At 43.6% G+C, this 119,228-nt stretch overlaps 1 protein-coding gene across 1 annotated transcript; it reads left to right on the forward strand.

The window, feature by feature from the left end:
- Positions 1-56,432: 56,432 nt before the first annotated feature.
- LOC109900290 (transmembrane protein 121-like) lies at positions 56,433-114,400 on the forward strand. The gene is made up of 2 exons (XM_020495983.2): positions 56,433-56,888; positions 111,480-114,400. The coding sequence occupies exon 2, from the start codon at positions 112,257-112,259 to the stop codon at positions 113,220-113,222; it is 966 nt and encodes a 321-aa protein (XP_020351572.1). The 5' UTR covers positions 56,433-56,888; positions 111,480-112,256; the 3' UTR covers positions 113,223-114,400.
- Positions 114,401-119,228: the final 4,828 nt, after the last annotated feature.

Genomic DNA, 119,228 nt, shown 5'->3' on the forward strand with positions numbered 1-119,228 from the left:
TCGGATGCATATTATCCAGCATTTTTAAATGTTGCGAAGCCACGCCCATTTTCTGAATAATTTTATTATGGGCCCTAAATGCATGGAAAATAGTCTCCACTGATTGTATACTTCGTATTTTGGCGAATGTAGTATGATATCCGGGAACATTTGGCATACTTGTCACGGTCTGACCATCGTTCGTATGTGTTTTCCTTGTTTTAGTGTTGGTCAGGACGTGAGCTGGGTGGGCATTCTATGTTGTGTGTCTGGTTTGTCTATTTCTATGTTTGGCCTGATATGGTTCTCAATCAGAGGCAGGTGTTAGTCATTGTCTCTGATTGGGAACCATATTTAGGTAGCCTGTTTTGTGTTGGGTTTTGTGGGTGATTGTCCTTAGTGTCCTGATGTCCTTGTTCAGTGTTTATTTGCACCAGTATTAGGCTGTTTCGGTTTTCTTTACGTTTATTGTTTTGTAGTGTTTGTATTTAGCTTCGTGTTGCTTCAGTTTAATAAACATGGATCACAATCTACACGCCGCATTTTGGTTCGACTCTTCTTCACACCTAGAAAACCGTAACAATACTAGTATGACCAAAAGCATATTAAATAGTAGATTTACATCACTAATAGTACGGTTAGTGAGGTTATAATGAGTACATCCACTAATTTTGGTTTTATCGGTTTTGATTTTCTGTTGATAGAATGCTAACATCAAAACTCTGGTGTATTGAGCTTTTGATTTTACTCTTATGTCATTGTGCCAATTCACAATAGCATCTCCGAATTCTTTACTAGATTGGAATTGTTCAGTCCGCAGTGAAATGCTGCCCAAAACTATGAAATAACACATATGGAATCATGTAGTAACCAAAACTGTTAAACAAATCAACATATATTTTATATTATATTTGATATTCTTCAAAGTAGCCACCCTTTGCCTCGATGACAGCTTTTGCACACTCTTGGCATTCTCAACCAGCTTCACCTGGAATGCTTTTCCAACAGTATTCCCACATATGCTGAGCACTTGTTGGCTGCATGATTTAATGAAAAGCGGCAAATGGACAACATTGTTTCACATTCTCTAACAAAAGGCAACAGCTCGCTTCACAGGTACCACTCCAAATAGTCTTACAAGGAAACTTGATGTATCTCAACAATATTGAGTACAAGGGGGTCTGAATGAAGCGTAGTACCTTCCACAAATAGTTGGTAGTATAGAAAAAAAATCTAAAAATCAAAATAAAATAAGGGTGATCAGAAATTATGCAAACAAGTAAATTGATAGAACCTGCAATATATCTGCAATATTAATGTTGATCTACCACAACCACAAAATCCTTACCATAGCCACAAAGTCATAAACCCCACTTTTTCAACAGTGTATCTTTGGAAAATGTGATTTTGAACCTAACCGTAAATGAAGACCAAATAGCTAATTTTACAATTTAGCCAATGTTGACATTGTGGCATCTAGTGGAAAGCCAAGAAGTTTTACTTGACAAAAAGACACAGAAGAAGCACATGAAAGAACAATGGAGACAAGCAGCACAAAAAGCTCCCCTATTGACCTTGTTTAGGGAGAATAACATTATCCTACCTGGACTATTCTATAAAACCACAATACAATGAATAATTGCATTACTGTTTTTAAGTGAGTGACAGCTTTACTCTAGGCTGTATACTGCAGTGAAAATAGCATTTGAATAATGGCGCAAAAGCCCTGTTATTTGAATGTTTCATTCCATTTGGATCAGTTGTGGGTCGAAAGATTATAGAAAGGCACAGTAGCAGGCCAGACTGGCTGTATTTTTTACTTCTGATACTGATGTCGTCCTACGCTCCCATGTAGGCCCAGTTGTTAAGGAAAGCTTAACACGTGTTCTGTCTCCTTTCCGCTATTCCTCGACCTAGAACCTAACGATTCAATATTGGCAGAAAATGTTGTCATTTAACTTTTAAAATGTATTACCTTTTGTGTGTGGCATAAACACAACTAGTCACAAAGTTTTAATCTGATTAGGCTACTTCAAAAGTCTCCTGTAGGTTACCTGTGCACATTCATTCACTCCACTCATATCATTCCAGCATCCAAACTGCGCATCAGGCATTCGATTAATGGAAAGAAACATCTGTTACAAAACAACAGAAAGTTGAATGAAATGGGTAGATTGTCAAACCAAGCCTTCGTTACTTAGTAGGGAGCAATACATTTTCTGTTTGTCGAGATTGACATACTCTACTTGATTGTGGTGTTGGAAATGCAAACCTTGATGAAGTCGATAATCGGTATGCAGTTATGCATTGATTATTGATTGTGTGTGGTGCATTGGCACAGAAACCTGTTGGTGGAAAATGTGTTGCATATTTGATAAAGTTATAAATATAGCATCAAAATGTAGAAAATCAGATTTCCCCCAATCTGATCATTGTCTGAAGCCAGCTCTGATTATAGTGTAATGAGAAAGGCAGGGAGAATGACCTCGTTCGTTGTGGTCCGCGAACCCTCAACCTTCTGGCCTGTTAGCCCTGCATGCCATCTACTGTACCACAAAACCATGCTGAAGTAGTAAGGTCCATATCCACGTTTATAAACACAAGGTTACTACAGTTATTTTTTATTATGGTGGTCATAATTATTTATTAGTTCCTTTTTATTAGGGGGGCGGGTGTGCAAATTTGTTAACAGTACAAGGGGAGGGTCACGGGCAGCAGATAGCCTAGTGGTTAGAGTGTTGGACTTGTAACCGAAAGGTTGCAAAATCGAATCCCTGAGCTGACAAGGTAAAAATCTGTCATTCTGCCCCTGAACAAGCCAGTTAACCCGCTGTTGTTGGATTCGCACTGCAAATTATGGAAGATGTAAAAACTTTAGAGATAACAATAGATGGCAAAGTCAAAGATACACCAGTGGTTTCCATCTGTGGCAAACTTTTCCCTAAATCAATGCTTATGACCAATCTGCTCCAGAACCAGACATAGAGCCAACTGGCTAATCTTTGCAGTGTAGCTAGATAAAGTTAGCATGCTAGCTAGCTACACTGACGACTGTCAGTGCCCCATTTGTTGATGTTTATCAACTCCACGTGGAAAAACACATAATCTACAATACCTGGAAGGTTTTTTGTTAGAAATTCAATTTAAATTAATTTTGAACAATAAGAACTGTTTTGAGCTTAGAAAAGGATCCAGAGTGCCAAGAAGGGACTAGGCGGGGGTAGATAGACTCCATCAGCAACGTTGTCTGTAGGTATCAGGGAATACTTACGTAGTTCTGCGAACTACATGGAAGTTCTGGGGACTCCATTTTAAGTAATTTAAGAATATTAAGTAATTGAGTGGATAGATTTTTTTTTGAGTGGATTGATTTTTGTATGACTGACTAGTTCACTGAAAAGGGGAAAATAGTTCCCAGAATGATTGTGGTGTGAGTGTGATAATTGTTAGAGCAAAGTAGATTCCCAAGGTATAATTAAAAGGTAATAATGGGAAAGGGAACAGTGAAAGTAGATATGAAGACTCAAGTGATGGCAATAAAGTTTTGTAAGGGGGACTGTCCCAGACAGAAGATTGGACAGCATGGACTGATGGTGGTTTCCCTGAGGATGGCACCCTGAGTTCTGACAAATTGGAGGAAATAAGAAAGCAGCTGAGAGCAAAGTAATATGAAGACTAAAGTGAAGTGGGATGATTTTAGGAAGTGGAAGAGAGAAGCGAATTCTCTGCAGGAGAAAACAGTCAAAGGACTGATGGTAAAGCAAGTGCAAGACGAGGGAAGTAGAAGAAGGCTGAGAGAAGACTTGAACTGACTGTATCCAATCTTGGTGGGATTGACCAACAGCCAGGCCAAAACCAACCCCTGGCTGCCGGACCCGGTCCGAGAGCTGACAGTGTATGTCAGCGCAAAAACCAAGCCACAAGGTCAAAGGAATTGTCCGTAGAGATCCAAGACAGGATTGTATCGAGACACAGATCTGGGGAAGGGTACAAAAAAATTAAACAGCATTGAAGGTCCCCAGGAACACAGGGGCCACCATCATTCTTAAATGGAAGAAGTTTGGAACCACCAAGACTCTTCCTTGAGCTGGTTGCCTGGCCAAATTGAGCAATCGGGGGAGAAGGGCCTTGGTCAGGGAGGTGACCAAGAACCCAATGGTCACTCTGACAGAGCTCCAGAGTTCCTCCGTTGAGATGGGAGAACCTTCCAGAATGTTAACCATCTCTGCAGCACTTCACCAAATAGGCCTTTATGGTAGAGTGGCCAGACAGAAGCCACTCCTCAGTAAAAGGCATGATAGACCACTTGGAGTTTGCCAAAAGGCACCTAAAGACTCTCAGACCATGAAAAACAAGATTACTTGGTCTGATCAAACCAAGATTGAACTCTTTGGCCTGAACTTGAGGTTGTAATTGCTGTCAAAGGTGTTTCAACAAAGTACTGAATAAAGAGTATGAATACTTATTTAAATGTAATATTTATGGAAATTAGCATAAATGTCTATAAAACTGTTTTTGCTTTGTCATTATGGGGTATTGTGTGTAGATTGATGAGTGAAAAAATATTGAATACATTTTCGAATAAGGCTGTAATATCACAAAATTTGGAAGAAGTCAAAGGGTCTGAATCCTTTCCGAAGGCACTGTATGAGATATCACTTACCTCCCCACACCACTGTGCATGGGCTGTCCCGGAACATCTTCACTGCACAACAGCTGTCCCCTCGTGTGTAGAAGACCCTGAATATCAACAAAAATGGACAAAGCAGAAAAGCAGAGTGGAATTGACAATTGATGGAATATGCTACGGTGAAGAATTTACAGTGGCTGGAGTTTTGCTGTCTGATACACAGAGATCGGTGTATGAAGTACCCCCAATCGAGAATGAAAAGATGCTGGATCTTGGATGAAGTGTATTGACAGTCACTGATTGGGTTGCCTGGGAGAGGGATGGGAAGTGGTCTCCATCAACAGCGACCGTTTTCTCCCCTTTCTGGGTTACTACTCGAACGATTCAGAAGGAACAACCTATTCCTAACGAAAGTATGATGGTTGTGTCCCAAGATAACTCCCACATACCATGGCTGGATGAAGTGCCAGAACAGCTCTGGGCTGTCTCCAAGACCGATTTCAGGAAGATGAGAGTTGCCATCCCGGTGAAAGTTGTCCCGAAGAATAATCCCAGACCATATAAAGCTCAGTGCCCTCTTTGCAAAGAAGCAGAAAAGGGTATTATTTCCATCCATCAGGCCCTGGTTGAAAATGGGGCTTTGATCCCATGCCCAAATTCTGCCAGTAACACCCTTATTATACCTGTTAGGAAGCCATCTGGTGAATATCGTTTGTGCAAGATCGTAGGTTAATGATGCTGTTAAAAGTTAATGATGCTGTTCACGCAAGAGCACCCCTGGTGACGAACACACTTATTGTTCTTTCCCAAGTTCCCCCAGGGAACTGTTGTTTTTCAGTTGTAGATTTGGCAAATGCATTTTTCAGCCTCCCTGTTGAACCTGGGTCATAGGATTGGTTCTCTTTTTACGTTTCTTGGGAAAAAATGAACTGGGACGGTGATGCCACAATGCTACGTTGAATCACCTGCCATTTTTGCCAAGGAAATAGCGAGGAATCTGGAAGGTTTTATTCCCCCTGGAGGTAGTAATGCGGTTCAATATGTTGATGACCTGTTTTCCTAATCCTCATCTGAGGAAATCTGTCATGAAGATACTAAGGCATTGTTGATTTTCTTAGCTGAAAATGGTCCGAAGGCTTCCCCCTCTAAGATGCAGTTGTGTAGAAATTCTGTTAAATATTTGGTTCATGACATTACTTCTGAGGGTAGCGCCCTCTCTAAAGATAGGCTTGAGGCGATAAAGTCCCCATCTAAACTTGTTACAAAGCAGCACGTCACTGTTGGGAGTGGCTGGCTACTGTGGCCCATGGTTGAAAGACTAAGCGGAGACAGTACAGTCTCTGCAGCATTGTATTTATGGCAGAAAGATGGAAATGTCTGAAGTGGTGGAATGGACAGCTGAGGCGGAATTAGCCTTGATTAAGTTAAAGCAGGCTCTAATGTTTTGCTTTGCCTGATGACACCAGACCATTCCATATTTTTGTCTCTGAGAATCATGGGTTTATGTCTGCTGTGTTGACACAGTACCACAGAGTTGGCTATAGGCCTATGGGGTACAACTCCAAGCATTTAGACACTTATCCAAGGCATGGTTTTTTGCCTCCGCTCTGTTGCTGTGGCAACTGAGGCGGTTTTTGCATGTTCTGATATTGCAACAATGAATGAGCTGACGGTGCATGTTCCCCATGTGGTTCATGCCATTATTACACAGGCTAAAACTGTCCATCTTACACCTGCCAGATTGTTAGATTATGAGAACATTATTTTGAAGATGTCTTATGTTACACCTAGGAGATGTACTGTACTTAACTTCTTAAGGTAATGGGGGCAGCATTTTCACTTTTGGATAAATAGCGTGCCCAATTTCAACTTCCTGCTACTCATGCCAGGGATATAAGATATGCATATTATTAGTAGATTTGGATAGAAAACACTCTGAAGTTTCTAAAACTGTGAATCATGTCTGTGAGTATAACAGAACTTATGTAGCAGGCAAAACCCCGAGGACTAACCGTTTTTGGTCTCTGTCTGTTCACTGAGTTCTCATTGGCAAATTATATTTCTTAGGAACCTGTTTTCAGTTCCTACCACTTCCACTGGATGTCACCAGTCTTTGGAATTTGGTTGAGGTTATTCATTTGTGCAATGAAGAAGTAGGCCATCTAGGAACTGGGTAACACTGTTGAGAGTTGTGCAAGACGTGAAAAGTAGCATGGTTTGTTATCTTCCTGTATTGAACACAGATAGACCCGTCTTCAATTTGATCGATTATTAACGTTTAAAATACCTAAAGTTGTATTACAAAAGTAGTTTGAATTATTTTGGCAAAATTTATAGGCAACTTTTGAAGTATTTGTAGTGACGTTGCGTTTTCTGAAAGCTGTTTTTTCTGGATCAAATGCGTCAAATAAATTGACATTTGGATATATATGGACGGAATTAATCGAACAAAAGGAACAAATCGAACAAAATATCTTGTTTAAAACGGGAACGTTTTTCATCCAAAAATTAAAATAGCGCCCCCTAAATCCAAGAGGTTAACCAGAGCATGTATTTTGACTAAGGATTGCTCTGTTAATATCTACACTGATTGTAGATTTGCATTTGGTGTTGTGCACGATTTTGGCACATTGTGGAAGAAGATAATTTTTTACTTTGTCTGGAAAAACTATTGCTCACAGCGATCTTGTCTCCACTTTGCTGACGGCCGTTCAGCTCCCCTCATCTATTGCAGTGGTTAAGTGCCAAGCACACTCTTGTGCAAAGGACAGTGTTTCTCAAGGGAATGCTAAAGCTGATTGTTCGGCCAAGCTGGCTGCTTCCTTTTCTGTTTCCCCCCTTCTACAGATGGCAGCATTTCCTGTTCCCATTAACCCCTTCTCTCCTAATGATGTTGTTATTTTGCAGGCAGCAGCTGATGCGACTGAGAAATGGCAGTGGGCTGAACACTGTCAAAGGACACATGATTCTGATAGACCTGCCATGCCCCGTTGTACTTTCCAATACCTTGCTAAATTCTCACAGGGTCAAGACCATGTGTCAAAAAGAGGGATGGTGGAACTTGTAAATACATATTGGAGTATTTACTGTGTTTGCCTACTTATGGACCCTCTATTTCTGAAACTATCCGCCGCCATTGTCGCAACCCCTATTACCAGCCTGTTCAACCTCTTTTTCATGTTGTCTGAGATCCCCAAGGATTGGAAAGCTGCCGCAGTCATCCCCCTCTTCAAAGGGGGAGACACCCTGGACCCAAACTGTTACAGACCTATATCCATCCTGCCCTGCCTATCTAAGGTCTTCGAAAGCCAAGTCAACAAACAGGTCACTGACCATCTCGAATCCCACCGTACCTTCTCCGCTGTGCAATCTGGTTTCCAAGCCGGTCACGGGTGCACCTAAGCCACGCTCAAGGTACTAAACAATATCATAACCGCCATCGATAAAAGACAGTACTGTGCAGCCGGGTTCATCGACCTTGCCAAGGCTTTCGACTCCGTCAATCACCATATTCTTATCGGCAGACTCAGTAACCTCGGTTTTTCGGATGACTGCCTTGCCTGGTTCACCAATTACTTTGCAGACAGAGTTCAGTGTGTCAAATCGGAGGGCATGCTGTCCGGTCCTCTGGCAGTCTCTATGGGGGTGCCACAGGGTTCAATCCTCGGGCCGACTCTTTTCTCTGTTATATCAATGATGTTGCTCTTGCTGCGGGCGATTCCCTGATCCACCTCTACGCAGACGACACCATTCTATATACAGTGCCTTGCGAAAGTATTCGGCCCCCTTGAACTTTGCGACCTTTTGCCACATTTCAGGCTTCAAACATAAAGATATAAAACTGTATTTTTTTGTGAAGAATCAACAACAAGTGGGACACAATCATGAAGTGGAATGACATTTATTGGATATTTCAAACTTTTTTAACAAAGCAAAAACTGAAAGATTTGCCGTGCTAAAATATTCAGCCCCCTTAAGTTAATACTTTGTAGCGCCACCTTTTGCTGCGATTACAGCTGTAAGTCGCTTGGGGTATGTCTCTATCAGTTTTGCACATCGAGAGACTGACATTTTTTCCCATTCCTCCTTGCAAAACAGCTCGAGCTCAGTGAGGTTGGATGGAGAGCATTTGTGAACAGCAGTTTTCAGTTCTTTCCACAGATTCTCGATTGGATTCAGGTCTGGACTTTGACTTGGCCATTCTAACACCTAGATATGCTTATTTTTGAACCATTCCATTGTAGAGTTTGCTTTATGTTTTGGATCATTGTCTTGTTGGAAGACAAATCTCCGTCCCAGTCTCAGGTCTTTTGCATACTCCATCAGGTTTTCTTCCAGAATGATCCTGTATTTGGCTCCATCCATCTTCCCATCAATTTTAACCATCTTCCCTGTCCCTGCTGAAGAAAAACAGGCCCAAACCATGATGCTGCCACCACCATGTTTGACAGTGGGGATAGTGTGTTCAGGGTGATGAGCTGTGTTGCTTTTACGCCAAACATAACGTTTTGCATTGTTGCCAAAAAGTTCAATTTTGGTTTCATCTGACCAGAGCACCTTCTTCCACATGTTTGGTGTGTCTCCCAGGTGACTTGTGGCAAACTTTAAACAACACTTTTTATGGATATCTTTAAGAAATGGCTTTCTTCTTGCCACTCTTCCATGAAGGCCAGATTTGTGCAATATACGACTGATTGTTGTCCTATGGACAGAGTCTCCCACCTCAGCTGTAGATCTCTGCAGTTCATCCAGAGTGATCATGGGCCTCTTGGCTGCATCTCTGATCAGTCTTCTCCTTGTATGAGCTGAAAGTTTAGAGGGACGGCCAGGTCTTGGTAGATTTGCAGTGGTCTGATACTCCTTCCATTTCAATATTATCGCTTGCACAGTGCTCCTTGGGATGTTTAGAGCTTGGGAAATATTTTTGTATCCAAATCCGGCTTTAAACTTCTTCACAACAGTATCTCGGACCTGCCTGGTGTGTTCCTTGTTCTTCATGATGCTCTCTGCGCTTTTAACGGACCTCTGAGACTATCACAGTGCAGGTGCATTTATACGGAGACTTGATTACACACAGATGGATTGTATTTATCATCATTAGTCATTTAGGTCAACATTGGATCATTCAGAGATCCTCACTGAACTTGTGGAGAGAGTTTGCTGCACTGAAAGTAAAGGGGCTGAATAATTTTGCACGCCCAATTTTTCTGTTTTTGTTTTGTTAAAAAAGTTTGAAATATCCAATAAATGTCGTTCCACTTCATGATTGTGTCCCACTTGTTGTTGATTCTTCACAAAAAAATACAGTTTTATATCTTTATGTTTGAAGCCTGAAATGTGGCAAAAGGTCGCAAAGTTCAAGGGGGCCGAATACTTTCGCAAGGCACTGTACTTCCGGCCCGTCCTTGGACACTTGTGCTATCTAACCTCCAAACGAGCTTCAATGCCATACAACACTCCTTCCGTGGCCTCCAACTGCTCTTAAACGCTAGTAAAACCAAATGCATGCTTTTCAACCGGTTGCTGCCTGCACCCGCATGCCCGACTAGCATCACCACCCTGGATGGTTCCGACCTAGAATATGTGGACATCTATAAGTACCTAGGTGTCTGGCTAGACTGTAAACTCTCCTTCCAGACTCATATCAAACATCTCCAATCGAAAATCAAATCAAGAATCGGCTTTCTATTCCGCAACAAAGCCTCCTTCACTCACGCCGCCAAACTTACCCTAGTAAAACTGACTATCCTACCGATCCTCGACTTCGGCGATGTCATCTACAAAATTGCTTCCAACACTCTACTCAGCAAACTGGATGCAGTTTATCACAGTGCCATCCGCTTTGTCACTAAAGCACCTTATACCACCCACCACTGCGACTTGTATGCTCTAGTCGGCTGGCCCTCGCTACATATTCGTCGCCAGACCCACTGGCTCCAGGTCATCTACAACTTCCATGCTAGGTAAAGCTCCGCCTTATCTCAGTTCACTGGTCACGATGGCAACACCCATCCGTAGCACGCGCTCCAGCAGGTGTATCTCACTGATCATCCCTAAAGCCAACACCTCATTTGGCCGCCTTTCGTTCCAGTTCTCTGCTGCCTGTGACTGGAACGAATTGCAAAAATCTTTTATCTGCCTCACCAACTTCAAACATCTGCTATCTGAGCAGTTAACCGATCGCTGCAGCTGTACATAGTCTATCGGTAAATAGCCCACCCATTTTTACCTACCTCATCCCCATACTGTTTTTATTTATTTACTTTTCTGCTCTTTTGCACACCAATATCTCTACCTGTACATGACCATCTGATCATTTATCACTCCAGTGTTATTAATCTGCAAAATTGTAATTATTCGCCTACCTCCTCATGCCTTTTGCACACAATGTATATAGACTCCCCTTTTTTTCTCCACTGTGTTATTGACTTGTTAATTGTTTACTCCATGTGTAACTCTGTGTTGTCTGTTCACACTGCTATGCTTTATCTTGGCCAGGTCGCAGTTGCAAATGATAACTTGTTCTCAACTAGCCTACCTGGTTAAATAAAGGTGAAATAAAAAAAATTATAAAATAAAAATTGTAAAAAAAATGTGTGATCAGTTTAACTAATAATGTTGGACGTAGTTTATGTTGAGGGACTGGAGGAAGACATGGTAGCATACTGTGTCTCACTTAGCAATGTTCTGAAGACTCTCTTCCCACAGATGAAGGCTTCTCTGCCCAACCTATCAGTAGGAACTAAGGATTGTCTGTGCCCTGGAGTCTTCATGGGGGTAAAAGACTACAGAAGGACGAGCTGGACGGATCCTCGTTGGAGAGGACCATATCAGGTTTTGCTATTTGGTCTGTCTGGATCTGCACCATTGTATTGATTGGAACAGTTGGTTTCCCTCCAGTGGGTGGCCGTTTCGGTGAAGATGAAAGTCCCGAGCTAAAGGAAACGCTGCAGACCCGAAGTAGTGGTCCAGAAGGAGATGTCAGCCAAAGGAAAAGAGAAGTAAAAAGTCAAGATGAGGAAGGGAATCTGTTCCACTCTCCAGCTGAAATGGTTGCAAATGGCACCTCATATAAGACTTATTATTGATATGTGTGTTGGGTCCTGTGGGAGTAGGTTAGGGTCTCCCATATGTAGGGGTTCCCTTGGGGGTGAACTTAACTATTTCACTGTCCCCAATACTGTCATTGGCTACTACCCCCCCAAGGAATTCCAACCCTATTTAGCAACCTACAATGCTTATTTTAGCCTTGCATGTCCTAAGCCAGACAATTGCAGTGTCCCACCCATCCCTATAGTAGGATCCCTGGTAGCCCCCTGGTGTATTAGAGGAAATGGGAGTAACCATTTGGGTGAACATTTTTGTAACTGTACAATGTTGGTTAATGGTAGCAATAACTGCTCTCTTGTAATATATGATTCTGTTACAGGAGCATCAGGATATATGAGTTATACAATTTCTGTCTTTAATAAGTCTCTATCACTGAAAGGAGACTCAAATGGTACCTATTGGTTGTGTGGTCGATTTGCTTATTAAAAGTTAACCACCTAATTGGGGAGTGTACTCTTGGGTTTGGGGTGCCGGCCACGAGAGTTCTTGGAAACACTGAAACAGAATTGAGGGTTCTGTTCAGGGACTATCATCAGCCGACTCCTAATTTAATAAGCGATCCCTTGCAGATGTCGCTCAGGTGCAGACCTTCTTCTCCCGATTCGCTGGTGTTTTGCTGTCCCAATATGGAGTTGCATGTGCCTTTAATGAAATTTGAGATTTGGCTATTAATGTTGAGGAAATGGGATATACTACTAGAGACACCTTGGTTGCTCTGAATGAGAAAGTAAAAGCATACTGCAAGGTGGCCCTGCAAAACAGGGAGGCACTTGACTACTTATTGGCTAGTCAAGGGGGTACCTTTGCACTCATTGATGACGAATGCTACACGTTTGTCCCAGATGTGTTATCAAATGTGACTGATCTTGCTAACTATATTGCCTATGATGTTAAGTCTCATTCTGGGGAATCAGAGTGGGTGTTTACTGGTTGGCAGAAAGGCCTCTTTGGAGCTTGGGGCTCCCAGATAGCTTATTGGGTGATAGTAGGAATCTTTTGTTTAATGTGTTTGATCATTTTGCTTTCTTGTTTGTACTTCCCTGGCAACTCAAGTCTCAGCAACTATCATGTTCAAGGCTACTAAAGAAGGTGATACTGATAACTTGCTGTCTCTCCAGGAACTCCCCTTTCCCCCTATAATATGCCAGAATGAGTTAGTATCCATGTTTGATTAAGTACCTGAAGGTTTGAAGTTATGTCATTAAACGACAGCAACCGTATAATTTAAAGGGTAATGGAAAAAAAAGGTATAGATGGACTTTTGCCTATTGTTATGCCTCTTGTATGTAACAATCAGTATTTACTAAATGCACTCCTGTTGGTAGACTGAATTTATGTTAAGAAGTCAAATACATCTCTGTTATCACATTTGGTGATAAAAGGAGGGAGTGTAGTGGACATTTTTTTGTCTCCTCTGTGTCTCTGCAAATTAGTGACTACATGTACTGTATTGTTTCTTGTTACTGTGTTAGGATGTCCTGGGGCTTTGCTCTCAGGGAGGGGACTGATAGAAGAAGAACAGAAAGAAGGGAACACATTGTTACTTTGGCCCAACGCCTATAAACTATGTGTGCAAGGTCATGATCATCCTATTGCACCCTGAGAGCAGAGGTGCCTAGTTTGTGCATGAGTACAAAGAGTGCTGAAAGGAGAGCATCCCTTCACAGCTTCTGACAGACTTGTACTTTGAGTATGGAGTTTGTTGTAACCTCTCCGGCCGTGATAATAAAGATCTGTTCATTTAACTTGGAGTCCATAGTGGTAATTTCCACGACAATTTGGCATCAGGAAACAGGACGATAGATTATACCTGTGGGGCTCAGCAGTGAGTGTCTGTGAAGGAACACCGGTGTCGCATTCCATGTGAAGGCATGCAAGGGAAATTCCTGTCTGACCAAAGACGACGAGGACCCGCCCAGACCAGACACTCACTGTGGGCTGCCCGGGAGTCCTTCCACGACAGTCCTTTAACAGGCAAGAACACCCAGAATACTCTAGAACAGTCAACCTTGTAACTAACTGTTGGTCAGTGGCACAGAGCGAGGAAAGGAAATATGAGGGAGGAAAGACAATTGTATTAAAAGGAGATAGTTTAGACTATGATACATGAGCACTGTTTTTCTGGACTTTTGCTATATACATTTAAACTAAACAGCTAACAACTAACACACACAGAAATATGCTAACACACAGAAACACACACACATACACACAGAGAAATGGTTTAATTAGGTCTAGATGAAGCCTTTTCAGCTATTTAATCAAAAATCTGTACCGAATAAACAACCATAAAAGGTGGACAGGAGAACACTTGTCCAGAGTAAATCCCCTAGCTATGATTGAGTGTGAAAGGTCGTGTTCAGAACAAAAGGCAGGCTGGCAGAAACCGGTCCTGATTCTGGGAATGAATCTCTAAAGCTAATGCCAAACAGAGTAAGAGACCAGAGAGAAAGAGTGCCAAAGGAACGAGCAAAAGAGTGTGCCCCTCCTCTCTCTACGTTTCTCTCTCTTTTCCCAACACCTGTGCCAGCTCAACAGAATCACAGCAGCAGAAAAGCAACATCTGGGCTCTAAAAGGAGCCATCCGTCTACCCCAGTGGCCCAGTATAGAGTGGCTCTACAGAAAACTGTCATTCCCTTCTGATAAAGACAGCTGAGCGACCGTTTGACTTCCTCATTCTACGTTACCCAGCTGGTGGTGCAAAATGGATGGGCCATATCTGGAACTGTTGAGGAAAAATTGGATCAGATAACATGCAACACCAAGAGGCAGAACTGGTTGTCGTTTATGCATATCTGTCTCTCTCTCTCTCTCTCTCTCTCTCTCTCTTGCTTTCTTTCTCTCTCTCTCTGTGTGTCTCTCTTTCTCCTGTTTTTCTCTTGTTCTGTCCCTCTGTCTCTCGTTCTCTCTCCCTCTGTCTCTCGTTCTCTCTCCCTCTTGTTTGCATTCTCTCTCGTCTCTCGTTCTCTTTCTTGTTCACTCTCTCTCTGTGTCTGTAAAAACAGGTGACAACGCACCCATAAATATGTACACACAAACACACAGACACATGCAGACACACAACAACGGGTAAAACAGAAAGAAGTGGAAGTGGTCCATGACCCAGTTCATTTAAACACTGGTGGGGCGGTGCATTATCACTTTGAAGTCACAACAGCCTATTCATTCTCTCGTTTTAACACCCTTCTCTTTGCTTTTAAGTAGGCTTAAGTAAGCCACACAGTTAATTGTACACATCATACAGCACAGAGGCAGTATCATATAGCAGCAACAACAATAGTACACAGTATGTCTATTGTCTACAATAGCGCGTGAACCTCAAGTCATAAGGCAGAATAGACATACCCTAGAAAGCTTTATGCCCTTTGGATTACTCAAATGGAAAGGTGGTGATGGTACGAGGTCCTCACACTCCATCTCCATCTGTTGGTAAGCAGTATCATTCAGTGTCGAGTGTGGAAAGGTATAATAATGTGTGAATTGTAAGGACCTCAAGTCATATGCCAGATTTGTCAAAGGCTAGGAAGCGTTTCTCCTCTGGAAAGAAATGGGTGATACAAAGCTCTTTCTGTGACTCTAACTGTTGGTGAGCAATGTCATTCCAAGTCAGTAAAGGCAGGATAGTGGTACTATAGGAAGCTCTATTCACCTCCGGAAATAATTGGGCAATGCTGGCACAAGACTCTGTATCTGGAGCAGTATTACCAAGCCAGGAAAGGTATATTATGTGAATTGTAAGGACCTCAAGTCACGGGGCAGGAAAGTGGTACCCCGGAAGGCATTATTCGCCTGTGGAAATAATTGGATGTGGGTAGACTACAAAGCGCCGTATCTCTATCCATCTGTTTTTGAGCAGTATCATTCCAAGTGAGTAAATTAGCAGAGGGGAGAAAGTATCTGCACAGTTTCTGTGACTCCCTCTCCGACAGGACTGAGGCTTCTTACTGCAGACAGATTGCAGCCTGACAGACAGAGCCCCACCCAGGCGCTCCAGGCTGCAGCTAGGCTCCTAGCTCACTAATAAATAATAGGAGGGCGCAATGAGCACAGACAGGCAGGCAGGAGGGATTGAGGCTCTCTGCGCCGCTCCTCAAAGAGCCACAGACATTTATCAGTGTCAGAGCAGATGGCCAGCACTACACACATACACAAACACACACACAGGAGCAGGAATAGTACAAGCATGGATGCAGGCACAAACATACACAGGGGTAGTGCAGAAACACACACACACATACTGTACACACGCACACACACACACACACACACACACACACACACACACACACACACACACACGTACATTGCCTTCAGAAAGTATTCATACCAATAGACTTATTACACATTTTGTTGTGTTACAGCCAGTGGAGGTTGCTGAGGGGAAGGCGGCTCATAATAACGGCTGGAACGGCACAAATAGAATGGCATCAAAAACATGGAAACCTTATGTTTAATGTTGTTGATACTTTCCCACCTATTCCGCTCCAGCCATTACCACCTGCCTGTCCTCCCCAATTAAGGCGCCACCAGCCTCCTGTGGTTACAGCTGAATTCAAAATGGATTTTTCAACATCAACATCTACACACACTACCCAAAGATGACAAAATGAAAACATTCTTTTTTTTTGCAAATGTATTGAAAATGAAATGCAGATACACACAAACACAGAGACAGATACTGTAAACATTGTCTTATTTTCTCTCAAGATTATGTTCTCTCTATCCAGCCAGGTCGTTCCAGGTCGACTCCGTCCAGGTAAGCATGACGTGGGAGTTGACTTCAAAACCAGCCTCTAGGGGCAACGGTGAGGCCATCAAGCGGGCCTGGGTTTTGCTCAGGCGTTGTGGACAGATGGGTGTAAGCAGCGAGTTTCAGCTCTGAGGGTCGCGTGTTCCATCCCAGGGCTTGGCACTCGTTTCTTTTTTCAAATTCATTTTTACTGTATCCCAAAACTTAGCCCTTATCGTAACCATTTGGAATTACTGCCTAAACTTAACCTTTAACATTTGACATTGGATTCTGTAGTGAGACTGAGAGAGCTTGTTGCTCTATCACATCTCTGTCTCTCTCACACACATTCAGGCACACAAGCGCACGCACACACACGCACACGCGGATAGTCATGGATAGCCTATAGTACACACAGAAATACTCCCCGCACCCTCTATTTCTCCGTCTCGCTGACCTGCTCTGAGCAGCAGCAGTGTGATGACCGAGCAGTTTGCTGTGAATCAGTGACAGCTCAATCCTCTCTGACGCACTCCTGTCCTCCTGTCTCTGTGTCTTCATACGTCTTCCTCCAGCCGCGGGGCTGACAGCTACACAATGCAACAACAAGCCCTGTCACGCCAACACACACTCCTGAGGAGAGAGAACACACACACATGTAGGAGGAAAGCAACACACACTCCTGTGACACACACACACACACACAAACACAGGAGGAGATAGCGACAGCACACAGTCTTGTCACACACACACATAGGAAAAGAGGAGGAGAAAGAGAGGAAGAGTAATGATGGAGGAAGAGAGAGATAGACAGATACAAGCTGAGAGAAAGAAGTTCTGATTGATTTAAATGTTTGAGAGAGGGACTATGAATGTTGCTGTGGTGCTGGGAGGAGTAATTTGGTTTGGCGGAGTGATTTGGAAGATTTGGTCTGGTGGTGGAAGGATATTATAGGTTCACTGACACCACTAGAAGACAAAAAGACTAATGATGAGGTGAGGAAAAGAGAGAACTAACAAGGAGGCAACTGGGAAGGCATAGTCCTTGCATTCTTTCTTCTAATTAGGGAGCTGGGACACCTGGGACCATGTTCATAAAGCGTCTCATCAGAATAGGAGAGCTGATCTTAGATCAGATCCCCTTTGTCGATATAATCGTATTCATTATGATCTGAAAGGAGAGAGAGAGAGAGAGAGAGAGAGAGAGAGTGTGTGAGAGAGAGAGAGAGAGAGAGAGAGAGAGAGTGTGTGAGAGAGAGTGTGAGAGAGGATGTGAGAGAGAGTGTGAGAGAGAGTGTGAGGGAGAGTGTGAGAGAGAGTGTGAGAGAGAGTGTGAGAGAGAGTGTGAGAGAGAGAGAGAGAGAGAGAGAGAGAGAGAGAGGAGTCACCACACATGGACTCAAAGAGAGAGGGAAATCATTGAGAATGGGAAGGGAAGGGGATACCGAGAATGGAAGGGAGCAAAGGTGCAAGGGGTGTCAAGAGGATTGATAATACAAGGTTTGAACGTGGTCGGTTCCATTTCCATTAAAGGAAAGGTTCACCCATTTTGAATGTTATATTGTTTTTGTGCATCTCTGAATGGTCTTCTATCGATTCCCTGCGTCATTTCATGTTTTCAGGTGTATTGAGTTATTGGCATTAAAGCAGACAGAAATCCGGCGGGTATGACGTAGTACTGTGATTAAGTCGCTCTCACTACATTGGAAGTTAACCTATTTAATCCCATCAGTCACAATAGTGACCATAAAAAAAAACATTTCAAGTTATAAGGCTCTTAAAGCTTTACTGAATGATAAATCAATGCATTTCCATCAAATATTGAAATAATAAAGGGTGTCAAGGAAATATGTGCAGTGTCACATGTTTAGTGTAAATTGTCACATGACCAGAGCTGTTTACTTCCTGGTTGCACCATGAGAAGACGATGGCTGCATCAAAGCTCCCAAACAAAAGGTTAGTAGGATATGTTAACATTAAGATAGGACAAAGATTTTTGGTACACGTCATTTTTAAGGTGTCTAGTATTGATATATGCATTTGCAATTACTCAACTTTGTTCGGTGTGGCCATAGAATGAGTAAACTATTGTTGACGGCAACAGGATAATAGGATAACAGTGGATCCAGGTATTCACATACTTATACACCTACATAGTTCTTGTTCTATCTAACTTTCTACTCTGTTCTTTCTTTTAGTTTCACTTTGAGTCGAGTTCTGGATATGTTGGATCTAGGTGACTGCTCAGACAAGGCGTGCAACATTGCAGTTATCCCTCAGAAATTGTGATAGCGATGGGTCAGATATGGACTATGAGGGAGAGACAGGCCATTTGCCAGCCAGGCTCTTGAATGTATATGCTGAACCTATGCAAACTGATCATGACAGGAACAACGTTATCCGTGATGGTGACCTACCCCTCACCACCCCACACTCTCCTCCCTGAGACTGGTTTGGGTCAGGGACCCAGTGTTGTTCTTGGTGTTGCAGAGCAATCTCAGCTGCCTCAAGGTTGCAAGTTCCTTCATGACAACCTCTTCACTGCGCTTGCACTCCTCCATGAAATGACAAAAAGAGGATATGGGAGTTCTGGAACGATGAGGCAAAATCGTCTGTTTGATGTATCGTTCAAGCCACAAAAGGACTTCATGTTGGTAGATAAGATGAGAGCACCCCTCCAGCTAGGATGGAGTCCATCACTCCTCAGCAGGTCAGGCTTGGTCCTGTTTGTGGGTGAGTCCCAGAAAGAGGGCCAATTATGTACAAATTCTATCTTTTGGGAGGGGCAGAAAACAGTTTTCAACCAGCATAGACAGGGCTCTAACTTCTCTAGCTCCACAATGAAATAGGGTGCAGGCCAGGCAGCAGGCTGTTAGCAAGCCTGCCAGCATAGTGGAGTCTGCCACTAGCACAGTCAGTGTAGTCAACTCAGCTATCCCCATTGAGACCGTGTCTGTGCCTCGACCTAGGTTGGGCAAAACTAAACATTGCGGTGTTCGCCTTAGCAATCTCACTAGGATAAAGACCTCCTTCATTCCTGTCATTATTGAAAGAGATCATGATACCTCATATCTCAAAATAGGGCTACTTAGTGTTAGATCCCTTACTTCAAAGGCAATTATAGCCAAGAACTAATCACTGATCATAATCTTGATGTGATTGGCCTGACTGAAACATGGCTTAAGCCTGATTAATTTACTGTGTTAAATGAGGCCTCACCTCCTGGCTACACTAGTGACCTAAGCCCCCGTGCATCCCGCAAAGGCGGAGGTGTTGCTAACATTTACGATAGCAAATTTCAATTTACCAACAACAACAAAAAAGAAGTTTTTGTCGTTTGAGCTTCTAGTCATGAAATCTATGTAGCCTACTCAATCACTTTTTGTAGCTACTGTTTACAGGCCTCCTGGGCCATATACAGCGTTCCTCATTGAGTTCCCTGAATTCGTATCGGACCTTGTAGTCAAAGCAGATAATATTCTAATCTTTGGTGACTTTAATATTCACATGGAAAAGTCCACCGACCCACTCCAAAAGGCTTTCGGAGCCATCATCAACTCAGTGGGTTTTGTCCAACATGTCTCTGGACCCACTCACTGTCAGAGTCATACTCTGGACCTAGTTTTGTCCCATGGAATAAATGTTGTGGATCTCAATGTTTTTCCTCATAATCCTGGACTATCGGACCACCAGTTTATTACGTTTGCAATTGCAACAAATAATCTGCTCAGACCCCAAACAAGGAACATCAAAAGTTGTGCTATAAATTCACAGACAACACAAAGATTCCTTGATGTCCTTCCAGATTCCCTCTGTCTACCCAAGGACGCCAGAGGACATAAATCAGTTAATCACCTAACTGAGGAACTCAATTTAACCTTGCGCAATACCCTAGATGCAGTTGCACCCCTAAAAATGAAAAACATTTCTCATGCTCTCATCAGAGCTCTGAAGCAAGCTTCCAGAAAATTGGAACGGAAATGGCGCCACACCAAACTGGAAGTCTTCCGACTAGCTTGGAAAGACAGTACCGTGCAGTATCGAAGAGCCCTTACTGCTGCTCGATCATCCTATTTTTCCAACTTAATTGAGGAAAATTAGAACAATCCGAAATTCCTTTTGATACTGTCGCAAAGCTAACTAAAAAGCAGCATTCCCCAAGAGAGGATGGCTTTCACTTCAGCAGTGATAAATCATGAACTTCTTTGAGGAAAAGATCATGATTATTAGAAAGCAAATTACGGACACCTCTTTAAATCTGCGTATTCCTTCAAAGCTCAGTTGTCCTGAGTCTGCACAACTCTGCCAGGACCTAGGATCAAGAGAGACGCTCAAGTGTTTTAGTACTATATCTCTTGACACAATGATGAAAATAATCATGGCCTCTAAACCTTCAAGCTACATACTGGACCCTATTCCAACTAAACTACTGAAAGAGCTGCTTCCTGTGCTTGGCCCTCTTATGTTGAACATAATAAATGACTCTCTATCCACCGGATATGTACCAAACTCACTAAAAGTGGCAGTAATAAAGCCTCTCTTGAAAAAGCCAAACCTTGACCCAGAAATTATTTTAAAAACTATCGGCCTATATCGAATCTTCCATTCCTCTCAAAAATGTTAGAAAAGGCTGTTGCGCAGCAACTCGGCCTTCCTGAAGACAAACAATTTATATGAAATGCTTCAGTCTGGTTTTAGACCCCATCATAGCACTGAGACTGCACTTGTGAAGGTGGTAAATTACCTTTTAATGGCATCAGACCGAGGCTCTGCATCTGTCCTCGTGCTCCTAGACCTTAGTGCTGCTTTTGATACCATCGATCACCACATTCTTTTGGAGAGATTGGAAACCCAAATTGGTCTACACGGACAAGTTCTGACCTGGTTTAGATCTTATCCGTTGGAAAGATATCAGTTTGTCTCTGTGAATGGTTTGTCCTCTGACAAATCAACTGTAAATTTCGGTGTTCCTCAAGGTTCCGTTTTAGGACCACTATTGTTTTCACTATATATTTTACCTCTTGGGGATGTCATTCGAAAACATAATGTTAACTTTCACTGCAATGCGGATGACACACAGTACATTTCAATGAAACATGGTGAAGCCCCAAAATTGCCCTCGTTAGAAGCATGTGTTTCAGACATAAGGAAGTGGATGGCTGCAACATTTCTACTTTTAAACTCAGAGATGCTTGTTCTAGGTCCCAAGAAACAAAGAGATCTTCTGTTGAATCTGACACTTAATCTTAATGGTTGTACAGTCATCTCAAATAAAACTGCGAAGGACCTCGGCCTTAGTCTGGACCCTGATCTCTCTTTTGAAGAACATATCAAGACTGTTTCAAGGATAGCTTTTTTCCATCTACGTAACATTGCAAAAATCAGAAATGTTCTGTCCCAAAATTATGCAGAAAAATTAATCCATGCTTTTGTCACTTCTAGGTTAGACTACTGCAATGCTCTACTTTCCAGCTACCCGGATAAAGCACTAAATAAACTTCAGTTAGTGCTAAATACGGCTGCTAGAATCCTGACTAGAACCAAAAAATGTGGTAATATTACTCCAGTGCTAGCCTCCCTACACTGGCTTCCTGTCAAGGCAAGGGCTGATTTCAAGGTTTTACTGCTAACCTACAAAGTATTACATGGGCTTGCTCCTACCTATCTCTCTGATTTGGTCCTGCCGTACATACCTACACGTCACAAGACGCAAGCCTCCTAATTGTCCCTAGCATTTCTAAGCAAACAGCTGGAGGCAGGGCTTTCTCCTATAGAGCTCCATTTTTATGGAATGGTCTGCCTACCCATGTGAAAGACACAAACTCAGTCTCAACCTTTAAGTCTTTACTGAAGACTCATCTCTTCAGTGGGTCATATGATTGAGTGTAGTCTGGCCCAGGAGTGGGAAGGTGAACGGAAAGGCTCTGGAGCAACGAACCGCCCTTGCTGTTTCTGCCTGGCCGGTTCCCCTCTTTCCACTGGGATTCTCTGCCTCTAACCCTATTACAGGGGCTGAGTCACTGGCTTACTACGGCTCTTTCATACCGTCCCTGGAAGGGGTGCGTCACTTGAGTGGGTTGAGTCACTGATGTGATCTTCCTGTCTGGGTTGGCGCCCCCCCTTGGGTTGTGCCGTGGTGGAGATCTTTGTGGGCTATAATCTGCCTTGTCTCAGGATGGTAAGTTGGTTGAAGATATCCCTCTAGTGGTGTGGGGGCTGTGCTTTGACAAAGTGGGTGGGGTTATATCCTTCCTGTTTGGCCCTGTCCGGGGGTGTCCTCGGATGGGGCCACAGTGTCTCCTGACCCCTCCTGTCTCAGCCTCCAGTATTTATGCTGCAGTAGTTTATGTGTTGGGGGGCTAGGGTCAGTTTGTTATATCTGGAGTACTTCTCCTGACCTATCCGGTGTCCTGTGTGAATTTAAGTATGCTCTCTCTAATTCTCTCTTTCTCTCTTTCGGAGGACCTGAGCCCTAGGACCATGCCTCAAGACTACCTGACATGATGACTCCTTGCTGTCCCCAGTCCACTTGGCCGTGCTGCTGCTCCAGTTTCAACTGTTCTGCCTGTGATTATTATTATTTGACCATGCTGGTCATTTATTAACATTTGAACATCTTGGCCATGTTCTGTTATAATCTCCACCCGGCACAGCCAGAAGAGGACTGGCCACCCCACATAGCCTGGTTCCTCTCTAGGTTTCTTCCTAGGTTTTGGCCTTTCAGGCTGGGTTTCTGTACAGCACTTTGAGATATCAGCTGATGTACGAAGGGCTATATAAATACATTTGATTTGATTTGATACATTTGATTTGTATAAGGGTTTTTGCTTTGTAAAAAAGTCACACAATGATGTGATGGGGCATTCTAGTAGCAATGCTGGGGACTGCCAGTGACAGAGTTTTAAATGTGTTAATAACTGGGCTGGGATACAGAAGAATTTTCATGACTGCATAGGAGAAATATGTTAATTCAGTTTCCATCACATTATCGACCATAAAACACACTTTTTCACCTACTTTTCCATGAAAAAAATAAAAATAAAATGTGATTGATTATTTCAAAGGCTTACTAATGACACAAGATTTTGAAATGTTCATGTCTGGGAAAAAATTGGGATTAAATGGGTTGATAGGAATACGACTTTTACATCGCTAAAACTAATATCATATATGTCTGATTTAAATACTGGCCAATGTCATAACTTGGAAGGATGTCTTCTCTCCAATGACACCATTGATCACAGTTTTGCAATATTCCTACCTCAAGAAATTAGTCATTTAACAGAGGGTCTTGCACATTTTTCCTATTTCTTTTCTCGTTTTAATCCATGGTTCATTGCATGGTGTCGTTGCCAGAGATACTATAGAAAGGAGAAAGGAATCAAAAGAATGAAAGAACGTATGACGCCCCACCCAGCAGACTGTCGACCAATCGCGTTCACGTTGTCAAGCTGCGTCACGCTGTTGCTAAGCTAATCGTTACGCAATCCCTTCTCAAAATCAGTCTATATGTTTTATGAAATGTACCTATTTTCCTTGAAGTACAGTACCAGTCATAGCTGACACACCTACTCATTCAAGGGTTTTTCTTCATTTTTACTATTTTCTACATTGTATAATAATAGTGAATAAATCAAACTATGAAATAACACATTTGGAATCACGTAGTAACAAAAAACAGTGTTAAAGAAATCAAAACATATTTTAGATTTGAGATTCTTCAATGTACCACCCTTTGCTTTGAAGACAGTTTTGTATACTCTTGGGATTCTCTCAACCAGATTCATGAGGTAGTCAGACGTTGAATTTCTTTCCTTTTAAATGTGTTTGAGAAAATCAGTTGTGCCATGACAAGGTTTTTAATTTAACCAGGCAAGTCAGTGCGGAACAAATTCTTATTTACAATGACGGCCTACCAGGGAACAGTGGGTTAACTACATCAACTGTTCAGAGGAGACTGCGTGAATCAGGCCTTCATGGTCAAATTGCTGCAAAGAAACCACTACTAAAGGACACCAATAAGAAAAAGGGACTTGCTTGGCCCAAGAAAAACGAGCAATAGACATTTGACTGGTGGAAATCTGTCCTTTGGTCTGATGAGTCCAAATCTGAGATTTTTGGTTCCAACTGCCATGTCTTTGTGAGATGCAGAGTAGGTGAGCGGATGATCTCCGCATGTGTGGTCCCCACAATGAGGCATGGAGGAGGTGTAATGGTGTGGGGGTGCTTTGCTGGTGACACTGTCAGTGATTTATTTAGAATTCAAGGTACACTTAACCAGCATGGCTACCACAGATTTCTGCAGCGATACGCCATCCCATCTGGTTTGCACTTAGTGGGACTATCATTTGTTTTTCAACAGGACAATGATCCAAAACACACCTCCAGGCTGTGTAAGGGCTATTTCACCAAGAAGTATGGGATGGGGGATGGAGTGCTGCATCAGATGACCTGGCCTCTACATTCGCCCGACCTCAATCCAATTGGGGTGGTTTGGGATGAGTCGGACCGCAGAGTGAAGGAAAAGCAGCCAACAGGTGCTCAGCATACGTGGGAACTCCTTCGAGACTGTTGGAAAAGTATCCCAGGTGAAGCTGGTTGAGAGAATGCCAAGAATGTGCAAATTTGTCATCATGGCAATGGGTGGCTACTTTGAAGAATCAAAAATATTTTTGGGGTTACGAAATGATTCCATATGTTTAATTTCATAGTTTTGATGTCTTCAATATTATTCTACAACAAAGAAAATAGAAAACATAACTTTCACTGGTACTGTATGTAATGTCACGATTCCAAAGCTATACAATATTACAGATAGCAAGTTAATTGTCTCACATGTCAGAAAAGATTTGTAAAGTTGTGACGAAATTCGTGCTAATTTTGGGTTTTAGAGCTAGTGCCCAATTCCTTGAAGGAGAGCGCTCTTTGTCCCAGAATTTCCCAGAATCCATCACGTGTCATTGATGTAGCATAGGCAACATTTCCCATCTCCTCAATAGTATATCTGTCGTTGCGAATGTCAGACGCCACTCTGTGAGACACACCGATCTGCAAGTTGAGCATGGTGAGATTGTAGGCTCTTAAATATATAGTGTAGTTTGTGTAGGCGATATTACAGCCAAGTAGCTAATTTACATGCTGATATTGTCTTTGTTATTATTGTGTGTAGCTACATTTGCTAGCTAGTTATCTATTGTTGCATTTTGGATTTTGTGGTTAACTTGAGCTGCAAGAGATTTCCACGCTGATTATCCCTGTTACTACCAACCTTGTTATTATGCCAAAATGAAACATTTCATCACAAAACATATTGTTCTCACATGTTAGTGTTATTTAACACTGTAAATTAAAAGAATGAGTTGTTTTGGGAGGATTTTTCCAATACAGTCGAGTCAATACAGAAGATGAAGATGAAGATGAAGATGTCAATTATTTTCACATTCTCGACTGGGATTTCAAGTCCTTTCCCTGAACGGATTGACTTGAAATGGAATGGAGTTAGACTGTATGGAGAGAATTGTCAAGGGGCTGTCGGAAGAGGGAGGGAGGTAAGGAGAGAAAGAGGGAGCGTGAGGGAGGGAAGTAGGAAGCGTGATGGTGGCACCCTACCCCCATAACTGCTGGTCAAGCATCTATAGTGCCCCTCCCAAGAGAGGAATATAGTCTGCACTGTTATTAGCCCCGTGTCACTCCTTAGCCTACCATAATGTAGCACTGAGCATCTCCTATCTTTTCAGTCCTTCTTCTACAGTGAGTGTCTCCTGACTCTCAGGTTGTGGTGAGAGGCTGCAGTGTCAGGCTCAAGCACAGCGCAGCACTCGGGAAGTGGCTCTCTGCTGTTTAATTTTGGGAACACTTGAGCTTTCGCTCCCACTAATTACAGACTTGTAATTAGCTTTCGGGGAGAATCACGTAAATGTCTAATTGTCTATTGACATCGTGCATTGAACTGAAAATAAAGCCCCTCTATCCCTGTTGCTGTATTGAGTTAAAGAACATAGACTGCAAAGAATTATGCTTGAGTTGTAGGGTGTGCATTTGGGAGTGTGTGTAGACGCACACACGTGCTCACACACACAAATGCACGCACACAAACACACACACTTTCGATATTCCCCCTCACAACTGCTCAAAGTCTGACAGGGATGTGAACAGGCTGAGACTGTGAGAGTGAAATCCTCAACATAACTGTGATATGCCTGGCTCTTCTCTGGAGAAAACTTTTAGTCTTGAAAATTCGATGAGTCGACAAAAACACTTTGAGCTCTCTCTGTGAGACATGCTTCATAGAGGGTGTTTGTTGGCATTCATCCAAAGCCTCTCCTGTGGTAGGTATAGGTTTTGTATGTGTGGTAGTGCTTACCTGTGTCTTATATTGTGCACTGCCATGAGGGGGTGCATACACCTCTAGGGAGGAGGAGGAGGAGGAGGAGGAGAGGGATGAAGGATGGAGGGAGTGAAGGAAGGGAGCATTTTAAGAATCAGCTGCTGGTTAAGTAGATGGCAGAGGTCATAATACGCTTGGGGACGTTGGCTTTTCTGGAACGTACACAGACACAGACAGACAGGCACGTGTGTGTGAGTAAACACCTCATACCTTCGAGCAGGGAGTGAGTGACAGGCGGCGTGGCATGAGGAGCACAGTAGCTTCGGTGTGGGTGGAAGCGTGTGAATATGACAGTGTCATTATTTATTCATCTGGGTATTTATGATTCCTATTGAGGCCGGTCACTGATCGCTGAGTGCGTGTGTGCACACGTGTGCGTGAGTACCTGCGTACTAGTTCACTGTTCAAAGGCTTTACAGGCAGTACAGGCACCGCAAACTGAAAGGGGCAGAAAACACCACTCCTATTCACTCTGCCCTGCAGGATCCTGAGGAAAATCACTTTGCTGCGGGTGGTGGAGTGCTGCTACGGGAGTCTCGGTGTGTGTGTGTGTGTGTGTGTGTGTGTGTATTATGTATACATATGTTGTTGTGGTGTGTATATGGTGTGTACATTGATCTGTTTATGTGTCTCCACAAGTGTTTTGTGTGTTTCCACAAGTGCTTTGTGTGTCACAGCGTGGTAGTATCAGTATTATTATTATAGGGTGGCAGGTAGTCTAGCGGTTAGAGCTTAGGGCCAGTAACCAAAAGGTAGCTGGTTTGAATACTCAAGCCGACAAGGTGAATAATCTGTCAATGTTCCCTTGAGCAAGGCACTTAACCCTAATTTGCTCCAAGGGCGCCGTACTACTATGGCTGAACCTGTAATACAACACATTCCACTGCACCTATCTGGTGTGTGTGACAAACAAAACAAATTCTCTGCATGTCTGGCTTTGTTTGCTGGCTGTTGATGTTTCTTAAGACTGTGAGTGTTTTGTTCTGCATTGTAGGCCTGTAGAGTCTTAGCCTAGTCTAAGGCGGTACCTGCTGCTCAGGCTCTGTTCCTAATGACAATCTACTCCCTACATAATGCACTATGGGCCCTGGTCAAAAATAGTGCACTACATAGCAGCGTTGTTTTTGAGACCACCTAAAGCGAGACCGATTCAAGACCAAGACCAGAGCAAATTGAGTCGGATGTCAGGGGTCCGAGACCGAGTCAAGACTGAGATCAGAAAAATGCGAGTCCAATTCAAGACCACGATTGTAATTGTGTAAAATCAGCACCATAATAAGAGTAAAGAAATGTCCAGTATTTCTGCGTTCCTATTTCAGAAGAACATATGGATTCTTCATACATTCACCATGGTGAAAATAGAGAGCCACTCAACAAATGATCACTAACCCAAACAGGTCTATAATAGACTAAAATACAAAATATGTTACACAAACAACAAGTGTGCAGTTAAAATTGGCAATAAACACACATACTGTATATCTTTCCTCAGAGCCGTGGGGTGAGGCAGGGATGCAGCTTGAACCCCATCCTCTTCGACATGTACTGTGTATAAATGATGGGCGAGGGCACTAGAACAGTCTGCAGCACCCAGCCTGCCCTTAGCCTCTGAAGTCAAATGGGTATTGTTTGCAGATGATCTGGTGCTTCTGTCCCCAACCAAAAAGGCCTACAGCAGCACCTAGATCTTCTGCACAGATTCTGTCAGACTTGGGTCATGATTGTAAATCTCAGTAAGACAAACATAATGGTGTTCAAAAAAAGGTCCAGTTGCCAGAACAACAAATACTAATTCTATCTAGACACCGTTTGCCCTCGAGCACACAAAGATGTATACCTACCACAGCCTAAACATCAACGCCACAGGTAACTTCCACAAGGCTGTGAACGATCTAAGAGACAAGGCAAGAAGGGCCTTCTATGCCATCAAAAGGAACGTAAAACTTGACATCCCAATCACGATCTGGCTAAAAATACTTTGCTCTGAATGGTTGAAAGTCTGGGGTCCACTCACCAACCAAGAATTCAGAAAATGGGAAAAACACCAAATTGAGAATGCATACAGAATTCTGCAAAAATGTCCTTCATGTACAATGCAAAACATTGCATGCAGAGCAGAATTATGTACTATACGCGCAAATGTTTTAATCCAGAAAAGAGATGTTAAATTCTACAACCACTTAAAAGGAAGAGATGCCCACACATTCCACCATAAAGCCCTCACCTACAGAGAGATGAAATTATAGAAGAGTTCCCTCAGCCAGCTGGTTCTGGGGCTCTTTTTACAAACACAACAGACCCCACAGAGCCACAGCACAGCAACCCAATTAGACCCAACCAAACTATAAGAAAACAAAAATATAGCTATTTAACACACTGGAAAGAATCAACCAAGAAACAGAGCAAATTGGAATGCTATCTGGCCCTAAACAGAGTACACAGTAGCAGAATACCTGACCACTGTGACAGACCCAAAACTATGTACAGACTAACCTTGCAATTAAAAAAAGGCCCGAGAAGGAAGGCTGTGTGCACACTGCCCATAAAATGAGGTGGAAACTGAGAAGCACTTCCTTACCTCCAAAGGTATGGCCATATTAGAAACACATTCTTTCCCACAGATCACACAGACCCACAAAGAATTTGAAAACAAATCAAACATTGACAAACTCCCATGTCTGTTAGTCGAAATACTGCCATGTGAAATCACAGCAGCAAGATTTGTGACCCGTTGTCGTGAAGACAGGGCAACCAGTGGAACACAAACGACATTGTAAATACAACCAATATTTATCTGTTTACTTGTCTTCCCCTACTATTCATACTACAACAATTTGCACATTGTTAAAACACTGTAGCTGGTAATATAACATTTGAAACCTTAATGAGTGCAATGTTTACGGTAAAAAAAATTTTTTATTTTTGTTTACTTCATTTGCTTTGGCAATGTAAACATACACATAGTAGCCAGTTTATTAGGTACCCCCATCGTGTACCAGGTCGGACCCCCCTTTGCCTTCAGAATATCCTGAATTCTTCAGGGCATGGAAACGTTGCTCAATTGGTATCAAGGGACCTAATGTGTGCCAGGAAAACATTCCCCACACCATCACACCACCACCACCAGCCTGTACCGTTGACACCAGGCAGGATGGGGTCATGGACTCATGCTGCTTATGCCAAATCCTGACTCTGTTATCAGCATGACGCAACAGGAACCGGGATTAGTCGGCCCAGGCAACGTTTTTCCACTCTCCTCAGTTCCCCAGTGTTGGTGATCGCGTGCCCACTGAAGTCGCTCAAGTCACTCGTTTTGCCCATTCTAACGTTCAATCGAACAGTAACTGAATTCCTCGATGCCTGTCTGCCTTCTTTACATAGCAAGCCACATGACTCACTGTCTGTTTGGAGCGAACCACTTTTGTGAACAGGGTGGTGTATACAAAATAAATGTATCCCTGAGTGTATGTTTCCCATGCCAATAAAGCCCCTTTAAATTGAATTGGATTCAAGAGAGAGAGAGAGAGCATGAGAGAGAGAGCGAGAGAGGATATGGGCAAGGATGTACAGGGATCAGCCAATAAGCTTCAAGCTTTGTCTGTCTTTCCTGCACACCCGATAGAATGACACAGACAGAAAACACATTGAAATATACCCACGCAGATCATTCTGTACATGCAGAACAATAAAAGCGCCAATCAACACTCATACAACTTAGACAAACGGAAACATACTTTACACAAACTCCCCTATTGGCAGCAGGTATGGTACCTACACTTCAAAGTGTTGCCATGGTGACTGAGTATCTGCTTGTTTGCTCAGTTGCATGCTCTCTCTCTCTCTCTCTCTCTCTCTCTCTCTCTCTCTCTCTCTCTCTCTCTCTCTCTCTCTCTCTCCCTGGCACTTGCTAACTTTCTTTCATCTCTTTCCATCTCTCTTGCTCCTTCTCCCTCTCCATCACGCCGTCTCTCTCACACTTTTCTCTTGCTCAGTCTTTCTTTGCTCTCTCTCTCTCCCCTTCTCTCTCTCCCCCTCTCTCTCCCCCTCTCTCTCTCTCTCTCTCTCTCTCTCTCTCTCTCTCTCTCTCTCTCTCTCTCTCTCTCTCTCTCTCTCTCTCTCTCTCTCTCTCTCTCTCTCTCTCTCTCTCTCTCTCTCTCTCTCTCTCTCTCTCTCTCTCTCTCTCTCTCTCTCACACACACACACACACACACACACACACACACACACACACACACGCACGACCACACAACCACACACACACACACTCATTCAGTGTTTTGGTAATTATCTCTTTATTTCAGCCAGCTGGTTTAAACATGATGAAAACCAGACTGTATCTCCACCCATAATGAGAGGGGGTTACGCAAGAGGCCACCATAATGATGACCTACTGCATGCTCACACTAACGGCATGCCGTATGTTTCATACTTACAGTACTGAAACGTTGCACATGTAGTGAAAGTTGTACTTGCATTTGAAAGCATTCACTTTATCCCAAAAACTATGCATCATCAACGTATGGATGATATACTACTGAAAAGCTTACCAGAAATAATATTTTGGGATAAACCACCAACCCTGACTTGGTACGTTCACACTGTATCGTTAATGTAGTTTTACATAGTCTTTATCCCACTTGTTAACGCAGTCAATTAACACAGGTTAGATAGGAAGTAGGGTAGAGGATAATGGTTCATGGCTAAATGTCAGCCATATTGCCTACGCTGTGGCGTAGGCTGGTAATGAGAGCATGGGAGCATGACTGAGAATAGGAGCTCTCTCTTCTAATGGGCGCCTAGCAGAATGCTAGAGAGCGCAATGGTTCAATGGGCGCTTTGTCTCGTAAGCAGCTCCCAACTCCAATATGGGGGGAGCACAGCGGGACACACAAACACCATCAGATACGCACACACACGCAGACATTTTCAGATGTGCACATGCCAGCACCTTAAACACACACACACACACACAAATAGACACAGCCACACACACACAAGCACACACTCAGCCATCTCTTCCTCACAACATCAAATTAACCACTCTCTGCATAATCTCTCTAACAGAAGAAGGGAACAATATGCCAAGAAGGTCTTTCTTCATGTACAAATCAGATTCCCGCTTATGGAAAAGAAGAGAGGAGAAAACAATCCACCAGTCAAACCCCCGATTCTCCCTATTCCATCGTGAATATGTCCTTCCTCTCAGTCGTATTTCCTCCTTTGTGTCGTCGGGTGCCTGTAGTCCACCTCAGTCTTTGATTGGCAGATGGACGGATAACCTCTGGGCCCTATCTGGCTTTATAGACGGATGTCTGGACTGTGGTGGGGAGCCGTGAGGGGCATGAGGAGTAGCTGTGTGAGCCTTCTAAGTCCAGAGGGCTTTAGACTGGTACAGAAACATAGCAGTGGTATATAGGGAGAAAGATGTTCTCGCAAGGTAGAGGAGCAGTATGAGGAGTGGCTGAAGAAGTCCAGAGGGCTTTAGAGTGGTGTTAAACAAGGACAGAAAGGTGGTATATAGGGACAGGAAGGTGGTATACAGGGACAGAAAGGTGGTATACAGGGACAGGAAGGTGGTATACAGGGACAGAAAGGTGGTATACAGGGGCACGAAGGTGGTATAAAGGGACAGGAAGGTGGTATACAGGGACAGAAAGGTGGTATACAGGGGCAGGAAGGTGGTATACAGGGGCAGGAAGGTGGTATACAGTGGCAGAAAGGTGGTATACAGGGACAGGAAGGTGGTATACAGGGACAGAAAGGTGGTATACAGGGACAGAAAGGTGGTATACAGGGACAGAAAGGTGGTATACAGGGACAGAAAGGTGGTATACAGGGGCAGAAGGTGGTATACAGGGACAGAAAGGTGGTATACAGGGGAAGAAAGGTGGTATACAGGGACAGAAAGGTGTATACAGGGACAGAAAGGTGGTATACTGGGATAGAAAGGTGGTATACAGGGACAGAAAGGTGGTATACAGGGGCAGAAAGGTGGTATACAGGACAGAAAGGTGGTATACAGGGGCAGAAAGGTGGTATACTGGGGCAGAAACGTGGTATACCGGGACAGAAAGGTGGTATACAGGGGCAGAAAGGTGGTATACAGGGGCAGAAAGGTGATATACAGGGGCAGGAAGGTGGTATACAGGGGCAGAAAGGTGGTATACAGGGGCAGGAAGGTGGTATACAGGGGCAGGAAGGTGGTATACAGGGGCAGAAAGGTGGTATACAGGGGCAGAAAGGTGGTATACAGGGGCAGGAAGGTGGTATACAGGGGCAGGAAGGTGGTATACAGGGGCAGAAAGGCGATACGCAGGGGCAGAAAGGTGGTATACAGGGGCAGAAAGGTGGTATACAGGGGCAGGAAGGTGGTATACAGGGGCAGACAGGTGTATACAGGGACAGAAAGGCGATACGCAGGGGCAGAAAGGCGATACGCAGGGGCAGAAAGGTGGTATACAGGGGCAGAAAGGTGGTATACAGGGGCAGAAAGGTGGTATATAGGGGCAGAAAGGTGGTATACAGGGGCAGGAAGGTGGTATACAGGGGCAGGAAGGTGGTATACAGGGGCAGAAAGGTGGTATATAGGGGCAGAAAGGTGGTATATAGGGGCAGAAAGGTGGTATACAGGGACAGAAAGGTGGTATACAGGGGCAGGAAGGTGGTATACAGGGACAGGAAGGTGGTATACAGGGACAGAAAGGTGGTATACAGGGGCAGGAAGGTGGTATACAGGGTCAGAAAGGTGGTATACAGGGGCAGAAAGGTGGTATACAGGGCAGGAAGGTGGTATACAGGGGCAGAAAGGTGGTATACAGGGGCAGAAAGGTGGTATATAGGGGCAGGAAGGTGGTATATAGGGGCAGAAAGGTGGTATATAGGGGCAGAAAGGTGGTATATAGGGGCAGAAAGGTGGTATACAGGGGCAGGAAGGTGGTATACAGGGGCAGAAAGGTGGTATATCGGGGCAGAAAGGCGATACGCAAGGACAGAAAGGTGGTATACAGGGACAGAAAGTGGTATATGGGGGGCAAAAAGGTGGTATACAGGGGCAGAAATGTGGTATACAGGGACAGAAAGGTGGTATACAGGGGCAGAAAGGTGGTATACAGGGGCAGAAAGGTGGTATATAGGGACAGAAAGGTGGTATATAGGGCAGAAAGGTGATATATAGGGGCAGGAAAGGTGGTATACAGGGGCAGTAAGGTGGTATACAGGGGCAGAAAGGTGGTATACAGGGACAGAAATGTGGTATACAGGGACAGAAAGGTGGTATACAGGGACAGAAAGGTGGTATACAGGGACAGAAAGGTGGTATACAGGGGCAGAAAGGTGGTATACAGGGACAGAAAGGTGGTATACAGGGACAGAAAGGTGGTATACTGGGACAGAAAGGTGGTATACAGGGACAGAAAGGTGGTATACAGGGGCAGAAAGGTGGTATACAGGGGCAGAAAGGTGGTATACAGGGGCAGAAAGGTGGTATACTAGGGCAGAAACGTGGTATACAGGGACAGAAAGGTGGTATACAGGGGCAGAAAGGTGGTATACAGGGGCAGAAAGGTGATATACAGGGGCAGGAAGGTGGTATACAGGGGCAGACAGGTGGTATACAGGGGCAGGAAGGTGGTATATAGGGACAGAAAGGTTGTATACCTTTACCCTGAATCTTATTCTAAACCTAACCCTAACCATATCAAGCAATTGCTCATCAGCAGATAGTTTGTTTGACGGTATCACCATCTGTAGAGCATCTACAGATAGAAAATCCAGACTATCCAAATAAAGTGTGACCAAAAGGGAATTTTATCACATTACATTTAGTGTCATTGTTGGGTACTTCAGATGATCACAGATCATCGTCTTTAATTATATCTGGCCCTCTGTGTGGCCTTATGACATGTAAAATATATAAAATAATCAAATAAGATTTTTATTTTGTATTTTTTTATGACAAAGCTGTAAAACAAAAATAAAAATAAACAACTTAGTAAATACCATTGGTGTTTAATATGAGAGCTTCAGCAAGAAATATCCTTAATCATTTTTTTTGCACAGTTTATTTATTTTATTATGTTAGTATGTCATTGTTGTAAATGTGTTGGTTGCCAAACTAGTGTCAGTTGAGAAAAAAGTCAATAGTTGGAAGAGTTTCACAGTTAATGGAATAAATTTGGGAAATTAAGTATAAAATTATCAAAAGTGACCATAGATTTCCATATATTACCTGTTAATTTCCAAAATTACAGAAAGTTTGGATAACTTTGGTAAATTACAAGTAGTTTTGAGACCCTAATTCTTACCCATAAGACATCATCTCCACAGACAAAGAATGGACCATTCTTCGCTTGTTTCAGCATTTCTCCCCATTAAACTAATGAGCATGATTAGACCCACAATTACATTTACTGACATCTCCCATTTATCAATTAGTGTTTATTGACTCGTCTCGCGGCTGGAAGATCATCATGTTCCCCCATTTCTCCCCATTTGCTAGGCTTCCTCCACTGATCTGACAGATAGGAAAGATATACTCAGAACGGCTAACGTCATCACACTGTTATTTTCATGCTCTGTGTGTGTGTGCTCTAAGTGTGTTTGTGTGTGTGTGTGTGTGTGTGTGTGTGTGTCTCTGCCTGTCGGTTGTCTCAGCACGGGTGAGATTCAATCTCAGACAGTCTTAGATAAACATTACAAAATTGGTTGACATCAAGCACTCTCAATTTGTCACGTTAAATAGATATGCACTCTGGTAATGAACCTTGTATCACTATGAGAATCTCATTCCTAACCATTAGCACCTATTTTCAGCAGCCACCACTTTTATTACTTTTACAGCAAAACGTAATCTCTGCAAATTAATAGTTATCCACTTGCTGCTATATCAACCTCCTTCATCAAATTATAATGACAAGGTTGTACAACGCAGACAAGATTATGCAAACAAAGACAGGAGGTGTGATGAGATGCCAGCGCTCAGGAAGTAATTGTCTACACGTCAGACTCCACACAACCTGATATCAGGAAAGAGAGGGAGTGTGAGTGTGTGTCTGTCTGTCTGTGTGTGTGTGTGTGTGTGTGTGTGTGTGTGTGTGTGTGTGTGTGTGTGTGTGTGTGTGTGTGTGTGTGTGTGTGTGTGTGTGTGTGTGTGTGTGTGTGTCTGTCTGTGTGTCTGTGTGTCTGTGTCTGTGTGTCTGTGTGTGTGTGTCTGTGTGTGTGTGTGTGTGTGTGTCTGTGTGTCTGTGTCTGTGTGTCTGTGTGTGTGTGTGTGTGTGTGTCTGTGTGTCTGTGTCTGTGTGTCTGTGTGTGTGTGTCTGTGTGTGTGTGTGTGTGTGTGTCTGTGTGTCCGTGTGCGTGTCTATGTGACACAGTAATAAAGGGAGGAAGTATGAGGTGTCTGGCCGAGAGAGTGGGCAGAGTGATGGAAAGCTTCTCCATGGCAGATTTGATCCCCAGGGACAGAGACATCCTACAGGGGTGGGACAACTCTTAGAGTAATTGGGTCACTGCTATTGGGCCTAGATATTTTACCCTACCATGCTTTTGAAAGTAGGAGAGAAAGAAAAATAACCTGAGAGGCAGAGAGAAAAAGAGAGAAAGCGAGGGAGAGAGAGAGAGAGAGCGAGAGAGAGAAAGTGACATGAGAAAGGGGATAGCAAAAGGGACAGAGAAAGAGAGAGAAAGATGGAAATAGGAGGAGAGCAAAAGAGACAGCGAGCAAAAGCAAGAGATTGGAAGAAAGGAAAAGAGAGGGAGAGAAGGACAGAGAAAGAGAATGACAAGCACACACTAAGCTGTTATTATGATATACAGTATCTCTGTAAAACGCCATCGTGATTACACAACTGTAGTGTGATTCTGATTCGGTTTCAGAGAAATGAACGGATCCTCGGCCCTCAGTTCCATTCTATATCTACAATCTCTGAAGAACTGGCATGAATAACCCACACATCCTTTCTCTTTCTCTGTTCTCCTTTCAGCTCTGCTCAGCGGTCAAACCCTGCCCAACTCTCCAATCATCAGCACAAAGAGATGTGGAAAGCGGGTGGGAATTTGGAAGCGGCGGAGATCTCCGGGCTACGGTAGGCCCAAGAAGGGATGCTCAGTCTGGGGAGGATAGTAGAGGGAAAGTGGGCGTCTGGTGGAGCTGCTGAGAGAAAGAGACTGAAAGGTCAGTGTTTGAGGGTTGTATAAATCTATCATTACGCTGCCCCGGAGCTAACACAAATAAGAGCTGAATGGCTCCTACCGCGTGTACTAGTCTAAAGCCAATCCTCTTCCTCTTTGTCTCCTGCTGTCCTATCCTCTTCTACATGTTTACACTCCCGCTCTCCCCTTCCTCCTCTTCTTCTATTGGCCTCTCTCTAATCCTCTTCTCCATTCTCCTCCATGCGTTTCCTCCCCACCCTACCTTTCTCTCTGGAAAACCTTTCATAACATGATGAGACAGGTAGCATCATGGGATTTGTTAAGGTTATGCCTGTAAATTAATATTTGAAATAGAACACACGTAGCGTCACACAATGGAGAGATGACAATAATGTAACCTGAGTAGAGATCCCAAACAACCTGAGAGGAACACAGTCTTTCTTATGATGTATTTAATCGTGATACATTTCATCATAGTGTGTTATTTCTAGCCAAACGCTACATCTGTATGAGAGGTATTTCACTATGGTTCTCTAGTTACAAACCTATCCTTGATGTTAGTGTCTGATTAGACACAGCCCTCCCTCATTCCTTCCTTGCTCTTCTTCCATCCCTCCCTCATCCTCTCTTCGTGGTTCCTTCCCCTCTCCTGGCGCACAGTGTCAGAAATTGCTGAGCCCAGTGGCTGCTGGGTAATGAGGCAGAAACCTTGATGATGGGGTCACTATGGTGATTGTGGTGTGGGAGACAAATTGACCCCCTTGTGACCAGCTTTGACTCTTGACCCATCATCTTCAGCACTCAACCTGGCAACACAATTCGGTTCACCTCTCTCTCGCCCTCCCTCGCTCCAATTTGCTTTATTGCCGTAACGTAGCAATGTACATATTGCCAAAGCTTACTTTTGAGATTTACAATATTAACACAATCAAAATAATCAATATTGTCAACGGGACAATAGTAACAACAATAATTACGTGTCAAAATAACCATATGTTGAACAACAACAACAAGCATAGAGGACATGTGCTGATTGGTTGGTCTGTCGGACACTGTCCCTCATCTTACGGCAGGCAGCAATGTAGTGTGCAGATTGGTTGGTCTGTCGGACACTGTCCCTCATCTTACGGCAGGCAGCAATGTAGTGTGCAGATTGGTTGGTCTGTCGGACACTGTCCCTCATCTTACGGCAGGCAGCAATGTAGTGTGCAGATTGGTTGGTCTGTCAGACACTGTCCCTCATCTTACGGCAGGCAGCAATGTAGTGTGCAGATTGGTTGGTCTGTCAGACACTGTCCCTCATCTTACGGCAGGCAGCAATGTAGTGTGCAGATTGGTTGGTCTGTCAGACACTGTCCATCATCTTACGGCAGGCAGCAATGTAGTGTGCAGATTGGTTGGTCTGTCGGACACTGTCCCTCATCTTACGGCAGGCAGCAATGTAGTGTGCAGATTGGTTGGTCTGTCGGACACTGTCCCTCATCTTACGGCAGGCAGCAATGTAGTGTGCAGATTGGTTGGTCTGTCGGACACTGTCCCTCATCTTACGGCAGGCAGCAATGTAGTGTGCAGATTGGTTGGTCTGTCGGACACTGTCCCTCATCTTACGGCAGGCAGCAATGTAGTGTGCAGATTGGTTGGTCTGTCGGACACTGTCCCTCATCTTACGGCAGGCAGCAATGTAGTGTGCAGATTGGTTGGTCTGTCGGACACTGTCCCTCATCTTACGGCAGGCAGCAATGTAGTGTGCAGATTGGTTGGTCTGTCGGACACTGTCCCTCATCTTACGGCAGGCAGCAATGTAGTGTGCAGATTGGTTGGTCTGTCGGACACTGTCCCTCATCTTACGGCAGGCAGCAATGTAGTGTGCAGATTGGTTGGTCTGTCGGACACTGTCCCTCATCTTACGGCAGGCAGCAATGTAGTGTGCAGATTGGTTGGTCTGTCAGACACTGTCCCTCATCTTACGGCAGGCAGCAATGTAGTGTGCTGCCAACCGACAGCTCTCAGCGTGCTCCCCTGTAACGAGTGCGCTGAGAGTTGGGAAGCAAGTTCAGGGAGTGAGTGTTTTAATAAATTAAACAAACAATGACCACAAAACACAACAACACACAGACATGACAACAGTCAATAACACCTGAGGAAAGAACCAAGGGGAGTGACAAATATAGGGAAGATGATCAAGGAGGTGATGGAGTCCAGGTGAGTATCATGAGGCACAGGTGCACGAGACAATCGTGACAGGTGTGTGGGGTAATCAGCAGCCTGATGATCTAGAGGCCGGAGAGGGACTATACGTGACATCCCCCAACAGGAAAGGTAGCCTCTTCTCATCAGAGAGGTTGTTGAAACCTTGAAAAGTGGTTTCAAATTTGGGGGAATTACACTCTCTAATTGTTTTATATTTTTGACATTTTGTCAGGAAATGCAGCTCTGTCTCAGGTTATGTTGCGGTGCAATGGTTGCTCAGCCTTTACTTTTTTTCTAAGGTTTTGATAAGTAACCATGGTCAAATAGTTAGCCACAGTGTTCTGTCAATTTAAGGCCAGATAGCACTGCATTTTGCTTTGTGTTTGTGCTTCCCAATAAACAATGTAGTTTTGTTTTGACTGTGTTCTAATTTGGTTTATTCTGATTGATTGGACGTTCTGAACCTGAGGCTTCATTGTATTAGTAGAACAAGTTTTGTGAACTCAGCCCCAGGACCAGCTGGATTAGAGTAGTATTTTCTTTGCTCAGCTCTTGGCATTGTAGGGCTTGATAATGGTATGAGAGGGGGGTCACGGCATTTTAGATGTTTCCAAAACTTAATTGATCATTTTTTTGTTTTTATTATTAGTGGATATTGGCCTAATTCTGACCTGCATGCATTGTTTGTAGTTTTTCTCAGGACATGTAGGATAATCTTACAGAAATGTGCATACTGGGTTTCAATGTGGTGTTTGTACCATTGGGTGAAATCTTGTTTTGTACACCTCGCTGCCATAAAGTACAATTGGTTCAAAGACACAATGAATTCGTTTTAGCCAAATTTTAATAGGTATTTAAATGTGTTTTTAATGGCGTAGAATGCCCTGCGTGCTTTCTATCTCAGTTCATTCACTTCCTCATTAAGGTGTCCAGTTAAGATTATTTTTAAACCAAAGCAATAGAAGTGTGTGCAGTACTCTATATATTTTATACCATTTGAGAACATTGGTCTAATTCCCTGAGATCTGGATCTTCTCTGGAAAATCATTATTTTAGTATTTTTGGAGTTTACTGACAGGGCCCAGGTCTGGCGGTACTGCTCTAGCAAGTCTACGCTCTGCTGTGGGCCATGTGCAGTTGGTGACAACTCTGTGAAGAGTAGGCATTTAACCTCTAAATTGTGGAGACTAACACCAGGGGCTGTGTTTTTTTCTAGAATAGTGGCCAATTCGTTGATGTAAATATTGAAGAGTGCAGGGCTATGATTGCAACCCTGGCGAAGGCCCCACCCCTGGATAAAAATATAATTTCAATAACTTTGTAGAGCAGTCCTGTATGCCAAATATAATCAAATGCTTTTTGTAAGTTGACAAAGCAAGCGTATATTTTGGTATTATTTTGGTGGACATCAGGCAGGGTGTGTAGGGTATAAATATGATCGGTCGTGCAATGTTTTGGTATAAATCCAATTTGGCTTTTACTCAAGACATTGTGCTTATTAAGGAAGTTTAGAACTCTTACATTTATAATAATACAGAAAACCTCCCCCAGGGGACTGGTCACACAAATGCCTGTAATTGTTACAGTCAAATTTGTCTCCGTTCCTAAAGATTGGGGTTATGAGTCCTTGATTCCAGATGTCAGGGAAATAACCTACACTCGGGATCAAATTAAACCGTTTTAATATAGGCAATAGAAATGTTGCACTAGTGAATTAAAGCATCTCATTTAGGATCTCCCTCACTTGTAAATTTTTCATGAATTTGGTATTGTTCTGTGTTTGCATCAATTTGAAAGGAGTTGTAGAGTGTTTTAAAATATGTCACCATTTTTTAGGTTTTTCCAATTTTGCCAGAAGTTGTTTGTGCTTATTGCGCCAAATGTAATATTTACCAATTAGATGTTGTAGTTCGGATTTGTACCAAATGATCAATCCTCCAGAGTCTCTGCCTGTACTGACAGAGCTGTGTTTCTGTGATGGCCAACATCTCTGTAGCCTGTGGGACAGTGAGTGACAATGTCTGCCTTACACCATGTCTGCTGCAGAATGATGTCGTCCAAAGGCTGATGAGTTTAGGCCCTGAATGTTACACATGCTAACTGATAGCAATTTCCTGTTGCAAAAAGAAAGAATAGCACAGTCAAAAATACAGTAGCTACTAAGTTATTAACAGCAAACATTTGTTATATTTTTCCCTTCTTCCTATTCATTGAACAAGTAAACTGTTAGTACAATAGCTCTGTGCGTGTGCGTGCGCGCGCGTGTGTGTGTGCATGCGCATGTGTGCGCATGTGTGTGTGTGTGTGCGTGCGTGCGTGCGTGTGTGTGTGTGTGTGTGTCTGTGTGTGCGTGTGCACGTGTGCATGCGCGTGCGTGTGTGTGCGTGTGTTTAATGTGTTTAAGTGTTAAGTGCAGCTGTTTAATCTTGATCAATCCGACAGAGTACTCCTGTCCCAGTCTGTTCTCTGTGCTGCAGCACCCTCTTGATGACAGACAACTCCTTTGCCATCACCTCCTTTACCTGCACTAGCTCTCTCCTCATGGTGGCCTTTACCTCCTCGAGCGCTGTGGTAAGGCTCTCTCTCAGCTCATGGACAGTTATTCAGCTGGGTCCTGCACTGGTTGATCTGGTCCTGTGTCTGGGCTGGAGGTGTTGTAGCTGGGGGGCTGCTCCTTTAGCTCAGTAACCCATACTTCTAACAGAGCCAGCCTGTTTCTCAGCAGGCTGATGGTGGTGTGATCTTGGCTCTGGTGGTCGTATGCAGGCAGGGGGAGGATAGACCTGTTGTGTGGATCTGGGCTCCTGCTGTTGGAGTGACTGAGGTGAGGGGAGAGGTCGGGGGGGTGTCCTTGTACTTTTTGTTTTCCGCTGTCTTCCTTAGAGTGGGGAAGTCCTGCATAACAGAGCTGAGTGCAGCCTCACTGCCCTGGACCATGACAGTGCCGTTCTGGTACATGTTTACCGTCAGAAACATGTTTTCCTGGTCTTTTTCGCTGTCAAAAATGTGTATTTGCCTTCCCTTGCAGATGCCTTTCTTTGTCGTATAGCTGAAATGCCTGGTTACAGCTGCATACCATGCAGTAGAGTGGTCTGTGTAACAGGTTCATAACAGTCCTGTTGTTTGAGCAGCCAGTAAACAAAGTTATTGGGTTCTCCCTCTGAATTCTGTATTTAAAATTGATTCTTACCTTCTCTGATTTGGTTTCTGATGGAAAAAAAAATTAAAGAGTGGGGTCTCTCAGTCTCTGCTGCTGCTGCCTCAGTGGCCATGTTGCCATTGTTACCACCAGTAAAGAGTTGAAGCTAGCCAGTAAGCTAGCTGACACATTTAAATTTAGCTAGCTAGCACGATTAAGACTGGTCTTTTAACACACACTATGCCAATCTTTTCCTCCTGTGTTGATCTTCAGTTGAACAATTTGATTACCTATATATTTTTTGCTCATTTAACCTTGTAATCTCACTCTAAACAACCAGAAAGTTACAACAAGTCAGGAGCTGTTCGTCTACATGACTGCCTCTCTCTCTCTAATACTTTATTGACAAGGTTCAAAGTAAACATCAAAAAATATGACAGATAATATCAAACGCTCTCTCATACTCACTCACCTGCTAACAAAATTCTGTTCACAAATGTATTATTTTCTCTCTCTCACTCTCTTTCTTTCTCGCTCTCACCTATCATTCCTTTCTTTCTCTTGCTCTCAGTCTCCCCATGCCTCTAATACCCCGCTGACCTCCCTCTCCACTTTATAATCTCTCTCCCTCACTCGTTCTCTCTCTCTAGTCTCTATCGCACTCTCACACTTCCATTAAATTCAGTCCCGAAATGAAATACAATTTTCTATATTGTCATGGCTTACAAAATGCTTATTGTGCCCAAGTATTTACCTAACAAATAGATGTAACGCGTGAAACAACGTTAAGCAAGTATGAAGGATTAAAGAGTAAGCCATTGAATTCATATAAAACCACAATAAAAATAACTTTTAGAAATAAGGAATAATATTCTTAAAATGAAATATAAATGAACATTTGGGAGAAAAGTCTCCATAGTCTATTAAAGGGGAAGTTCAGCTTCCCAGCTTTAAGTGAATGTGGAAAGTAGAAACTGTAATCCATGGTTCTCTGGTTCATAGACTGTTTCAGGGTGAGGAACCATCTAACATTGAGTTATAAAATACTGACCTTTCCCTTTTAACAAGTGCTGTGACAGACAAAAGGAATTGGTTTGATAAGATATGGCTTTAGTGAGGAAATTATTAACGGAGAGGGAGAACATTTCTGGCAAAAACTCAACATGCTGATCTAAGCCGAGTCCTAGCCTGGAACAGGTCTCTCTCTCTCTCTCTCTTTCTCTGCCAGCCAACCTTTTAACACACCTCCATGCTCCCACTCACACACCGACAGCACATCTACACACACTCGCGGTGCATTCGCATCCACACACATTTTTACAGTTCACAATGCCTCTTCTATCCCTCGTTCTCCTTCACAGAAACCCATTCAAAAATACACATACCGACATAATGACGGAGATTCTCTCCAACACTGTCTCTCTTTATTCAACAATTACACCCACACACCATACAGTGTTCTCACATAACTACTGCACTGTTCACATATTGTAGATTTGCAAACAAACATGAACACGGAATACCTTTAGTAAATAGACATACCTATATTTCCACATCCCCAGAAAACATACCTACACCTACCTCCTCCTTTTCCAAATGACCACCACCTGGTTTGCCACATAGCCAGTGGGTGACACAGGCCTGCCCCTCCCCATGGCATGGTGCGATGCAGTGCTGTGGAACTGTATACTGGCGAAAGAGCACTCAGGTGGAATCTTTGAAATGGTAAAGAGGTTTGTTTATAGAGCAGCACAGATGAAAGAGATGCGAGGAGAAGCACGAGGCTGGAAGGAGGGAGGGAGGTAGGGAGGAGGAAGAGGAGGGGGAGCTGTTTTCTACTCCTTCGGAACACATAGCCTTCTATTTGACACCTCTTCTTGCCAGGGGATAAGAAACACGCACGCTATGAAAGATATACGGATGAAAGGACTGTATGCTGATGTAGTGCCAGGGAGGCACTTAATTAGATACACAGATCACCCTACAGAGCACAACCAAGACCATGGAGGTCATACAGAGAACTAGGTAGAGTAGGGCTATAGACTGTGTTTTGTACTAGTCTAGGGCTAGGGCTGGGCAATATATTGTATTTTAAGGTATACACTCTTAGAAAAAAGATTCCAAAAAGGTTATTTTGTCCCCATAGGATAACCTGTTTTTGTTCCAAGTAGAACCCCCTACATGGAACCAAAAAGGGTTCTACGTGGAACCAAAAAAGGGTTCTTCAAAGGGTTTTCCTATGGGGACAGCCAAAGAACACTTTTAGGTTATATTGCCAACAGCATACCACCCTGCATCCCACTGCTGACTTGCCTCTGAAGCTATGCAGGGTCGGTCCCTGGATGGGAGACCAGATGATGCTGGAAGTGGTGTTGGAGAGCCAGTAGGGGGCACTCTTCTCTCTGGTCTAAGGAGAGCCCAATACCCCAAGGAAATGAAGGGGACATTGCCCTGCGTAACGTCTTTAGCTGATGTGTGGTGAGTGTTCTGGCACAAGCAAATGGTTGCTGTGCATCACCCAGGTGGGTGCTACACAGTAGTGGTGGATGAGGTGAGTTCCCCCTACTATGTAAAGTGCTTTGAGTACCTCCTTTGGGTGAAAAGCGCTATATGAATTCAATCAATTATGAATTAATACCACCTTTTTATCTAAGAGTGTACCGGTATGGATCCACATTCTGGTATGGATTTTTACAATGCTGTCTATAACGATATTTTGATACAGTGCCAAATAAATAAAAAGTTCTACAATTTGGATAACTTCAATGTCAGTTTTGTCCTAGTTTGGTTCGTTATTAAACAATCGGAATGGAGAAAGACCATTGAAACCACCTATAATTAATTTGTTGCCATCCTACAGTCATCAACTATTCATTAAACAAGGGATGTAGTGTAGGGTAAATGCCATTTACGCCCATTGCTATTTGGTTACTTAGCATTTACCCACTTATTATTGCAATTTTTAAGGTCCCACGTCTCCAGACGTTTCTACAGACATCCCCAAACAAAAAAAACCTGACTCTTGAAGAATGAGTGCACAACTGGTAAATAGTTGCTTATATATACACACTAAGTAATCTGAGGGGAGGGGGTGTGTGCCTCCTTGTCAACAACAGTGGTGCACAATCTCTAATATTAAGGAAGTCTCGAGGTTCTGATCGTCTGAGTTAGAATACCTCATGATAAACCGTAGACCACACTATTTACCAATAGAGTTTTCATCTATATCTCTCATAGCTGTCTATGTGCCACCACAAAGCGATGCTGGAACTAAGACCACACTTAACAAGCTGTATAAGGACATAAGCAAACAAGACAATGCTCAACCAGATGCGGTGGCCGGGGATTAAATGCAGGGAAACAAATCAATTTTACCTAATTTCTACCAGGATGTCTCCTGCGCAACTAGAAACAAAAAAAAGCTCTAGATCACACCTACTCTACACACAGAGACACATACAAAGCTCTCCCTCACCCTCCATTTGGCAAATCTGACCATAACTCTATCCTCTTAATTCCTGCTTACAAACAAAAACTCAAACAGGAAGTACTAGTGATGCGCTCAATACGGAAGTGGTCCGATAAAGCGGACGCCAAGCTACTGGACTATTTTGCTAGCAGAGATTCGAATCTGTTCTGGGATTCATCCAATGGCACTGAGGACTTTACCACATCAGTCACTGGCTTCATTAATAAGTGCATCAACGACATTGTCCCCACAGTGGCCATACATGTGTACATATCCTAACCAGAAGCCAAGAATTACAGGCAACATCCGCACTGAGCTAAAGGCTAGAGGCGGTGCTTTCAAAAAAACTGAAAAAAAAGAAAAATCACACTATGCCCTCAGATGAACCATCAAACAGGCAAAGCCTCAATACAGGACTAAGATCAAATCCTACTACACCGGCTCGGACACTTGTCGGATGTGGCAGGGCTTGCAAACTATTACAGATTACAAAGGGAAACCCAGCCACAAGCTGTCCAGTGACACAAGCCTACCAGAGAAGGTAAATGCCTTCTATGCTGGCTTCGAGGCAAGCAACACTGAACCATGCATGAGAGCACCAGCTGTTCCGGACGACTGTGTGACCACGCACTCCGTTGCCGATGAAAATAAGACTATTAAAAACAGGTTAACATTCACAAGGCCACAGGTCCAAACGGACTACCCGGACACTGAGCATGCGGTGACCAGCTAGCAAGTGTCTTCAGTGAGATTCTTTTAACCTCTCCCTGACCCAGTCTGTAATATCCACATGATTCAAATAGAACACCATAGTTCCTGTGCCCAAGAATGCTAAGGTAACCTGTCTAAATGACTATGGCCCCTTAGCACTCACATCTGTAGACATGAAAAATGTTGCTAGGCTGGTCATGACTCACATCAACACCAAACACCCTGGACCCACTCCAATTCGCATACCACCCCATCAGATCCAACGATGGCACAATCTCTTGCGCTCCACACTTCCCTTTTCCACATGGACAAAAGGAACACCTCCGTGAGAATGCTGTTAATTGACTACAGCTCAGAGTTCAAAACCATAGTGCCCTCCAAGCTCATCACTAAACTTAGGACTAAACGACTCCTGCCACCCAAGTCACAGACTGTTCCCTCTGCTACCACATGACAAGCGGTAGTAGAGGCTCCTGAACAGCTTCTACGTCAAAGCCATAAGACTGAACAGTTAATTTATTAAACGCCTACACGTTCTTTCTGCTTTTCACCCCCTACCTACATGTGCATAGTACTTTAATCAGTCATCTAACCAAATCTACATGTAAAGTGCATTGAGAAAGCATTCAGAACCCTTGACTTTTCCACATTTTGTTACATTGCAGCCTTATTCTAAAATGTATTAATGCTTTTTTCTCATGAATATGCACACAATATCACTTAATGATGAAGTGAAAACAGGTTTTTGGATATTTTTTGATATTTCTTTTAAAATGTAAACTGAAATGTACATAAGTATTCAGACCCTTTGCTATGAGACTCAAAATTGAGCTTAGGTGCATCCTGTTTTCATTGATCATCCTTGAGATGTTTCTACAACTTGATTGGAGTCCACCTGTGGTATATTCAATTGATTGGACAGGATTTGGAAAGGCACACACCTATCTATATAAGGTCCCACGGTTGACAGTGCATGTCAGAGCAAAAACCTAGCCATGAGGTTGAAGGAATTGTCCATAGAGCTCTGAGACAGGATTGTGTTGAGGCACAGATCTGGAGAAGCGTACCAAAACAATTCTGAAGCATTGAAGGTCTCCAAGAACATAATGGCCTCCATCATTCTTAAATGGAAGAAGTTTGGAACCACAAAGACTCTTCCTAGAGCTCAGCAATCGGGGGAGAAGGGCCTTGGTCAGGGAGGTGACCAAGAACATGATGGTCACTCTGAGAGTGCTCCTCTGAGGAGATGGGAGAACCTTGGGAGAACCTTCCAGAAGGACAATCATCTCTGCAGCGCTCCACCAATCAAACCTTTGTGGTAGAGTGGCCAGACGGAAGCCACTCCTCAGTAAAAGGCACGTAAATTACACAAGATTCTGTGGTCTGATGAAACCAAGTTGGAGCTCTTTGGCCTGAATGCCAAGCATCACATCTGGAGGAAAACTGGCACCATCCCTACAGTGAAGCATGGTGGTGGCAGCATCGTGCTGTGGGGATGTTTTTCAGCGGCGGCAGGTACTGGGAAAATAGTCAGGATCGAGGGAAAGATGAATGGACCAAAGTACAGAGAGATCTTTCATGGAAAACATGCTCCAGAGCATTCAGGACCTCAGACTGGGGAGAAGGTTCACCTTCCAACAGGACAACAACCCTAAGCACACAGCCAAGGCAACGCAGGAGTGGCTTCGGGACAAGTCTCTGAATGTCATTGAGTGGCCCAGCCAGAGCGGGCTTGAACTGATTGAACATCTGTGGAGAGACCTGCAAATAGCTGTGCAGCGACGCTCTCCACCTAACCTGACAGAGCTTGAGAGGATCGGCAGAGAAGAATGGGAGAAACTCCCCAAAAATATGTGTGCCAAGCTTGTAGCGTCATACCCAAAAAGACTCAAGGCTGTATTCACTGCCAAAAGTGCTTCAACAGGGTACTGAGTAAAAGGTCTGAATACTTATGTAGATGTGATATCAGGTTTTTTTATATAAATTTGCTTACTTTCCTAAAAACCTGTTTTTGCTTCGTCATTATGGGGTATTGTGTGTAGATTGATGAGGGGAGAAAAAAATATTTAATCAATCTTAGAATACAGCTGTAACGTAACAAAATATGGAAAAAGTCAAGGGGTCTGAATACTTTCCAAATGCACTGTACATATTACCTCAATCAATCATCACAACTACCTCGTACAGACAGTGGCAAGAAATAGTATGTGAACCCTTTTCTGCATAAATTGGTCATACAATTTGATCTGATCTGCATCTAGGTCACAACAATAGACAAGGACAGTCTGCTTAAACTAATAACACAAACAAGTATACATTTTCATGTCTTTATTGAACACACTGTGTATGTGAACCCTTGGATTGAGTAACTGGTTGACCCTCCTATGGCAGCATTAACCTAAACCAAACATTTTCTGTAGATGTGGATCAGACCTGCACAATGGTCAGGAGGAATTTTGGACCATTCCTCTTTTTCAAAACTGTTTCAGTTCAGCAATATTCTTGGGATGTCTGGTGTGGACTGCTCTATTGATGTCATGCCACAGCATCTCAATCGGGTTGAGGTCAGGACTGACTGGGCCAGTCAAGAAGGCGTATTTTCTTCAGTTGAAGCCATTCTGTTGTTGATTTCCTTCTGTGTTTTGGGTCGTTGTCCTGTTGCATCACCCAACTTCTGTCGAGCTTCAATTGGCAGACAGATAGCCTAACATTCTCATTTTCCTGTTGATGATAGCAAGCTGTCCAGGCCCTGAGGCAGCAAAGCATCCCCAAACCATGATCCTCCCTCCACCATACTTTACAGTTGGTATGAGGTTTTGATGTTGGTGTGCTGAGCCTTTTTGTCTCCACACATAGTGTTGTGTGTTCCTTCCAAACAACACAACTTTAGTTCCGTCTGTCCACAGAATATGTTGCCAGTAGCGCTGTGGAACATCCAGGTGCACTTTTGCAAACTTCAGACGTGCAGCAATGTTGTTTTTTTTGGACAGCAGTGGCTTCTTCCGTGGTGCTCTCCACAACGAACACCATTAGCTTTTGGAGAAGTCATTAGCCTAGGGATTCACATACTTTTTCCAACCTAAACTGTGAATGTTTAAATGATGCATTCAATATAGACAAGAAAATTACAACACTTTGTGTGTTATTAGTTGAAGCACACTACGTGTGTCTATTGTTGTGAGTTAGATGAAGATCAGAACATCTCCCCATTCTATTTCTCTTGACTTGTTCAAATGTCCAGTCTAAATGAAGCATTCCGGGAGGGCTGACCTGATGTGTAACTCGTTTCATATTTGAAATACATCAAATTACATTAGGCCTTGCCTATAAGACTACATTAAAATGCAATCAAAATGCAAAAAATACTCTTCTTAAAATGTCGGAAGTTTTCGTTTATATCCGTTGTTTGACTTATCTACTGGAGCTTATAGTTTATCCACATCTTTTACCATCACATCACTGCATAAAACGTATTTACAACTTACATTTTTCAGAAACCGCCAAGTACCGTCATACCATCCAAAAAAATACTGTGGCATTATATTTTGGCTGTTCACATTGTCCTTTCCAACACAGTTCCAGGAACTATGGTGGCTGTGTAACCAGGCCAGCCAGTAGAGCTTGGCTTGGCATGGTTTGGACATATAGTGCTGCTACAAAGGGGAGAAAGGCAAGAAAGAGAGTGTAGCATGCAAGAAGAATAAATAATGCAGCTAGTAACCATGCAGATGAGCCCAAATATCAAAAGAGGTAGCTAAATAAGATGCATGCAGGCTTGCATAAACTATACCACAATCCCAAACTAGTCTGTGTGTGTACAGTGATAAGACAGAAGCAGGGTTCTTATGGGGCTGAGGAAGGGTACAGAGTCTACAAGGTAGGCAGACAGGCCAAATGTGACAAATCATACTTTTATAAGGTACAAAAATAATTATGTGACCACACACTCTCTAATCTAGCAAAGGAGGAACAGACAGATATTTGTATTTGGGCACTGGAGGTCAAAGTCTGATGATGAGTGACCAGTACTTGCTGTAGCGCTAACTGCTAACCATACAAAACAGTCTGTGACACATGATCCCGTTAGCTATTTCTTTTGACTGGTGTTCCCCAAGGCTCATTAGCTCAAGTTGCGTTTCAAAGCATGAGCAAATTTAGGACACAATCTGAAGAGACTGTGTGACCGGCTAGAGCGTTTGGTCACTGGAGGGTCCTTCGCAGCTGCCACTCTGTGTGCATGCAAGCATGAAATGCATATTTGCTGCAGGAGGACTCAAGAATACTAATCATAATTTCAGCCTGTCAGAAGAGGAAAGCAGATTCCTCCTCTGTGTCTCAACAGGAAGGTCTGTGTTCATTAGGCTACAATCTGAATACAGGAAAAACTTAAATGTAGGGATCACGCTAGATGGATAGAGGAAGGGGAAAACAAGCGTTCTTACATTAGAGATTTATAAAAATAAAAAAGGAGACAGGAGAGAAATCCACTTAGCATTTAAAGAGAACTGTGACACTGAAATCAGTATGAAAGTATGAAACCGCTGTTAAAAGAATATCATTAGGGAAAGCACCAGGGCAAGATGAACTTCAAATGTCTATAAATGCTTAGGTGAAGACATTAAATAACTGTTATTTGATGCTTTGAAATAATGTATAGAGAATAGACACGGGGGGGAAAACATGTTTTAATCAATGTTGTTTCCATGTTGCACAAAAGAAAAGAAAAATCTGTTTTGACGATGAATCAACGTGGTAAAAAGTCATCAACGTAAGGGAACGGAAGGATATACAGACAATCTGCACCCTGTGACATTATGTAAAGGTATAATTCACCCACAGAAATAAAAATCAAGAAACTCCGGTCAATTTCGATGAAACTCCTGTCAATTTAGTGAAAGCCTCTCCTGTCAGTGTGTAAAATAAAACAATTCCTTACGATTTAACTTCTAAGTGGTCAGTCTGTGAAAATCAGAAAAACTTGTAGGAACGTGTCATAGCTACATCATTCTCTTTACTGGAGATAGGGGATAACACACTACCACATTTCATAATGTTTTTAAAACAATTGCCTGCACTCCAGATCGCCTAATCAACCAATAGATGGTATACACATACTAGTCTAGAGAACGCATCCATCCACTCATACCGCCATGACAAAGTATATATTTCGCTTAGATGTGCTCAAGCTAAACAGTATACCAAATTATTCAACTCCATTTCTACTTCAAGTTACCATGACACAATGTGCCCTGTGTCTGTGGGAAACCGAGATATTACAATAAGAAAGAGATAGAAATCTCATTGGGCAATGAATGGAGAAACGACCCACCCAACTGGCTGTCGACCCAACGCATTCACGTTGTCATGCAGCGTCACGCGGTTGCTAAGCTAATTGTCCCTTCTCAAAGTCAGAGTATGAGTCGAGAAACGTGCCTGTCTTCTTCGAAAGTACGTAATGTCACGATTCCAAAGCTATACGACATTACAGACAACACGTTAATTATCTCACATCTTGGAAAATATTTGCAATGTTGTACTTCTTGTTGCAATGTTGTACTTCTTGTTAAGCTAAACACCAAATTGACTCCCATTCCATCTTTTTTTTATTCAGTTTCTTCATGCTCAACTGGGCTCTGGGAGTCTATTGTCAAATGCTCAGGAAAGTTTTAAAAGTACTCTACCGGTCAAAAGTTTAAGAACACCTACTCCTTCCAGGGTTTTTCTTTATTTAGACTATTATCTACATTGTGGAATAAAAATGAAGACACCAAAACTATGAAATAACACATATGGAATCATGTAGTAACCAAAAAAGTGTTAAATAAATCAAAATACATTTTATATTTGGGATTCTTCAAATTGCCACCCGTTGCCTTGACAGCTTTGCACACTCTTGGCATTCTCTCAACCAGCTTCACCTAGAATGCTTTTCCAACCGTCTTGAAGGAGTTCCCACATATGCTGAGCATTTGTTGACTGATTTTCCTTCACTCTGCAGGCCAACTCAGCCCAAACCATCTCAATTGGGTTGAGGTCGGTGGATTGTGGAGGCCAGGTCATCTGATGCAGCACTCCATCATCTCTCACAAGTGGAAGTCATCCGTTCACCCACACCACATCGCACAACGCCACGGTGGTTGGAACCAAAAATCTCCAATTTGGACTCCAGACCAAAGTACAAATTTCCACTGGTCTAATATCCATTGCTCATATTTCTTGGCCCAAGCAAGTCTCTTCTTCTTATTGGTGTCCTTTAGTAGTGGTTTATTTGCAGCAATTCGACCATGAAGGCCTGATTCACATGGTCTCCTCTGAACAGTTGATGTTGAGATGTGTCTGTTACTTGAATCTTGGGCTGGAATTTCTGAGGTTGGTAACTCTAATGAACTTATCCTCTGCAGCAGAGGTAACTCTGGATCTTCCATTCCTGTGGCGGTCCTCGTGAGAGCCAGTTTCATCATAGCACTTGGTTTTTGCGACTGCATTTGAAGAAAATGTCAAGGTTCTTAAACGTTCCATTGACTGACCTTCATGTCTTAAAGTAATGATGGACTGTCGTTTCTCTTTGCTTACTTGAGCTGTTCTTGCCATAAAATGGACTTGGTGTTTTATCAATTAGGTACAGTGCCTTGCGAAAAATTTCAGTCTCTCGATGTGCAAAACTGATAGAGACATACCCCAAGCGACTTACAGCTGTAATCGCAGCAAAAGGTGGCACTACAAAGTATTAACTTAAGGGGGCTGAATAATTTTGCACGCCCAATTTTTCAGTTTTTGATTTGTTAAAAAAGTTTGAAATATCCAATAAATGTCGTTCCACTTCATGATTGTGTCCCACTTGTTGTTGATTCTTCACAAAAAAATACAGTTTTATATCTTTATGTTTGAAGCCTGAAATGTGGCAAAAGGTCGCAAAGTTCATGGGGGCCGAATACTTTCGCAAGGCACTGTATCTCTGTGGTAAAGTCTCTGGGTAGAGACGTTTATAGCTCAGTGGCAGAGACATAACGCAAGTTGAACTCATGAGTAAGACTGCTAAATTGATAGTGCAGCTTGTTTAGGCTATCTCACAGCTAGCTACAACACATGCTGATATTGACCTCTGCATTCTTTTGTGTAGCTATGTTTTATCGCTAGCTAGCAACATAACTAGCTAGCCAGCCTGCCCAGAGAAGCAGAGCATTGGATTGTGGGTTTTGTAGTAGACTTGAGCTGCAACAGACTTGAGCTGCAACAATTCCAAAAATGATTTTCACATATTTCTACCAGCCTTGTCATAATTACAAAAATGTTCACAAAAATTGCTTTCACACATTAGTGTGGTTAGGGGGCTATTATTTCATTCAGAAAAATAATATTCTTTGCACCAATAAACTACAGCGCTTAAAAGGCAATTCCACAAGTAATTATTATTATAGTCAAAGGAACGTTGACTTATTCTGTTACAGTACCACAGATGTTTTCATTACTTATTGGTAGATATGATTTCTTAGATTACATTTTTTTTATACATTCTGAAGAACTACCCTTTGTCACGAATTCCACCGAAGTTGGCCTGTTCGGGCGGTGCTCGGCGGTCGTCGTCACCGGCCTACTAGCCGCCACCGATCCCTTTTTCGTTGTCTGTTTGTTTCGTCTTATTAGTTGCACCTGTCTATTTGTGTGCCTGATTGGCTTCCTTATTTATAGTACGTTTACCCGCCCTTGTTTCATTACTCATACGTTACGTGTGTATGTTTTTTTGGTGTTTGTGCTCTGGACCTGGTACCCTGTTGTGTTGTGTTGGTCCACATTTTCCGCGCCCTGTTTTGTTGGGCATTATTTTCCGTGCGATATTAAAAGTGCACGTCTTCCTGTGGAACTATATGCTCTCTGCGCCTGATTCTTCCCTCATGCACCAAGTTACCAGTGACACGCTTACTGTAGTGTTTCACCTTCGAAAGGAAATACAGTGCCTTCGGAAAGTATTCAGACCCCTTGACATTTTCCACATTTTGTTAGGTTACAGCCTTATTCTAAATTGATTATTAAGATATTGCTCCTCATCAACCTACACACAATACCCCTTAATGACAAAGCAAAAACAGGTTTAAGAAATGTTTGCTAATTTATCACAAATAAAAAAACTGAAATGACATTTACATAAGTATTCAGACCCTTGACTCAGTACTTTGTTGAAGCACCTTTGGCAGTGATTACAGCCTTGAGTCTTCTTGGGTATGATGCTACAAGCTTCGTACACCTGTATTTGGAAATGTTCTCTCATTCTTCTCTGCAGATCCTCTCAAGCTCTGTCAGGTTGGATGGGGAGCATTGCTGCACAGCTATTTTCTGGTCTCTCCAGAGATATTAGATCGGGTTCAAGTCCGGTCTCTGGCTGGGCCACTCAATAGCATAAGGAGACTTGTCCCGAAGCCACTCCTGCGTTGCCTTGGCTGTGTGCTTAGGGTCGTTGTCCTGTTGGAAGGTGAGCCTTCGCCCCAGTCTGAGGTCCTGAGCGCTCTGGAGCAGGTTTTCATCAATGATCTCTCTGTACTTTGCTCCGTTCATCTTTCCCTCAATCCTGAATATTTCCCAGTCCCTGCCTCTGAAAGACATCCCCACAGCATGCATGTATTAAAAATAAAAAACAAAAATACCTTATTTACATAAGTATAAAGTTCCTTTGCTATGACATTTGAAATTGAAATCAGTTGCAGGATTATGTCAAGGCACAGATCTGGGGAAGGGTACCAAAACATTCTGCATTATTGAAGGTCCCCAAAAACACAGTGGCCTCCATCATTCTAAAATGGAAGAAGTTTGGAACCACCAAGACTGTTCCTACAGCTGGCCGCCCGTCCTTAACTGAGCAATCGGGGGAGAAGACTCTTGGTCAGGGAGGTGACCGAGAACCCGATGGTCACTCTGACAGAGCTCCAGAGTTCCTCTGGGGAAATGGAAGAACATTCCAGAAGGACAACCATCACTGCAACACTTCATAAATCAGGCCTTTAAGGTAGAGTGGCCAAACGGAAGCCACTCCTCAGTAACAGGCACATGACCGCCCGCTTCAAGACTGTTGGAAAAGCATTCCAGGTGAAGTTGGTTGAGAGAATGCGTGTGAAAGAGTGTGCAAAGCTGTGTCTACTTTGAAGACTCTCAAATATAAAATATATTTTGATTTGTTTAACACTTTTTTGGTTACTACATGCCACCATATGCGTTATTTCATAGTTTTGATGTCCTCACTATTATTATACAATGCAGAAAATAGTAAAAAATAAAGAAAAACCCTGGAATGAGTAGGTCTCCAAACTTTTGACTAATACTGTATATAAAATGAAATATTACTCTGATACCAAGAAATGGGTTATAGAACTGTGATACAGTGACCAGAGAAGTAAAATCCTTAGTAGCTTATTTCACACACACACTGTTAGTAACGTAAGCATTTCGCTGCACCTACTATAGCACCTGCTAAACTGTGTACTCGACCAATAAACTTAGATTTGATATATCTAATAGATAATTCACTTTGATTGAGCCAAGGTAGGCCTATATAACCTTCAGTTCTCCAATCCCACTCTTGCATTTACGTCACATCGTGCCAATCATTCTAATTTACACTGATTAGCTAGGCCTAATCAGAGAAAATGAGTCGGAACGCGAGAGGAGCATCAGTGTGTTGGATAAGTGATTCCTGAATAAGTTTAAAAGGACGGTCCTATCCTCAATAAGTTCGTATAATTACTGTAGCAGTCGGTGCCGTTCACTTCATGTGGTGTTGAAAGCTAATGAGAGAGAGAGAGCGCGCACAGTACCCCCACCAGGGAAGGAGAAAGATATTCCCTCACCCCCTTCACTGGTTTCGCTAACCGTCATGTAGGAAACTGTTGCTATAATAAAAGCAAACCACGGGACTGTAGAGGAAAAGAGGGGCAAAGGGGGGAAAGAGAGCAGGTGGTGTATAGGCTACGAAACATGTAGGCTGGGGAGACCGCCTAAGTAAATTGACCATAAATCCAATGAGAGAGAGCGAGAGAGAGAGCGCGCGAGAGAGAGAGAGATAGAGAGAAAAAAATTCGGGAAAGAAGAAGCAAATAGCAAAGAGACGCCAATTAGACCGGCAAAATCGGCCCGGAGCCGTGGAGAGCATAGCCACTTGGCTACTTCTGCATCGTCGGTTTTATAAATCAGACTTTTGAAGATATTATTTTCACAGTTGGCTTATTCTATCGATGCTGTTGGCTTGAATTGAGTTTTTTTTCAAGGTAATTTACGGCCACAGTAGTTGGACCGCGTTTTACATTGTGTGCTGTGCCTAGCTCTCAGTGGATTAAACGGTCGTCTCCGGAGCCTGCTGCAGAGGAATAGGGGAATTTCAGCACCCTGGACAGCGACTAGCAGTTGAGGTAAGCGGGTCCGCTAAACTTATCAGCTAGTGGTAGATATTCAAATGTCTTTTGTGTAATCTTTTGCGTAATGTTTTACCACAGTTGTAAGGGGGAAAAGTGCATTATTACATTTGAATGTGAAAATATTAGCATACCGTGAATAAATTCGAGGAGGGTGAGACCTTCACAAAGGCGATAATTGGGTTTCGGGGGAGTTAGGTCAATGAGGGTGGTTTGTAATATATTCCAAAGGATGCAGACTGTTTGAATATGAACGCTGCTGCGGCTCTATTTCCTTGAGTCCCTGCCTCTGCGCTCTCAAGTTTATTAGGCTACTCAACATAACATTCAGAAGAATAAATACGAAGTTAGTACGCCTTATCTATTTCGATACTGGATGTGTGTATGGTCAAGAATATTGTTCACTATGAGATAGAGTGAATAGAGGTTCAAGTGATTGTATACCAAAAATTGCGCGTGCAGAATTGTCAAAGGATGGTGTTTCCGTTTGTGGGAGGCGGGTGGGGGAGAAAAACCCAAATTTTCTTTAAGACCAGCTATTTATTCTGAGGAGTCAGCGCGTGTCCACTCAGCAGCAAAAAGCAGCTCATGCCTCCGAGTCTCCACAGAGAAAATCATCTCCTGTTCGGCGCGAGACATATCTTCCCATTGGCACGGAGCCAAGAGAAGTCCCCCCCCCCCCCCCCCCCCCACCACCACCACCACCACCCCACAAAAAAAATAATCAGAAACGGCGCGTGCTGCACTCACACCCCCGAATCCTAATTCAAACCGGCTAATTAACGATGTCTGACAAAGACAAAAACCCACAGGAATACACTGACATCATAAACTATTTTATTTGCATAGAATACATAGGCCTACAAATGAGCTGGGGATAGCAGCACTAACCAATGGACCTTGTCCTTCAGTGTCCAGTAATCTGGAAACATGCAGACATCCTGACACCTTGCATTACCTGTGGTTCTGACTCTCCTTTCTAGCACAACCACTTACCTTATAACCCTCTCAAATATTTGAAAAATGACAGGCCTCTCTCTCACTCTCTATTTCTCAATCGCACTCACTCACTCACTGACTGACTGCCACTCTCTCACTCTCACTCCCACTCTCTCTTTCCACTATTCCGGTGAGAGGAACTATTTCAGTTGCAGCTTCAAATACGCCTATTGCGGTTTGACATTTTCCATAACACTGAATATGAACATAAATCTCCTTCCTAGTAAACGCATAACAACAAAGATATGGTCCTTCACACTGTGTGAGTGAAAAGAATGTTAGTTGTTAAGTATGGGTGCAGACACTGACAGAAATGAGAAGAAGCAGCCAACAGAAATGACATTATTCCAGAAGACTGCACTCTGGCTTCCTTGAGGACTGAAAACAGTCTGAGCTCTGACTGTAAAGTAGGAGTTGTGGGTTATGAAGTCTGCAGTGTTATTGTCTGTAAACGCTTCATTTTATCTTTACTATGTGAAACAATGACAAACGAATATGTCATGCTCAATTTATTGGACAATAAATAGCCAAGGTATTTCAAGTTGAATAGCCACCCCACAAAGACATCAGAGAAAATATGCATCAGTGGAGGCTCCTCAGAGGAGGAAAGGGAGGACTATCCTCCTCAATGAATTTCCTAAAAATGTAAGTAGTAAAACATTTAGAAAGTTATCCATTCTAGATCAAATTATGCTAAATATCATCACATCACAAAATAATTTATTAAAACACTATTTTGCAAAGAAGGTCTACAGTAGCCTCAATAGCACTACTGTATGGTGTAGCTGGTGTAGCTGGAGGACAGCTAGCTTACGTCCTCCAGACTATCAGAGCTCTTGAAACATGAACTGACATGTTGTCCACCTAATCGAAGGATCAGATAATTAAATTAGTACCAATCGGAATCCACACTTGAAGATTGTTTTGATCACGCGGACTGGGAAATGTTCCGGGCAGCCTCAGAGAATAACATTGATCTATACGCTGACTCGGTGAGTGAGTTTATAAGGGAGTGCATAGGAGATGTATCCACTGTGACTATTAAAACCTACCCGAACTGGAAACCATGGATAGATGGGGGCATTCACGCAAAACCAAAAGCGCGAAAAACCGCATTTAACCATAGAAAAATTACTGGGAATATGGCCGAATATAAACACTGTAGTTATTCCCTCTGCAAGGCAATCAAACAAGCGAAATGTTGGTATAGGGACAAAGTGTTGCAATTCAATGGCTCAGACACGAGATGTTTGTGGCAGTGTCTACAGGCAATTACAGACAAAAAAAAAGAAACCAGCCACTTCACGGACACCGGCATCTTGCTTCCAGACAAACTAAACACTGTCTTTGCCCACTTTGAGGATAATACAGTGCCCCACTACCAAGGACTGTGGGCCCTCCCTCTCCTTCTCCGTGGCCGAACGTGAGTAAGACATTTAAATGTGTTAACCCTCGCAAGGCTGCCTGCCCAGACGGCATCCCTAGCCACGTCCTCAGAGCATGCACAGACGAACTGGCTGGTGTGTTTACGGACATAGTTAATCACATGCTTCAAAATGGCCACCATTGTTCCTGTACCCAAGAAGGCAAAAATAACTGAACTAAATGACTATCGCCCCGTAGCACTCACTTCTGTCATCATGAAGTGCTTTGAGAGACTAGTCAAGGATCATATCACCTACACCTTACCTGCATAACGCCCCAAAAGGTCCACAGATGATGCAATCGCCATCACAATGCACACTGCCATGTCTCATCTGGACAAGAGGAATACCTACGTAAGAATGCTGTTCATTGACTACAGCTCAGCATTCAAAACCATAGTACCCTCCAAGGTCATCATTAAGCTTGAGGCCCTGGGTCTCAACCCTGCCCTGTGCAATTAGGTTCTGGAGTTTGACGGGCCGCCCCCAGGTGGTGAAGGTAGGAAACAACATCTCTACTTCGCTCATCCTCAACACTGGGGCCCCACAAGGGTGCATGCTCAGCCCACTCCTGTACCCCCTGTTCACCCATGACTGCATGACCATGCACGCCTCCAACTCAATCATCAAGTTTGCAGATGACACAGCAGTAGTGGGCTTGATTACCAACATTGACGAGAGCCTACAGGGAGGAGGTGAGGGCACTCGGAATGTGGAGTCAGGAAAACAACCTCTCACTCAATGTCAACAAAACAAAGGAGATTATCGTGGACTTTAGGAAACAGCAGAGGAAGAAGGCGCAACAGCGTCTCTTCAACCTCATGAGACTAAAGAAATTTGGCTTGTCACCTAAAACCCTCACAAACCTTTACAGATCACTTATCCGACACACTGATGCTCCTCTCACGTTACGACTAATTTTCTCTGATTGTGCTGTAGGGCAGGTAGTTTGCGCCTGGTGATGTGTTGTGCAGACCTCACCAGATGTTCTCTTGTTGTTCTCATCTTGTCAGGCTGTATCACCGCCTGTCACATACAGCTGATGTGTTGTGCATTGAAGTCCATAAGCTAAAGAAGAGGTGAGAGGAGGAGAGCGCATAGATGCGAGAAGGAATACAACGTGGCTGCTATGAAAGTGAACTGTGTTTACGGTGATCAGTGATGAAATCAAGCCACAGATTCTGTTAAAACATTTCTTACACGGAAGCAAACGGAACAAAATGGGGATAAACATTTTTATTTTATTTGACCTTTTTTTATACAGGTTTTTCTCATTGAGATAACATCTCTTTTCCAAGAGAGACCTGGTCCAACAGCAGCAGGGTGAACTGTCACAAACAGTTCTAGGAACCTATATGACACACACACACAAAGTTCTACACATCACATCTCACAAACAGCACTAGGAACCCAATACGACTGGCTGACAGTTTGATAACTGTGTTCACTGGGGTTTTTCCATAATCTAGATTTCAGGTCAGAGCGTTTTCATTAGAGTGCATGCTAACTGCACTGTGGCTTGTGTTCCTATACGCCTCAAATCACATTTATGAGTCTCTTTAAATTCAAACCCTGCTAGACGGATGTCATTATAACTACGTACAGTATAGCATAACAGTAAGAACATGCAGAGAGAAGGCTGAAGTAAACACACACCATCCCACACACTCGCATGCACGCACACACAGACACACACACGCAAGCACACACAAATACTGTACACAGCAGTGGCGGTCGGTGTCGTTTAAGATGAGGGAGGATGTTTTTTATTTATTTTCTATTACAGCATATTTTATGACTGTCATTCATATCCCATTCACCCAGTTCAATGTAACATCGATAGGTTTAGGCTACTACATGATACTCTAAACATCCCTATACCCACCATGAGGTTGCTACAACCTAGCCTATGAATGAAGGTTTACAACGTAGGTGCACACAGGTCAAGAGAAACATTTGAGGTGACAGACAGTGACACATTCAATACCGCCTTGTACACTTGCCTGCATCTACCTGATCTAGGGTGTACCAGGGGTGAGGAATTCCTTTCCTCGGGGGCCTGATTGGTGTCACACTTTTTATCCATCCCTTGCAAACGCAGCTGATTAATCAACTTTCATTCTAAACTGAAGATCATGATTACGTGATTATTGGAGTCAGGTGTGTTAGCTGGGGCTGGGACAAAACTGTGACACCAATCAGGCCCTCGAGGACTGGAATTGCCCACCCCGATAACCATTAGTCCAACAGTTGCAAACAAGAGTTTTCTATTGAACAAATTCAAGTATGTTTCTCTGTTACGTTCAGTTTGCTTCTGTTTTAGAAACGTGTTTCAACAGAATCGGAAGAATGAATACAACCCTGATCACACGCAAACACAGTTCAATTTCATAGAAGCCACATACAAATAGCATGATCCCTTTGATCGTTGTATAATTCCTTTTCGCCTCTACTCGCTCTCCTCCTCTCACCTTTTCCCTTCGCTTCTGAACTTCAAGGCACAACACGTCAGCTGTCTGTGACCAGGTGGAAAAAAAACGTTCCAAGCCCATATCATAACCACTAACCGCTGCACACAGCCTGCAACGTTGTCAACATAGTAACGTCATAGTCAATGTAGCTACTAGAACTAATGTCTTAGTAAACCTGCTACAATCATGCAGTACAGTCAGCAAGCAGTTCAGCAGTTACACTGGTGGCAAAAAATATATACAACCAAATGCTTACCTTGACTTGGAAGAGTTCCAGGGTTGGATAGCCTTCGCTAGTAAATTAAGTGAAAGTCTCTCTCTCTTTGAGTCCATGTGTGGTGACTCCTCTCTCTCTCTCTCTCTCTCCTTAATTTTTAAAGAAATGAATTTGTTCAAAAACTGTTCAACTATTGTCTTTCTCTCTCTGTCAACTACTCACCACATTTTATGCACTATAGTGCTTGCTAAGCTGTAGCTTATGCTTTCAGTACTAGATTCATTTTCTGATCTTTTTATTGGATGGACAACATGTCTGTTCATCCTGTAAGAGCTCTGATTGGTTGGAGGACGTCCTCTGGAAGGGGATGAGAACTACAAGCCTCCTGTGTTTTGTATTGAAGCTAATGTACCCAGAGGAGTACGGAAGCTAGCTGTCCTCCGGCTACACCATGGTGCTGCCCTAAAGAGTGTAGTTAAAGCTACTGTTGACCTTCATTGCAAAATGGTGTGTTTTAATCAATTATTTGGTGACGTGAACATCATTTAGTATAGTTTTACCTAAAGAGGATAACTTTAATGTTTCACAATTTTCTTTAAATGAAATTCAGAAAAGGATGGTCTTCCCCTTCCTCAGCTGAGGAGCCTCCACTGATACACACAAACAAACCCCTGAACCCTTTCCCTTTCCTCACTTTTAGTCAATTGTGGTCGATTTGAATAATCAGAGCAGGCCAAACTCAGTAGCGCTGGATGTGGCTGTCTCAGAGAATATTAGGTTGCAATGAGCCATGCCAATAAGGGATGAGTGTGTTCAAAATACAGGATGTGCTTACTCACTCCGCTGTGCACTATGTCAGCCTTTTCTACAGAGTACAGAGAGTGAGAAAGGTGGGATGTATTTTGGAGCACTGTGCTCTTTCTGTGCTGTGCTGTGCTTTGCTGTGCTGTGTTGTCCTATGCTGTGCTGTGCTGTGCGTTGGTATCTTGGCTGAAACACACAGCCGCTTTAACAGTCAGCAGTCATCTCGTCACTGGTTCTCGTCTCTTCAGAAACAGTGCTGCAGGGCTATAATCTCACTGGCATAATGACATCCACTCCAATCAATAGCCAAATGGCAGCAGGAATCAATAGGCCTAGATACCGTACTGTACAAAACGTGGCAACGCTAGAGACGGTGGAAATGGCAGCTCGAGGCTATTTCAGTTCAGCATCGGGACTAGAGAAAAAAAGTAGCTTTTAGTTTCAAAATCAACATAACGTTAATGAGCCATTTATTATTAATGGATGTGTCATCTGTGTTTATTATGACAATATAATTGCATGATTAAAAAATGCAATTTCTCTTGTTCCCAGACCATTTTCTACACACACACACACACACACACACACACACACACACACACACACACACACACACACACACACACACACACACACACACACACACACACACACGGCTGCGGTGCAGGGTGAAACAGTGGAGACCTTGCAGCCCTCTAAGCATGCAGTTATCAGAGATACAGGGCTGATGGGAAATCAGTCAGCTGAAGTGGTGTGCCCTGTCCTGTCCTGGAAGAGAGGAGAGACCACTCCACTAAAGAGTGCCTGGTCTATGACTGTTCTATGTCTGCTAAAGTACTAATCTATGCTTGCTCTCTCACTACTCCACGATTAATTTATGACTGCTATGTGACCAGTTTATGCATGTACTATATTGCCCTATGCATGCCTATGCAGGGTGAAACCTGCTCAGAAAAAGATTTGGTAGCATAGGGTAGGGATCATCAACTAAATTCAGCCCTGTGACAATTTCTTTCTTTAGCTGACAGTCAGATGGCCTTGCACAAATTATTTGTACACTGCAGATTGACCGCAAGAAGCCCAAACAGATCTAACATTTGACTAAAACATAATCCTTTCAAATCTTGCTTATATTTCTATAGGATCAAATACATCGCTCTATCATGCGTGGGAATACTTTGAAACCGATTTCCAAAATTAAAATCACTTGGAGCAGATTTGCTGGTGTTTTTACAGTCTTTTATATCCAGCAATAAAACAAATATAATTATTATTTTTTGCTCAGAAAACTTGAGGGGCCAAATAATATCACCCACAGGCCAACTTCGTCCGGCGGGCCGCCAATTGGGGAACCCTGGCATAGGGTGATTGTAAAAAGGATAAGACTCAAAGTAGAGGTCATACCTCAAAGGATTAATGGCAGAGGAAGCGGGGCAGAGGAAGGAGGACAGACGAAGAGAGGCAGGGGGACAGAGGCAGGGGGACAGATGCAGGGGGACAGAGGCAGTGGCTGGCAAGCTGCTTCGGACTGGCCAGGGGACAGAGCAGGGATGGTGAGTTAGCCAGAGGCAATGGTGGCTGCAGTCCAAGTGGCCATAAACATTAATAAAGCATGTAATCCCAAAGAGATTGTTTCTTTTACAATCCATTAAAGTGATGAATATAAACCCATTTTCACCAGGACATAGAGGCCTATCCTCTTAGTGGAAGTTAGGGTATGAGTAGGTGTGATGCGGACGAAAGACCAGTGCACGAAGGAGTTCATTTCTACTGCAGCGTTCGCTGTAAAATATAACGCTATATCCTGTGTGTGTGTGTGTGTGTGTGCGTGTCTCAGGCTCTGGGGTGAATACGAGGCTAGGCCGTCTGGTGCCCCTACCGCAACGGCGTTTAAGACGCAAGTCGAATGGAGATCATCTCAGAGTGTGACGATCTGTAAATCAGGCATCAGGCAAGCCCAGCTCAGCTGCTTTGTGTACATCAACAGATGGTTGTGCTCACATTGATTTGTTTGTACAGCTGTACAGGGTACAGATGGAGGCTAGGTTGTGTTATGGCGCAGCTGTGCAGACCGACAGAGGTGAACCTGATGAAACTGATAGCGAAACGCGGCACTGTTTGCACTGCATAATGAAAGAGAAAAACAGTCTTGTTTTTGAATATTAGAGGTAAAGTTGAGTTATGGTTCATGCGCATGCTGTGTAAGAACAGGAGTTTAGGTGTGAAGAAAAGCAACTGTTAGCTATACACTTGCATTTGCACATTTAGCAGGGGGGATTAAATAAGGTATGAATGCATTGACTCAACACAGCCAGCAAATACTGAGAAATATTATCCTAACTCAGCTTGACAAGCTACAATATGTGGAAGATGCATTTGCCTTTTAAGATTATATTGATCATGATATGCTGCAGCCAGTCCACCTAACAAGCTATGCTCCAATAACGTCGCGGCAATGACTTTGGAATGTCCTCTGTAACTATGTCATGTAAGCAGAAATACAAAATGGCACTATACAAAATGACTTTGCAGCCTACCTTGTCAGCTTGGGGATTCGAGCTAGCAACCTTTCGGTTACTGGCCCAACGCTCTAACCACTAGGCTAGACTCTCTGGTGGGGATGTCTCTAGCCTGGTCCCAGATCAGTTTGTGCTGGCAAGACAGCACAATCAGTTGCAGGACCAGGCTAGAATGTCCCCAGGCCCAAGCAGTGTTTGCTGTGCAGTTGTAATTACATTCTATACTCTGGGTGTAATTTAGTCAGGTCCACAGTGTCAGCAAACAGGCTGGTGTTCTGTGGTCCCTCTATGCTGTCTCAGAACACTGGGTTATTTAATTACACACACACACACACACACACACACACACACACACACACACACACACACACACACACACACACACACACACACACACACACACACACACACACACACACACACATACACATACACATACACACACATACACACACACACACTCACGCGCGTGCAAGTATGAGCAGTCACGGTCACGCAAGCAAGCGCACACACAGCCACACATTTGCTCTCTCTGTCTTTCCCTCTCTCGCTCTCTCTCTCTCACACACAAACTATGTGTGTGTGTGCCCGTGCAAACACACACACACTCAGTGTCCGCTCCCCCCCCCCCCCTCATTTGTCCCCTGCTGCCCCCCTGCCCTGCTGCAAGCCCTCATGACTCAGTGACAGGGGTCACTGTCACAGTGAATTAACCCTGCTGTCTGGGTCTCTGTGACCTGCTTGTCGGACATTATTGCCTGTGTGGTGGTGCATCTCGCCCCATTGAGCATGGAGCTGTATAGCAGCAGTAGCAGGCCTAGGTGGGTGAAATGTACTAGACCAGTGCTTGTCAACTTTTTTGTACCAGGCTGTGGTACAAAAACTGACTGAATTGGTCTCAGTGAACCATCGTACGACCCGGTCAGCAACACCCTCGGGACCGATATTGGTCTGCGAACCACAGGTTGAGCAACACTATATTAGGCTAGCTGGGTTAGAAGGCTAAGCAGTTGGTCTGGCTGGTCTGAACTTGTCATTTCTGGTCTGGACTGGTCTGGCTTGCCTACTGACTGGGGAAAATCAGCCTGCTTGATTTGACTGCGGGCAGTAGCTCTACTAGCTGCAGCAGCTGGCTGCTGTGCCACTGCCTCTGGGCTCTGAGCTGTAGCTCCTTTGACTGCTATGGCTCCTGTGTCACTTGAGACACCGCGGCTCCTCTCCCACGGCTGCAATAAGTTTCTCTGCGCTGCTGAGAGAATGCAAGGACACACACAAGCACACACTAACACACACAGGCTGCCACCACTGCCGCTAGTGCTGTGTTTGTGTGTGATGTTTATGCGACATTTGTGCCATGTTGGTGCGCATTGGTACACATATCTGGGTCTGTGTCTCTGTGTGTCGATCCCAGTTCAGTGATTAGCGTGTTCTCTTTAGCTGTTCCATTTTCTTCCTCAAGGCATCCTGAGAGAAGCAGAAGTGCTCTGTAATTAGCCTGGAAAAGCATAGAAAAACATCAACAAACAAAGATGAAACAATCCACGCCTAGCCTTCATTTTGCTACTGAGCACTATCATCATTACAACTAGACATTTTCAGTTTCCACAGGTGTAAGCTTATTCGCTAATTGCAAACAACTCACTCTGGCCCTGAACAACATCAAAACATCAGGCATGTTCCAATAAGGAGTAAAAACCCATATAGTGTTTTATATAATGGTTTTGGGTGCCAGATTGAGCTTGTTGGTTATTATAGTTGGATAGTTGGACCTTGGACCCATCCATATCCACAGCTCTCTGTCCAACTGCAGTATTGGTGCCCATGGTTTCATCTGAAAGCCAGACAGAGGGAGAGGGATGGCTGCAGCAGCCCTGGTAGAAAGCAATAATGAGGGAAAGAATCATCCAGCCAACCCATCCAACTCCAGCCCTCCAGTGGCAGACATGTTGGGTAAAAGAGATGGCTATATGTGATAAACAGATAGCTCTCACTATATATAGGTGTCTCGTTTTCTCTCCTTCCGCTTTTCGCCCTTTATTTTTTTCTCATAACTCTCTTCCCCTATTCTCTCGCTTCCCTGTCTCTCGCTACCCTTCCCTCTCTCTCTCTACCCTTCCCTCTCTCTCTCTACCCTTCCCTCTCACTCTCTACCCTTCCCTCTCACTCTCTACCCTTCCCTCTCACTCTCTACCCTTCCCTCTCACTCTCTACCCTTCCCTCTCTACCCTTCTCTCTCACCCTCTACCCTTCCCTCTCTCTCTCTACCCTTCCCTCTCACTCTCTACCCTTCCCTCTCACTCTCTACCCTTCCCTCTCACTCTCTACCCTTCCCTCTCTAACCTTCTCTCTCACTCTCTACCCTTCCCTCTCACTCTCTACCCTTCCCTCTCACTCTCTACCCTTCCCTCTCTACCCTTCCCTCTCACTCTCTACCCTTCCCTCTCTCTCTCTACCCTTCCCTCTCACTCTCTACCCTTCCCTCTCTCTCTCTACCCTTCCCTCTCACTCTCTACCCTTCCCTCTCACTCTCTACCCTTCCCTCTCACTCTCTACCCTTCCCTCTCACTCTCTACCCTTCCCTCTCACTCTCTACCCTTCCCTCTCTACCCTTCCCTCTCTACCCTTCCCTCTCACTCTCTACCCTTCCCTCTCACTCTCTACCCATCCCTCTCTCTCTCTACCCTTCCCTCTCACTCTCTACCCTTCCCTCTCTCTCTCTACCCATCCCTCTCTCTCTACCCTTCCCTCTCACTCTCTACCCTTCCCTCTCTCCCTCTTGTTCTCAATTTGTTTTCTGCCCTGGAAATCTTTTCTTTTTGCATGAGTTCATGAGAATTAAGAACGAGGATTCATGATGTTTCATCCTGCACCATACAACCTTCTGAAGGTTATGTTCAGACCTGGCAAGTTGATAATATTATTTATATGCTATTCTATCTGTCATATAATCATTGTAAAGGGCTGACATTTATTTTTGGGGATTTGGAGACTCAGTAGGAATCATAATGTATCTGTTAGGTATCGGAGCTGTGGAGCTAGGAGATATGGTTTGTTGATCAAAACAGGAGTGTGACTATCACATGTTGAATATAAGTGCACGGTAGACCTACACAACATCATATCATATAGTTTTTCATATCTAACAATGCAGAAGAACCGAGCGAATTTAGGAATACCAAGAGAAGTCCACAACAACAGCCAGACAACAAGCTTTCATTTTAAAAGACATTTTAGAGTATTGGTCTGGTGGCAGACCTGTGTTGCAATAGCTACACTCTAAGAAAAAAGGGTTCCAAAAGGGTTCTTCGGCTGTCGCCATAAGAGAACCCTTTTGGGTTCCCTGCATTAACATCTCCAGCCACTAGGAGCGCCGCCTCTGGGTGAGTGGTTTCCTGTTTGCTTATTTCCTTATTCAGCTGACTGAGTGCGGTCTTAGTGCCGGCATCTGTTTGCGGTGGTAAATAAACAGCCACGATAAGTATAGCTGAGAACTCTCTAGGCAAGTAGTGTGGCCTGCAATTTATCACAATATACTCTACTTCAGGCGAGCAAAATCTAGAGACTTCCTTAGATTTCGTGCACCAGACCCCCCCGCTAGCTGAACATCCATGTCGTCATTCAGCCACGATTCCATGAAACATAGGATATTACAGTTTTTGACATCCCATTGGTTTCTTCCGGCGCCATGTAATATATATGTAATATGTAGAAATAGCTCTGCTATTTCCTGGTGTCTGAAACGTTTGTCCGATTTCAATTTATTTGACACAACAAGCACTGTAGAGAATCATTATGCATTCTAATCCCCTGTGTAATATCTTTTGAATAATCAAAATTATTGTATTTTCAACTGATGTACAAAACAGAAAGTATTTTTTTTTTTTTAAACATGACCCTTACAGAGGAGAAGCATAGAAAATATTGCTAATAGAACAGGGCCCGTATCCGCAATGCAGATCAGAAAAGGTCTTAGGAATCCTGTTAAAACCTGTTCTAAGACAACAACAAAAAACTCCCAGCTCAGAGTAGGTTTTAGGATGATGTTAAGACACTGCTCAGACAAACGCTGAGCCAGGAGTAAAAATCAACTGATAAATGTTTCTCAGCGATAATCACAGTTTGAGGTACCGCAAAGGAAAAATAGTGATGATGCTCATTGACATTGCAAATTATGGGAATTAACCAATCGTGATGAGGCACCGCCAGCTGTGCACGCTTCAGACAAGCACGGTGAATGTGACTGTCAAATTTTGGTTAAAAAAAATAGGGACGCACCGATCTGACATTTTTGGCCGATACAAATATCTGATATTTTTCCTGCCCAAATTTTTTTTAAACATTTTTGCGGCCTTTTAAGCATTTTAGTACAGTTAAATAGTTGAAACACACACACACACACACACACAGACGAAAACGTTATTTTGTTAGCATTTAAGTATGTCCCCATTACCAGTAAAACATAATCAAAACCTATTTCTTTCACTTACTTGCTGTGCTGTTTTGTTGTTCATTTGTTCAGTCGTTTCAGTCTCAACCAGGATTTCATCATACATGTCAAGCAGTGAAGTTTCAGCTCTGTCAGTCCATGGCCTCTCTTCCTCGGTGCGCACTGTTACTGTCTGTTTCCATCTTGTCCAGCTGTTCATGTAACACTTCACGTAAACCCTGTTTTCAGGTCTGCATCGAAGTCGCGGTCCTTGTACCTAGCATCGAGCACGGTGGCAACACAGTAAAGAGGCTCAAAAGAATGCCATCGAATCGCATGTTCACAGCCCCTTGTAGAGTACTTTTGCAAGTTCTAACCCCACGGTCATGTTCACAGCCCCTTGTAGAGTACTTTTGCAAGTTCTAACCCCACGGTCTGTGTCGGCAGTTTTGTTGAGCAGGCGTTTCAGTGCCATGACAGAGGGTTTCACGTCTGCTACAGACGCAGTTGATGAGCTTATTTCTCCAGTCAGTTGTTCGAATGTAGCTAGGAGTGTGTTCATGTTTCAAACATGTTCTCAAATGCCATTGAAATGGCAGCAGCGGTATGAGAACCAGCACATTCTTGAGCATGCAATACGACTTTCCTTAGTACGAAATCCTCGTCGACCCACTGTGCTGTCAGACTCAGCATGCTCATGGGGCTTACATCGCTGGTCTAAATGTCAGTTGTAAAGCCAATAGCAGTGATGCCCATAGCAAGAAGCTCAGTTGGCGAAAGCCAACATCATCCACGACAGAGAACGGTTGATTGTCAAGGGCAATGATTACATTATTTTGGCGTTATATGATTTTGCCTTGGAGTTGTCTACCTGACATTGTCTTACTCTTTCAAATGGCTGCTGGACTTGAACTTGTTTAGTTGTTGGAAGTGTGCTCTTAGTATTTTTCTGCTTTTGTTCTGTGTAGCGCTGTATTTTTTGTGGCGTCGTTAAGTCATCTACTTACGTTATATAGGTATGCACGTCATCTACCTACGTTATATAGGTATGCACGTCATCTACCTACGTTATATAGGTATGCACGTCATCTACCTACGTTATATAGGTATGCACGTCATCTACTTACGTTATATAGGTATGCACGTCATCTACTTACGTTATATAGGTATGCACGTCATCTACTTACGTTATATAGGTATGCACGTCATCTACTTACGTTATATAGGTATGCACGTCATCTACCTACATTATATAGGTATGCACGTCATCTACCTACGTTATATAGGTATGCACGTCATCTACCTACGTTATATAGGTATGCACGTCATCTACCTACGTTATATAGGTATGCACGTCATCTACCTACGTTATATAGGTATGCACGTCATCTACCTACGTTATATAGGTATGCACGTCATCTACTTACGTTATATAGGTATGCACGTCATCTACTTACGTTATATAGGTATGCACGTCATCTACTTACGTTATATAGGTATGCACGTCATCTATCTACATTATATAGGTATGCACGTCATCTACCTACGTTATATAGGTATGCACGTCATCTACTTACGTTATATAGGTATGCACGTCATCTACTTACGTTATATAGGTATGCACGTCATCTACTTACGTTATATAGATATGCACGTCATCTACCTATGTTATATAGGTATGCACGTCATCTACTTACGTTATATAGGTATGCACGTCAACTACCTACGTTATATAGGTATGCACATCATCTACTTACGTTATATAGGTATGCACGTCATCTACATACGTTATAGGTATGCACTTCATCTACTTACGTTATATAGGTATGCATGTCATCTACCTATGTTATATAGGTATGCACGTCATCTACTTACGTTATATAGGTATGCACGTCATCTACCTACGTTATATAGGTATGCACGTCATCTACTTACGTTATATAGGTATGCACGTCATCTACTTACGTTATATAGGTATGCACGTCATCTACCTACATTATATAGGTATGCACATCATCTACTTACGTTATATAGGTATGCACGTCATCTACCTACGTTATATAGGTATGCACGTCATCTACTTACGTTACATAGGTATGCACGTCATCTACCTACATTATATAGGTATGCACGTCATCTACCTACGTTATATAGGTATGCACGTAAGCTTTTACATCGGTTTTGCACGTAAGCTTTTACATCGGTTTTGCACATCGGCGTTAACCTGGACAATGTTTGCATTTTTAGCTAATATCAGCCGATTCCGATATGCTTACCGATATATCGTGCATCCGAAGGTAAAATGTTTGATCAAATTTTCACCTGACACAATCACTTTGCATACTCTTAATTATTTGCTCAAATGTTGACGTGCATATTTTTTTTGTGACAATTCTGATAGTTCAACACACTAGTCACACTCGTTATCAACACATTCGTCACTCCCATTTAACAACTCTAAATTGCTTTAAATTGGCATCCAACCACTTGTTGATAATGTTACATAAAACATTAGAAAGGTCTATAATTCTAATCGAACAAATTCAAAGTTAACATCGGCCCCAGATGCCTTTAATTCCCCAACTTATAAGCATGACCACTTAAGGAATAGTTTTTTACAACGTGATGTTGCGCTCCAAAGGGATAACTTGAAGTAACATGAATTCAATTTTAATCTAGGTTAATTAAAGAATTGAAAGAAAAATATGTGATTATTTATTAGCCTATGTGGTTATAAGCATTTAGGCATATCATGTGAAATAGGACTCATGTGAAATCATTTTCAAAAGCATGTATGTCTCCATTATTTATGGATTTATCATATAGAACTATAAAAACATTATTTTAACATCTCCAAAGCAATTGCATGTGGTGTAGGAACCACTGACTATTTTTTCTATTATCAAGACACCTGCTGGTAAAGCTTACCTGGTTAGTAAATATCTGTCAACTAGGTAGGACTTCATGCATAGCTTTAGTTTTTATCCATAAGAATAGGAGTAAAATGCTTCCATTCTCAGCACTTACGGACAATTTTCTACTCTGAGACGCTTTGTAAATACCGACCCAGATCTACAGCTTATTAAACTTGTTTTCAATGAGAGTGACGGATCTTTAACTCACATTTCCATCTGAAATCAGTCGGGTGGTACACAACACTACATAATTGTCCTTTAAAGAGATGTAACATGAGGTGAGCTCATCCTCCAGCCAGATAAATACGGTCGCAATTCAGCCAGGTCACACCAGATCCAGTGCATTATTAGACGTTTGTCCAGGTCCCCAGGACGTCGGGAGATGCCTTCAATACCGTCCACTATGGGCAACATGAATGCCTATTACCATCCAATACCATTGTGGCTCGGATGTTGATAAAGGAAGGGCTTAAACCGCGAGCTACAGCTCCGAGGTTATGGGTTCAATCCCAGTGCTAGGCACTATTGTTTTGTTTCGTGTTAACCCTGTCCAAAACCTTAACCCTTAACTTAATCACTCTGAATGAATGCCCAAACGTAATCCGTCAAACCCTTAACAACTTTCACTTCACCCATAGATGTTTATCCCCCCACACTCCCCCCCAGATACACGTTGAGTACTGAAGTGAGACCGCGAGATTGTGTTGGGCTATTAGCCTGGGGATGAGGTTAATCATAAGTTAGACTCTGTTCCGCTGGTCCCATGTTTTATTAGGTTGATATCTCTCATTTCACAGCACGCATGTGTCACAAATGGCACCATATTCCCCATAGGGTTCTGGTTAAAAATAGTGCACTATGTAGGGAGAGGGCTGCCATTTGTGAAGCAACCTGTGTCTGCACTGTAGCTTACCTGATCAATGTTCCAATTTCCTCATATCTATCCCACACTAATTATGCTATTCCTGTGTATTCTCATCATGGATTTCACACAAAGATCAAAGTGCCTACGCCATCGCTGATGGATTTAATGATGCTGGGTTTCTATTTCTGTGTAGCTAGCTGTCCCTGTCCGGGTAACAAACCTGCTGTATGAAGGATGAAGTGTTGGACTGTGTGGTCTGCGTGACCCCCCCACACACACACACACACACACACACACACACACACACACACACACACACACACACACACACAACCATACCCCAACCAAGCTCCCTCTCCAACTTCATCAAATTCACTTTCTCTAATAATCACCTCATGTTTCATTGGTAGCTAGCCTTCCCCAGGAACAAATTATCACTATAAATATACAGGGAAACAAATTAACCAGCAGTGTCAAGATTCTAATGGTCACAATTAGTCAACACTTGGGCTAATGTGAATAATTTATAACTTCTACACACTAGATCTAATTGTAATTGCCCAACAGTTTAAAGGCTGCAAAACAGATGGAGTCCGGTGGTTACATGTGTCCTCCGCAGGCCTTTCACGAGTATTATTGGTATTAATCAATAGGTTTGGAAGGAGGTTGGATATCTAATGTGAGACTACTTCCGTACTGAGACACTAACATGCAGAATCCAAGAGCCACATCTTATGCCTCATTTACGCTGGTTCCTCTCCGGCTGGAAGGACCTTGAAACAAAATAGTGTCACCCTGTAGTATGTGGAGGGTTTTTGTATACCAGGGGATATACCTAGTCATTTAGTTGTAGAAGTTCGGTGTGAATAGGACTTTACACGGTAGGATATCATATTAGCCAAACATTAGAGTGTAATGGCCATATAAGATTATTCCTAAAAGACTCTGAGAGTGGATTGCGGAAGCTAGACAGCCACTGGAGTGTCAGCATTGACTCTGAAAGTGGTTTGAATTGCAGGAGCAATCCAGAGACAGCCACTTGAGTCTGCAGCATTTATTGCCTTGACATAAAGGCTCCCCCACAGTTGAACTTAAAGCTAAGCCCTTGGTAGTAACGACACAGACCAGGTCAACTCTCTCAGCCAGACTCAGACCCAGCATGCTTAGTCTCTCTAGACCTAGGCCAAGCCAGCAGCTATGTCATGCAGGGATCTGAAGCTGTGAAGGACGAAGCCTCGCCTCCTCCTCTCCCCTCCCTTTACTCCCACTGTGATATCTACTAAAGTGCCAGGGGGGAATTAGATAGAAGAGAGTAAGAGAGGAAACAGAGAGAGACGGTGTGCCGTGCTGGGCGATAAGAGTAGTTTGTGTGTGCACGTGTGAGTGTGTACACTGTGTGTATTTGTGCCTGCCGCGGTGTGTGCTTCTGTGTGAAAGCATGTGTATCCCTGAATGTGTGTGTGTGCATCAATAATGCACTGTAGGGTGTGTGTCTGTGTTCTTAGATGTATGTGTGTGTGTGTGTGTTCATCAAAGACAGTGTATGTGTATTCCTAAATGTGTGTGTGTGTCAATGCCTGCTATTGTGTGCACGTGTGTGTGTACACTGCTCATTGTGCGTGTGTGTGTGACTGATGTGTGTGACTCAAGCTCAGGTATGAGAGAGGTGTGTGTGTGTGTGTGTGTGTGTGTGTGTGTGTGTGTGTGTGTGTGTGTGTGTGTGTGTGTGTGTGTGTGTGTGTGTGTGTGTGTGTGTGTGTGTGTGTGTTGCTCATCATCTCCCTGCTCACTGCCGTGGTTAATTATTCACTGGGGCTGTGCTGCAGAGATTAACTGAGAGGCCAGGGGATAAAGGCACCGGAGGAGGAAGATGAAATTATTAAATCCTAATGCTGGAACTCTGGCTGCATGGTAATTTCTTCAATTGATTTTAAAGAGGTGCTCAGACAGCGGGAGCAGTGTGCAGGAGATGGACTCCTAAGTTCCCTACCTCCATCGTTCTCTCTCTCTATCTCGCTCTCGTTAACTCACTGGCTGTCTCTCGCTCTGTGACTGTCTCTCTCTAGTTATTTCTCCTTCTCACTATCTCCTTATCCATCTCTCTCCTGCCCTCTGTGTCTTTCCATCTCTCCTCCTTACCGTGCTCCCTCCCTCTCACTCTCTTGCTCTCTGCTCACATCCCACTCTCCTTCTCCACCTCTATCATGTTTTTCACCTTCCTTCCTCCCACTTCCTCTCTAACTGATCCCTCTCCTCACTCTTACTTACCTCATTCATTATCCCATCCCTCAACCCTGCTCTCTCCCAGCTACTCTGCCCCTCTCCATCCAGCACCTCCATCTTCCTCCCCCCGTCCCTCCCATTTCACTCCTAATCCCTAACTCCATCTTTCCTTCTTCCTCTCCCAGCCAGTCTGCCTCATTTTTACCCCCCTTCAACCTCCCTCCATCTCCCCCTTCACCCCCTCTTCTATTCCATATCACTTCCTCCATCTCCCTCTCTTCCACTCCATGTCCCTCCCTCCATCTCCCCCTCCTCTTCCACTCCATGTCCCTCCCTCCATCTCCCTCCTCCTCTTCCACTCCATGTCTCTCCCCCCATCTCCCTCCATCTCCCTCCTCCTCTTCCACTCCATGTCTCTCCCTCCATCTCCCTCCATCTCCCTCCTCCTCTTCCACTCCATGTCCCTCCCTCCATCTCCCTCCTCCTCTTCCACTCCATGTCTCTCCCCCCATCTCCCTCCATCTCCCTTCTCCTCTTCCACTCCATGTCCCTCCCTCCATCTCCCTCCTCCTCTTCCACCATGTCTCTCCCTCCATCTCCCTCCATCTCCCTCCTCCTCTTCGACTCCATGTCCCTCCCTCCATCTCCCCCTCCTCTTCCACTCCATGTCTCTCCCTCCATCTCCCTCCTCCTCTTCCACTCCATTTCTCTCCCTCCATCTCCCTCCTCCTCTTCCACTCCATGTCCCTCCCTCCATCTCCTCCTCTTCCACTCCATGTCCCTCCCTCCATCTCCTCCTCTTCCACTCCATCTCCCCCTCCTCTTCCACTCTATGTCTCTCCCTCCATCTCCCTCCTCCTCTTCCACTCCATGTCTCTCCCTCCTCCTCTTCCACTCCATGTCCCTCCCTCCCTCCATCCATCTCCCTCCTCCTCTTCCACTACATGTCTCTCCCTTCATCTCCCCCTCCTCCACTCCATTTCTCTCCCTCCATCTCCCTCCTCCTCTTCCACTCCATGCCCCTCCCTCCATCTCCCTCCATCTCCCTCCTCCTCTTCCACTCCATGTCCCTCCCTCCATCCATCTCCCTCCTCCTCTTTCACTCCATGTCTCTCCCTTCATCTCCTCCTCCTCCACTCCATTTCTCTCCCTCCATCTCCCTCCTTCTCCTCCACTCCATGTCTCGCCCTTCATCTCGTCCTCCTCCACTCCATGTCCCTCCCTCCATCTCTTCCTCCTCCACTCCATGTATATCCCTCCATCTCCCTCCTCTTCTACTCCATGTCTCGCCCTCCATCTCCTCCTTCTCAACTCCATGTCTCTCCCTCCATCTCCCTCCATCTCCTCCTCCTCTTCCACTCCATGTCCCTCCCTGCCTCCATTCATCTCCCTCCTCCTCTTCCACTCCATATATCTCCATCCATCTCCTCCTCCACTCCATTTCTCTCCCGCCATCTCCCTCCTCCTCCTCCACTCCATATCCCCCACTCCATCTCCATCCATCTCCTCCTCCTCCATTCCATTTCTCTCCCGCCATCTCCCTCCTCCTCCTCCACTCCATGTCTCTCCCTCCATCCCTTCCTCCTCCACTCCATGTATATCCCTACATCTCTCTCTTCTTCCACTCCATGTCTCACCCTCCATCTCCTCCTTCTCCACTCCATGTCTTGCCCTCCATCTCTTCCTCCTCCACTCCATGTCTCTCCCTCCATCTCTTCCTCCTCTAATCCATCTCTCCCTCCATCTCTTCCTCCTCCACTCCATGTATATCCCTCCATCTCCCTCCTCTTCTACTCCATGTCTCGCCCTCCATCTCCTCCTCCTCCACTCCATGTCTATCCCTCCATCTCCCTATTCTTCCACTCCATGTCTCACCCTCCATCCCCTCCTCCTCCACGCCATGTCTCTCCCTCCATCTCCCCCTTCACCTTCCTCTTCCACTCCATGTCTCTTCCACTCCATCTCCTCCTCCTCTTCCACTCCATTTCTCTCCCTCCATCTCCCTCCTCCTCTTCCACTCCATGTTCCTCCCTCCCTCCATTTCCTCCTGCACTACTCCATGTATATCCCTCCATCTCCCTCTTCTTCCACTCCATGTCTCACCCTCCATCTCCTCCTCCTCCACTTCATGTCTCTCCCTCCATCTCCCCCTTCACCTTCCTCTTCCATTCCATGTCTCTCCCTCCATCTTCACCTTCCTCTTCCACTCCATGTCTCTCCCTCCATCTCCCTCCTCTTCCACTCCATGTCTCTCCCTCCATCTGCCCCTTCACCTTCCTCTTCCATTCCATGTCTCTCCCTCCATCTCCTCCTCCTCCACTCCATTTCTCTCCCTCCATCTCCCTCCTTCTCCTCCACTCCATGTCCCTCCCTCCATCTCTTCCTCCTCCACTCCATGTATATCCCTCCATCTCCCTCCTCTTCTACTCCATGTCTCGCCCTCCATCTCCTCCTCCTCCACTCCATGTCTATCCCTCCATCTCCCTATTCTTCCACTCAATGTCTCACCCTCCATCTCCTCCTCCTCCACTTCATGTCTCTCCCTCCATCTCCCCCTTCACCTTCCTCTTCCACTTCATGTCTATCCCTCCATCTTCTCCTCCTCTTCCACTCCATGTCCCTCCCTCCATCTCCCTCCATCTCCCTCCATGTCTCTCCCTCCTCAATGTCTCTCCCTCCATCTCCATCTTCACCTTCCTCTTCCACTCCATCTCTCCCTCCATCTCCCTCCTCTTCCACTCCATGTCTCTCCCTCCATCTCCCCCTTCACCTTCCTCTTCTATTCCATGTCTCTCCCTCCATCTCCTCCTCCTCTTCCACTCCATGTCTCTCCCTCCATCTCCCCCTTCACCCTCCTCTTCCACTCCATGTCTCTCCGTCCATCTCCTCCTCCTCTTCCACTCCATGTCTCTCCCTCCATCTCCCCCTTCACCTTCCTCTTCCATTCCATGTCTCTCCGTCCATCTCCTCCTCCTCTTCCACTCCATGTCTCTCCCTCCATCTCCCCCTTCACCTTCCTCTTCCATTCCATGTCTCTCCCTCCATCTCCTCCTCTTCCACTCCATGTCTCTCCCTCCATCTCCCCCTTCACCCTCTTCCACTCCATGTCTCTCCCTCCATCTCCTCCTCCTCTTCCACTCCATGTCTCTCCCTCCATCTCCCCCTTCACCCTCCTCTTCCACTCCATGTCTCTCCCTCCATCTTCACCTTCCTCTTCCACTCCATGTCTCTCCCTCCATCTTCACCTTCCTCTTCCACTCCATGTCTCTCCCTCCATCTTCACCTTCCTCTTCCACTCCATGTCCCTCCCTCCATATCCCCCACTTGCTCGCCATCTCCCCCTCTCCCCTGTACCTACCTCCACCCCCATCTCTTCCTCCCACTCTTCGCCCTCCATCTCCCCCTCTCCTTGTCCCTCCCTAGTAGTGTGGGGCTGGCTGCAGAGGCATGCTGAAGTTGGGAGATAAGGCCAGTTATGGGAAGATAGTGTGATTGGGGCTCTGGGGTCGTTAGCTTCTGGCAGGTCCAGAAGGAGAGGGATAGAGGGAGAGGAGACAGAGACATGGCCGGAGTTCCCCTCAGCAATTAGAGACATCTGCTATCAGTGATCGGCCTCTGTGTCCCAGGGAGAGAGAGAGAGAGAGAGAGAGAGCGAGCGATAGGGAGAGAAAGGGAGAGAGAGGGAGAGAGAGAAAAGAACAGAGAAAGAAAGGGAGAGAGAAAGAGAGCGTTAGGGAGAGAAGGGGAGAGAGAGGGAGAGAGTGAGAAGAACAGAAAGAGAAAGTGAGAGGGAGCGAGAGAGAGCGAAAGAGAGAGAGAAGAGAGAGGAGGACAGAGAGCGAGATAATGAGTGAGTGATGTACTACAGAACACGTCTGCTGCCGCTTTTCAATGTCATTCATTGTCCCTTCTTTTTCCACTTGATGGATGAGGCACACACACAGATACTCACTGTGCATTACACAGTCATTCTCTCTCACACACACACCTGAACATACACAGATACAGATACCGTCGCACACACACAATGTTTCAACTCCATGCAAATATCTAGTTGACTATAAACCCTCTTGTTGCTAGCGGCGGATTTACAGTACAGTGTGAAAGAGAGTAGCATCCGAGACCAAGAAGTTTTACTGCTTGGCTGAAATGTCACGTCATTTCCCTGCAAGGTTTTATGACTTTAATCTTGCTGGGTGACACAGGCGCAGCTCTCACTGCTCTCACTGGCCTACGTCCCAAATGGCACCGTATTCCCTATTTAGTGTACTACTTTTGACCAGGGTCCATAGTGCTCGGGTCAATAGTAGTGCACTATGTTGGAAATAGGACCCCATTTTGGACGCATCCACCAGCTAGCTCAGAATGAAGTAATAGTGCATTAGGACACACAGGTGTCAGTATATCATAGAGATTCGCTCAGCTAGAATGTGTTATCCGATGAAGCCAATTTATAGGACCATATGTCTACCACTCTAATTCCTTAGATGAGGGACCCATCATTTGAATAATCCATAAGAGAGAGTGTGGATGGAGGGATATTTAACATGAAGGATGAGTAAGGACGGATAACGTAGCGTATGTTGACTGTTACATGGGTAGATCTAGATCCTTGCTCTACACCGAGGGGGGAGTCATTGTTTACAGTCTCTGGGTCAGTCGGGGTCTTTGTTATTACATTTTCTCTTTCTCGTTTTCTCTCTCTCTCTCTCTCACACACACAATCACTCTCTTGCATACACACAGACACACGCACCTATGCACCCCTCTCACCGCCCACACACACAAACACACCTTCTCTCTGTTTCTCTCTCACACACACCTTCTCTCTGTTTCTCTCTTACACACACTCCACACTTCCATATCCCACCAATAAGACCGTTCTACCAAGAGACCGGTTGCCCCAGCAACCAAGGAATATGCACTTTCCCACAGTTGTGTTTGCTCAGTTGGACTTTTCAAGCTCAGGTCTGTCCCCTGCAAACCTGTTGGGTCATATTACTAGTTCTATCACACCAGAATTTATAAGACATTTATTGTCCTTGGGTCTATATGGGGTGAATCCTAAGCGCCACTTAAAGAGGTTGGTTGTAATAATATTGTAATAATGTTGTGAAAATTATGATAATGCCTTTTTGGTGTAAGATATACTTTTTTGGTGGGATGGAGTCCTCACTACGCGGTAAATTTGTTAATAGACCAATAAGAAAGAGCGTTCCAAACCTCTCTACCAATAACAGCTTATTTTCAGATTTTCCCCTCCACACTCAGACCACTCCCAGACGGTCATAGCAAAATTCTTGCTTGAGAAACTGCTCTTGGCTAAGAAGCTATTTTTGTTTATTGTTGACCATTTGAATCTAAAACAGTCATAATAAGGTACGTAACTGTTAAACACAAATTATTAAATTCACCTGGTGATTAGGTAGAGCATTAATTTGATCTTAATCTATATAGATCTTCTTAGGGCTAGGAGTAGTGTCAGCAGGACACCTGTCGACAATCTCCGGTGAAAATGGGCGGCGCGCAATTCAAATATGTAATCGTAAACATTATGGATATTAAACATTTAGGTACATACGTCTTATATCGGTTAAAAGCTTAAAGTCTTCTTAATCTAACTGCATTGTCCGATTTACAATAGGCTTTACAGCGAAAGCATGCCATGCGATTGTTTGAGGACGGTGCCCCACATCAACATATTTTTCAACCAACACAGGCTTCAGAAAATCACAAATAGCGATTAAATAATCACTTACTTTTGGAAAATCTTCCTCTGATTTGCAATCCAAAGGGTCCCAGCTACAACATGCATGGTCGTTTTGTTAGATAAAATCGTTCTTTATATCCCAAAAAGTCAGTTTAGTTGGCACCATCGATTTGAGTTGCAGACAAAGGAATCCAAAAAGGCTACCGCTGAACTTTGTTAAAACAAGTCGAACTACATTTCTATTTAATCCTCAATTACCCTAAAATGCAATTAAACTATAATATTTCATATTTCAAAGAAGTACAGTGGGGAGAACAAGTATTTGATACACTGCAGGTTTTTTTTGCAGGTTTTCCTACTTACAAAGCACGTAGAGGTCTGTAATATTTATCATAGGTACACTTCAACTGTCTGATCTTGGCCAACAACCTCCTTCCCTCAGTAAGAGCATTGAAGATGGGTCGTGGCTGGGTCTTCCAGCATGACAACGACCCGAAACACACAGCCAGGGCAACTATGGAGTGGCTCCATAAGAAGCATCTAAAGGTCCTGGAGTGGCCTAGCCAGTCTCCAGACCTGAACCCAATAGAACATCTTTGGAGGTAGCTGAAAGTCCGTATTGCCCAGCGACAGCCCCAAAACCTGAAGGATCTGGAGAAGGTCTGTATGGAGGAGTGGGCCAAAATCCCTGCTGCAGTGTGTGCAAACCTGGTCAATAACTACAGGAAACGTATGCTCTCTGTAATTGCAAACAAAGGTTTCTGTACCAAATATTAAGTTCTGCTTTTCTGATGTATCAAATACTTATGTAATGCAATAAAATGCAAATGAATTACTTAAAAATCATACAATGTGATTTTCTGGATTTTTGTTTTAGATTCCGTCTCTCACATGCTTTGTAAGTAGGAAAACCTGGAAAATCAGCAGTGTATCAAATACTTGTTCTCCCGACAGTATGTTCAATAGAAAAATAAAATTAGCAAGTGCTCCCAGTACCAAAACTCAAAAGTCTTCCTCGTTTTGGAAGAAACAAGCCTCGAACCTCGAACAAAGACTATTTGACATCTACTGGAAGCCATAGGAATTGCAATCTGGGAGCTGGAATTGCATAGGACCCATAGCTTTCCATTGTAAGAGCATGGGATCTCAAACAAAACAATTCTGGTTGGTTTTTCTTTGGATTTTCTCCTATCATATAAATTGTGTTATAGTCTCAAACATTGTTAACATTTATACAAACTTCAAAGTGTTGTCTATCCAATGGTACCAATTATATTCATATCCTGGCAGTTTACTTTGGACAAGTCAGTCAGGCGGAAATACTGAAAAAAGGACCCTAGCCCTAAATATTATTAATAATTATAAATGTATAACTTGCACTTCATTATCTGGGAAATGACCTTGAGGCTTGAGCTACATCATATGGACATTCAGTAAACGTTCAGTAAACGTTCAGCAGACAACTTTTGAATGAAAATGAGTGTGAACTCTCTCTGAGGTGAAGAGGGCAGATCTGTCTTTTCGAAGAAGAAAAAAATGTCTCTGATGAGAAGAGAGCCGCGAGGGAGCAGGGAGGAAAGCGGGGGTTCAGTCAAGGGGAGAAATTGGAGAATTTGAGAATTTTTCCCTGGTGGATGCTCATCATTCAAGCTCAGGTATGTGAGAGGTGTGCTCGTGTGTGTGTGTGCGTGCGCGTGTGTGTGTGTGTGTGTGTGCGTGTGTGTGTATATACATGTGAGCGTGAACGTTTATTGATTCCTTTTATCCATTGCAGCTTTATGGTTTCTTTCTCTACCCCTCCCATTAACGTTACAGCTTTGAAATCCCTCTTTCTCTCTCCAAAGCTCAGCCATTTCTTGCCTCAACATAGCAGGAGAGGTCTTAGCCTGCCTGGAGAGAGATGACTAGGACTTGGGAGAGACATACAGAACAACACAGCCACACGGCATCGATTAACAGTCATAACCACACACACACACGAATGGATGCACGCACATGAACACAGAGACACACACACACTTACTGAACCACACGCACACACACACACATTACAATAGCCCTGATCATGCTCAATTAACAAAGTTCCACTAACTGTAATAAATAACAATAACAAGTGTATCTGGAATAGATTGACAGCTCCTTGTTCTCCCATTAGAAACGTTTGGCTCTCACCAGAGTCTGGTCAAGTGGGTGACACTTTTGCCCTCGGAAGCATTTGCATCCCCCTGCAGCAGAGGGATCCCGGTTCGATCCCTGCATTTCTGATCCCTCTACTCCGCCTCCTTGCTCCTGCTCCTATCCTGCCCCCCCCCCCCCAAAAAAAAGCATGTGAGGAGTTCAGAATTCCATTCTTAAAATAATAAAACACTAGATTCTAGTTAGCGCAAGCCGTCTGTCGTGACGATGCGTTCGTTCACTAACAAGCAACACAACGTGTCACGGAGGATTCATGTCAAGCGTCTTGGTGTTACAGTAATTGGATGTCTCCAGCTGTTCCTACTTCCTCTTGTCGTCTTCTTCTTCTCTTGCTGTTTTGTTGCGTTGCTTTGTTTCACCTTCACCTTCCCAGCCTATCCTTCAAAAGCAGACCTGCAGTTCTTTCAGACTAGAGAGTTGGTTGTCTACTGATTTGAGAAACCAGTACGAATAACATGAAACAGTAGGCTTTAGTATTTGTATTCAAAGGCATGGGTTAGTAATTGTATGTTTCAGAGAGACAGAGAGAGAGAGAGAGAGAGAGACAGAGAGAGCCACAGACACAGAAACAGAGAGAGCACTAAGGAGCAGGGAATAATGTATGAGTGCCGCAACTTCTAGTTGGTAAAAACTAAATTGCGTTTAAGACCCCTTGACCTTTTCCAAACATCCTTATTCTAAAATGGATTAAATAAAAACAAATCCTCAGCAATCTACACACGAAACCCCATAATGAAAAAGCGAAGACAAATAAAAACATAAATAAAAACATAAATACCATATTTACATAAGTATTCAGACCCTTTGCTATGAAACTCGAAATTGAGCTCAGGTGCATCCCGTTTCCATTGATCATCCTTGAGATGTTTCTACAACTTGGAGTCAACCTGTTGTAAATTCAATTAGTTGGACATGATTTGGAAAGGCACACAACTGTCTATATAAGGTCCCACAGTTGACAGTGCATGTCAGAGCAAAAACCAAGCCTTGAGGTCGTAGGAATTGTCCGTAGAGCGCCGAGACAGGATTGTGTCGAGGCACAGATCTGGGGAAAGGTACCAAAACATTTATGCAGCATTGAAGGTCCCCAAGAATACAGTGGCTTCCATTCTTAAATGGAAGAAGTTTGGAACTGTGACGCTCGTCGTTGGAATGAGGTGAGGACCAAAGCGCAGCGTGGTAAGTGTTCATCATTATATTTATTAACAAAATAACAAACAGTTCTGAAAGGTGACATAAACATAACAGAAAATAATCACCCACGAAACACAAGTGGGAAAAGGCTCCCTAAGTATGATTCTCAATCAGAGACAACTAACGACACCTGCCTCTGATTGAGAACCATACCAGTCCAAACACAGAAATACCAAATCATAGAAAACGCACATAGACTGCCCACCCCAACTCACGCCCTGACCACACTAAAACAAAGACAAAACAAAGGAACTAAGGTCAGAACGTGACAGGAACTGTTAGCAGTTGATGTTACTCTTCAATGACAGGCCCCAAAGCAAATCAGGGGGAGAAAAATATGTTTATTCAAAGAGAACGAATCATGCTGGGGAATAGAGGGTCGATGTTCATTCTCCCCAGTGATTTTATCCATAGAACAAAGTGACAGGATGAAATTTATAACCACCAACTCTAGCCTGTGGTTGACCAATTAGAATTCCTTGCAGTAAAATTGGGCCAATGGCCAAATAACAAGTATCCTGTTGCAGGCTCAATGTACAGACAAATTCCTCCCATGTCTCTGACCCATTGATCATTCATTTAAAAAAACACTATTTCCATTGATCGTTCATTCCCTCTTGACCTTTAGTCCTCTGCGTTGTGTATTTACCTTCGAAATATTCTTACAGAACCACCAAGACTCTTCCTAGAGCTGGCCGCCCGGGCCAAACTGAGCAATCAGGGGAGAGGGGCCTTGGTCAGGGAGGTGACCAAGAACACGATGGTCACTCTGACAGAGCTCCAGAGTTCCTCTGTGGAGATGGGAGAAGCGTCAAGAAGGACAACAATCTCTGCAGCACTCCACCAATCAGGCCTTTAATGTAGAGTGGCCAGACGGAAGCCACTCCTCAGTAAAAGGCACATGACAGCCCGCTTGGAGTTTGCCAAAAGGCACCGAAAGACTCTCAGACCATGATAAACAAGATTCTCTGGTCTGATGAAAGCAAGATTTAACTATTTGGCCTGAATACCAAGCGTCACGTCTGGAGGAAACCTGGCACCATCCCTACAGTGAAGCATGGTGAGGGGATGTCTTCCCAGCTGCAGGGACTGGGAAACTAGTCAGGATGGAGGCAAAGATGAACGGAGCAAAGTACAGAGAGAGCCTTGACGAAAACCTGCTGCAGAGCTCTCAGGACCTCAGACTGGGGTGAATGTTCACTTTCCAACAGGCCAACGACTCTAAGCACCCAGCCAAGACAACGCAGGAGTGGCTTCGGGAGTATCTGAATGTCCTTGAATAGCCCAGCCAGAGCCCCAAAATTTCGAAAGACCTGTTTTAGCTTTGTCATTATGGAGTATTGTGTGTAGATTGACGAGGGGGGGAAAAAGCGATTTGATCGATTCTATAATAAGGCTGTAACCTAACAGAATGTGGGAAAAGTCAGGGGGTCTGAATACTTTCTGAAGACGCCGTATGTGGGAGGCAGTTAAACACAGGCCAGTTTCTGTCAAAGGCCATAGCAAAGACCCAACATGAACTAGCACACTACAGTGTCTTTCTACTGTCTTTCCTTCCAGGAGAATGATGAACGGTCTTCATAATACAGCAGTGAAAATGAGACGACATCTTCAAGAGTGATTTAGTCCCATTTTGGCAAGGCCCGACAGCCAATGCTCTTTTGATGAATTCCTCCTTCTCAATTACACTTTGGCATTTAACCTGGTTCATTACACTAGCCCACACCCTACAAATGAACATATTGGGATGAGAGTGGAGACGGTTGAGAATGAATGGTGAACCTTTTGGGATAGTGTAATAGTGACCTGTGAAAAACTGTTGTTCGTCTTAAAATTGGCATCTCCCTTTCGAGGCGTGTGATGAAGGGAGATGACCATTTCATTAGACCTGAATACTCACATTGGCTCAAGCTAAGGGCCTTTAGCTCAGGGGGCTAGCCAAATCTTGAGGTGCACAGGAGACATGGGTTTGAACACCGGTCGTTCACACTTCGCTTCTGTGGGAGGTCTGGTATAGAGCAGTACAATGTACTGAAGGAGGAGGAGGAGAGGAAGAGGAGCAGGGGAGAGGAGTAGTGGAGGAAAAGAGGAGGGGAGGAGCAGAGGAGGTTCTCTCTCTGGCTCGTTGAGGGATCCATCCTCATTCTGGAGAGGCTGTTAGCAGGTGGTTGATTGATCACTTTGGCTTTTAACCGACTACACACCGTCCAGCCTATCAGGCGCAGACATCAATCGATCAGCTGACAAGCACTCTCGTCTGGTGAGTAGGAGGGGTGGGTGGGTTAAAGACTCCTCTGCGATCCTTCCCCAGTTAGGTGCCCTCTAGGGGGGATTGAGACCAGACAGCCTGGCTGGATCTCCCTGGCTGTGGATGGCGCATGGCATCGGTCTGTGTGGGGATTGCTTTGCGAGTCCCTTTAATAACCATCTGTTTGTGTAGTACAGTGGCAGGAGAGGTCTGTTCTTTTCAATGGGGAAAGCTGCCACTGAGCTGTCATTTTGTGTTTGCTGATGCCAAACAAGGCTTCTGTTGTTTTGTTTGGCCTCAGTGGTAGATAACTGTCTCTTAGGGGAATAAGATAGACTGATATGGATGTATTTTACTGAATAGTGTACATAGAGTATCGATTTGTAAGTTGTGTTTACACTCTTAGAAAGAAAGGCGCTAAGTATAACCATGTAGGGTTCTTTGGCTTCTTCATAGGACCCTCTATAAATGGTTCTACCAATAACCCTTTCATCGTCTAAAGATTCTTCCTATAACCCTCTATGAACGGTTCTGCCAAGAACCCTTTAGTTTTGTTATTTCAAAAATGTAACTCTGACAATACATCACATACTGTATATATGTCCTTTCTTTTAGGGCCTAGTTACACCCTAACACAGTGGTCTAAACTCCTGGTTTAGGCCAAATCAGGCCTGCAAGTAACTTTATACTGGCTTGCAAAATGATGTGTAATTCCTATTGGAATCCAGCTAAAGTGAAGATATTCAACAATTGGATCTTTGAATCAGCCACAACCACCATTTAGAATGACTGCCAGTGTATGAAGACTACCTCGATCATCTAAAGTGGAACAACCATCTCTGTAACTGGTGCAATAAATCCAACTACTAACAGATTTAATTTGTTTGTAAAAATGTATGTTATTTATCTTTGCGCAGCATAAGATTAATAAACCAATCAATGTACATGCAAAAACACAGATATTAAAACAAGCAATTCTGAAAATCAACCTACAATAGAGGATGCTGGGAAATATGATAATGATGGATATGGTTTTGAGTATTCAGAGTGAAAGCGACATTATGTAATCACACTCAACGCTGGGGTTCTTTAACACCACTCAGTCACACAAAAAACCCTGGGTAGCACTTGCCAATTTGCTGCGTATCATACAAAAGCTGCTTGTTCACTCCGATTCCCTTCTCTTCTCCTACTATCTGTTCAATAAAATCACAGAGAAAAAAAAAACACTTTAAAGACAGAGATCATGGCAAAGATAACTGTGTCAGTACTGGATATGTAAAATGATTAAGGGAATACCAGACACATGCACAACAATTCCTATACTCTAGGTACCGATAAATATTCTCACAGCTATCTTTTTAGCAGTTTCAGATCACTCAAACTCTCGATGTTAAAGTTTAAACACTGAGGTAAACAATCATGCTCAGGCACTACATAACCCCCATACTACCGACGACCCCAGAGGCATCTTGTTTTTAAACAAATCCCAATAGGTGGTTCATTCAAATCTTCCAGGTTTTCATGACTTTGCCAATAAACCAGTTGTTTATAAATCTAAATCATTGTTTGGCTGGATGGACCTTTTTTTAAAATCAAGTCCCAGCCAAAACCACCTAATTCCACCAATAGTCATTTCATAGATAGGACATTTCTTGGAATCTAGGTTTCTCTGGAGACATAATTACAAGTTATCCATACCACCAGAGGGTGGAGGGGGCGCCGTATCGGTGATTTTGACCAGATAGACAGATCATCTGCATAACTAGGCATAAGTGTGAACAAAATCTAAATGACCTTTCATATATTCTTAGCTGCAGTCAAAACCGCTTAGAAAAGTATGTCAGCGGTATGAATACATGGTAGAACTGTTCGTGCGTATTCTCTGAATTGTTTTTATTTTACGGGAAATGTTCTATAAATACCAGAATTCCCATAATATCCTCCAATATTCTATACGTGCATCTTGTTATGGTATTTCGGTTGCTATAACATTTGGTTTGAATTGACTTTGAGGATTTCGCCATGAATATTTGAAGCACCCTGCCATAGGCCCTACCACTCCAATTGTGTCACTAGCAGCGATGCTAATGCTAGCTGTGGGGTAAGCAAAAAAAGACATCTAAGCCATAGTTTTGGTCATTCTCTCTCAACATCAATGGATGAATCACTTGTTGTCAATAAAAGCAAGTATATTTAACATTTTGGTGTACTGCCCCTGTAGATGGCTGTCATTTTTACCATATACAGACAGTACCAGTCCAAAGTTTGGACACACCTAGTCATTTCAGGATTTGTATTTATTTGTATTATCTTCTACATTATAAAATAATAGTGAAGACATCAACACATATGGAATCATGTAGTAAACAAAAAAAGTGTTAAACAAATCAAAATACATTTGATATTTGAGATTCTTCAAGTAGCCACGCATTGCTTTGATGACAGCTTGGCACACGCTGAGCATTCTCTCAACCAGCTTCACCTGGAATGCTTTCCAACAGTCTTGAAGGAGTTCCCACATATGCTGAGCACTTGTTGGCTGCTTTTCCTTCACTCTGAGGTCCAATTCATCCCAAACCATCTCAAATGGGTTGAGGTCAGGTGATTGTGGAGACCAGGTCATCTGATGCAGCACTCCATCACTCTCCTTCTTGGTCAAATAGCCCTTACACATCCTGGAGGTGTGTTGGGTCATTAACCTGTTGAAAATCAAATGATAGTCGCACTAAACCCAAACCAGATGGGGGATGGCGTATCGCTACAGAATGCTGTGGTAAAAAAAACTAAATGGTAGTCAACTACCATCAAATTATTGTAAATCATCTGTTTGGTACTTATGTGGATTGTAAAAGCTGCACATTACTTAATTAAGGGGACAAATATTTAAATTTGACATTATATGAAAAAGAACTGTAATTTTACTTGTCTAATGATGTTTTGATAGGAATTATGTTGATATTTTGCTATGATTGTTGCTTCTAGGTAATCCATATACGGTGCATTCTAAAAGTATTCAGACCCCTTGACTTTTTCCACATTTTGTTAAGTTACAGCCTTATTCTAAATATATGTTTTCCCTCATCAATCTACACACAATACCTCGTAATGACAAAACATTTTTTGAAATGTTTGCAAATTCATAAAAAAAAATAAAAAAAAAATATCACATTCACATAAGTATTCAGACCCTTCACTCAGTGCTTTGTTGAAGCACGTTTGGCAGCGATTACAGCCTCGAATCTTCTTGGGTATGACACTACAAGCCAGAGATAGAAATTCGAGTCCAAGTCAAGTTGCAAGTCATTTTCTGAGACTCAGACTCAAATTTCTATCTCTGGCTTGTAGTGATCAATTGACTTGAAACTTGACTTGGACCCTAGATGAGACTCGTGAACAATGCAAGTCAGTACTGGGATCAGTTTTTGTTGTGCATTTTCTGTCAGATAACATGGAAGAGGCGGTGTTGTAACACAGAGAAAGTAGTTTAATACTGAAGGCTGAAAAACGTTCTAGAACGTCTGCGTCATTCGTACGTCACTGTAGTACTACAGCGAAACAATCGTACATCAGCAACAATGTCATCAGGTGGTGAGGCTTTCGTTATTACATTTGGTTACAAGAACCTGCAGTTTAATGCCAGTGGCAAAAAAAACTAAATGCTGTTTTTCAAAACTGGTGGAATTAACATTAAAGATGCTGGCGCAACTCCATCGAACTTCACCCAACGTATGAAAACGCACCGTGAGAGGTCAGTTAGGCTAGCTAGCTAACAACATTACAATGTGGTTAGACTAATGTTAAGAAGATGCCAGCTAGATATATAGCTAGCTTTCTTGTGTGTCGTCTTTTAGCTAACTGGAAAGGTCTACTTTTTAGCAGAGATTATTAAGTTACATCTCGCCGTCATGCGTACCACTCTGAGATGTAATGTACTTTCTGTTGTAGCCTGGTCCTAGGAAGTAGCTTAGTATGAAACTAAAGTTCAAAGCATGCAACCTCTTGGACATTTCTGCTGGAAAATATATATTTGGTTGTGTCCTTGTACTTCATCTCCAGTCAGCAACAACTATCCATCATGTTGTTCATCTGCAGTTTCACTGAATTCTGCAAAGCAAAGGTGACCAGCGCAGGGACAGAAGGACAGAGCAGCATTGACTCATTCTTAACCACCATAGGAGTCCGTGTGCACAGCCAGGGCCCCCCCAGGCAGAAGGCCATAACAGAGGCTACCACTGCAAGACCTATTAATTACCTGCAACCTGTCTATGTCCTTAGTGGACAACCCTCACTTTAGGCACTTCATGTTAGTGGTAGATGACAAATACAGACCAGCAAGTAGGCCCACGTTGACCAGGCGCCTGCATGACTTAACACTGAACAAAGAGGCTACAATCAAAAGTGCCCTAGAACAGACAGAATCAGTGTCTGTCACTGTAGATATATGGACTGACAGGACCATGAGGGGCTTTATGAGAGTAACGGCCCATTACATGGTCCATGGAAGAGAAAAAAAAACACCCAGACTGGAGTCAGTTCTGTTGAGCTGTGATAGATTCACAGGGTCACACACTGGGGAAAGAATCAGTGACACGTGAAATAATATGAGATAATTTTGCCATAAAACATCAATTAGATGATATCATATGTGATAACGCTGCAAACATGAAAAGGGCCTTCACAGTTTGTTACCCCAAAGCAAGCGATGATGATGATGGGAAGATGGGAAGCCTATGGGAAGAATTTGGTGAAGAGTACAATGCGGATGTAGAAGCTATCTAAACCAACTGCGGGCAACAGTGCTTACAGTGCTTTGCCCCGTTCATTACAACTGTGATTTAGAGATGGACTAAAGGAAACAAAAATCATAAACTGTGTGATGGCTAAGGTAACTAAACTTTGCAGCTTACTACATACTACCTGTTGTCTGAAAGAAGCATGTGAAGCTGAGTTCGGAGCCAATCGTAGTATCCCTGCTGCTGTGTCTACCAGATGGAATTCCATCCTCCGGGTTGTTAAATCAGTCACCAATCTGAATCAACAAAGCCTCAATACTCTACTTGAGGCCCAAGGACACAAGGAGCTCTGCTTATCACCAAGGGAATGGAGACAGCTATTGGAGCTAGTGGACATTTTGTACACTTTTTGTGCAAGGCCACCGACCTTACTCAGGAGGAGAAAGTGGTGACTCAGTGCTGCCCTTCCTTGTGTACTGTCACTCAACTATCATCTGCAAAGTATACTGAGCACAAGTCGTCACCTAGTCAGTCTAGTAAAAGCACTGCAGTAGTCACTCAAACACCGATTCCAGGGGGTGTTTGTGAATGTCAGAATGGAGCACTCGGATGAACAGGCAACAAAAAGTCCATTTGATGACAATGTATACATAATGACTACACTGCTGGACCCATCCCTCTGCCTGTTCTGGCTTGATCATGATGTCCTCATACCACATGAAGATGAAGCTGTATTGAAGGAGAGTCTGATTGTTAGGTACAATGCATTGCAACATGCAATGTTTTCTAAGCCACTTGCATTCAAATAATGAAGATTTATTTTCATGTACAATGTATACTGTTATATTCTTCATCATATACATCAAGTCACTGTTTCGGAGAGAGCATTAGTGGAGAAGAAGAACAGCCACCTGCCAAAACCTCTACCGCAACAAGAAAGGAGACATAAAGTCATCTGTCAGAGCAGAGATTATTTGATACATTTTTATATCCTTATTTAACTAAGCAAGACAGCCTAGGAAGAGTGGGTTAACTGCCTGTTCAGGGATTTGTACCTTGTCAGCTCGGGGGTTCTACCCACTAGGCTACCCTGCCACCCCATATTGAAGTATCTTTTTAGAGAATGCATGCAAAAGACTGTTCAAGGCTCAAGCAGGTAGCAATGACCGTGTAGGCTGTACCCGCCACCAGTGCCCCAGTGGAGAGAGTGTTTAGTCATGGAGGCCTCATCATGCACCCTCATCGTGCCAGGCTCAGTGCAACGATGACAAACTTGATCTTTCTGAAATGTAACCTGTCTGCAACATAAATGTTCTCTGTCTTAGGGCACAGGAAGTAATTTGCTACTTGTTACAGAAAATTGTATTTCTGTTAAGTGTCCAGGTCAGTAAGTATATTTTAGGGATAAAGGTCATAAATAGGACACTTTAGTGGTGCAGTAATTGAACAGTTGTTAGTCATTTTGGTTTACATTCATACTTGTCATTTATCTTCATGCATCTTCCCTCACCTACAGATGTTCTGTTTGTGTGACAGAATGAAGTTAAATAGACTGTCTGACACAAAATACCATGCACCTTAAAATGTTATGTTAGCTATTTTTCATATCCAGTTTAATTACTTTTATTCATGTAAACTGTCTACATTTTAAAAGGAAATGTGTTTTGATTGAAATAGTGCCTGATGTGCTTTCTTTCATACAAGTGTGAACCAATGAACAAGGGAATCTCTTCAAATAATTTACAAGGTTTATAGACCTAACCCACAGCAGGAAGAAAGACATTGCCAAAAGGGACTTGACTTAGACTTGGCACTAAAATACTTGAGACTTGTCTTGGACTTTTACCTCAAATACTTGTAAATATCTCTGCTACAAGCTTGGCACATCTGTATTTGGGGAGTTTCTCCCATTCTTCACTGCAGATCCTCTCAAGCTCTGTCAGGTTGGATGGGGAGTGTCGATGCACAGCTATTTTTGGGTTTCTCCAGAGATGATCGATTGGGTTCAAGTCTGGGCTCTGGATGGGCCACTCAAGGATATTCAGAGACTAATCCCGAAGCCACTCCTGCATTGTCTTGGCTGTGTGCTTAGGGTTGTTGTCCTGTTGAAAGGTGTATGTTCGCCACAGTCTGAGGTCCTGAGCGCTCTGGAGCAGATTTTAATCAAGGATCTCTGTACTTTGCTCCGTTCATCTTTCCCTCGATCCTGACTCGATCCTGACCAGTCCCTGCTGCTGAAAAACAGCCCCACAGCATGATGCTGCCACCACCATGCTTCACCGTAGGGATGGTGCCAGGTTTCCTCCAGACGTGACGCTTGGCATTCAGGCCAAAGAGTTCAATCTTGGCTTCATCAGACCAGAGAATCTTGTTTCTCATGGTCTGAGAGTCTTCAGGTGCCTTTTGGCAAACTCCTAGCGGGCTGTCGTGCATTTTACTGAGGAGTGGCTTCTGTCTGCAGAGATGGTTGTCCTTCTGGAAGGTTCTCCCATCTCCACAGATGAACTCTGGAGCTCTATCAGAGTGATCATCGGGTTCTTGGCCACCTCCCTAACCAAGGCCTTTCTCCCCCAATTCCTCAGTTTGGCCAGCTCTAGGAAGAGTCTTGGTGGTTCCAAATTTCTTCCATTTAAGAATGATGGAAGACACTATGTTCTTGGGGACCTTCAATGCTGCAAAAATGCTTTGGTACCCTTCCCAAGATCTGTGCCTCGACACAATCCTGTCTCTGCGCTCTATGGACAATTCCTTTGACCTCAAGGCTTGATTTTTGCTCTGACATGCACTGTCAACTGTGGGACCTTATATAGACAGGTGTGTGCCTTTCCAAATCATGTCCAATCAATTGAATTTACCACAGGTGGACTAAAATCAAGTTGTAGAAACATCTCAAGAATGATCAATGGAAACAGGACGCACCTGAGCTCAATATCGAGTCTCAAAGCAAAAGGTCTGAAAACGTATATAAATACAGCATTATATGTTTTTACTTATAAATTTGCAAGCATTTATAAAAAACCTGTTCCGTCATTATAAGGTATTGTCTGTAGATTGATGAGGAAAACATTTAATTTAATCCATTTTAGAATATGGCTGTAACGTAACAAAATGGGGAAAAGTCAAGGGGTCGAAATAATTTCCAAATACACTGTATGTCAAATATATTGGTCATATTAGGGTATAAATATACAAAATACCAAAAAAGTTTACTCAGATGCAGAAGGGCTCTATGTAGATTCCTTCTTGGCTTTCAAAGAATCATCAACTGTTCTTAGAATGATTAATGGTCTAGGTAGAACCCGTTGCCTTACAAAGAACTCTCGTCTTCCAAAAAGAGAAAAACCCTCAAATAACCTCCTTTTCTAAGAGTGTAGCTACATTTGCATTGTCTTTAAATAACATGTTTGGGGATGCAGTTCCCATGGGTACATATGAATTGTATGACACACATACAACTCACCTTCACAAACTTTTACTTCATTCTTTCTTTCGCTCAATCCTCGCCGGAAACCGGTTGCTATGGAAGTCAACGTGTGGTGGTGTCTTGTCGTCGTGTGAACAGGAATCTCTAAACCTGAGTGAAATATTGTTTTCCATTTCATTATCGTACAGAGCAGGTGTCGCCGTGGGGGGCGAGAGAGCGACAGTTGAGTGTCATTTCATCAAAACTCCTGTTTTGGAGTTATTCGCAAAGACAACATCCAAAATATTATTATGATTCACACAAAAGGGGTTGGAAGACCTGTCTGACATATCCACACTGCCTCATTTGTGGGTCTCTGCGGAAGTCTCTTAAAAAAAAAGTTAATTCATTATGTTCTCCTTTAGAACGCTTCCTGGGACTGCTACATAGTCTGGTTCATTATACCTGTGCTTTAGATGATTCTCCCTGTGTGTCTGGCTGGCACTCAATCAGTTTGAGAGATTTCCTCGCTCGTTTTCTCTGTATTGGCGCCTCTCCCCTTTCATGGTAGTTCCCTCCTTTCTCTGTATGGTTCTCCCTCCCCCATCTGTTTCGCTCTCCCTCTCTTTCCTTCATCTCTCCCTCTCTTTCCCTCTCCCTCATCTCTCCCTTTCTTTCCCTCTCCCACATCTCTCCCTCTCTTTCCCTCTCCCTCATCTCTCCCTCTCTTTCCCTCTCCTTCATCTCTCCCTCTCTTTCCCTCTCCCTCCCTCTCTTTCATCTCTCCCTCTCTTTCCCTCTCCCTCATCTCTCCCTCTCTTTCCCTCATCTCTCCCTCTCTTTCCCTCTCCCTCATCTCTCCCTCATCTCTCCCTCTCTTTCCCTCTCCCTCATCTCTCCCTCTCTTTCCCTCTCCCTCATCTCTCCCTCTTTCCCTCATCTCTCCCTCTCCCTCCCTCATCTCTCCCTCCCTCCTTCTCGCTCTGCCTCATCTCTCCCTCTCTTTCCCTCTCCCTCATCTCTCCCTCCCTCCCTCCTTCTCATTCTCCCTCATCTCTCCCTCTTTCCCTCTCCCTCATCTCTCCCTCCCTCCTTCTCGCTCTCCCTCATCTCTCCCTCATCTCTCCCTCTCTTTCCCTCTCCCTCATCTCTCCCTCTCTTTCCCTCTCCCTCATCTCTCCCTCCCTCCTTCTCGTTCTCCCTCATCTCTCCCTCATCTCTCCCTCTCTTTCCCTCATCTCTCCCTCCCTCCTTGTTCTCCCTCATCTCTCCCTCATCTCTCCCTCTCTTTCCCTCATCTCTCCCTCCCTCCTTGTTCTCCCTCATCTCTCCCTCTCTTTCCCTCTCCCTCCCTCCTTCTCGCTCGCCCTCATCTCTCCCTCCCTCCCCCCTTCTCACTCATCTCTCCCTCCCTCCCTCCTTCTCACTCATCTCTCCCTCCCTCCCTCCTTCTCACTCATCTCTCCCTCATCTCTCCCTCCCTCCTTCTCGCTCTCCCTCATCTCTCCCTCTCTTTCCCTCTCCCTTCTCTCCCTCTCTTTCCCTCTCCCTCATCTCTCCCTCCCTCCTTCTCGCTCTCCCTCATCTCTCCCTCATCTCTCCCTCCCTCCTTCTCGTTCTCCCTCATCTCTCCCTCCCTTTCCCTCATCTCTCCCTCCCTCCTTCTCGCTCTCCCTCATCTCTCCCTCATCTCTCCCTCCCACCTTCTCGCTCTCCCTCATCCCTCCCTCTTTCCCTCTCCCTCATCTCTCCCTCTCTTTCCCTCTCCCTCCCTCCTTGTCACTCTCCCTCATCTCTCCCTCTCCCTCGTCTCTCCCTCCCTCCTTCTCGCTCTCCCTCATCTCTCCCTCTCTTTGCCGCTCCCTCATCTCTCCCTCATCTCTCCCTCCCTCCTTCTTGCTCTCCCTCATCTCTCCCTCTCTCTCCCTCCCTCCTTCTCGCTCTCCCTCATCTCTCCCTCCCTCCTTCTCGCTCTCCCTCATCTCTCCCTCTCTCTCCCTCATCTCTCCCTCTCCCTCAGTATCTTCTTCTCCACTCCTTTATTTCCACTCCTCTACACCGTTGCGCCGGTGCATGAAAGTGACTGCTCTCTCCCCTTCACTACACGTTGGTCTTAAGCACGCCATAGGGGCGAAGGGAGACTGTGTGTTTGTGTATGTGGTGTGTGTTTACCTGGGATAGGAACTACAGCGAGTCGTCTGGCCTGGGGGCAACAACAAAACTCACAACTTTTAAAAGGACATTTTTTAAACAGATAATAATTACAGCATTTAAATCCATTACTGCTTTATTTTCTATTGTTGCTAGGTCTCTGGGATTTTCTATTGTTGCTAGGTCTCTGGGATTTTCTATTGTTGCTAGGTCTCTGGGATTTTCTATTGTTGCTAGGTCTCTGGGATTTTCTATTGTTGCTAGGTCTCTGGGATTTTCTATTGTTGCTAGGTCTCTGGGATTTTATATTGTTGCTAGGTCTCTGGGATTTTATATTGTTGCTAGGTCTCTGGGATTTTATATTGTTGCTAGGTCTCTGGGATTTTATATTGTTGCTAGGTCTCTGGGATTTTATATTGTTGCTAGGTCTCTGGGATTTTATATTGTTGCTAGGTCTCTGGGATTTTATATTGTTGCTAGGTCTCTGGGATTTTATATTGTTGCTAGGTCTCTGGGATTTTATATTGTTGCTAGGTCTCTGGGATTTTATATTGTTGCTAGGTCTCTGGGATTTTATATTGTTGCTAGGTCTCTGGGATTTTATATTGTTGCTAGGTCTCTGGGATTTTATATTGTTGCTAGGTCTCTGGGATTTTCTATTGTTGCTAGGTCTCTGGGATTTTCTATTGTTGCTAGGTCTCTGGGATTTTCTATTGTTGCTAGGTCTCTGGGATTTTCTATTGTTGCTAGGTCTCTGGGATTTTATATTGTTGCTAGGTCTCTGGGATTTTATATTGTTGCTAGGTCTCTGGGATTTTATATTGTTGCTAGGTCTCTGGGATTTTATATTGTTGCTAGGTCTCTGGGATTTTATATTGTTGCTAGGTCTCTGGGATTTTATATTGTTGCTAGGTCTCTGGGATTTTATATTGTTGCTAGGTCTCTGGGATTTTATATTGTTGCTAGGTCTCTGGGATTTTATATTGTTGCTAGGTCTCTGGGATTTTATATTGTTGCTAGGTCTCTGGGATTTTATATTGTTGCTAGGTCTCTGGGATTTTATATTGTTGCTAGGTCTCTGGGATTTTATATTGTTGCTAGGTCTCTGGGATTGTGTCCGTCTTTTGAGAGTCATTTTCGTCGATATCGTGAGGCAGTGATGATACCAAGAATGCCATGCAACATCAATACAATGAAGTTAGACGCCACTCCCGTAGTGCGGCAAGAGCAGAAATGGCAACTGTCTGAAAGAGAGAGAGAGAAAGAGAGGTGAGAGAGAAAGGGGTGAGGGAGAGGGGGGAAAAGAGAGAGAGAGAAAGAGAGGTGAGAGAGAAAGGGGTGAGGGAGAGGGGGGAAAAGAGAGAGAGAGAAAGAGAGAGAAATGGGATGGGAAAGAGAAAGAGAGAAATGGGGAGGGAAAGAGAAATAGAGAAAGGGGGAGGGAAATAGAAAGAAAGAGAGCGAGAGAGGAGGGAAAGTGAAAGTAAGAGGGGAGGGAAAGAGAAAGAAAGGGAGAAAGAGAAAGAGGAGAGAGAGAGAAATGGCAAGGCACATCCAAAGAGGAAGTTGGGGGGAAGTATCGACACAAAGATTAAGTGGATCTCCCCTGCATAACCAGTGGATAAAAATCACTACTAGCCTGAGGTGATCAGAGCACCAAATCATCATTAGAGAACTGTGCCATGTTTTGCACAGGCAAAATCAATATGTTTCTAACTCTCACTGAGGGAGAATTCCACTTAAGCGGTAGGCTGCTTTATTACATACAGTAGCTTGTTACCAGTTTAAGACACGAAGGATGGATGTGAATCATTACAAGACATTTCCAAGAACTGGAATACCTTCAGTATTTTTCTAACCAATCCTTCATTTCTTCGTCCTTTTTTGCTGCTATGCTGAGGGGTGCAGGTTCCCCCTCTATAAACACCTGGCAAAAAAATGGCCCAATGTTAGCTAACCAGTAAAACTAAAAGATACCATGTGATACTTCAATAGAAAGGCACTTTCAAAACGTTTTTTTTTTTTTTTTTGGGGGGGGCTATTTGGACTATTTATTTAACAAGGGTTCTGGTGGTAGCTCTGCCAACACTGGAATATCCATCTACCCTGGGTTACGTGGGGTCATCTGTTGATGTAAAGCTTTTTCAAGTATCCTCCTCTTCTCTCCTTTCCAACCATACTGTCACAAAAGTACCAAAGGAGATTGAAATTCCCCTCTCCTTTGAAGGACTTTTATGAATACTCCCACACAGTGACAGTGTCACTCTCTGCACGTATGAGGACCTTGGCCCTTACAAGCACTATTTGTTCCTCCCCTGCATAGTGACTTATCCTGTCAGGAGGAATGTGATGTCAGAGGTCTGTGGCTTTCCGTCTGATGATGACTCTTAATGTCGTGATTCGCCGTGATTCTTTCCCCTCGCTTCGGGAGTAGAGAATGTGCCACGTGTGACGTTTTTCACACATTTCTAGTATTTTAATGAAAAATACACTGTCAAGTTGAAAAGCACCCCGGTTTTTACTGTTGAGATTGAGTTGGAGTGAGAGATTTCTGAGGGGCTTTAAACATAAATGTAACCTAGGGGAGTGAGAGAGAGAGAGAAGTATTTTTTAGCACGTCCAACACATGTCATGTTCGATATATTCGATTGGGCGATTATGTTTGATCCTATTTCAACAATCGTTGAAGGAAAGCTCTTGAATACGCTTCAGGAATCCTGATCACAGGAGAGTGCATTGAAACACTCAAGTTCTTTGAACATACAATATGACAGAGTGCTTTAGAGAGGGAACATCAACCTTAATCACCCGTAATGGATGGTAAAATAATCTTAGCCACAGCGACAAACACCACGAGCCTCTTTACTCAAAAGGTTGTCCTACTCAGTATTCCGCCCCACCGCAACCTCACAAGCAATTATAGCCAAATTATACCGCAGTACCACACTAATAATGTAAAGCAACCGAGAGAAGAATGGGGTTTTATGGTGTGCCTAAATAGCTGAACACGGTGTTGTGTTCGCGCCAAATGCCCAAGCCTCAAATTAAACTGCATTAAACTGCATTAAACTGCATTTTTTCAGAAAACAACTGATACAAACACGACTGAAATAATGATAACAAAAGAGAGTAGGCAATTTCCACACCTACTTCAAGCCAATAAATACATATGACATTAGAATGATTATGCATTAGGAGCAAGGCTTAGGCTTGTGAGGGCCCTGAGTCCTGCAGTTTGCATATGTGAAGTAAATAGATTGCCACACATACAGTAATGCAATATGGGTAATCCCATTGTAGTTGCTTTCTCTGATGTCATTGAACTGTGTTCCACTGAGCTTGCCTGAGCTTGTCTGGTGCAATGGAACCCATGGAAGAGTCCCAAAAGTGCAAACCCCTGCCCGATATGACACTACAGACAGGCTCAATCAAACCCTCACATACTATTTGAACCCAGGTCTCTTACTCAGGCCTATTATGACTAGCCCCAGTAGGCGGTATAACAAACATACTAAGGTGGTTGGACTATGATGCTTTACTGCTGTAAAAAAAAAACATGGGGTGCATGTGGTTCCAGCATGTGATCGGGAAGTGATGGATGTGAATGTGAGAAAGACATGATCCAATGATAACCACCCTGTCAGCATCCTCCTCCCCTTCAATAAGACATTAACAGGGAGGAGAGAGAGCTGTGTGCAAAGTTCCTCTGTGTTCCACTGGGAGGGTATGAGGCAATCTGCCACCTATCAGCAAAACTGGCAGAGTGTTCACTGCTCAGCCCAAACACAAAGGACGTCAGAATCAGAAAGCACCTGCTGGGAGGGACAGCGATGGCGGAGAGCCAGGCCGACATATGGATCTCATTTTGGAGACTAATGAAAACAGCGAGACATAAATACAGTTGAAGTCGGAAGTTTACATACACTGAGGTTGGCGTCATTAACACTAGTTTTATACCACTCCACTAATTTCTTGTTAACAAGAAACTTTGTGCATGACACAAGTCATTTTTCCAACAACTGTTTACAGACAAATTATTTCAAATTCTCTGTATCACAATTCCAGTGGGTCAGAAGTTTACATACACTAAGTTGACTGTTTCTTTAAACAGCTAGGAAAATAGGCTAATTGACATCATTTGAGTTAAATGGAGGTGTACCTGTGGATGTATTTCAAGGCCTACCTTCAAACTCAGTGCTTCTTTGCTTGAAATTGTGGGAAAATCAAAAGAAATCAGCCAAAAGTTTTAGACCTCCACAAGTCTGGTTCATTTTTGGGAGCAATTTCCAAACACCTGAAGGTATCACGCTCATCTGTACAAACAATAGTATGCAAGTATAAACACCATGGGACCACACAGCGGTCATACCGCTCAGGAAGGAAACGCGTTCTGTCTCCTAGAGATTAATGTAGTTTGGTGCAAAAAGTGCAAATCAATCCCAGAACAACAGCAAAGGACCTTGTGAAGATGCTGGAGAAAACAGGTACAAAATGATCAATATCCACAAACGAGTCCTATGTCGAAATAAGCTTAAAGGTCGCTTAACAGGGAAGAAGCCACTGCTCCAAAACCGCCATAAAAAAGCCAGACTACGGTTTGCAACTGCACATGGGGACAAAGATTGTTGTTTGGCCGTAATGACCATCGTTATGTTTGGAGGAAAAAGGGGGAGGCTTGCAAGCCAAAGAACAGCTCCTCAGTCACTGCAAATCCAAGCTGTCCCCCAACTGCAGTGTTTTTGACATTGAAGTAAGTAAAGTAGTAAAACACAGAATGAAATCAAACACTGAAGCGAACACTCTGTATATTCGACCTGAGGTATTTTGAGTGGGAGGAGGAAGCTGGTTTGCGGTTGTAGCCAAGCTGCATACTATGATAGTTATTTAATGCATAACAATACATCTTCCCAACAGCATAAACATCACGACTCCGATAAAGGAGTGACTCCATTTTTGAAGACACCGAGCCACAGGTAAAGAGGCAGATGCTCAAAGCTTTGACATGAGGGATGGAGTTTCTAAGGTGCTGGCTAACGCACGTCTATCTCAAGGCAACAGTTCACCAAACAAACTTTACAAAAGAAAACATTTACTCAAAGACTTGAATGCCCTTGGGCACAAAGCTAACATACTGTATACGCCAAACAATCAAGTGTAATGAAAAGTGCAAATGGAAAACGCACTCATCCAACAATAAAGGAAAAACCTGAAATGAAAATGTAAAAATACCTCAAATAAGCTACCTGTAAATCCTTTTCTAAACCCCTGAAGTCCCCGTGTTCGATAAACCTAGATGGCTAACTATTAAAGCTCTGCAACCTTTCTGTCGTCTTCTTCTCCCTCATCACCTGTTACACCTGTCCTGTCTTCCCTTCTCCAGGCAGTGGTGTTTTAGAGCAGTTGGCAAAGAAACAAATTGGTGCTTTGCTACCACTGTCTGCCCCGACCTCTGTCACTGGTGTGATACATAGCTGGGCCTGAGGAAGTGTCTAGATAGGGGATGTCTAGAACGACAACAAGATAACAAGGCTGTGGCTGCCATGTACACTGAGTGTACAAAACATTAGGGACACCTGATCTTGCAATGACAGACTGACCAGGTGAATCCAGGTGAAAGCTATGGTCACTTATTGATGTCACTTTTTAATAAATCCACTTCAATTCATGTAGATGAGGAGACAGGTTATAGAAGGATGTTTAAGCCATAAGAGAACTGAGACATGGATTGTGTATGTGTGCCATTCAGAGGGTGAATGGCTAAGACAAGAGATTTAGGTGACTTTGAACAGTACTATATAGTACTAGGTGCCAGGCGAGCCGGTTTGAATGTGTCCAGAACTGCAACGCTGCTGGATTTCATACGCTCAACAGTTTTTTGTGTGTATCAAGAATAGTCCACCACCCAAACACAACTGTGGAAAGCATTGGCCTCAACATGGGCCACCATCGCGGAATGTTTTCCTCAGTGTAAATAGAATGGGTAAAATAGATATTGTGTTCCATAGTATTGTTGTTGCATGAAGAACAAAGAATTCTGAGAGATGATGTGATAAGCATAGAGATACAGTGCCCTCAGAAAGTATTCATACTCATTGACTTATTCCACATTTTGTTGTGTTACAGCCTGAATTCAAGATGGATTGCATTGTTGTTTCTCACCCATCAACACATAATTCCCCATTTTTTTTGCACATTAATTGAAAATGAAATATAGAGTTTACACCCCGAAGTTAATACTTTGTAGAAGGGCCTCCCGAGTGCTGCAATGGTCTAATTCACTGCATCGCAGTGCTAGCTGTGCCACTAGAGATCCTGGTTTGAGTCCAGGCTCTGTCTTAGCTGGCCGCGACCGGGAGACCAATGGGGCGGTGCATAATTGGCCGAGAGTCGTCCGGGTTAGAGGAGGGTTTGGCCGGCAGGGATGTTCCTGTCCAATCGTGCACTAGCACGATTGGATAGTTGTTAATTCAGGTGATAGTTGTTAATTCATCAAACGTTTTAAATAATATACCCAATATGGCTGCCAATCCACATAATGGATCATTGTCCTGGAATGTCCATTCTACTTATTCTAGCTCTATGCTAAACCCCAAGATGGATCTACAGTGGATGAGAGCAACACATTACGGATGTGCTAATAGAATTGATATGCAAAGCGCTGCCACACACGCATCACTCAACGTTTTTCTGCAGACTATGGCGATTTAGCAGACAATGTGACAGAGTAGATTAACAATCATCCATTACTGCCAAAATGTATCATAATTTTCGGTTCTCGCTTCACTACGTAGCACTGAAACATTGATGACATCTCACGGTTCTCCCCATTTAATTCCTGAAGAGGTCCAAACCGTCCAGCCAGGCTCATGTTATCATGAGCATTTAGACGCTAATCCGTTCATTAGGAAAACAAATCTCTGACAAAGTTTATAATTAATGTCAGTTAAACTATTATGTGATATACATATATATATATATATATATATATATATATGTATATATATATATGGGCGCACTGTCCCTTATAGCATGAGAATGACACACAGGCTTCAGCTAATCAGTCAATTAATCAACATTTTATGAATTTAATCTCTCACTTTGGCCCTGTTGTACATAATATGTATTAAACATTCAAACACTCGATAGGATTACAAACGAGGTGCACAGTGCACTTACAAGGCTTCTTCTATCCACGGTGTTGTCCAAAACCTATCACATTCCTTTCATTCTCTTACCATGTGTATCTATCGATTTCTTCCAAACAAAAAGAACTAACAAGAAAATTGCGCTCGACACAAAGGCAAAGTTACTTTCATAAAACCACAAACTTGTCAGAAATGAAAGATTAGGGAACTTGGTCTTTGCAATATCAGTCTATCGATTGGAAAATCATAGGGGTTCAACAAATGAATAGTCCTGTCAGAGTCAACTGTCCGAAGATGTAAATCAAAACCTGAGCCCTACGTGAACCTCTGGTTGAGGCTTTGGGTCTTCGGTCCAATTAAAAACCATTAAAAAAACGAAGTTATAAAGTCAATTATCCAACAGAAATCCAATAGGTCTAATGGAAATGGATAGCTCTGTCCACTAAAGCAGTCTGGAATATGAGAGAAAAGTGGCCTAAAATCACTATTTTTAGCAAACAATGCTAGGCTCACCTTTGCCCCCAAAACATCAGACTTTGATACATATACAGTCTGAAACAAAGCACTGTAAAATAGAGGACATTTTCCTTACAAGCCAGAATGTTTAATAAAATGACATTTGAACTACCTCTACCGGTTGATCCTTCAGCTGCTCAACATTTTTAGAGTGCCAGTTGGCTCAGGTACAAAACCATGTAAGCGCCTGTTAGTATGCATGTATCGCGTGCATGTACTTTGGTCATGAGCAAACATTTTGATTGCCACACACACACACACACACAAAGTCAGTTTACTAATACTGAGGATATTGTGTCTACAATTTCGACCAGCTGAAGAATCAACACCACGGACAATCGGCAGAGTAAGTTCAAATACCTGTGTTCAACATTCGTGACAGAGAAGGGACATTTAGTTGGGGGATTTTCTATGTGAATGTGCTTGGCGTTGCCAAGACAATCGAGGCATCGTGACAAGGCTCTCCTCAAACAATTGGTCGTTACTAGTAACCACAGCCTATTTATACAATTTATCTTCTTAAAATATGGATTTAAACCTAACCCCTACCACTGCTAACCATATGCCTTACTCTAACCTTAAATTAAGACCAAAAAGGACATTTTTGTTTTCATACATTTTTACTATATAGCCAATTTTGACATTGTGGCTGTGGAAACTACTGACCACCCAAACATTGGGATTGCAGCCCAATTCAAGATGGCACCTGTGAGTTGGACACACCTCCAACCACACCTATCGCTTCAGCCTTGAAGGCCTACTATTCAACAGGCAATTATCATCACAATACAGTGTGTTAACATATTCTTGGCCAGGTACATACAGTAACAAAATTATTTTCAGAGTTTCATAATTCCATTTCTTTTAGGGGCAATGTCTCATTTAAAATGTTCACTTTATCCTTTCATGCCAATGCATGTTACACAGTCAGCTTCAGGATGCACACATTTGTCTGACTGAATGTGTCCCTAATGATTTATAGATCAATGTTGGTTAATACTGCTTGTTGAACATCCCTCCAGCATTAACACATTCGGATTTTCAAAAGCGCATAGCAGCGTGGCCTTGTGTTTCTCCTGAATAGACGTGAAACTACAGTACTGTCTGTATCACCAGCTGGTCTTTGCTTGAAGCTTCCTCTCACAAGTGGCAATCTACGTTTGTGTCCAACGCAGCTCTGAGTCTCAACATATAGTGCTGAGATATTCTGTCTTGCAGTGTCAAACAAAGAGGGTATGCTATTGGAAGAGTTTTTTATTTATTTATTTTCACCTTTATTTAACCAGGTAGGCTAGTTGAGAACAAGTTCTCATTTGCAACTGCGACCTGGCCAAGATAAAGCGTAGCAATTCGACACATACAACAACAGAGTTACACATGGAATAAACAAAACATAGTCAATAATACAGTAGAACAAAAGAAAACAAAAAGTCTATATACAGTGAGTGCAAATGAGGTAAGTTAAGGAAATAAATAGGCCATGGTGGCGAAGTAATTACAATATAGCAATTAAACACTGGAATGATAGATCGGCAGAAGATGAATGTGCAGGTAGAGATACTGGGGTGCAAAGGAGCAAAATAAATAAATAAATAAATACCAGTATGAGGTTGAGGTAGGTAGATAGATGGGCTGTTTACAGATAGGCTAAGTACAGGTGCAGTGATCTGTAAACTGCTCTGACAGCTGGTGCTTAAAGCTAGTGAGGGAGATGTGAGTCTCCAGCTTCAGAGATTTTTGCAATTCGTTCCAGTCATGGGCAGCAGAGAACTGGAAGGAAAGACGACCAAAGGAGGAATTGGCTTTGGGGGTGACCAGTGAGATATACCTGCTGGAAACGTGTGGGTGCTGCTATGGTGACCAGTGAGCTGAGATAAGATGGGGCTTTACCTAGCAGAGACTTGTAGATAACCTGTAGCCAGTAGGTTTGGCGACGAGTATGAAGCGAGGGCCAACCAACGAGAGTGTACAGGTCGCAATGGTGGGTAGTGTATGGGGCTTTGGTGACAAAACAGATGGCACTGTGATAGACTGCATCCAGTTTGTTGAGTAGAGTGTTGGAGGCTATTTTATAGATGACATCACCGAAGTTGAGGATCGGTAGGATGGTAAGTTTTACGAGGGTGTTTGGCAACATGAGTGAAGGATGCTTTGTTGCGATATAGGAAGCCGTAATGTAGGATATGTACAGTATATGCACTTCTATTCATTTTCTTGACCAAATCATTTCAATGTTGAACAACTTTGTTAAAGAGTAGTCCAGGTATACATTTTTGAATGATGCACTGTACATGAAATTGAAATGCTACATACAATACATGACTAAAAGTATATGGACACCTGCTCGTCGAGCATCTCATATCATTAATATGGAGTTGGTCCCCCCTTTGCTGCTATAACAGCCTCCACTCTTCTGGGAAGGCTTTCCACTAGATATTAGAACATTGCTGCAGGGACTTAATTCCATTCAGGCACAAGAACATTACTGAGGTTCCAGGACTGATGCTGGGCGATTAGGCCTGGCTCGCAGTCAGCGTTCCAATTCATCCCAAGGGTGTTCAATGGGGTTGAGGTCAGGGCTCTGTGCAAGCCAGTCAAGTTCTTCCAAACTGAACTCAACAAACCATTTCTCTATGAACCTCGCCTTGTGCACGGGGGGATTGTCATGATGAAACAGGAAAGGGCAGAATCGTCTAAAATGTTATTGTATTCTGTAGCGTTAAGATTCCCCTTCACTGGAACTAAGGGGCCTAGCCCAAACCATGAAAAACAGCCCCAGACCATTATTCCTCCTCCACCAAACTTTGCAGTTGACACTTTGCGTTCGGGTAGGTAGAGTTCTCCTGGCATCTGCCAAACCCAGATTCATCCGTCGGACTTCAAGATGGCGAAGCGTGATTCATCACTCCAGAGAACGTGTTTCCACTGCTCCAGAGTCCAATGGCAGTGTGCTTTACACCCCTCCAACCGACGCTTGGCGTTGCGCATGATGATCTTAAGCTTGTGTGCAGCTGCTCAGCCATGAAAATCCATTTCATGAAGCTCCCAACGAACAGTTATTGTGCTGATGTTGCTTCCAGGGGCAGTTTGGAACTCGGTAGTGAGTGTTGCAACCGAGGACAGATTATTTTTACGCACTAAGTGTTTCAGCATTCGGCGGTTCCATTCAGATTGTGTGGCCTACCACTTTGCGGCTGAGCCGTTGTTGCTCCTAGACATTTCCACTTCACAATAACAGCACTTACAGTTGACCGGGACAGCTGTAGCAGGACAGAAATTTGACAAACTGACTTGTTGGAAAGGTGGCATCTTATGACGGTGCCACGTTGAAAGTCACTGAGCTCTTCAGTAAGGCCATTCTACTGCCAATGCTTGTCTATGGAGATTGCATGGCTGTGTGCTCGATTTTGTATACCTGTCACGGCTGTCGGACGTAACAGTGTGACAACTGACGCTCCAATTATAATTGAAGACATTTCTGCTCGATTAACCCGTTCTGTTTCTTCTCCCTTCTAACATTTATAAGCTGGTGTGTTATTTCTGGATAAAGCGAGCAAGATCGAGTGTCTGGCGTAATTCTGGTAATGTTTAGCGCCCAGCATCATTTAAAAAAATTTTTTTTACAAAGTGCAGTAAATTTCGGAGCAGACGGTTGACGAGTGCACCTGTGACCTCACCTGTCATAGCGCTCAACGTGCACGTCAATATGAATACTAAGCAGGTCAAACCACACGCACCTTCAAACATCATTCAATAGAATCAGAGGGAAAGCTTGATACATTATTGATATATTAAGTAACACAGGATGGCTGAATGCTCTAACGTTATTGACTGGCATTGAGAAGTCTGTTTTTATTGAGAAAATACGTTCTCTCCTTTCTATGGAGGCCTGTTGGACTTAGATAGACATATCCTGTCTATTTAACTTGTGAGTGTGTATTGAGAAGTATATTCTATGATATTGTGTACCCACTTCTGATCACTTGGGATTAATGCAGATCCTGTGAATGATCTAGGAGTAAATGGGGCAAAGGTCCAAACAGTTATGAAGTTATTGTCGTACGAGCTATCATCTTTTATCACAATATGATAGGGGAGACTGAGGGCAATTTTGGCAGTTTTTGTATTTTACTCTTTTGCTGAGAGACCACTTGAACAAGTCTAGTAACTTTTTACATCTGTCTCCTAATCATTCATACCATTTCTATGTATATACATAAGACGGTCAGCTCACAGTATTGATTTGAATCAGAAAAGTCCGGAAGTCTGCTACATTTGCCCTGGTGCCAGGGGTAGCTGCAGTAGCTGGGTTCAAATGTAGCAACAAAAAAATAGGAATTGTCTATTATCATAGACACGTAATGATTTTGTAAGAAATATGAGTATGTCTTTGTACAGAACCAATAATTATAGTAACACCCATTATTTTGCATGGTCATTCAGTTTCTCTGAAAACATCTGAATTCTCTGATGGTGCCCAGATTATATGTGTTTACAACTTCTTTGTCACTCTACAGGACCCCAAGGCTATTTAAAGTTATTATTTGGATAGTTCATGTACAGTGCCTTAAGAACGTATTCAGACCCCTTGACTTTTTCCACATATGATAGCCTTATTTAAAATGTTATTTAAAAAAAAAATAATTCCCCTCAATCTACACACAGTATCCCATAATGACAAAGCAAAAATGTATTGCAAATGTTTTAATAAAAAGCCAACTGAAATATTACATTTACCTAAGTATTCAGACCCTTTATTTACTCAGTACTTTGTTGAAGCACCTTTGGCAGCGATTACAGCATTGAGTCTTCTTGGGTATGACACTACAAGCCTGGCACACCTGTATTTGGGGAGTTCTCCCATTCTTCTCTGCAGATCCTCTCACGCTCTGTCAGATTAGATGGGGAGCGTTGCGGCACAGCTATTTTCAGGTCTCTCCAGAGAGGTTCGATCGGGCTCTGGATGGGCCACTCAGGGACATTCAGAGACTTGTCCCGAAGCCACTCCTGCGTTGACTTGGCTGTGTGCTTAGGGTCGTTGTCCTGTTGGAAGGTATACGTTCACCCTAGTCTGAGATCCTGAGTGCTCTATAGCAGGTTTTCATCAAGGATCTCTCTGTACTTTGCTCCGTTCATCTTTGCATATATCCTGACATCCCCACAGCATGATGCTGCTACCACCATGCTTCACCGTAGAGATGGTGCCAGGTTTCCTCCAGACGTGACACTTGGCATTCAGGCCAAAGAGTTCAATCTTGGTTTCATCAGACCAGAGAATCTTGTTTCTCATGGTCTGAGAGTCTTTAGATGCCTTTTGCCAAACTCCAAGCGGGCTGTCACGTGCCTTTCACTGGAATGTTCTCCCATCTCCACAGAGGAACTCTAGAGTTCTGTCGGAATGACCATCGGGTTCTTGGTCATCTCCCTGACCAAGGCCCTTCTCCCCCGATTGTTTGGATGGGCGGCCTGCTCTAAGAGTCTTGGTAGTTCCAAACTTTTTAATTTAAGAATGATGGAGGCCACTGTGTTCTTGGGGACCTTCAATACTGCAGATATTTTTTCGTACCCTTCTCCAGATCTGTGCCTCAACACAGTCCTGTCTCGGTGCTGTACGGACAATTCCTTTGACCTCATGGCTTGGTTTTTGCTCTGACATGCACTGTCAACTGTTGGACCTTATATAGACAGGTGTGTGCCTTTCCAAATCATGTCCAATCAATTGAATTTACCACAGGTGTACTCCAATCAAGTTGTAGAAACATCTCAAGGATGAGCAATAGAAACAGGATGCATCTGAGCTTATTTTCGAGTCTCATGGCAAAGGGTCTGAATACTTCCATAAATAATGTCTTCCTTTTATCAATTTTAGAACAAGGCTGTAACGTAACAAAATACGGAAAAAGTCAAGGGGTCTGAATACTTTCCGAAGGCACTGTATAATTGCCCCCAACCCAACAGCCATGACAAAACCTCATATGCCTAGCAAGAGACAACAAAATTGACACCTGTCATTCATGTCGATGTTTGGCCAACATAGAGTGATGAAAGTTCTGGGTATGTACCGTGTGAGTTTTATCACTCTAGCTTATGTTACACTTGCCCCTGTTACAATTTCCCCCAGTCTCCCCTACCTGCCATTCTAAGTTATTTTAACATGGTCTTCAGGCACTCCCTATTAGACAGGGAGATAGCGATGACATACGGTCTAAAATTATCCTGAGTGATGCAGCATCTTCCTCCCTCCCTACACTGTAACAAACAAGACCCCATCTTAACCATACTGACACACTTCCTGGCTTCTAGCTTGTGGACAGCCTGCTGTCGTTGGCAATGAGCGCTGCATTATATAGCCCAGTTACACTGACAGTTATCTTTCTTTCTCCCTTTCCCCATCCCCCTCTCTACCTTTCACTCTCTCTCCCCCAGGCACTGGCGAAGCCGGCACGTGGCATTAGGCGAGAGGATGTTGTGTCTCTGGCCCAGTGTGAGAGCCTCCCTCCGGGAAAGCTGGCGTTGGACGCGGGGCCCAACGGGCCGCTGACCCCCCCCTACCTTGTCTCTGTGATTTATGGCTACTGGGGATCTGGCCACTGCAGAATCCTCTTTCGCTTTCACATTCACAAACACATACACTGCACCACTGGACAGAGCCACACACACTGCACCACCTACGCCAGTGCTGCCCCACAGGGTGATTCCGCCACACACTGAATAACAGAATCTCTCTCAGCCTCCACATGCACTGAGGGACTGAGCTGCACAAACACACTGCTTTTCTCTACCCCATAGAACCTCACATTGCACTCTGTGTCCTATACATGCCCCTCACACACCCCTCTGTGTATCTTCCACTCCCCCTCAGTGTGTGGATTAGCATCCCAGTATCAGTCATGGACCGTCAGCCATATAGCACCTCACTGTGGCGCCTGCTTTACTAGCAGGGGGGGATCAATGGAACTGCGCTGAGTGATGAGATGATGTTCCTGTGTTCGCATGGCCTGAGAAATGACCTACCAGCAGCCCTGCAAAGACTGACACACCCTCCCCTCCCCCACGACTTCACTGTTTTTACTCACTGGACTGACTCTCAATAGATTAACTGTATGACTCACTGGTGTTCCCACAAGAACCCATTATTTTTCTAAACTAGGACACCGTGACCTGGAGGTGAGGGCCAGCAGGCAGTCGGGTCCAGTCCTCGCCATGGTGTTGCCACCTCCGGACAAACGCCACGTGTGCCTGACCACCATCGTCATCATGACCAGCATGGCCTTCATGGACGCCTACCTGGTGGAGCAGAACCAGGGGCCCAGGAAGATCGGCGTGTGCATCATCGTGCTGGTCGGGGACATCTGCTTCCTCATCGTGCTGCGCTACGTGGCCGTGTGGGTGGGCGCCGAGGTACGCACGGCCCGCCGCGGCTACGCCATGATCCTCTGGTTCCTCTACATATTTGTGCTGGAGATCAAGCTCTACTTCGTCTTCCAGAACTGCAAGGCGGATAGGAAGTCTCTGGAGACTGTGGCCCGGAAAGCCTTGACTCTGTTACTGTCCGTATCCGTCCCAGGGCTTTACTTGGTTCTAGTGGCTCTGGACAACATGGAGTACGTGAGGACCTTCAGGAAGAAGGAGGACATGCGGGGGAGGCTCTTCTGGGTGGCTCTAGATCTTCTGGATCTTCTGGACATCCAGGCCAACCTGTGGGAACCTCAGCGGACTGGCCTGCCAATCTGGGCCGAGGGACTGATGTTTTTCTACTGCTACATCCTCCTCCTCATCCTGCCCTGCGTCTCTCTCAGTGAGATCTCCATGCAAGGGGAGCACGTGTCGCCCCAGAAGATGATGCTCTATCCCATCCTCAGCCTAGTCACCATCAACGTGGTCACCATCCTGATCCGTGGGGTCAACATGGTCCTGTTCCAGGACAGTAGAGTCTCGACCATCTTCGTGGGAAAGAACGTGGTGGCGATCGCTACGAAGGCGTCCACGTTCCTGGAGTACCGGCGTCAAGTGAAGGAGTTCCCCCACCCGCAGAACACCATGGCATTGGAGCTGCAGCAGAACTCGGTGTGCCATGGACATGCGCCCCACACATCTCACTCGCAGACCCTGCCCAACTCCACCAACCTGCCCCACGAACCCTCGCCAGCTCGCGACATAGACACATGACCGCCAGACACATGAGTCACTCCACCGTTGTGATCAGTGACTAACCAAAACCCTAAGTTCTGGCTGGACTTGTTCTATCTATCCAGCCGTGGAGATGTTGGTGTTAAGAGAGAAATGGGTTTCAAGACAGGATTGTATTGTTCTTCCTGTCATACAACTGTGAACAACTGTGGATATAACAACTAGAGGGATATTTATAGCCTAGACTGTCTGTTGGAGAAGGAGAAAGATTCACCTTCTTGATTCTGACAAGAAGGAACTGACATGGTTTTTATTGAATTGTGTATCGAATTGTGTTTTTAAATTAACCGTTTTAAAACTTTATTAATAATATCGGACAATCTCCATATTCTGCAGCTCAGTGATGTACGTATGTTGTGTAACAGTAAATTGGAAAATGTGTTCCTCCCTGAATATATATATGGGATTTTTTTCAAATGCCCCTTTTTCGACCGTCCATTGTGTGGCTTTTATTCTTTGTTGTCCTTAGAAACGGAGATACACCCCTCGCTCTGAAGAAGCACTTCAGTTGAAGTGGAGAAAGAGAGGATGGAGAGAACGGGAAGGAGAAAGGGGTCAATAAGAAGGTTTGTTTGAGCCGCGGTGGGGGATGGGTGCCAATAGAAGAGTGAAATTCAGCCTCTGCTTAGTTCTGCTGAGAAAGGAGCCTGCTGCCTCTGTCAGTGTGATGTTTTATGACCAAATGTCTGATAAAAGCACCAGAGCTCAGCACTATACACTCCACTCAAGGCAGCCAACTCTCTGTGTGTGTGTGTGTGTGTGTGTGTGTGTGTGTGGGCGGATGGGGGGGGGGGGGTGCGTGTGAAACTGTATTTTGATGTACTGTAAGCGTGTGGCTTAACAAAAGTGGGTGTGAAAGAAACAACAAAGGGGAGAAGAGATGTGTTCATGTCAGAAAAACAGAAGGGAGAAAGATCATGTTGATTTCCCTTTACTGAAGTCAAACAATGCAGAGAAGTGCAGACATGGCCTCGTTTTGACAAACGTCGAAATATAAATGTACAATCCAACCTGAAAACTGCAAACTATTTCTACTTAACTGATGAAGTGAGTGTTAAAGTATTATTCATATGATTAATTATTATTATGTACATTCTTTACAAAAACGTTATGTTGGAGGCAAGTAATGTTTTAATAAAAGTATCCAAAGAATGTGAGAGATTTGTCTTTCTCTTAACCCACAGTCTCTGACTTGGAGGCTACATAACCGAGGACGTGTTGTAGTACTCAGCATTATACAGAAGAGCAATGTAACCTTTAAAGAGCCAGGTTAAAAAGGATCCAAAATGTACTTTTGTCTACAAGAAAATTGATTCAGTCTCTTTTCAGTTTTTCTAAAGAGAACCGATGTATAAAAAAAAAATAAGACAAATTAACAATTCCACTGAATGCACTTTTCCCAAATAGCACTTTCATATTTTTCTACTCCCCCTCTCATGTTGTATTCTCTATTTTCTCCTATTGTCTGAACTCTTCCACGGCCCCTGTCAAATCACACTTCAAACGCTATGTGAACTCTGATGTTGCTATGGAAACATTGTTACATGGGCCAACCCTGGCATTACAGAGAGAGTTCAGCCACGTGAACAATGTACTATTATGTAACCGGAATGATCAATGCACAGGTCAACCACAGGTAACAGCACTCCAAGACACAATGGAGAATCCTCAGGGCCCTTTGACCCCATCAACAATAACTGACTGGAACTCAGTGACTGTACCCTTTAACCTACGGAAAGGAAAGAAAGGCGGCACCTGACGACAGCAAATGGAAGAATGACAATTCTCTTTTTTCCATTCTTTGAAAATGAGCAGTGCCCTTTCAACTTTACACTATTGCTTTAAGATGAAAGAGGATACATGAACAGAAATACTGTTGTGAAGATCATTCAGCTTCCTAGAAGGTATAAATGTGGGTTTGTTACATCTAAACCTTGCTCTCAGTGTGTCTCCAGCTCAGGGCACAGTTGTTCCAATAACACACAACACCACAGATTGCCATTATTGTTTGAATAAATCTTGTCAGAGGGGAGAGAAAGTAAATGGCAAACTTGGAAATAGGAATAAATTACCTGTAGCCGCCTCAGCAGGAGCTCACCTTAGTGAGAACTCTTGCAGGGCGAGACTCATTCACAAATCAACCAGGAACCTGTGCATCTGGAAATTAACTGTGTTCCCTCCATACGTAATAAGGTTTGTGAAGCACTTTCTACCTCTACCTACCTGTGATTTATTTTGCATCCATAACTTTGTGAAATATTCAATTTCGAGAACATTAATTCAGGATGGCGTGCATAGAGGCGATAAGGGGACTCAGGCGAGCTACTGTAGTGCGGGTGTTGTGGGTGTTGACCAACCTTGCTGACTCGACTGTTTCTCCAATCTCCATACGGTTGGTCTATCCTCTGCTCTACTACGCCCCAAACCCTCGAATCACTTAGCCAGCCACGCTAGCTGCCCTGAGCCCAATACCACTTCCCACTGTGTGAGAAGGAGCCCCATCTATATGGAAATAAAGGTACTGGAGCTCTGCCTCTGGTGGGTACATGTCATTCACACTTTTGCCACTAGAGACCTCATCAACAAATTGAGAGAAAGGGAGGGTTATTCCAAATGACGCCTTGTTCTTTTTATAGTGCACATATTTTGACCAGGGCAATAACACACGCACAAGGGAAATAAACAACACTGTCCCTGAAAAGTTTTCAAAATACATCAAGACTTTACCACCTCACCCAACACACCTTTTCCTGTAGGCCTAGTCAGAAGCCATTTCTCATGTTCAAGGCCTTTCTCTGGAGCCTAAACCAATCAAAAAACACATAACTTTAACACTGATGAAATGTATACTGAAGCAAACATTTCACCCACCTTTCAGATCAAATATCTGCATACCTTTCAGTTATGTCCATCCCAATGAAATTATACCATGCGCCCGCTTGGCTTTTGTCTTCATAAACTTTCACTCAAAATGCAAAGCACACTACTAGAATTCTGCCCAGACATTCCGTCTAACCTTGCAGAAACCGCTGGAGTTCATCACTCAAGATTAGTTCCTTTCTCGAGGTCGAGTCGGGTTGTCAGATTAGCTCAATCGCCAATTTCTCAGCCTCTGGGTTTCACAGAAACACAACACTTTTAAATGAATGATGTGACAAATGTTCCTAACAAGTGTCTATGGATGAAATGCATCAAAATATATTTTCAAAACATGAAAAAATAGACCAAAATGTATATATTTCTTCAACTGCAACAGAGGGCGCCCTAGCAGTGGAGGTATTTTATGCACTGGAGAATATTTTCTTGCCCAGAGGGAGGCTTTTATTTGCAAGTGGAGATACTAGCCAGTGACTGTACAAGACTTACAAATAAAAACAGAACATGGGAGTATACTACAAAGCAGGTTCAATGACTTAGCCAGCTAACATCAATAGACAGCCAGAAATAACTCTAGATTTTCGGGTTCATTAAGAAAGCTAAACTTGGTTGTTCAGATAACTAGACCATGCACATTTCATTCTTATCTTTCTGTATCAGTCGTCCATTCTAAATATTCCATTGCCATACTGGCTGGCAAATGTCTTATCCCTTGCTCGCTAGCTAGCCATCTACGGTTAATTTACAGTCACGTCAAACAGTGCAGACAGAATGACAGTTTAAGCTGTTTTCTAGTGACATTTGGATACATCCATAACAATGAGCTAATAAGTAGCGATTTCTCCTGGTATATAAAAGGTTCTCTCTCGTCAGGAAGGAGCTAGCCAACTTCAAACTGAAGCTGGAAAGACTGCAAACTAGCTGCACTTTGTTTCATTTTTACCTTTTTTTCCAATTCCATTTCTTTGTATATCCATAAAAAGGATGCCAGCTGATTCATGATTTCGACTGGCTGAAATACGATACCTGTCTGTCTGTCTTGTCTACACTACCGACGCCGACACCTTCGTTACTATGGGACAGGTGGAGATCGAATTTGAATATTGAAACAATGTTGCAAATGTTGGAGAGACTGACAGCAAGGTTTATACAAATCTCTTCGTTGTTGAAAACTAAATGTTAGTCTCAAAGAAATGTATGTCTAGATGCTTTTTAAAGTGGAGATCAAGTTTATAACTTGCCTGGCTGGGCTGATGAGACAGTGGATTGCGCAGTCAGATGGAACAGAGTAAATAGGCATTTTAACATCATAGATTTAGCCAGTGGTGACTTGTGGAATAGACACCGGCTGGAATGCGGTTTTAACAAATCCACATTCAGGATTAGATCCGCCCGTTGTATAAACAATGATTAATTAACAAACAAAGGCAATAATTGTTTTATCAGTAAGAAGTGGTCTTTTGATTGGTATAGTTATTGTTATATTTTGTCACAAGCCTTAGATTAGATTTGTCTTGGGAGTACATTGTAACATTTGTTACAATGAACCCCTTACCTAAAATGCAATGGTATTTAGACACATTCACATAATGATATAAACTGTCACTTCTTTACATCAAGTTTGCCAATACAAGATAATACCCTAGAAAAAGTATATTCATATTCAAGTCATATTCATACTTTTGAAATGTAAAAGTATATTTGACTACTCTGTTTTAGGGCAATATTACATGCCTAAAAGATCAAAGGATAATATTTTTCTATCAGATTCAAATCAGAGAAGATTTCAATTACCTCTAATTTTTGCCATTGAAGACCGTGTAATAATTAACCCTGCAGCCTGTTACAATTATCCATGTGAGAAATACAAGGGGGCATTTTACCACCACTTTTGGTTGAATTGTAAACGACTGGTATGTCCTAGAAATGTTGTTACAGTGTGTAATGTTGGCTAACACCATACTCAAACCGGCCGCGCGCAAATAGATTTTGTCCCCCCCACACCAAACATGATCACGACACGCACGTTGAAATATGACTTCTATTTAAGCACTTGGCAACACAGATGCTCGTTTTCGCATGCAAGCAGTGTGGGTGCAATAATTGAATACATGTATGTTTAAATGTATTTTGCAGCGCTCACGCACACGACGCGAGCAGTGTGGTCAGCATGTTAGATATGTTGTATGTTGTTTGTATACAAATATTATGAATCTACCTCAAATAATATTTTCTAAATAAGCAAAACCTATAAGTGTTACTTTGTGCCCCGGTCTCATGAAGAACAAACAAGGTAAACATTTGCATTTCTTTAGATTTGCCTTCAAGTTGTAATTGGTAAACATATACCCTGTGAAACAAAACCTCTGGATAGTGAAACGCATGGTACATAAACAATTATATTAGTGGGAGACGCACAAGGTGCGGGTAGGTAACAACAACTCCACCCCGCTGATCCTCAACACTGGGTCCCCACAGGGGTGCGTTCTCAGCCCTCTCCTGTACTCCCTGTTCACCCACGACTGCGTGGCCATGTACGCCTCCAACTCAATCACCAAGTTTGCAGACGACACTACAGTGGTAGGCTTGATTACCAACAACGACGAGGCGGCCGACAGGGATGAGGTGAGGGCCCTCAGAGTGTGGTGTCAGGAAAATAACCTCACCTTCAATGTCAACAAAAGAAAGTAGATGATCGTGGACTTCAGGAAACAGCAGAGGGAGCAGCCCCCTATCTACATTGACGGGACAGTAGTGGAGAGGGTGGCGTTTTAAGTTCCTCAGCGTACACATCATGGACAAACTGAAATGGTCCACACACACAGACAGTGTGGTGAAGAAGGCGCAGCAGCGCCTCTTCAATCTCAGGAGGCTGAAGAAATTTGGCTTGTCACCAAAGACACTCACAAACTTTTACAGATGCACAATCGAGAACATCCTGTCGGGCTGTATCACCGCCTGGTACAGTTGCTCCGCCCATAACCGGAAGGCTCTCCAGAGGGTAGTGAGGTCTGCACAACGCATCACCGGGTGCAAACTACCTGCCCTCCAGGACACCTACACCTCCCGATGTCACAGGAAGGCCATAAAGATCATCAAGGACAACAA

This window comes from Oncorhynchus kisutch, linkage group LG12 (assembly GCF_002021735.2).
Source record: "Oncorhynchus kisutch isolate 150728-3 linkage group LG12, Okis_V2, whole genome shotgun sequence".
Lineage (NCBI taxonomy): Eukaryota > Metazoa > Chordata > Actinopteri > Salmoniformes > Salmonidae > Oncorhynchus > Oncorhynchus kisutch.

Excerpts from the sequence above, each read along its gene's own strand:
- LOC109900290 (XM_020495983.2), top strand. The coding sequence starts at position 112,257 with ATGGTGTTGCCACCTCCGGACAAACGCCACGTGTGCCTGACCACCATC.